We start from the raw sequence: 131,319 nt of genomic DNA on the forward strand, positions 1-131,319 counted from the left end.
ATATGCAGCATTGATGGGCACTGATAGGTGGCAATGATGGGCACTGACAAATGGCACTGACTTGTGGCACTTATGGACACTGATGGGTGGCACTGCTGGGCACATTTGGGGCTGCACTGATTATTAGTGCCATGATTATCAGTGCAGATGTCCTCTGTGACACCAGTTATGACAGTGTGCCGGCTGTGACAGTGTGAGGAAAGTGCTGCCGATAACCCGCAACTGTATTTACTTATCAGCTATGTCATTGGATACAGCTTGTCACGTGGTAAAAGGCTGCTGTGATTGACCTTTTACCTGGTCATGTGATCAGCTGTGTGTAGGACACAGCAATCACAGACAGCGCCTTGTGCGCCAGCTTAAAGGGACAGCATGTTATATTGCGTGCCAATGTAAGGGCCCCAACTGAGCCGGCAGAAGAACCAATTTTCAGACTCCCTCGTTCTCAGGGTTTATCCTATTAGCAATACTGGTTTGTAGGTGTCTAACAGATTCTCCGGCTTAAACCTCGACTCTCCTGAGAGCCTACAAGTGGGCTAGCCGGATCGTTTCCTTGTTTATTCATACACATCCCACTTGGGGAGCGATCTCCCAATCAGAGGGATGTTGTCTATGCCCGTAGCCCTGCAGGACATAAGAGCCATACAAGTGTATTGTACGTACTGTGTCTAGCGGATAACCTCTAAACTGTTGCCTTGCTTTACCATTTCATTACTACCAATACAACTTGGTCATTGGTTCTATCACAGTTGGTGTGCATCATTCTTGTGTAACTGAAAGGCTATTGGAAGTTGTAGTTCCCCATTCACAGAATACAGTGAATGAGTGACATGGCTGGGTGGGGGGTGGAGCCCCACATGGGTTTGTCTTTTTTTGAATTGTGGCAGCAGACATGGGTAGAAGATCCCCAGTCATCTGTCACAGCGGGAATCAGGCGGAGAAGCAGCTGCAGCACTAACATGTTACATGTTATACTCTGAACACGGGTGTAACACAGAACATGTTAGAAAAGGTGAACTTATTCTTATGTAGATCAGTCATTGTTTCCCCCAGACCCGGAGCTCATCGAAGAGAGAGTACTAATGACTTTGCATCCAGCAAACCAAGCCATCCTTGTGAGATGTGAACACGCGTCTGTCGTTCCTTGTCAGACCCCCCGAGCCAAGTGTCAACCCCTTTGGATACCACCAAGGTGAGTCGTTAGACAGACGGGAACTAGTACCGTTCTAGAAGTTACTAACATCACCTGCCAGGGCGGTGTGCTTCATATCCCGCTTCTCACTGCTTCCATGAAGCCATTATTCTTCAGCATATGAGGTCCCCAGACAGAACATACTCTAGGACACCCATTGTATGTTCATGTAGGAAACTGCAGTCGAAATGCTGCAAAAATTCAAAGGTGATAGTGCCTGGAACAATACTGTCACCTACTGGATGAGGAGAGAAACTGCAGATAGATAGATAGATAGATAGATAGATAGATAGATAGATAGATAGATAGATAGATAGATAGATAGATAGATGGATAGATGGATGGATGGATGAGAGATAGATAGGAGATAGATAGATAGATGGATGGATGGATGGATGGATGGATGGATGAGAGATAGATAGGAGATAGATAGATAGATAGGAGATAGATAGATAGATAGATAGATAGATAGATAGATAGATAGATAGATAGGAGATAGATAGATAAATAGATAGATAATGGACAGACAGACATATTTACCACAAGGCATTTGCCTAGGGCAGCATTTTTCAGGGGGGCAACGCCGCCCCCCCAAAAGAAGGAATGGAAGAAGAGACACACGCAGCATAGGGACCAGGTGGGATCTGAGAGAGGTTGCTTGATGGTGTATGTAGAGCCTGACTCTTGTTCCCAGGGATGTCCAGAGCTGTGAAGGTGAGTGTCTCTCTCTCCGGGGTGTTGGGGAGGTTGCCAGTGTATGGGGGTCGGTGGTAGTAGAAGGCTCTATCGCGTAGGGGTGGGGAGGCTGGGGTGTTGTTGGTCAATGACAGGCCCTCTTCGTGGGGGAGGGGGATGTTGGTCGGTGTCAGGGTCTCTCTGTTGGAGGGGAGCCAATTTTTGCATTGCCTAGGGCAGCATGAAACCTAAATACACCACTGGACAGATAGATAGACTAAGTCTTCAGTCACACTGAATCCAACTTTGGAATCGTGAGACTTCAGTTGAAGTCGCAAGATTTCACAGTCGGATGTCAGTGCAACTTGTACTGACAGATGTCTATTTATTTATTTATTTCAGGTACTTGTATAGCGCCATCAATATATGCAGTGCTCTACATATATATTGTGCATTCACATCAGTCCCTTGATTTGAATTGTACATTCAAATTGTACATTCACAAAGTGTCAAAGGTCCCTAACTCACATTCATACATACACATACTAGGGACAATTACCCTACCAGCATGTCTTTGGAGTGTGGGAGGAAACTGGAATACTTGGAGGAAACCCACACAGGCATAGGGAGAACATGCAAACTCCAGGCAGGTGGTGCCGTGGCTGGAATTCGAACCAACGACCCCAGTACTGCCAGGTGGAAGTCCTAACCAAATAGCCACTGTGCTGCCCATGTCTATGCAAGTCACTCCTAAACTTGCAAAAAGTAGCGCACACACTATTTTCAATATCGGTGTAACTCTGACGGACTCAGAGTCGAATCAATTTGACTGCTTCCATTGCAGACAATAGGGTGCGACTTGCCATGTGATTTGAAATTATCAAATTGCATGATAAGTCACACTGGTGTGACCAGGGACCAATGGAGAGATGAAGTGCAGAGACTCTGTTTGCCCCAAGTTCTCTTCCCAAGCAGTCACTAGCAGACTGCTTCTACAAACATTGGTGAAAGAATGGGTCGCTCTCAGGAGCTCAGTGACTCCAAGCGTGGTCCCGTGATAGGTTGCCACCTGTGCAATAAGTCCATCCGTGACATTTCCTGGCTACTAAATATTCCACGCTCAACTGTTAGTGGGATTATAACAAAGTGGAAGCAACTGGGAACAACAGCCACTCAGCCACCAAGTGGTAGGCCACGTCACATGACAGAGCAGGGTCAGTGCATGCTGAAGCACACAGTGCGCAGAAGAACGGTACTTCCCTGACTGCATTGTGCCAAGTGTAAAGTTTGGTGGAGGGGGGATTATTGTGTGGGGTTGTTTTTCAGGGGTTGGGCTTGGCCCCCTAGTTCCAGTGAAGGGAACACTTAAGGTGTCAGCATACCAAGACATTTTGGACAATTTGATGCTCCCAACTTTGTGGGAAGAGTTTGGGGATGGCCCCTTCCTGTTCCAACATGACTGCACACCAGTGCGCAAAGCAAGGACCATAAAGACATGGATGAGCCAGTTTGGGGTGGAGGAACTTGACTGGCCTGCACAGAGTCCTGACCTCAACCCCATAGAACACCTTTGGGATGAATTAGAGTGGAGACTGCAAGTCAGGCCTCCTCCCCCGACATCAGTGCCTGACCTCACAAATGTGCTTCTGGAAGAATGATCAAACCTTCCCATAGACACCCTCCTAAACCTTGTGGACGGCCTTCCCAGAAGAGTTGAAGCTGTTATAGCTGCAAAGGGCGGGGCCAACTCAAAATTGAACCCTACGGACTAAGACTGGGGGGCCATTAAAGGCCATGTGCGGGGAAAGGCAGGACAACCAATACTCTTAGCAATATAGTGTAGATAGATAAATAAAAAGATTTTTTTTAATCTATCTACAGTATATATACACATATATACACACACATTTTTTGATTAATAAGAAATTCATATTAATTAAAACAAAAATTAGTTAAAATAAAATTCTTAAAATAAATGTAAAAATTTATAAAATAATTACCATTTAGTAATTTATTATTTCAATAATAATAATAATAAATTAATAAAATCATAAATTAAAATTAAGTGTCTGAATTTTAGAATTATTAAGAAATTAATATTTAAATAAAATTCTTGAAATAAATGTAACAATTAATAAAAAGAATAATGTAATAATTTATTATTTCAATAATAACAATAATAATAAATAAAATTAGGTAAAATAAAATGTAAAATCATTTTTAAAAATCTGTATATAATAATTATAATGTAACATTATTATTATAATTATTGTTACTATTATTATTATTGTTACTAATAATATTAACAATAATAAGAATGTTAAATTATCTGTAAAAATGATTAATTAAAGTGTCACTAAACCCAGGACCCTGTGTTCACTATATCTGGTCTCCCCAAACCCTGCATTCACTATATCCGGTCTCCCAGGATCCTGCATTCACTATATCCGGTATACCACGGACCCTGCATTCACTATATGCGGTCTCCCCGGACCCTGCATTCACTATATCCGGTCTCCCAGGACCCTGTATTCACTATATCTGGTCTCCCCGGACCCTGCATTCACTATATCCGGTCTCCCAGGACCCTGTATTCACTATATCTGGTCTCCCCGGACCCTGCATTCACTATATCCGGTCTCCCAGGACCCTGCATTCACTATATCTGGTCTCCCAGGATCCTGCATTCACTATATCCGGTATACCACGGACCCTGCATTCACTATATTCGGTCTCCCCGGACCCTGCATTCACTATATCCGGTCTCCCCAGACCCTGCATTCACTATATCCGGTCTCCCCGGACCCTGCATTCACTATATCTGGTCTCCCCGGACCCTGCATTCACTATATCCGGTATACCACAGACCCTGCATTCACTATATCCGGTCTCCCCGAACCCTGCATTCACTATATCTGGTCTCCCCGGACCCTGCATTCACTATATTTGGTCTCCCACGGACCCTGCATTCACTATAGGGTCTCCCCGGACCCTGCATTCACTATATCTGGTCTCCCCGGACCCTGCATTCACTATATCTGGTCTCCCCGGACCCTGCATTCACTGTATCTGGTCTCCCCGGACCCTGCATTCACTATATCTGCTCTCCCCGGACCCTGCATTCACTATATCTGCTCTCCCCGGACCCTGCATTCACTATAGGGTCTCCCCAGACCCTGCATTCACTATATCCGGTCTCCCCGGACCCTGCATTCATTATATTCGGTCTCCCCGGACCCTGCATTCACTATATCTGGTCTCCCAGGATCCTGCATTCACTACATCCGGTATACCACGGACCCTGCATTCACTATATCCGGTCTCCCAGGACCCTGCATTCACTATATCCGGTCTCCCAGGATCCTGCATTCACTATATCCGGTATACCACGGACCCTGCATTCACTATATGCGGTCTCCCAGGATCCTGCATTCACTATATCCGGTATACCACGGACCCTGCATTCACTATATCCGGTCTCCCAGGATCCTGCATTCACTATATCCGGTATACCACAGACCCTGCATTCACTATATCTGGTCTCCCCGGACCCTGCATTCACTATATCCGGTCTCCCCGGACCCTGCATTCACTATATCCGGTCTCCCAGGACCCTGTATTCACTATATCCGGTCTCCCCGGACCCTGCATTCACTATATCTGGTCTCCCAGGATCCTGCATTCACTATATCCGGTATACCACAGACCCTGCATTCACTATATCCGGTCTCCCCGGACCCTGCATTCACTATATCCGGTCTCCCAGGACCCTGTATTCACTATATCCGGTCTCCCCGGACCCTGCATTCACTATATCTGGTCTCCCCGGACCCTGCATTCACTATATTTGGTCTCCCACGGACCCTGCATTCACTATAGGGTCTCCCCGGACCCTGCATTCACTATATCTGGTCTCCCCGGACCCTGCATTCACTATATCTGGTCTCCCCGGACCCTGCATTCACTATATTTGGTCTCCCACGGACCCTGCATTCACTGTATCTGGTCTCCCCGGACCCTGCATTCACTATATCTGCTCTCCCCGGACCCTGCATTCACTATATCTGCTCTCCCCGGACCCTGCATTCACTATAGGGTCTCCCCAGACCCTGCATTCACTATATCCGGTCTCCCCGGACCCTGCATTCATTATATTCGGTCTCCCCGGACCCTGCATTCACTATATCTGGTCTCCCAGGATCCTGCATTCACTACATCCGGTATACCACGGACCCTGCATTCACTATATCTGGTCTCCCCGGACCCGGCATTCACTATATCCGGTCTCCCCGGACCCTGCATTCACTATATCCGGTCTCCCCGGACCCTGCATTCACTATATCCGGTCTCCCCGGACCCTGCATTCACTATATCCGGTCTCCCCGGACCCTGCATTCACTATATCCGGTCTCCCCAGACCCTGCATTCACTATATCCGGTCTCCCCGGACCCTGCATTCACTATATCTGGTCTCCCACAGTACACAGAACATGGAAATGCAATTATTTTAGTAAATATAAACTGCTAAACACCTTTTCTCATCAGCAGTTAAAGCAGTCCTGTGACTGCTATTGGTTTTCAGCAAAGCACTGGTTAAAGCTTGTGGGAGGAGTTTTTATTCCTCCCTGATTGTCCTATGAGGTTGCAGGACCCCTGACCCTCTGTCTGACAGCACTGATTGGCCCTGTGCTGATCACATGCACCCTCACAAAAAAAAGACCTCACTAGCAATACACACCAAACTGAGCATGTGCTGCTTGCCCCCAAGGCTCTGTTCTATCAGGGGATGGACTGGGGACAGAAGAAGAAGGGGAGGATCAGAGAAGACAGGATCAAACTTCCTTTTGACACAATGTGGAGGATCTCCCAAGATTTAAAAAAAAACTCTCTAGTAACACGCACCAACTGAGCATGTTCAGCTTGCCCCCAAGGCTCTGTTCCATCAGGGGATGGACTGGGGACAGAAGAAGAAGGGGAGGATCAGAGAAGAAAGGATCAAACTTCCTTTTGACACAATGCAGAGGATTAACCCCTTAGGTTCCACAGTGAGTATAACAAGCATGCTTTACTACATATACAGACTGATTGTACTGTTGGGGGTTTAGTAACACTTTAACCAAAGAAACTGTGAAAAGGCATGCAGTGGCCAGTCACATGATCAGGGCGAGGGGTGTTCTTTCTATGCTTCAATTAAAGAAAAAATTAATTGAGTTGAAAGGAAATTGAAATGGTAAAAATAATTCTCTCTGCATTTTCATCCTTGGGAATTCCTCAGTTCCTTAATGATTTTGTCGGCCAGTTTCTGCTCATTGCCCGGCTCGGCCCCTTATTACCTCCGGGGTACCAATACTTTATCTCCAGATCAGAGCTTTAGGATACGACCATTTGCAGGAGCCTCCAGCTTTCTTCTTGTCTGGTGTGATAATCACATTGCGGGGAAATGGCAATTCATCAAAATCTCTGCAGTTCACCGACACACTGCCGCACCGGCACCACCACCCCAGCTGAATGTTCCCATTAAAGCCGGTGGGATTTTGCTGCGACTGTGCAGGCGGGAGAAGGCTCTGCACTTCCCGGAATAAATGGTAAACGGGGAAGTATTGACTTCTATCATGATAAATCATTTATGTTTCAGCAGCGCAAACAGCAAAGAACCAAAAAAAAAAAAAGTTTAAAAAGTTATTAGTCCAATTTGTTTCCTCTCCGGCTGCATTCAAAAAATTCTCCAGCAAACTTCCAGGCACTTCTGCTGTAGACAATCAAAGCCTATCCCTCGGCAAACATTTCAGCGTGTGTTGGTAATATATTACCTTTCTTTCCCCTCCAGTCCTCAGATGAAGTATTTTATTCTTTTTTGGTTTGATATCTTCTGCTAAAGTAAACTTTAGAGGCTTTGATTGCAGCATTTCCTGTACAGGGGACCAGACACCTATGACTGCTGCAGGGACAGAGGGTATTAACCAGTTCTGCACCGCCCTATAGAAGAAATGCTGCTACCATATACAGTTGTGTTCAAAATAATAGCAGTGTGTTGAAAAAAGTGAAAAAAGCTCAAAATCCTTCTAATAGCTTTTATTTCCATCCACACAAATGCATTGGGAACACTACACATTCTATTCCAAATCAAAACATGAAGAAAAATAGATCAAATTTGTGTTTTTCCTCTAAAAAAAATTGAAGAAAAGTGAATATTAGACAGTTCAAAAAAATAGCAGTGTTTGTATTCTTCTTTACAAACTCAAACATTCACTATATAAACTGAAAAATGTTTGAAGATTTTGTTTTCCTTTGAATCACTTAATGAATATTTGGTTGTAGTCGCACTGTTTCTGCTGTACATCTGTGTTGCATGGAGTCACCCAACTTCTGGCCCCTGTGATCAGGTATTCCAGCCCAGGATGATTGGACGACATTCCACAGTTCTTCTCTATTTCTTGGTTTTGCCTCAGAAACTGCATTTTTGATGTCACCCCACAAGTTTTCTATTGGATTAAGATCCGGGGATTGGGCTGGCCACTCCATAACGTCAATCTTGTTGGTCTGGAACCAAGATGTTGTACGTTTACTGGTGTGTTTGGGGTCGTTGTCTTGTTGGAACACCCATTTCAAGGGCATTTCCTCTTCAGCATAAGGCAGCATGACCTCTTCAAGTATTCTGATGTATTCAAACTGATCCATGATCCCTGGTATGCGATAAATAGGCCCAACACCGTAGTATGAGAAACATCCCCATATCATGATGCTTGCACCACCATGCTTCACGGTCTTCACAGTGTACTGTGGCTTGAATTCAGTGTTTGGGGGTCGTCTGACAAACTGTCTCCGGCCACTAGACCCAAAAAGAACAATCTTACTTTCATCAGTCCACAGAATGTTGCGCCATTTCTCTTTAGGCCAGTCAATGTGCTCTTTGGCAGATTGTAACCTCTTCAGCACGTCTTTTTTCCAACAGTGGGACTTTGCGGGGACTTCTTGCAGATAGCTTGGCTTCACATAGGCGTCTTCTAATTGTAACAGTCCTCACAGGGAACGTCACACCTTCTTTCATCTTCCTGGAGCTGATTGTTGGCTGAGTCCGCGCCATTTTGGCTATTCTTCTAGCCATTCGAATGGTAGTTTTTCGCTTTCTTCCACGTCTTTCAGGTTTTGGTTGCCATTTTAAAGCATTTGCGATCATTTTAGCTGAGCAGCCAATCATTTTCTGCACTTCTTTATATGTTTTCCCCTCTCCAATCAACTTTTTAATCAAGGTACGCTGTTCTTCTGAACAATGTCTGGAATGACCCATTTTCCTCAGAATTTCAGAGAGAAATGCACTGTAACCAGCATGTACAACATTTGCTGCCTTCCTTCCTTAAATAAGGGCAATAATTGCCACCTGTTGTTCAAGGAAGGAATGACCTCACTAATAGAACTCCACACTGCTATTATTATGAACATGCCCCTTTCAATTAGTGATTCAATGACACAGAATCAGCAGCATGCATGTCATGACTGTTGGGTCTGTTGGATTTCTATTACTCTACTACACCTGCTAGTAAATTATTTGCCATGTAGAAATATCATTTCTACCAAAAACAGTGATTGATCCGGTTAGTGATGTCTGACTGCTATTATTTTGAACACAACTGTATATATATATATATACATGGTTTTGCAGTTCTGGGTGGGGGGCATGCAGGTTTGGTAGCAGTTTAAGTTAATTAAAATAATTACTAATAAATATCTGATCAATAATTACTTTCTTTGTCCCACTGAGGTGGCCTGCCTGGATCTGTCATATCAGGCCATTGCTAAGTCACATTGTTAGGCCCCATGTACACAGGACACTTCTGAATGATGGAAACTGACTGCTGGAAAACGTAGGTTAAAAAACGTCTGTTTAGCCGCGTTTGCATACCACATTTATGAGCGTTTGCGTTTAGAAGTGTTTTTTAAAGATAACCTCAGGAGACCTTCCAATATGCCCAGAATGCATTGAAAAAAAAGTAAAAAATTAACTATTTCAGACATTTTGAGAGAAATAGAGAGAGCAGTATGTGTTGAGATTAGCTCTGGGGTTTTTTTTTGTGGTGTTTGGATGTGTTCCAGCTCATTTCTGTGCAGAAATTATTGCAGGAGTGTCTAACATATTTTCTTTTATACAAAACCTCAAAGTATGGTGTACCGGGTCCATTTAAGTACCGGGAAATGCTTTGCATGCATTTTTTATGCTGAAAAAAGGCGCTGGACAGCATCTGGAAATGGAAGAGTTAAAAAACGTGGTTTGCCGCGATTTGCTGCGTTTAGCTGTGTTTACAAGTGTTTGGCGTTTGAAACGCTGATAAAATCTACTCCTGAACGCAAGTTTTCTGCGTTCAAAAAAAACGACTGTAAACTCAACTGGCTGTAAACGATGATGTGTACATGGACACATAGGAGAACATTAAGGTGAGTTCAGGGGCTGCTGAACAAAATGCAGAAAAGCTCCTAAACGTGTTTATCAGCTGCAGTGTACATGGAGCCCTTAGTAGACTGGAGGAGCGGATTCCTGATAGACAGTTCAATCTGTAAATGTGTGTTCAGCCTTGGCGGTGGGTCTGGATTTGGTGAAGTGCCTTTCTAATGGGCTAATCAGGACGTTGTGTTCTGCTTATTGGGTTACATTGTTTCCTCCACCAGATTCCATCCTCAGCCTAACTACTGGTGTCAGGCCGACTTGCACAGCGTGACAGGTGGTCGCCTATCTGACATGCCGCAAAGCACGCAATGTTGTCACAACACAGTAATGGCTCCATAATAATACCAGGCCTGTGCCAGAAGCAGGGGCTGACTGACAACTCATGGGGCCCCCGGGCAATAGGGGATCATGGGGCCCCTGTGTCCTTGCCCAAACTCAAAAAAGCCTATGAAAAAGGTACCAGGGGCATCTCATGGGGCCCCCTACTGACCCCGGGCCCTCGGGCAGTGCCCGAGTTTCCAAATGGTCAGTCCGCCCCTGGCCAGAAGGAATGAGGTCCGCTGCCCATTTAATCCGGCGCTGATTGATGCCATGCCGCTGCCAATCTACATAACAGAGCTAACAGCGCCGCGGCGTAAGAATGAGCAAAAGAAAAGTTCCGATTGATTCTAAACAAAGCTTGGGGAGGCGCTAAATAAAACAATTGGATTCCAGCAAATTCTGTCCACCGTTTGCACAATGGCTCCGTCTCTCATCCGACCCCGGCGGGAGTATTGGCAGCGCCATTCAAGGCGCTCACAATGGCGGTATTGTAGACGTGGCTTTGTTGGCCATTCTTCAACACAATGTGAATAGGCTTTCTGCCAAGAGCAGACACATCACCTGCTCCAGAAACGTAACTACAGAACATGGGGGCCCATAGCAAACGTTTGATGGGCCCCCCCCAACTTTCATTGATCTTAACATATAGGTTGTCTATATCAAGGACAAGTGGTGACGGCGTAATCAGTACAATACTAGGGACCGGTGTGCCTGAGGGGCCACAACCCAAGGAATAACTTTTTACATTAATTTTCCAGCTAATTATTCTGCCCTCTTTAACTCACCTGTCTTTTCAGCCTTTTGGATCTCAGCGTGCTGATTGGAGGAGAAATCTGAGTGACGAGCACATCTTAGGATGGGGGGGGGGGGGCAGGTCCAGTGCAACCTGGGCTCAGAGGAAGAGGGACAAAATGATTCTGGTCTCAGTAAGAGGACATCTATTGATGGTAATAAGTAGTGCAGGTGAGCTATTTGGATTGAAGATGAATATTGCAGCAACAGTTGTTTTATTTCACCTTTTCATTTCATTTGTATCTTAATATTCTTGGCTGGAGTTCAACCTTTTTTTTTTTATATAGTGGGGAAAAACTGAAATTTATATGACAATTTTAATTTCTGTCTGTGATTTCATTAGTGAATTTTCCCTTCACTTTCTGCCCCTGTGACATTTTATTTTTATTACAGTTACTTATATAGCGCCATCAGTTTACGCAGCACTTTACATATACAGGTGAAACTCGAAAATTAGAATATCGTGCAAAAATTCATTTATTTCAGTAATTCAACTTAAAAGGTGAAACTAATATATGAGATAGACTCATTACATGCAAAGCAAGATAGTTCAAGCCGTGATTTGTCATCATTGTGATGATTATGGCTTACAGCTCATGAAAATACCAAATCCACAATCTCAGAAAATGAGAATATTGTGAAAAGGTGGAATATTCTCGGCTCAAAGTGTCCCACTCTAATCAGCTAATTAAGCCATAACACCTGCAAAGGGTTCCTGAGCCTTTAAATGGTCTCTCAGTCTGGTTCAGTAGGAATCACAATCATGGGAAAGACTGCTGACCTGACAGTTGTGCAGAAAACCATCATTGACACCCTCCATAAGGAGGGAAAGCCTCAAAAGGTAATTGCAAAAGAAGTTGGATGTTCCCAAAGTGCTGTATCAAAGCTCATTAATAGAAAGTTATGTGGAAGGGAAAAGTGTGGAAGAAAAAGGTGCACAAGCAGCAGGGATGACCGCAGCCTGGAGAGGATTGTCAGGAAAAGGCCATTCAAAAGTGTTGGGGACTTTCACAAGGAGTGGACTGAGGCTGGAGTCAGTGCATCAAGAGTCACCACACACAGATGGATCCTGGACATGGGCTTCAAATGTCATATTCCTCTTGTCAAGCCACTCCTGAACAACAAACAACGTCAGAAGCGTCTTACCTGGACTAATGAAAAACAGACCTGGTCTGTTGCTCAGTGGTCCAAAGTCCTCTTTTCTGATAAGGCAAATTTTGCATCTCATTTGGAAACCAAGGACCCAGAGTATGGAGGAAGAATGGAGAGGCCCAAGGACCCCGAGTATAGAGGAAGAATGGAGAGGCCCAAGGACCCCGAGTATGGAGGAAGAATGGAGAGGCACAAGGACCCCGAGTATGGAGGAAGAATGGAGAGGCACACTCTGCAAGATGCTTGAAGTCCAGTGTGAAGTTTCCACAGTCTGTGTTGATTTGGGGAGCCATGTCATCTGCTGGTGTTGGTCCACTGTGCTTCATTAAGTCCAGGGTCAACGCAGCCGTCTACCAGGAGATTTTGGAGCACTTCATGCTTCCTTCCGCAGACGAGCTTTATGGGGATGCTGACTTCATTTTCTAGCAGGACTTGGCACCTGCCCACACTGCCAAAAGCACCAAAACCTGGTTCAATGACCGTGGGATTATTGTGCTTGATTGGCCAGCAAACTCGCCTGACCTGAACCCCATAAAGAATCTATGGGGCATTGCCAAGAGAAAGATGAGAGACATGGGACCGAACAATGCAGGAGAGCTGAAGGCCGCTATTGAAGCATCCTGGTCTTCCATAACACCTCAGCAGTGCCACAGGCTGATAGCTTCCATGCCACGCCGCATTGAGGCAGTAATTGCTGCAAAAGGGGCCCAAACCAAGTACTGAGTACATATGCATGCTTATACTTTTCAGAGGTCCGATATTGTTCTATGTACAATCCTTGTTTTATTGATTGCATGGAATATTCTCATTTTCTGAGATTGTGGATTTGGGGTTTTCATGAGCTGTAAGCCATAATCATCACAATGATGACAAATCACGGCTTGAACTATCTTGCTTTGCATGTAATGAGTCTATCTCATATATTAGTTTCACCTTTTAAGTTGCATTACTGAAATAAATGAACTTTTGCACAATATTCAAATTTTTCGAGTTTCACCTGTATATTGTACATTCACATCAGTCCCTAACCCTCAAGGGGTGTACAATCTAAGGTCCCTAACTCACATTCATACATACACATACTAGGGCCAATTTAGACAGGATCCAATTCACCTACCAGCCTGTCTTTAGAGTGTGGGAGAAAACTGGAGTACCCGGAGGAAACCCACACAGGCACAGGGAGAACATGCAAACTCCAGACAGGTGGTGCCGTGGTTGGGATTCGAACCAATGACCCTAGTACTGCCAGGCGGAAGTGCTAACCATTTATGCCTAAAAAAAATAGGTACAGTGGTTGCCAAGGCTGTTGTTAGAAATCATAGGGCCCAAAACAGACTACATGACAGTGTCCCCCTAGAAAATATTGTTTATTTGTGATAAAAATACATTAAAATCCTTATAAGCGGACACAAACATTATATAACATACACAGTTCCTGCTAAATCTAAAAGAGAAAACTATGCTAAGTTAATAAATTTGTTTAAATGAGACTATGGTGCTCATTCACATGGGCGCTGTTGCCTGTACAATGTGAATCAGTGGGGTTTTTATGTGGCTGGAGCCACCTGGAGCGGTCCTAATTTGACAGGCCTGTGAGTGCAGGTGTACAGCCCCAAACATAGACAGTGTGCATTTGGGGACACTTACCCCACATCTGCACATCTGTCTATCACCCCCCTCCCCCGCTCACCATCTTGAAATGATCCCCCATATGCCCCGCAGCAGCTGACAACTGGCAGGAGGGAGAAGAGGAGAATCCGGAAGTGCTGTACAGGGAGAAGGGGGATGAGCGCACATAGGGACCAGAGCTGTGGGAAGAGGGAGGAGTTGGACTGTGGATGGGGGAGTGCTTGGTGGAGTGGGTGGGTGCAATTACTGGAACTGATCCCCCTGTGGCTGCCCCCTGCAGGAGCTAAAAGTCAGCAGGAGGAGAAGCTGGCTTTTAACTGCTTCAGGGGGAGCCACAGGGGGATCAATAACAGAAATTGACCTCCCTCTCCCCTTCCCACCACTCTGAACACCCTCCCTGTCCACAATCCCCTTCTACCTACTTGTCAGCTGTCTGGGTCCCCCTGTTGAACTTCTACAGGGGGAGACACAGGGGGATTGGTTCCAGTAATTGACCTCCCTCCCCCTTCCCACCACTCTGAACACCCTCCCTGTCCACAATCCCCTTCCACCTACTTGTCAGCTGCCTGGGCCCCCCTGTTGAACTGCTGCAGGGGGAGCCAAAGGGGGATTGGTTCCAGTAATTGACCTCCCTCTCCCCCTTTCCAACCACTCTGAACACCCTCTCTGTCCATGCTGCCCTTTCATCTACTTGTCAGCTGCCTGGGCCCCCCTGTTGAACTTCTACAGGGGGAGACACAGGGGGATTTGTTCCAGTAATTGACCTCCCTCCCCCTTCCCACCACTCTGAACACCCTCTCTGTCCGTGATCCCCTTTCATCTACTTGTCAGCTGCCTGAACCCCCCTGTTGAACTAATGTATTAAATAAGTGTGTTAAATAAACGTGTATGTGATATTAATCAACACCTATTAAATTTTGCTTAGTGCATCAAATATAGTCAACAAATATATATATTAATCGAAAAACTGCTGCCACTTTAAACAAACCGTAATAAATGAGTGAATTAAACAACACATAAAGTGTTATATGGCACTAAATTAATAGTGATGGGGTGATATAGTGAGTACCGCACAATAAAATGTGAATAAATCAATGAAATTATATCAGTGAATTACTGTGAATACAAAACTTATATATAATAATCCAAAGTCCACAGAAATTGTTCCTCCTTCTTTGGAATCCACCACATGCTGTTCAATAATAGACAGGTGCCTCAAAGTGTCCCCCACACGGGTGTGCACTCACCAATAGTTGTTGCCTCCCACTTTCGTGGTTGGCAGAACAGGCTTCAAAGAATAATTCTCCAAATATAAGCGGATTATAACCAATGGTGTTCAACCGTCACGGAGGTATAATGGTTCAAACTATTAAGGATTCCATACATTCCAATGCTTATGTATCATACAAGCATGATATTCCTCTTTCCCATGATCACCATGTAAAACAAAAAGTAGAGAGGCGCTCCAATGGTGTAGTATTAAAACCAAGATCCTTTATTAATCCAAATGGACGTTACTCACAAGCAAACAGTAGTAAAAAGCCCAGTATCATATTACTGAATAAGCCTGGAGTGACAGAAGACAGTGGGTGCTCTCACCACCTCTGGATTACTGTTCACTGACGCCGTCGTGTCACTTCCGGTTCTAGTCAATGTCACTTCCGGTCACTGCATGGTCTCACCCTGACGTGTTTCGTCACTTCTGACTTACTCATAGGGGTCCCTATTGAACTGCCCCTGTTGGACTGCTGCAGGGGGAGCCACAGGGTGATTGGTTCCAGTAATTGACCTTCCACCCTCCTTCCCACCACTCTGAACACCATCCCTGTCCACGATCCCCTTCCCCATACTTGTCAACTGCCTGGGCCCCCCTGTTGAACTGCTGCATGGGGAGCCAAAGGGGGATTGGTTCCAGTAATTGACCTCCCTCCCCCTTCCCACTACTCTCAACACCCTCCCTGTCCACAATCCCCTTCCACCTACTTGTCAGCTGCCTGGGCCCCCCTGTTGAACCGCTGCAGGGGGAGCCACAGGGTGATTGGTTGCAGTAATTAACCTCCCTCCCTCCTTCCCACCACTCTGAACACCCTCCCTGTCCACGATCCCCTTCCAAATACTTGTCAGCTGCCTGGGTCCCCCTGTTGAACTGATGAGGCCCAGACCCCATACAGGAAGCCAGTGCTACCCTCTTATCGACGGCCCTGGCAGTTGAGGACAAAAAGGCAATAAAAGCATTATCAGAAGTTCTAACCCTTCTAAGCTTTCTAGAAATAAGTTTTTGCCTATACCCCAGGTGGAGAGATTTCCCATCAACAACTTTCATATCTTGTCCAAATGGGGCAATAAAAGAAAATCAGAGGATTTAACTAACCCTAACCAAAATGAAGTAAACAGTCTTGGCTGGATTTTGGTTCGAGAATTTTTTCAAAGGATGCTTGTAATTTAAAGTGTTACTAAACCCCAGGACCCTGCATTCACTATATCTGGTCTCCCCGGACCCTGCATTCACTATATCTGGTCTCCCTGGACCCTGCATTCACTATATCTGGTCTCCCCGGACTCTGCATTCACTATATCCGGTCTCCCCGGACCCTGCATTCACTATATCTGGTCTCCCCAGACTCTGCATTCACTATATCTGGTCTCCCCGGACCCTGCATTCACAATATCTGGTCTCCCCGGACCTGCATTCACTATATCTGGTCTCCCCGGACCCTGCATTCACTATATGTGGTCTCCCAGGACCCTGCATTCACTATATCTGGTCTCCCCGGACCCCACATTCACTATATCCGCTCTCCCCGGACCCTGCATTCACTATATCCGGTCTCCCTGGACCCCTCATTCACTATATCCGGTCTCCCCGGACCCTGCTTTCACTATATCCGGTCTCCCTGGACCCTGCATTCACTATATCCGGTCTCCCCGGACCCTGCATTCACTATATCTGGTCTCCCTGGACCCCTCATTCACTATATCTGGTCTCCCCAGACCCTGCATTCACTATATCTGGTCTCCCCGGACCCTGCATTCACTATATCTGGTCTCCCAGGTCCCTGCATTCACTATATCCGGTCTCCCCGGACCCCTCATTCACTATATCTGGTCTCCCCAGACCCTGCATTCACTATATCTGGTCTCCCAGGACCCTGCATTCACTATATCTGGTCTCTCAGGACCCTGCATTCACTATATCTGGGCTCCCACAGTACACAGAACACAGAAATGTAATTATTTTAGTAAATATAAACTGCTAAATACCTTTTCTCATCAGCAGTTAGAGCAATCTTGTGACTTCTATCAGTGTCCAGAAGAGCACTGGTTAAAGCTTGTAGGAGGAGTTTTTATTCTGCTCTAGGAGGCTGCAGAACCCCTGACCTCTGTCTGGACAGTGCTGATTGGCCCTGTGCTGATCACAAGCACCCTCCCAAGAAAAAAAAAAAACACTAAACTGAGCATGTGCAGAGTGACTCCACATGATAGGTCTTATCAGGAGATAAGAGGGGGGCACTGGAAGAAGCGAGAGGATCAAAAAAGGCAGGATCAAATGGCGTTTTTACACAATGCGGATGATTAACCCCTTAGGTTCCACAGTGAGTATAACAAGCATGCTTTACTGCATCTACAGACTGATTGTACTGTTGTGGGTTTAGTAACACTTTAAAGCTTTTGTTTTTTTTAATAACAAACATGTTATAGGTACCTGCTCTGTGTAACGGGTTTGCACAGAGCAGCCCCGATCCTCCTCTTCTCATTCTCCCCCCCTCCCCCTTCACCACTGGTGCATGCTCGCTCCTGACTGATTGTACTGTTGTGGGTTTAGTAACACTTTAACCAAAGACACTGTGAAAAGCCATGCAGTGGCCAGTCACATGATCAGGGCGAGGGGTGTTCTTTCTATGCTTCAATTAAAGAAAAAATTAAATGAGTTGAAAGGAAATTGAAATGGTAAAAATAATTCTCTCTGCATTTTCATCCTTGGGAAATCCTCAGTTCCTTAATGATTTTGTCGGCCAGTTTCTGCTCATTGCCCGGCTCGGCCCCTTATTACCTCCGGGGTACCAATACTTTATCTCCAGATCAGAGCTTTAGGATACGACCATTTGCAGGAGCCTCCAGCTTTCTTCTTGTCTGGTGTGATAATCACATTGCGGGGAAATAGCAATTCATCAAAATCTCTGCAGTTCACCGACACACTGCCGCACCGGCACCACCACCCCAGCTGAATGTTCCCATTAAAGCCGGTGGGATTTTGCTGCGACTGTGCAGGCGGGAGAAGGCTCTGCACTTCCCGGAATAAATGGCAAACGGGGAAGTATTGACTTCTATCATGATAAATCATTTATGTTTCAGCAGCGCAAACAGCAAAGAACCAAAAAAAAAAAGTTTAAAAAGTTATTAGTCCAATTTTTTTTCCTCTTCTGCTGCATTCAAAAAATTCTCCAGCAAACTTCCAGGCACTTCTGCTGTAGACAATCAAAGCCTATCCCTCGGCAAACATTTCAGCGTGTGTTGGTAATATATTACCTTTCTTTCCCCTCCAGTCCTCAGATGAAGTATTTTATTCTTTTTGGGTTTGATATCTTCTGCTAAAGTAAACTTTAGAGCAGTGGTTCTCAACCTTTCTAATGCCGCGACCCCTTAATACAGTTCCTCATGTTGTGGTGACCCCCAACCATAAAATTATTTTCGTTGCTACTTCATAACTGTAATTTTGCAGTGGGAGGACTAGCGCCCCATCACTGATGTCAGTGGGATGAATAGTGTCCCATCGTTGGTATCAGTGGGAGGAATAGTGCCCCATCATTGGTGTCAGTGGGAGGAATAGTGCCCCATCATTGGTGTCAGTGGGAGGAATAGTGCCCCATCATTGGTGTCAGTGGGAGGAATAGTGCCCAATCATTGGCGTCAGTGGGAGGAATAGTGCCTCATCATTGGCGTCAGTGGGAGGAATAGTGCCCCATCATTGGCGTCAGTGGGAGGAATAGTGTCCCATCATTGGTGTCAGTGGGAGGAATAGTGCCCCATCATTGGCGTCAGTGGGAGGAATAGTGTCCCATCATTGGCGTCAGTGGGAGGAATAGTGTCCCATCATTGGCGTCAGTGGGAGGAATAGTGTCCCATCATTGGCGTCAGTGGGAGGAATAGTGTCCCATCATTGGTATCAGTGGGAGGAATAGTGCCCCATCATTGGCGTCAGTGGGAGGAATAGTGTCCCATCATTGGCGTCAGTGGGAGGAATAGTGTCCCATCATTGGTGTCAGTGGGAGGAATAGTGTCCCATCATTGGTGTCAGTGGGGGGAATAGTGCCCCATCATTGGTGTCAGTGGGAGGAATAGTGCCCCATCATTGGTGTCAGTGAGAGGAATAGTGCCCCATCATTGGTGTCAGTGGAAGGAATAGTGCCCCATCATTGGTATGAGTGGGAGGAATAGTGCCCCATCATTGGTATGAGTGGGAGGAATAGTGCCCCATCATTAGTATCAGTGGGAGGAATAGTGCCCCATCATTGGTGTCAGTGGAAGGAATAGTGCCCCATCATTGGTATGAGTGGGAGGAATAGTGCCCCATCATTGGTATCAGTGGGAGGAATAGTGCCCCATCATTGGTATGAGTGGGAGGAATAGTGCCCCATCATTGGTGTCAGTGGGAGGAATAGTGCCCCATCATTGGTGTCAGTGGGAGGAATAGTGCCCCATCATTGGCGTTGGGGGGAGGAATAGTGCCCCATCGTTGGTGTCAGTGGGGGGAGGAATAGTGCCCCATCGTTGGTGTCAGTGGGGGGAGGAATAGTGCCCCATCGTTGGTGTCAGTGGGGGGAGGAATAGTGCCCCATCATTGGTGTCAGTGGGGGGAGGAATAGTGCCCCATCGTTGGTGTCAGTGGGGGGAGGAATAGTGCCCCATCGTTGGTGTCAGTGAGGGGAGGAATACTGTCTCATCGTTGGTGTCAGTGGGGGAGGAATAGTGCCCCATCGTTGGTGTCAGTGAGGGGAGGAATAGTGCCCCATCGTTGGTGTCAGTGAGGGGAGGAATAGTGCCCCATCGTTGGTGTGAGTGGGGGGAGGAATAGTGCCCCATCGTTGGTGTCAGTGGGGGGAGGAATAGTGTCTCATCGTTGGTGTCAGTGGGGGGAGGAATAGTGCCCCATCGTTGGTGTCAGTGGAAGGAATAGTGCCCCATCATTGGTATGAGTGGGAGGAATAGTGCCCCATCATTGGTATGAGTGGGAGGAATAGTGCCCCATCATTAGTATCAGTGGGAGGAATAGTGCCCCATCATTGGTGTCAGTGGGAGGAATAGTGCCCCATCATTGGTATCAGTGGGAGGAATAGTGCCCCATCATTGGTATGAGTGGGAGGAATAGTGCCCCATCATTGGTGTCAGTGGGAGGAATAGTGCCCCATCATTGGTGTCAGTGGGAGGAATAGTGCCCCATCATTGGTGTCAGTGGGAGGAATAGTGCCCCATCATTGGCGTTGGGGGGAGGAATAGTGCCCCATCGTTGGTGTCAGTGGGGGGAGGAATAGTGCCCCATCGTTGGTGTCAGTGGGGGGAGGAATAGTGCCCCATCGTTGGTGTCAGTGGGGGGAGGAATAGTGCCCCATCATTGGTGTCAGTGGGGGGAGGAATAGTGCCCCATCGTTGGTGTCAGTGGGGGGAGGAATAGTGCCCCATCGTTGGTGTCAGTGAGGGGAGGAATACTGTCTCATCGTTGGTGTCAGTGGGGGAGGAATAGTGCCCCATCGTTGGTGTCAGTGAGGGGAGGAATAGTGCCCCATCGTTGGTGTCAGTGAGGGGAGGAATAGTGCCCCATCGTTGGTGTGAGTGGGGGGAGGAATAGTGCCCCATCGTTGGTGTCAGTGGGGGGAGGAATAGTGTCTCATCGTTGGTGTCAGTGGGGGGAGGAATAGTGCCCCATCGTTGGTGTCAGTGAGGGGAGGAATAGTGCCCCATCGTTGATGTCAGTGAGGGGAGGAATAGTGCCCCATCGTTGGTATTAGTGACACCAATGATGGGGCACTATCCCTTCCACTGACACCAATGATACTTACCTTGCTGACTCCTGCTCCAGCCTGGGCTCGCTCTCTCCCTCTCCCATCTACAGGCAGCATACCTGGCTGCAGCAGCAAAATTTGCACTTACCTGTCAGCTGTCTTCCTTCTCTGGCCTCTCTCTTCACTCGTTCCTGCAGCTCCCTCGATCTTCTTCGATCTCCGCGCGCTGCCACCTTCTCGCCGGTGATTGGCTGCCTGTGTGCCTCTCCTGAGCTACAGTTCCGGTGGCCAATCAGCGGCGAGGAGGCGGTGACAGGGGCAGCATATCATCCCGCTCACACATCGCCGGAGACAGCAGCGGTGTCTCGGTTCCTAAGACCATCGGAAATATGTGTTTTCCGATGGTCTTAGGCGACCCCTGGGAAATGGTCGTTCGACCCCCAGGTTGAGAACCGCTGCTTTAGAGGCTTTGATTGCAGCATTTCCTGTACAGGGGACCAGACACCTATGACTGCTGCAGGGACAGAGGGTATTAACCAGTTCTGCACCGCCCTATAGAAGAAATGCTGCTACCGGGCGGCACGGGTGCGCAAAATTACATTTTATATATATATATATATATATATATATATATATATATATATATATATATATATATACATACATACACACATACACACAGTATATATATATATATATATATATATATATACACACAGTAAAGGAAATAAGTATTTGATCCCCTGCTGATTTTGAACGTTTGCCCACTCACAAAGAAATGATCAGTCTAAAAATCGAATGTTCGGTGTATTGTAACACAGAGACAGAATAGCAACAAAGAATTCAAGCGAAATGCATGTCTAACAAATGATGACTGATTTGCATGTTCATGAGGGAAATAAGTATTTGATCCCTTCACAAAATGCGACTTAGTACTTGGTGGTAAATCCCTTGTTGGCAATCTCAGAGGTCAGATGTTTCCTGTAGTTGGCCACCAGGTTTGCACACATCTCGGGAGGGATTTTGGCCCACTCCTCTTGGCAGATCCTCTCCAAGTCATTAAGGTTTGGTGGCTGACGTTTGGCAACTCAAACTTTCAGCTCCCTCCACAGATTTTTAGTCGGATGAAGGTCTGCAGACAGGCTAGGCCACTCCAGGACCTTAATGTGCTTCTTCTTGAGCCACTCCTTTGTTGCCTTGGTCGTGTGTTTTGGGTCATTGTCATGCCGGAACACTCATCCACGACCCATTTTCAATGCCCTGGCTGATGGAAGGAGGTTCTCACCCAAGATTTGATGGTACATTGCCCCGTCCATCCTCCCTTTGATGCGGTGCAGTTGTCCTGTCCCCTTAGCATAAAAACACCCCCAAAGCAGAATGTTTCCACCATGTTTGACAGTTGGGATGGTGTTCTTGGAGTCATAGGCAGCATTCCTCCTCCTCCAAACACGGTGAGTTGAGTTGATGCCACAGAGCTCGATTTTGGTCTCATCTGACCACAACACTTTCAACCAGTCCTCCTATGCATCATTCAGATGTTCAGTGGCAGACTTCAGATGGGCCTGGACATGTGCTTTCTTGAGCAGAGGGACCTTGCAGGCACTGCAGGATTTCAGTCCTTGTCGGCGTAGTGTGTTACCAATTGTTTTCTTGGTGACTGTGGTCCCAGCTGCCTGGAGATCATTGACAAGATCCTCACGTGTAGTTCTGGGATGATTCCTCAATGTTCTCATGATCATTGACACTCCACAAGGTGAGATCTTGCATGGTGCACCAGACCTAGGGAGACTGACAGTTGTTTTGTGTTTCTTCCATTTGCGAATGATTGCACCAAATGTTGTCACCTTCTCACCAAGCTGCTTGGCAATAGTTTGGTAGCCCAGTCCAGCCTTGTGTAGGTCTACAATCTTGTCCCTGACATCCTTGGACAGCTCTTTGGTCTTTGCCATGGTGGAGAGTTTGGAATCTGATTGTTTGATTGCTCCTGTGGACAGGTGTCTTTTATACAGGTAACAAAATGAGATTAGTAGCACTCCCTTTAGGAGACTGCTTCTGATCTCAGCTAGTTACCTGTATGAAAGACACCTGGGAGCCAGAAATCCTGCTGAATGATAGGGGATCAAATACTTATTTCCCTCATGAACTCGCAAATCAGTGACTGAGCATTTCTTTGTGAGTGGGCAAACATTCACAATCAGCAGGGGATCAAATACTCATCTTCTTTACTATATGTATATATATATATATATATATATATATATATATATATATATATATATATATATATATATACACACACACATACATATATATACACACACACACACAGTATATATATATATTATATATATACATGTGATTTTGCAGTTCCAGGTAGGGGGCGCGCGCCCTACCCACTCCTCCATTCGTAGCCTCGGCTGTCAATCACCGGGTCCCGGCCAGTGATCGCTGAGTATCTCCAATGAGGTAGAAAGCTGTATGTAAACAATACAGATCTCTCCCGCCAGCTCTTGCACACTGCTTTGTGTGGCTCTCCATAGCAAAGCCATACAAAGCAGTGTGCTTACAGTGAAACAGCACACAGTTAACCCTTTGATCGCCCCAGATGTAAACCCCTTCCTGCCTGGTGCCATTACAGTGTCAGTGCTTTTTATTAGCATTGATCACTGTATTGGTGTCACTGGGGATGTCAGTGACACCAAGTCAGTTCCCCCCCAGTATCATAATGCCACAGTCCTGCTATAAGTTGCTGTTCGCCGCCATTACTAGTAAAAAAAAAATTAAAATCCAGTTTAAGAACGCCTCGGTTAATGAAAGTTTCAGTTTACAAATGAAAATCCATTTAAAATAATGGTTTTCAATGCATTTACAATTTTTTTTTAATGATGTCCCTGTACAGTACTATGCCTTTAAAGTGCACTTTATAAAGAGTTTTGAACAGATAAGATTTTTTTGACTTTTTTCTGACCTCCGGAATGGATTAATTGGTTTTCAATGCAATCCTGTGGGAAACCACGTTTCGGTTTACAAAAAGTCCCGTAGAAAGCATTAAAATTAAAATTTGTAAACCCAGGTACACCTGTATATATACCGTCATTTGTAAACGCTATAACTTTCACGTAAACCAATTCATTTACACATAATGGGATTTTTTTTTTTAGCAGACATGGAGCAGAATACATTCCGGCCTGAATTTATGACGAAATTTAATTTTTTTATATTTTTTTTCGGAAATGTTTAATAGTAAAAAGTAAAAAAATACTTTTTTCTCAAAATTGTCGGCCTTTTTTTATTGATAGCGCAAAAAATAAAATTGCAGAGGCAATCAAATACCACCAAAAGAAAGCTATATTTGTGGGGAAAAAAGGATGTAAATTTTATTTGGGTGCAGCGTTGCATGACCGCACAATTGTTAGTTAAAGTAATGCAGTGCCGCAGCACAAAAAATAGCCTGGTCACGAAGGGGGGGGGGGGGGGAAATCCTCTGGTGGGCAAGTGGTTAAAGAGGAACTGTTCTGTTTCAAATGCCAGTGAATGCCTTGAAATCCCTCATTAGACCCAGGCTGTCCAGACACTTGTAAGTCTTATATGTTTTTTTCAACTCAGTATAGATCTATTCCTGGTTTGGGATGCTGATATGGCTCAGTCTGACCACTCATCCATGGACCTCTGGCTGCTATACAAAAAAAAAAAAAAAAAGGTGGTATGGTATTGTGGCTCTCTCTTTTTTTTCCTTTCTAGTGATATCTTTTATAATGTAATATATTTGATAAAGTAAGGTTCTGCACTTGGGGGCTAAGAATATGCATGCATCATACATACTAGGGGGGTACAACTGGGGGAACCAATGGTGGAGAAGGATCTGGGGGTTCTGGTAGATCACAAGCTTAATAATGGCATGCAATGCCAAGCTGCAGTTTCTAAAGCGAGCAAAATCCTCTCTTGTATTAAAAGAGGTATAGACTCCAGAGAGAGATATCATTTCCCCCGATACAAATCATTAGTAATACCTCATCTGGAATATGCAGTTCAGTTTTGGGAACCAATTCACAAAAAGAACATTGGGGAACTGGAGAAAGTACAGAGAAGGGCAACTAAACTGATAGGAGGCATGGAGGAGCTCAGCTATGAGGAAAGATTAGAGGAACTGAATTTATTCTCTCCTGAGAAGAGGAGATTAAGGGGGGATATGATCTCCATGTATAATACATAAGGGGGGATATGATCTCCATGTATAATACATAAGGGGGGATATGATCACCATGTATAATACATAAGGGGGATATGATCTCCATGTATAATACATAAGGTGGGATATGATCTCCATGTATAATACATAAGGGGGGATATGATCTCCATGTATAATACATAAGGGGGGATATGATCACCATGTATAATATATAAGGGGGGATATGATCACCATGTATAATACATAAGGGGGGGATATGATCTCCATGTATAATACATAAGGGGGGATATGATCTCCATGTATAATACATAAGGGGGATATGATCTCCATGTATAATACATAAGGGGGGGATATGATCTCCATGTATAATACATAAGGGGGGATATGATCTTCATGTATAATACATAAGGGGGGATATGATCACCATGTATAATACATAAGGGGGGATATGATCACCATGTATAATACATAAGGGGGGATATGATCACCATGTATAATACATAAGGGGGGATATGATCTCCATGTATAATACATAAGGGGGGATTTGATCTCCATGTATAATACATAAGGGGGCGTATGATCTCCATGTATAATACATAAGGGGGGATATGATCTCCATGTATAATACATAAGGGGGATTTGATCACCATGTATAATACATAAGGGGGGATATGATCTCCATGTATAATACATAAGGGGGGATATGATCACCATGTATAATACATAAGGGGGGATATGATCACCATGTATAATACATAAGGGGGGATATGATCTCCATGTATAATACATAAGGGGGGATATGATCTCCATGTATAATACATAAGGGGGATATGATCTCCATGTATAATACATAAGGGGGGATATGATCTCCATGATCTCCATGTATAATATATAAGGGGGGATATGATCTCCATGTATAATACATAAGGATGGATATGATCTCCATGTATAATACACAAGGGGGATATGATCTCCATGTATAATACATAATGGGGGATATGATCACCATGTATAATACATAAGGGGGGATATGATCTCCATGTATAATATATAAGGGGGGATATGATCACCATGTATAATACATAAGGGGGGATATGATCTCCATGTATAATACATAAGGGGGGATATGATCTCCATGTATAATACATAAGGGGGGATATGATCTCCATGTATAATACCTAAAGGGGGATATGATCTCCATGTATAATACATAAGGGGGGATATGATCTCCATGTATAATACATAAGGGGGGATATGATCTCCATGTATAATACATAAGGGGGGATATGATCTCCATGTATAATACATAAGGGGGGATATGATCTCCATGTATAATATATAAGGGGGATATGATCTCCATGTATAATACATAAGGGGGATATGATCTCCATGTATAAAACATAAAGGGGATATGATCTCCATGTATAATACATAAGGGGGGATATAATCTCCATGTATAATACATAAGGGGGGATATGATCACCATGTATAATACATAAGGGGGGATATGATCACCATGTATAATACATAAGGGGGGATATGATCTCCATGTATAATATATAAGGGGGATATGATCTCCATGTATAATACATAAGGGGGGATATGATCACCATGTATAATACATAAGGGGGGATATGATCTCCATGTATAATACATAAGGGGGATATGATCTCCATGTATAATACATAAGGGGGATATGATCTCCATGTATAATACATAAGGGGGGATATGATCACCGTGTATAATACATAAGGGGGATATGATTACCATGTATAATAAATAAGGGGGATATGATCTCTATGTATAATACATAAGGGGGATATGATCTCCATGTATAATACATAAGGGGGGATATGATCTCCATGTATAAATACATAAGGGGGGATATGATCACCATGTATAATAAATAAGGGGGGATATGATCTCCATGTATAATACATAAGGGGGGATATGATCTCCATGTATAATACATAAGGGGGAATATGATCTCCATGTATAATACATAAGGGGGGGATACGATCTCCATGTATAATACATCAGTGGTTCATATAGTGAACTCAGTGTAGAGCTATTCACCCTGAGGTCATCACAGAGGACAAGGGGCGCTCTTTACATCTGGAAGAAATTAAATGTAATCTCCAAACATGGAAAGGTTTCTTCACAGTAAGAGCTGTGAAAATGTGGAATAGACTCCCTCAAGAGTTGGTTCTGGCCAGCTCAGTGGATTGCTTTAAAAAAGTCTTGGATTCTTTCTTGGATACACAGAATATAACTGGATATAACATTTATAGGTAAAGTTGATCCAGGGAATATCCGATTGCCTCTCCGGGGATCAGGAAGGAATTTTTTCCCTGCAGGAGCAAATTGGATCATGCTTTGCTGGGATTTTTTTGCCTTCCTCTGGATCAACTGTGGGTATAGGATTATAACTTTTTTTTTTTTTTTTTAATGGTTGAACTGGATGGACGTTTGTCTTTTTTCAGCTAGACTAACTATGTAACTTAGTATTGACTAAAGCTTGCATGTGGATCCTATACACACTATGGTAGACTTTGATTCCATCCCCCATTATCCCAGGTTCACACCTAAGCATTTTCTGCAGTGTTTTGCAGAAACGCAGTGTAGTTCATTTAACATGATTTCCTATGGGACAGGTTCACATCTGTGCATTTTTACCCGCTGCGTTTATTGGTAAGGGTCAGGGACTTTTTCGAACGCAAAAAGTTGCATTTTTGGTTCTATAGACTTCAATGGAAAAGCTGCAGAAAAGCATGTAGTGCGTCTTTGCTGTATTTTTGATGCGTTTTAAATCTGCCTAGCAACAAGAAAAGTTAAAAAAAAAAGAAGAAAAAAAAAGCATAAAAGCCACAGGTGCAAACACACAAACCACAATGTGGAAACAAATCAAACGCAACCTGCATAGGTGTGAACCTAGCCTTGACTGTACCCGCCTACTGTCAAGTGGGAGGTGCCTATATATACTAACTGATGAGACAACTATGGTATATAATGGGTGACTACACAGCAATGCAAATTGGCTCTGAGAAAGAGGGGATCTCCCCTTGAATCATGTCAGCCATTTTTGGAGTGTCTTCCTGGTTATTGGGACTCGTTTAGCATTCCAGTCCACCTGGTCCAGTGTTAGAGATGATCTGTTTGTGAATTTTGGCGTTTGTGAGTTTACATCTGTTACGTTGTTCATAAAATATGATCGCTAAGGTAATGGGCAAGGCTTGTGCGCCCCTTTCTTTTTCTTATTTTGTATGGTCTCCTGCTGACTAGGCATCATCCACAGGCAGCTTAAAGTGTTACTAAGCCCACAACAGTAAAATCAGTCCGTATATTGCAGTAAAGCATGCTTGTGGGACCTAAGGGGTTAATCCTCTGCATTGCGTAAAAAGGATGTTTGATCCTATCTTCTCTGATCCTCCCCTTTTTCCACATTCCCCATTTCATCTCCTGATAGAACACAGCCTCGGGGACACTCTGCACATGCTCAGTTTGATGTGTATTGCTATAGAGTTTTTTTTTTTTCTTGGGAAAGTGTATGCGACCAGCACAGGGCCAATCAGCACTGTCCAGACAGAGGGTCAGGGGTTATGCAATCTCATAGGACAGTGAGAGGAGAATGAAAACTCCTCCTACAAACTTTACCCAGTGCTCTGCTGGAAACTGATAGAAGTCACAAGACTGCTATATACTGCTGATGAGAAAAGTTAGCAAAGTTTATATTTACTAAAATAATTGCATTTCCACGTTGTGTGTATTGTGGGGGACCAGATATAGTGAATGCAGGGTCCGGGGAGACCAGATATAGTGAATGCAGGGTCCGGGGAGACCAGATATAGTGAATGCAGGGTCCGGGGAGACCGCATATAGTGAATGCAGGGTCCGGGGAGACCAGATATAGTGAATGCAGGGTCCGGGGAGACCAGATATAGTGAATGCAGGGTCCGGGGAGAGCGGATATAGGGAATGCAGGGTCCGGGAAGAACAGATATGGTGAATGCAGGGTCCGGGGAGAGCAGATATAGTGAATGCAGGGTCCGGGGAGAGCAGATATAGTGAATGCAAGGTCCGGGGAGACCGGATATAGTGAATGCGGGGTCGGGGAGACCGGATATAGTGAATGCGGGGTCCTGGGAGACCGGATATAGTGAATGCAGGGTCCGGGGAGAGCGGATATGGTGAATGCAGGGTCCGGGGAGACCGGATATGGTGATTGCAGGGTCCGGGGAGACCGGATATGGTGAATGCAGGGTCCGGGGAGACCGGATATGGTGAATGCAGGGTCCGGGGAGAGCGGATATGGTGAATGCAGGGTCCGGGGAGAGCAGATATAGTGAATGCAGGGTCCCGGGAGAGCAGATATAGTGAATGCAGGGTCCCGGGAGAGCAGATATAGTGAATGCAGGGTCCGGGGAGAGCAGATATAGTGAATGCAAGGTCCGGGAAGACGGATATAGTGAATGCAAGGTCCGGGGAGACCGGATATAGTGAATGCGGGGTCCGGGGAGACCGGATATAGTGAATGCGGGGTCCGGGGAGACCGGATATAGTGAATGCGGGGTCCGGGGAGACCGGATATAGTGAATGCGGGGTCCGGGGAGACCGGATATAGTGAATGCGGGGTCCGGGGAGACCGGATATAGTGAATGCGGGGTCCTGGGTTTAGGAACACTAACTCAATAAGACAAAGAAGTTGAAACCAACACCATTTTACTTCAGATAACTGCAGCACAGAATATGTTTTTCCATTCTTTTGACAATGACTTTCCCAAGCCCTGTATCTGTACTGACTGAGGAAACATGAAAAGAGACAGGGAGGGTTTGTCTAGGACTGAACTAACAAGTATTAAAAAGGAGGGGAGGACAGGGGGTGAAACCAAATCACATAAGTAAACAAGTTGTAGCGGCTCCAAATTGCCACTAGATGTCAGCACACTATAGATTAATAATAACCTGATGCAGTTTAATACCATCCAGAAAAATGCATACAAGTGGGACACAGCAAGCCACTTCTGTATTTTTTTTTTTTTTGTTCCTCGTCTTCCTCTTCTCTTCTCCTGGCTGCCTGGTTATCTACGGAACGCTGCGTGTCACCATCTTCTTTGTTTTCATCATCAGGAGCTGGCTGTCTCTTCCAGCTTCTTGCAGCCGGCCCCTGATGGCACATGTGCAGTGTGTTCTACATTGCCCCTGAAGCTCAGGCAGGAGGTAGGTGTAGCTCCCACCCATCAAAGATCTGCAAACCACCAACCTTATATGACTTATTGCACATCAGGAGGAGACAGAGAAGCAAGAAAATCCTTTTTCCCTCCTCTCTGGGATCAGCCCTGCCCTTTGCGCTGCTGCCCATCCCTGTCCACCATCAACTTTATGTGACTCACTGCACAGTGGGCGGCGACAGAAAAGCAAGAAAAATCCCTGCGCTTCTATGAAGCCCTGCCCCTTTTATTGCTACCCAGCTCCGCCCACCATGATATATGATATTCCCTCCTCTGACTCATTGCGCAGTGACAGAGAAGCAGGGAAATCCCTGTACCACCCCTAACTAGGACTACATTCCCTATGTGCGAAAGTGACAAAGGATCCCCAGAGCACTATGGGATATCCAAAGAGATGGTATTGGTGTCCGGTGCATAAGCAGACTCACCGGAACCCCAGACAGAGCCGTCTGATACAGGATGGAGCCACCGCCACCAGTCCAGAAGTTCTTTTTTTATACATTTGTGTTGATCTTCGTCACGGTCACAGCTCTGCGATTTAAAATCGTGCGATTGATGTGCAATTTTCAGGTGCGATTTCTGAGGACTTTATTGCTACTTGTGAAGATTTTCAAGGATTTCTTGCAATTTGCAGTGTGATTTCCATTGTATTCTATGTATGTGAAATCGCAACAAAACTGCAGAAAAAGGCATGCAAGAAGTACTTTAAAAATCACGCTGCAGCAAACCGCAAATGTTAAGACACTGACATTCACATTCATTAGATGCGATTTCAATTCCCAAATCAAACCTGAAATCGTACCGGCGTGACAGGGCTCTAAATGTAGTAAAGTGAAAAAAAGAAACAGTTTAACCCCCCCAGTCACCTCAAACCCGACTTTGAAATCGTGAGACTTACAGTGAAGTCGCACAATTTCAAAGTCGGGTGAGATGCCGATTTCAGGTACGATGTGCAAGACATCTGATACAGATGTCTATGCAAATTGCACCAAAAGTAGTGCATGTACTACTTTAGAAATCGGTGCGGCTCCAACCAAGTCAGAACCGCGCCCGTATGACCGCTGTAATTGCGGACAATAGGGTGCGACTTACCATGCGATTTGCAAGTCGTATGGCATGCCAAGTCGCACCCAGGGTGACCGGGGACTAAGGGGTGTATTTATTTTAAAAAAAATTTAAAAAAATGTGAAACTACATATACATTTGCTCTGTGCGAATGCCAGCAAAATCGAAGATTACAAGCAGGGGCGGACTGACAACTCATGGGGCCCCCGGGCAATAGGAGATCATGGGGCCCCTGTGTCCTTGCCCAAACTCAAAAAAGCCTATGAAAAAGGTACCAGGGGCATCTCATGGGGCCCCCTACTGACCCCGGGCCCTCGGGCAGTGCCTGAGTTTCCAAATGGTCAGTCCGCCCCTGGTTACAAGTTTCGGTGAAACTGCATTTACAATCAATCTATGCGAATGACCGCTAAATCGAATATTACGAGGTCAGTTCCTCTCCAGATCGAATGTTCTTCATCCATGAGAATAACGTGAATCAGGAGAAATGACATTATGGCTAGATGGAGCTGATGATCAATAAATACCCATCTACTCTGATTGTCAGCTCCATCCAGTGGCCATAATGCGGTATTTTCCTGATTCATCTTATAAATGAAGAATATCCAGCCTGGATGTAACAGCTGATCTTTGATTTAAACATACATTTTAAAACAGAAATGAAAGGCAAAACATCTGTGTATAGATATAAATGCATTACAAATACCTTCTTTTTTTCTTTTTTTTTTATAAGTGATCACATACCCTCTGTGCTGCATGAGGAGCTCAGAAATCCAGGGGAGGAGAAAAAGCAGCTCACTGGCCTTCCCAGTGAATTGCAGTGGAGGAGAGCAGGCAGAGATTCCAGCACAGCCAGAAAACTGACCACGCTGTGCTCTCCTGCTTAGTGTGGTCAGTTTTTAATAGGAAAGCAGAGGGACTGGCAGGAACACCAAGGATTTCACACAAAGGAAGCAATACAAAGAACAGAATAGTTTTGCACACAAATACAGGGTACAGCAGGCACAGATCAGGAATAGGAAATGTTGGGTTTACATGTTCTTTACCGATCACAGATTGGTGTTAAATTGGATCTTTTCTGTCTGTCCGGAGTTCAGCTTTAATAGAAATAAAGGGATAAAAGGAAAGAAAAAAAAAAAAAAGTGACACGGAACTTTAAAACAAAGCCGCTGCCATAGAGACCGTATTTGACCAGATCGGGTCACGTGACTTGGCTGCGGACAGTTTTAAATGGAGAGAGTCCCCAGTATGGATGCAAACAGCTCGGACGGGCTGCATGTGGTCGCTGGTAATCGCACAGACGGAGGAGACCCGGAGACGCACAGCGAGACGCCCGGTAAGGGGGGAAAAAAAATTGAGAAAAAAAAAAGACGGGAAAAAAAAACTTTGCTTTAAAACTTTTGCCAAGTTGCAGACAAAAGCGGATCCTCAGTGTTGTGTATTTGATTCAACGCCTCTGATTAATTATGCAGCTATTCCCGCGAGCAGCGCCGCCGCCAACACAGCAGCCTGGGGACAGCACAGGGGGGGCTTCAGCACACGCAGGGTGTAAAGGGGCCCATCCGGAGAGACGTACAAAACCAAAACAATGATTGGGAATTCTTTCTTTCTGCATACTCGTTCCAGATCACTGACCGTCTACCAGCACAGAGAGCCAGGCGGGCAGCATTTTCAGAAGGAATGGCATTTTCGGCAATGACAGCCCCTTTTAGAATGAAGCTCAGCTGGCGTCCGTTTAGCATCACATCACAGGGGCGGTGCTGACCAATCAGAGGCTGGCATGACTGCCACAATGTTGTCAAAAATTGAAAAGGGAGTTTGAGAAAATTTGGGGAAATTAAAAAAAAAAACAGACGCTATTTAAAGTGTATGTGCGGTCAAAATGTATTTTTTCATTTGTTTAGTTTTGGGTAGAGAAGGGAAAGGGTTAAAACCTGTCATGTTTATTCTGTGCTGTCTGTGTCCCAATGTGGAAATTTTCCTTCACTTTCTGTACTGGAGATGCAACAGGAAGAGAGAGGAAAGTCAAGATAATTCCCCTATTAGGCAGTTGTGTCTCCATTGGAAGATTTCTGCTCCATTCCTGTTCTGGTGACAACTTTCAAATTTAGAATTTTTAATTACTTTTTGTATCAGTGGTAATGGAAAACAGGACAAATAGGGGGACGCAGACAGCAGCAATGAAACCCTTTCCTACACGTTAAAGCGTTACTGAACCCAGGACCCCGCATTCACTATATCCGCTCTCCCCGGACCCCGCATTCACTATATCCGCTCTCCCCGGACCCCGGACTCACTATATCCGCTCTCCCCGGACCCCGGACTCACTATATCCGCTCTCCCCGGTCCCCGCACTCACTATATCCGCTCTCCCCGGACCCCGCACTCACTATATCCGCTCTCCCCGGACCCCGCACTCACTATATCCGCTCTCCCCGGACCCCGCACTCACTATATCCGGTCTCCCCGGACCCCGCACTCACTATAGGGTCTCCCCGGACCCTGCACTCACTATATCCGGTCTCCCCGGACCCCGCACTCACTATATCCGGTCTCCCCGGACCCCGCACTCACTATATCCGGTCTCCCCGGACCCCGCACTCACTATATCCGGTCTCCCCGGACCCTGCATTCACTATATCTGGTCTCCCACAGTACACAGAACATGGAAATACAATTATTTAAGTAAATATAAACTGCTAAATGCCTTTTCTCATCAGCAGTATATAGCAGTCTTGTGACTTCTATCAGTGTCCAGCAGAGCACTGGTTAAAGCTTGTATGAGGAGTTTTCATTCTCCCCTGAATGTCCTATGAGATTGCATAACCCCTGACCCTCTGTCCGGATGGTGCTGATTGGCCCTGTGCTGATCACACTCTCCCAAGAGGAAAAAAAAAAAAAAACACTCTAGCAATACACACCAAACTGAGCATGTGCAGAGTGTCCCCTGAGGATCTGTTCTATCAGGAGATTAAATGGGGAACATGGAAGAAGGGGAGGATCAGAGAAGTCAGGATCAAACATCCTTTTTACACAATGCGGAGGATTAACCCCTTAGGTTCCATGTTGAGTATAACAAGCGTGCTTTACTGCATCTACAGACTGATTGTACTGTTGGGGGTTTAGTAACACTTTAAATTACATTAAATGTAAATCTTGCCTTTGCTTTAAAAGACTAGTTTAGCCGGTCCTATCCTCTGAGCCTTCCTATTGGCCCTTCATTGGGACAAACAGCTTCATGGATCAATGGGGAAGCACAGAGATGCCGGAGAGGCGGAGTCATCCTCGGCCATTATAACTGCCTATAGCTCAGGATCTACTGCTGGGGCTGATGGGAGTGATGGTGTCAGTACAGCTCACCTCCAGTTATGGCATTTACCTTTGTTTGTTGTAATTCCATCCTTGTTATTATCGGGTCCCCAGCCGCTCACCTAACCATCTCCCATAGGATTCTACTGCATGGAACGTATTGTGTGCAGAGGACTTACCCAACAGAGTTCATCCCCCCGTGTACACATCCAGAGGCTGCTGCTGGGTGACACCCTCTACAATGTGGTGTCAGCAGACGCAGAGCTCAGGGGACTCTATAGCGGGAGTCCCCAAACATGTCAGCATGAGGGGTGCCTTGGGAATGCTACAAGGGTACATGGGCCGAAAAAAAATCAGTTTCAAAAAGAATCCCCTCCTTACATCCAGGAGTGCCCATCAGAGCCCCCCCCCCTCCCCCCTTACATCCAGGAGTGCCCATCAGAGCCCCCCCCCTCCCCCCTTGCATCCAGGAGTGCCCATCAGAGCCCCCCCTTACATCCAAGAGTGCCCATCAGAGCCCCCCCTCCCCCCTTACATCCAGGAGTGCCCATCAGAGCCCCTCCTTACATCCAGGAGTGCCCATCAGAGCCCCCCCCCTCCCCCCTTACATCCAGGAGTGCCCATCAGAGCCCCTCCTTACATCCAGGAGTGCCCATCAGAGCCCCCCCCCCCCCCCCCCCCCTTGCATCCAGGAGTGCCCATCAAAGCCCGCCCCCCCCCCCTTACCTCCAGGAGTGCCCATCAGAGCCCCCCCTTACATCCAGGAGTGCCCCTCAAAGCCCCCCCTTACCTCCAGGAGTGCCCATCAGAGCCCCACCCCCTTACATCAAGAAGTGCCCATCAGAGCCCCCCTTACATCCAGGAGTACCTATCAAAGCCCCCCCCCCTTACATCCAAGAGTGCCTATCATAGCCCTCCTTATACCCAAAAATATCTTTCAGAGTCCACCCCACTTACATTCAGAAAGGCATATCAGAGCACCCCCCTTACATCCATCCAGGAGTGCCTATCAGAGTCCATCCTTACATCCAGGATTGCCTATCAGAGTCCCCCTCCCTTATGTTCAGGGTGCCTATCAGAGTCCATCCTTACATCCAAGACTGCCTATCAAAGCCCCCCCCCCCCCCCCTACATCCAGGAGTGCTTATCAGAGCCCTCCTTATATCCAGAAATGCCTTTCATTCAGGAAGGCATGTCAGCGCTCCCCTTACATCCAGGAGTGCCCATCAGAGTCCCCTCTCCATACATGAAGGAGTGCCTATCAGAGCCCCCCCCCCCCCCCCTTGGTGCCTATCAGAGTCCATCCTTACATTCAGGACTGCCTATCAAAGCCCCCCCCCCCCTTACGTCCAGGACTGCCTATCAGAGCCTTACTTATATCCGGAAATGCCTTTCAGAGTCCACCCCTCTTACATTCAGGATGGCATATCAGTGCTCCCCCCCCCCCCCCACCTTATATCCAAGAGTGCCTATCCGCACCCCCCCTTAAAAAGAGAAGGCACCATTGGGAGCACCGAGGGAGGGTCATGGCTGGCAGTGGATGTGCCAATCTCAATTGTACAAGCCGGCCAGGAGGGGGCCAGATGTGGCCCATGGGCCATAGTTTGGAGACCCCTGCTTTATAGCCTCCCCCTTCACTCTGCCCCTGGTTACTACATAAAAGGTTATGCAAGGAAGGGAAGGGAGGAGCTGGGGCAGCACAGACAGCAATTAGGGTTTTGACACAGAGCGGAGGAAGGGCGCTATGCTGGAACTCCCCCTGGAGTGGTCACACTTCCACCAATACTGAAGCCACATAATAATCATCATTTATGGGCAGGAAATGCTGCCGGTGGTGCTTTACATGCAACCTATGGAGGGGGTGAGTGGGTCTCCTCCACAAGGTAGTCCCAGGAAGAGTTACCCTTTAGGTGTGTTGTTTGTCTGTTCCCTGGTCCCCCCCAATGTAGCATGCATGGACCAGGACTACAAGGCAGTGCAGGGTCCATGCTGTACTCCATACTGCCCCCCGCAGGTCCCCCCTGGCAATGACTGTACTGGGTTGACCAATCCTTTCCTCCATTGCAGTGCTGAGAGTGATTACCATGACAGTGATGTCCCTGGCCGCCGGCATCCTCATCCTCACTGCCGTCCTCTGCGCCAGAGCCTGGCACAAGCACAGCAGGTACGTCAGACCAATTCATCCTCAACAATCCCCACCTTTCCTGTATCACATCTGATCAGCTGCATTCAGAGCGGTGTGGCCATAGGACTCTCCCTGTATCATACATCCTATTTCCTGGGTGGAGGACATCCAGCATCATCTAGCTCTTTGCTCCCCAGTCCACTCCTTTTATTCATTGGATTTCAGTTGCTGCAAGCTCAGCAGCACATGTGGGTGATTGGCCTGCAGCCTGTGTGGGATCGCCCACTTCTCCAGACCAACATCCGCCCAATAGGGCATTTTGATATTTGCATGAGTACTCCCACTGCTTGCCTCAGGGTTGAGGGCTCTTGAGAGGAGGACTGAGGCAGGGTGCTGTGATGTTTTAAGGAAGCTATGTACAACACCCTGCCAGCCCCTCCCACCAGCCACGATCTACCTGCATTGCATAGAGAAGCACGGAGACCCAGTAATGACATCACTGAGTCTAAAATAAAGAATGTTCAGAAAACAAAAGTTTGTTTAAAAATTATATTAGCATGTTGATTGTGGGAGAGAGGAGGAACCAGGGAAGGCAAACAGTCAGACTAGACTGCAGGTTTAAAAAGGAATGTCTTGAGATACTTTACCTGTCACCATTCCCACATGTATACTCACTGCCTCTGTGCTGCTCTGCTGGGAGTGAGGAGAAACATCTAATACTTCCAGGAATGGGGAAGGGGGGAGCATGCACTTACTCTCCCTATTCCCCCTTGGGACAGCACTAGTTCTTGGTGATCAGCTCAGCACCAGCCATAATCTGCCTGCATTCCATAGAGAAGAGGAGAGAGGTGGTGATTATGTCACTGGGTATAAAAAAAGATCTGTAATGAATAATTATTTACAAATGCTGTTACTACAGTGATGAGGAGGGGTTAGTGATTGGGTTTCATCTATTGGTGTTACTAAACTGGGACCCTGCATTCACTATATCCGTTCTCCCCGGACCCCGCATTCACTATATCCGTTCTCCCCGGACCCCGCATTCACTATATCCGGTCTCCACGGACCCCGCATTCACTAGATCCGCTCTCCCCGGACCCCGCATCCACTATATCCGCTCTCCCCGGACCCCGCATCCACTATATCCGCTCTCCCCGGACCCCGCATCCACTATATCCGCTCTCCCCGGACCCCGCATTCACTATATCCGATCTCCCAGGATCCCGCATTCACTATATCCGGTGTCCCAGGATCCCGCATTCACTATATCCGGTCTCCCCGGACCCCGCATTCACTATATCCGGTCTCCCCGGACCCCGCATTCACTATATCCGTTCTCCCCGGACCCCGCATTCACTATATCCGGTCTCCACGGACCCCGCATTCACTAGATCCGCTCTCCCCGGACCCCGCATTCACTAGATCCGCTCTCCCCGGACCCCGCATCCACTATATCCGCTCTCCCCGGACCCCGCATTCACTATATCCGCTCTCCCAGGATCCCGCATTCACTATATCCGGTGTCCCAGGATCCCGCATTCACTATATCCGGTCTCCCCGGACCCCGCATTAACTATATCCGGTCTCCCCGGACCCCGCATTCACTATATCCGGTCTCCCCGGACCCCGCATTCACTATATCCGATCTCACAGGATCCCGCATTCACTATATCCGGTGTCCCCGGACCCCGCATTCACTATATCCGGTGTTCCCGGACCCCGCATTCACTATATCCGGTCTCCCCAGACCCCGCATTCACTATATCCGCTCTCCCCGGACCCCGCATTCACTATATCCGCTCTCCCCGGACCCCGCATTCACTATATCCGCTCTCCCCGGACCCCGCATTCACTATATCCGCTCTCCCAGGTCCCCGCATTCCCTATATCCGGTCTCCCCGGACCCCGCATTCACTATATCCGGTCTCCCCGGACCCCGCATTCACTATATCCGCTCTCCCCGGACCCCTCATTCACTATATCCGCTCTCCCCGGACCCCTCATTCACTATATCCAGTCTCCCCGGACCCCGCATTCACTATATCCGGTCTCCCCGGACCCCGCATTCACTATATCGGGTCTCCCAGGACCCCGCATTCACTATATCGGGTCTCCCAGGACCCCGCATTCACTATATCGGGTCTCCCAGGACCCCGCATTCACTATATCGGGTCTCCCAGGACCCCGCATACACTATATCCACTCTCCCCAGACCCTGCATTCACTATATCCGGTCTCCCAGGACCCTGCATTCACTATATCCGGTCTCCCCGGACCCTGCATTCACTATATCCGGTCTCCCCGGACCCTGCATTCACTATATCCAGTCTCCCACAGTACAGAGAACATGGAAATTCAATTATTTTAGTAAATATAAACTGCTAAATACCTTTTCTCATCAGCAGTATATAGCAGTCTTGTGGCTTCTATCAGTGTCCGGCAGAGCACTGGTTAAAGCTTGTAGGAGGAGTTTTCCTTCTGCTCTAGGAGAATGCAGAACCCCTGACCTCTATCTGGACAGTGCTGATTGGCCCTGTGCTGATCACATGCACTCTACCAAGGAAAAAAAAAAAGACTATCTAGTAATACACACCAAACTGAGCATGTGCAGAGTGACTCCACCTGATAGGTCTTATCAGGAGATAAGAGGGGAACACTGGAAGAATGGGAGGATCAGAGAAGTCAGGATCAAACAGCATATTTACACAATGCAGAGGATTAACCCCTTACGTTCTTCAGGGAGTATATCAAGTATGCTTTACTGCATCTTATTATTATAGTTCGCTCAGCGCTGTACATTACAAAGGGGGCCAGAACATGTGACAGAACAATACCAATACAATGCAAAACATGGGGGGATCGAGGGCCCTGCTCTTTGGAGCTTACAATCTAGGAGGGAGGGGATTGTGTTACAGGAGGAGATAGCTGTGGGGGATGGGGTGGTAGGAAGAGTGGAGGTCGGCAAGTTAGCAGGGGGTGGGGTAGGCTTCCCTGAAGAGGTGGGTTTTCAGGGTGCACCTAAAGGAGAGGAGAGTGATAGTCTGATGGGTTGGGGTAGGGAGTTCCAGAGGATGAGTGACACCCTGGAGAAGTCCTGGAGGCGGGCATGGAAGGAGACCAGGGAACTAGAGAGAAGGAGGTCTTGTGAGGAGCGGAGTGTGCGTGTTGGGTGGTACTTGGATATTAGGTCAGTGATGTAGTTCGGGGCAGTATGGTGGACAGCTTTGTACGTCAGTGTTAGGATTTTGAATTTGATCCGTTGCGCAATCGTAAGCCAGTGGAGGGATTGGCAGAGGGGGGTGGCGGAGATGGAGCGGTTGGAAAAGTGAATGAGTCTGGCAGCCGTATTCAGGATGGACTGAAGCGGGGATAGCCAGCGGTGAGGCAGGCCAGTGAGGAGGGAGTTGCAGTAGTCGAGTCGTGATATGATGAGGGAATGGATGAGCTGTTTAGTGGTTTCTGGGGTTAGGAACGTGCGGATTTTGGCGATGTTGTGGAGGTGGAGTCTGCATGTTGCGGAGGAGTCGTCTGCATGTTGCGGAGGTGGAGTCTGCATGTTGCGGAAGAGTCGTCTGCATGTTGCGGAGGTGGAGTCTGCATGTTGCGGAGGTGGAGTCTGCATGTTGCGGAGGTGGAGTCTGCATGTTGCGGAGGTGGAGTCTGCATGTTGCGGAGGTGGAGTCTGCATGTTGCGGAGGTGGAGTCTGCATGTTGCGGAGGTGGAGTCTGCATGTTGCGGAGGTGGAGTCTGCATGTTGCGGAGGTGGAGTCTGCATGTTGCGGAGGTGGAGTCTGCATGTTGCGGAGGTGGAGTCTGCACGAGTTTGTTAAAGATTGGACTTGGGGCTGGAAGGATAGGTTGGAGTCCAGAATGACACCAAGTACTCTGGCCTGCGGGGCGGGCTTGATGGTGGCGTTGTTGGATGTGATGGAGAAGTCAATGGGGGGTGGGGTCCGGGCTGGGGGGGGGGGGGGGGGGGGAGACAAGAAACTCGATTTTGGAGAGGTTCAGTTTAAGGAAGTGGAGCGACATCCAGTCTGATATGTCGCTCAGTAGGTGTGTGATTCGGGCAGAGACTGAGGGGGTGAGGTGGGGGGTTGAGAGATAGATTTGTGTGTCGTCGGCATATAGGTGGTAGTTGAAGCCGTGAGAGTGTATGAGTTGGCCAAGGGAGGAGGTGTAGATGGAGAAGAGAAGGGGCCCGAGGACGGAGCCTTGAGGGACCCCAACAGAGAGGGGGAGTGAGGGGGAGGTGGTAGCATTATAGGTAATGCTGAAGGAGCGTTGTGACAGGTAGCAGGAGAGCCAGGAGAGAGCAGAATCTCTGAGGCCGAGGGAGTGAAGTTTTTTGAGGAGGAGGGGGTGGTCGACTGTCGAAGGCAGCGGAGAGGTCAAGGAGTAGGAGCATATACAGACTGATTGTACTGTTGAGGGTTCAGTAACGGGTCATGTGTCCCTCTTTGCTCTGTGCAGGCAGTACAGACGAGCCCGGGACTATGAGGCCAGCGTAAAAACCAGCTCCAGCAGCCTCCCCACCACCATGTCCGGCATGAGGCGGATCATCAACATCCACAAATCCATCATTCTAATGAGGAAGCAAGAGAAGCCCAGCCCACAGGTCTACTTCATCTACAGCAACTTGGCCATGGCCGATGAGGACCAGGAGAAACCTCCGGAAGACACAGCGCCCCCTATCATCCCCGGAGACGTCAAGTCCAGCGGAGTCATCCTGAACCCTCGCGTGTTCTACGTCTGACAGGTGCAGTTGCACGGTACAACGTGTGTACGGAACGCTGCAATCCAGTGCTTCTCACCAAATGGGGGCAGGTCTGACAGTTTCCAGGGGTAGTCCTACTTGGCCCCCATCTGCCTACTAATTACTAAATCGCATACACAACGAGCCGGGCTGATCACTCTGAAGAGGCCCTGTCACCAGACTGTTCATTTCCACGACAATTTGAAATTGTACAATCAAATTTATGGGATGAAAAAAAATGGGTGCACTGCCATTCTTCATCCTGTAAACCATTAATTCTGACAACTGTCATTTTTTTGACTCCTCCTAACTTTATACATTATTTGAACCCCAATGAAGGGGGGAGATCTTAAAAGTGGTTTTAAACCCAAAAATGTAATATACTGCAGATTACCAATCAGATGTGGTGGCTGCATTAGTTTTCTTTTTTTAGGCTTTTCCCCCTCAGTGGCTGGATCACCAGCTGAAAACAAAGGGTTCGTTCACACTAGTGTCTGAAGAGAGATCTGCATTCAGATAGCTTTTCAGAGAGCATTTGTCAGGCAGTGAGAAGGTATTGTATCCACTCCTCACCACCTGCTTTAACCCCTTGAACGAGGCACTAGTGTGCCGCAACGACGTGCATTGCACATGGCTGAGAGACGCTGGCAGAGCGCCCCCTTTCTGTTGAATGGGTCACGTTCAGCAAGCCCCATCTGATTTTCTGCAGCTTCCAATGCACACTGTCAGAAGCTCACAGTGTGCAGAGAAATCAGAGTAAGCCATTTCAGTGGAGTGGGGTAGGCAACCTTAGCACACCAGCTGTGCTGAAAGTACAAAGCCCATCATGCCTCTAAGTGTCATGGCGGTCAGAGTCTTGCAATAATTCATGGGTCCAAAAATGTTGGAGTGCCTAAGATGCCACGCCCTTTCCTTCCCAGCCTGAATGTCCCTGACCCGCCCCTTTCATTCAGTGGATTTCAGAACTTTCAGTCATGGAAGCTCAGCTCATATGAACAATCTGCATGAATATACAGTCTGCCTAGAAACACCCATTCCTCCAGACTGAAGTACGCCCATCAAGGCATTTTTATATTTGCATAACTCCTCCCATTGCTTGCCTCAGGGCTGAGGGCTCTTGAGAGGAGCACTGAGGCAGGGTGCTGTGATGTTTTCAGGAAGCTATGTACAGCACCCTGGCCAGCCCCTCCCACCAGCCACGATATACCTACATTGCATAGAGAAGCACAGAGACCCAGTGATGACATCTAAAATAGTCTAAAATAAAGTGTGTTAGGAAAACAAAAGGTTTTGTTTAAAAATTATATTGGCATGTTGATTGTGGGAGAAAGGAGGAACCAAAGGCGGCAAATATAGTCAGATTTTAAAAAACAAATAGCTTGAGATACTTATTTTAATTGTCACCATTCCCACATGTACTCACTGCCTCTGTGCTGCTCTGCTGGGAGTGAGGAGAAACATCTAATACTTCCAGGAATGGGGGGGTCATGTGACTTACTCTCCCTCTTCCCTCTTGGGACAGCACTAGTTCTTGGTGATTGGCTCACCGCTGTCACATGGGTGCAGATAGATCTCTCAGCCTTGTGTAAGCTCTAAGGCAGGCCATAGACGACGGCCGATAAACGAAAAATCGGTCGGCGACGTTGCTGCCACCATCGTCCACGAAAAACAGCCGTTTTTCGTGGATTCTCCAGCACGACCGATAAAAGTCAACGAGACGATCCACGAAAAACGGCCCCACTAATGGCGTGAATATTGGCCAGTTTTTCGTGCGGATGAAAATCGGCCAATAAACGACCCATCTATGGCCTGCATTAGTTGTGTGTATTGTCATAGGAGTGATTTCTGCCTTCTGACACCCCAGTACACAGGATTTCCAATGAGCGGCAGCACACCGGATTTCTGCCTTCTGACACCCCAGTACACGGGATTTCCCATGAGCGGCAGCACACCGGATTTCTGCCTTCTGACACCCCAGTACACGGGATTTCCCATGAGCGGCAGCACACGGGATTTCTGCCTTCTGACACCCCAGCACATGGGATTTCCGCTGAGCGGCAGCACACGGGATTTCCGATGAGCGGCAGCACACGGGATTTCCGATGAGCGGCAGCACACGGGATTTCCGATGAGCGGCAGCACACGGGATTTCCGATGAGCGGCAGCACACGGGATTTCCGATGAGCGGCAGCACACGGGATTTCCGATGAGCGGCAGCACACGGGATTTCCGATGAGCGGCAGCACACGGGATTTCCCCTGAGCACACAGTAGTGGGTAGGCTGATGCTCATTACCTTCTATTGTATTCAGTTCCTCCCAAAAATAATCAATAAAAGAGAACACAGAAATGATTTGCTTTCATTTAATTGTCTGCACTGCGATTCTTGTGTATAAATTCCAGATCATTACGTCATTCCGGGTTCAATTGTCATCTGCCCTTCCGCTCAGCACGCTCCTAAAACACGCCATTAAATGTGCCACATAAAAGACCCGGCTGTAGGGCTTGGACTCCACGCCTTGGCACAGGCAACGGAAGTGCCAGGGTGTGCTGCACAAAAATGACACCGCCGAAGTAAAAAAAGAAATACTTTAGAAAAGGGTTAATGGGATTTGCAGACGGGCTGCGTTTCCTTGATCAGCCATTGGAGGGCCTCGTGGCGTCCTTGCATCTCCAGCTCGGCGCCGACTACGTCCCGGCACTTCTTATGGTAACCATTCAACCACTCCACCTGAAAAGCAACAAAGGACGACTGAGGTGTTAAAAGGAGCGTAGATGGTCTTCCTGCATGTGCTTAATATGTTCAGGGTTAACAACTGAAATGCATTAAATACATATATTTTAATATGAAGTCAATATGAAATGCTTTATACATTTTGTATTTACCGTTTGCAACCAGCAGATAGCGCTCTAAGATCATTTTCACATATTTACCAGGCTAAGCATAACTGTGTTGCTGACCAAAAAAAAAAAGTCTGCTTACAGAGTTCAATAGCTGAAGCTCAGGTTACACGTAGAGCTGAAAAATCAAAAAAGTGATGTACTCCCTGATGTACAGAGAGCAGTAGCTTTCATTTTTCATTTGACTTTCTAATTGAAACTGTATAGGGAGAGATCCCTATACAGTTTCAATTAGAAAGTCAAATGAAAAATGAATGCTACTGCTCTCTGTATAGAAAACTCATAATGCAACATTTCTTTATACGGATGACACCTTGTATGAAATTAGTAAAATTAAGTTTTTGTAAACAAGAAAAAACTATTTAAACTCTGGAAATTAAAAAAATACTCTGCATTGTCCCTTCCCTCCAATCAGCATTTAGAGCTCTTCTCACTGATTGTAACTTCAGCTCCCCGCCCCCTGCTATTCAGAGCAGAGAGATCCAGAGTAAATTCAGCACTTTGAACCAATGTAGAGAAGTGAAGACGGCAGATAAACAGGTACAACTTATGTAAGAGGATTGATTTCATCTCTGTGTATCACATGAGGCCAGTCACTGCACTGGGTATATGCAAGAGTCTACAACCACATTAAAATAGTTGAATAAATATCTGAATTTAAATAAAACAAAACCTTTAAAGAAACTCCACAATTCATTTTTCTATCCTTCCATCTCCCTCCATCCTGATGTCTATCAGTCTGTCTGTCTGTCTATCCATCTCTCTGCATCAGTTTATCTGTCCTTCTAGCACCCCTTTGTCAATCAATTTGTCCTTTCTGAAAGCAAAAGAAGCTGCAACACTCTGTCCTCTGTTTTGTCACAATTTATTTTGCCATAGAGAGCTGCACAATACAAGAAATCTCATCCACCACACCCCGTTCCTCCTCCTCCAATGCGTTTCACCCCGGAGGGGGCCTAACCCCTTACTACTGTGTCCCTGCAACTTCTCACATCCATTTGTCTAGGAGTCTTGTATTCAATAAACCAGGGGAGAGCAATTCATTTTCCCAAGGGGCCACATGAGGAACTGGGACTGTTGTGGAGGACTGAACTTAATTCTGCTCAGTATTAATTCTGGACCTGGAAAGATCTAGAAGTATGTAAACATATAAAACGAACACCTAGTACAAAGAATAATAATCGGTAACTGCTCGTGAACTAAGGTCTCTTCCAAACAGGTGGTTGGGGGTGGTAAAAACAGCTGGCTGATTTTACTGCCCCTTAGACACCCATCCAGACTGTAAACTAACATCTGGATGGGGCTGGTCACATGCCGCGGCATTTTTAACTCGGTGTTCAATTGGACCGCTTCGTAACCACATACAATGCATGGGAGTGAAGAATCGTAGTGCGGCATTATGGAGTTAAATCGGGTGATGAAAAGGCAACATGACACCTTCTCCTCAGTGAGGAAGCGGACAGGCCCAGAGAGACATGCTGACGGTGAAGGCATCGAGGGCCAGATGTGGTCCTGGGGCAGCACATTGCTCAGGACTGCATTACACCTCATGTCTGTCTGTTAGTGTATCCATCTCCCTGCGTCCATCTCCCTGCGTCCATCTCCCTGCGTCCATCTCCCTCCGTACATAGGTTGGTCTAACCATCTATCAGCCTATTAGTTTATCTGTCCAACAGTCTCTGTCTATCAGTCCATTCATCCATCTGTCCACCCATCAGTCTTATCAGTCCATTCATCCATCTATCTATCCATCTGCCCATCAGTCCATCCATCCATCCGCCCATCCGTCCATCCGCCCATCCGTCCATCCGCCCATCCGTCCATCCGCCCATCAGTCCATCCGCCCATCAGTCCATCCATCCATCTGCCCATCAGTCCATCCATCCATCTGCCCATCAGTCCATCCATCCATCTGCCCATCAGTCCATCCATCCATCTGCCCATCAGTCCATCCATCCATCTGCCCATCAGTCCATCCATCCATCTGCCCATCAGTCCATCCATCCATCTGCCCATCAGTCCATCCATCCATCTGCCCATCTATCCATCTACCCATCAGTCCATCTATTTTTATTTCAGGTACTTATATAGCGCCGTCAATTTACGCAGCACTTTACATATATATTGTACATTCACATCAGTCCCTAACCCTCAAGGGGCGTACAATCTAAAGTCCCTAACTTACATTCATACATACACATATTAGGGTCAATTTTTTAGACAGGAGCCAATTCACCTACCAGCATGTCTTTGGAGGTGGGAGGAAACCATAGTACCCGGAGAAAACCCACACAGGCACAGGGAGAACATGCAAACTCTAGGCAGGTGGTGCCGTGGCTGGGATTCGAACCAACGACCCTAGTACTGCCAGGTGGAAGTGCTAACCATTTAGCCACTGTGCTGCCCTACCCATCAGTCCATCTACCCGCCCATCCATCTATCTACCCATCTGCCCCGCAGTCCATCCATCTACCCATCTATCTGCCCATCAGTCCATCCATCTACCCATCTATCTGCCCATCAGTCCATCCATCTACCCATCAGTCCATCCATCCATCCATCTACCCATCCATCTGCCCATCAGTCCATCCAGGGACGGACTGACCATTTGGAAACTCGGGCACTGCCCGAGGGCCCAGGGTCAGTAGGGGGCCCCATGAGATGCCCCTGGTACCTTTTTTATAGTTTGGGCAAGGACACAGGGGCCCCATGATCCCCTATTGCCCCGGGGGGCCCCATGAGTTGTCAGTCCGCCCCTGCATCCATCTATCTACCATCAGTCCGTATCAGTCTATTTATCTATCCCTCCATCTATCTGCCCATCAGCCCATCCATATATCTGCCCATCAGTCCATATCAGTCTATTTGTCTATCCCTCCATCTATCTGCCCATCAGTCGATTTGTCTATTCCTCCATCTATATACCCATCAGTCCATATCAGTCTATCCCTCCATCTGTCTGTATTTCTATCCATCCATTTATCAGTACATCACTCTATTCATCTACCTGTCCCCATCTGTCTGTACATCACTCTATTTGTCTGTCTTCCTACCTGCAGCTGCTATGTGTAGAAATAAACAGAGGTCTGTTACCCTTTACACAGCGTCCTATGACATCGGCCACTTACCTCTTTCTGTGTCAGTAGGTCGACGTTGATCATTTTGCTCTGTATAGGAACCAGCGTAATAGGTTCGAAGGTCAGACTTCCCCGATCTCGGAAATTGTACTAAAAACAAGAGATCACAAAAGGGCTGTTTAACATTTTTCCTGGCAAATTTCAGTTTCTCTCCAATACATAAAAAAAACAAGAATAGAGAAGCAGCTGCAAAAACAGACAACTACCTGGGGAAGACCGCTTAACGCTACATTAAAAAAGTGGAAAGTAAATTGTTTTAAGAGTCTTCCACCCCGAGGAGCCACATAATAATCCTTAAACAGTCAATTCCAGCAGTCCCGGCGTACTCCGGAAAGTTAGAAACTCATTAGTATTTATTTAAGGCTGCAGATTCGATCTCATTTTTGGGTAATATATATATATATATATATTAATAGGCCTCTCCTGAGACCTGGTGAACGGTAATGATACGGACTAAACCGCCATGGTCTATAAACCTTCAAGAGTCTGTTTGGGAAAGATTGTGCTTCAGTAGGCCGTACTGACAAGCAGGAGGATACTGGAAGATAACAATGCATCAATGTGGGAATACTTTTCTAGGTAATGCTTGGCTTAGTCTCTCCTAGACGTAAAGCTGGTTACGTATACTGCAATCTAATTGCCGCATCCACGGACAACAAGTCAATGTATTTAAAGCTGAACTCTAGGATTAAATTAAAAAAAAAAAAAAAAAATGAATAGGTCTCCCAGATCTCAACTACTACTACTGGGTGTTCCACCCATGCAGAACTGGGGACTGACCACTGTGATCCTTCCTTCCCTTGAGAAAAAGTCGGAAGTGACGAAACGCGTAGGGTCGTGACGTCAGACGCAAAACCGGAAGGAGCAGCGCAGCCATCTTGGATATGGTTTTCAGCATAGGATGGACGGTTTTTCATTAAATGTAAGCGGATAATAAATTTGTGATTTTCATATATATACTCCACTGAGTTTTCTCTTCTCTGCCCTGTGAAGAACAGGGGATCCCACTGCATACTCCCATAAGAGGAAAGCCATCTGGCATATGGGGATTTGTGAAACGCCTGTGCAAGCTAAAAGAGGGTAATAGCATGTTATCCTATTGCAGAGTGGTGGCACTTATCTGGTCCTGTACACTTTTTCACTGGCTACATACTTTGGATTGGTGTATTTCACTTATTGAAGTGATTATTTCACAATATCACTAGTGGAGCTGTGTGGATTTTATTTCACGTGTTGATTTATAATATTGCTTATATTATGTTTTACATCACTAGTGTTTTTGCATGATTTCACATAATATGATATTTTGAAAGATAATGCACTATATTTAGTTTATTTTTTTGAGGTATCTTGGATTGGAGCGACGAATCGGATATTTATCACAGCTGGAAGATTGGATAGTGTGGACAATTTTGGATTTTGTATTGTGGACATTTTTGATATATTGGGAAGGAGGGGTAGGATTTGAGTTTTTGGGGAAGGTTTATAGAAAAGGTTTATGATATTTGTACTTTCAAGGGTGAAAGATTTACTTTTCTTTGGGGATTCACAGAGATTCTGATTTGATTGTCAGAACTGGGGACTGTTGGACGCACATACTGCGGGGTAAAAGACTGGGTACACCTAGATGCATCTTTCTCGACTACACCACTGAAAGCCCTTCCATGGCTCACAAGAAAACATCTCCCCACTGAACTACAGAACCATCCGCTTATAGGACCAACCATACTCTGTTTTCATCAGGCCTGTAAAAAAAAAAACTGGGATCTCCTCATTCCTGGGTTCCATGGCACTTGTCTGGATGAACCCTGAGTTCATAACAGGGATGTCCCCTCTCTATCAGGGGCAGAATCAAATGAAGTCCTGCGGGTACACTAATTCTTTGACACAGGAGTTCTACTGGGACAGGACCAAGTGGCTTCACGTCAGCCTGAAGCATGTTGTAGACCCTGGACATATCTCCAGCTTCCTCACTTTCTTACAACTTCACACCCTACAGCAACGCTGTCTAGGCCACTCGCAGCATTTGAAAACATCTCCTCGAAGGCAAACCCACAGCAACAGGTCATATCATTAACCACTTCCATTCCGGACACTTTTACCCCCTTCCTGACCAGGGCAATTTTCAGCTTTCAGCGCTATCACACTTTGAATGACAATTGCGCGGTCATGCAACACTGTACCCAAATGAATTTTTTACCATTTTTTTGAGACAGATAAAGCTTTATTTTGGTGGTATTTATTCACCGCTGGGATATTTATTTTTTTTGCTACGTAAATGAAAACGTCCAAAAATTTTGAAAAAAAAGTGTTTTTTTATAAAAGTTTGCAAATAAATAATATTTCATCATAAATCTTTGCCAAAATTTATTCCGTTATCTTTTTAGTAAAAAAAAAAAATCCAAATTAGTTTAGAACCAAAAATTATAATTTTTAAACATTTTTTTTACATTTTTATCTTATTTTTTTATATTATTTTTTATTTTATTTTTTTTATTTTTTTTTTTACATACTGTCACCCTAGCAGTACAGTGTCACCATGGTGACACTGTACTACTTGTGGGGGGTGATGAAGATTTTTTATTTTTTTTTTACACCGATTGCTTTTACACCCATATAGGATGTAAAAGCAATCATTTCTCTTTCTCTCTGTCTGCATTCTTGCACTCATTGAGAAGTACTGAGTGAGCTGTGATTGGTCACAGCTTGTCACATGGTACAAGGCTGTTGTGAATAGGCTTGTACCATGTGACCTCTGTGATCATTCACAGATTTCACACGTAGTAAGCAATGATGTCACAAGTGACATCTTGCTTACTACTTTGCATGTGATCACTGATTGGCCAATCAGAGATCACATGATCGGGACCTCGTACATAGGTCCCGTCCGACGATCAGTGTTTCACTGTGTCCGGAGGACACAGCAGGCACCGGATCGCGGTGCTGCGCGCTCCCACGGCACCCGACCCTGCACCCGACCCTGCACTGCCACCGTCCGGCCGTTTATATGCAACGGCCGGTCGGGAAGTGGATAATCCACAATCTCCTGAGAGCGCATATACCAACAGATACGGGGAATGCTTGTGCTGCCTGGTCCAGAGATCTTCAAATGGATGTAACCCTCGAAGCATGGGAGCAAATTTTCCATATTGCTCATAATGGTTCGATCAGTGTCTCAATCCAGGAGACGAATTATAAACTCTTGTCCAGGTGGTACAGGACTCTGGCTTTGCTACACAAAATTGATCCTTCCTTCCCTCCCCAACCACTGTTGGAGATGCTACCAAGTGGCTGGTACACTCCTACATGTGTGGTGGGATTGTCCACTGATCCAACCTTTCTGGTCCGATGTCCATTCCATTATTCTCCAAGTAACAACCGAAGCCCTAGCCTACTCTCCAGCACAGTACTTACTACACCACACAGTACTTCCCCCTGAAGGTCTACCACAAGTTGTGATGCACTTGATCAATGCGGCCAAGGCATGAATACGGTTACACTAGGGTTCCTCCAAAGTCCCATCTCTTGTAGAATGGGTTACAAGAATTTCCAGGGTCGCCAAAATGGAGGGATTAATACATATTGCCAAAGATTCCCCTTCCAAATTCACAAAAACGTGGGCCTGCTGGCTCCATTTTCAAACAACTGACACTTTCCGCCAAATACAGACAGCTACTCCTGACCCCAGCAGTCACGATAACCCTGACTGACCTACCCTCTGAGAATGCTTAATAGACTAATCTCCAAACAGAAATGACAAATTTCTCACTCTTTCAGTCCCATACTTGTATGGTAGACTATTACAAACCACATACAGGAATGTAAGAGATGGGCCGCCCCCCTTACTCCACATAGGTGACCACCCTCAGCTTCTACACATCTCCCTGGTACAGCACCCTCCTCTTCCGTAAGACTTTAGTCCCAGCCGGAGCTTATGTGTACATGTCTGGAACTACAGTATACAGTATATACTTTTGACAAAACTTTTGATGTCATCGTTGTGTGGCCAGTTCTGGGACTATTGCCCTCAGCTTCTGTGGATGTCAGTCTGTTGAGGATTGAGTTGCTTAAAATCTACAATTTTTCTTAGAAAACTACAAAATTGCATGTTTCTTCAAATCACCATCATCCTAAAGAGGACCTGAGCTCAAACAGTGAGGATACGCAGTCTTAAAAAAAACATCTAGAAATGTTATTGTGTCTAAGCAATACACTTAGAAAGCTTTTGTCTTAAATCCTTCTAAAAAAAATAGTTGTGCCTAGACACTTCTATTCTGCGGCCTCCTGACTGGATATCTACAACATGAGACCATCTGCCATCTCTGACTGCTAGTCTCACTAGATTCGGAGTGAGGTTTGGTGATGTCACTACTGTGCTGTCCACTGATCTCCTTGCTGGAGAGGGAGCAGTGCCTGAAAACCTGCATTGCAAGGATCTACCTGCTTCATTCATTCAGGGGATCTATGAAGGCTCCACCTTCGCAACATCGCCAGGATACGCTCCTTCCTTACCCCAGACACCACTAAACTACTAGTACACTCCCTGATTATCTCACGCCTCGCCTACTGCAACTCCCTCCTCACCGGCCTACCCCAGTGCAGGCTCTCCCCGCTTCAGACCATCCTGAACTCAGCGGCTAGACTCATCCACCTCACCAACCGCTCCACCTCTGCCACCCCCCTCTGCCTATCCCTCCACTGGCTCCCTATTGCCCAATGCATCAAATTCAAACTACTCACTCTGACCTACAAAGCCATTCACAACACTGCCCCTAACTACCTCACCAACCTGATTCCCAAGTACCACCCTACCCTTCGCTCTTCACAGGACCTCCTTCTATCCTGCTCCCTGGTCTCCTCCTCCCACGCACGACTGCAAGACTTCTCCAGGTCCTCCCCCATCCTCTGGAACTCACTACCCCAATCCATCAGACTGTCACCTTCCCTCCTCACCTTCAGGCGCTCTCTGAAAACCCACCTCTTCAGGGAAGCCTACCCCACCCTCACCTAACTGCCGCTCTCTTTCATTCCTCCTACCACTCCATCCCCCACAGCCACTTCCTCCTGTACCACTACCCCCTCCCTTCTAGATTGTAAGCTCGAAAGAGTAGGGCCCTCTAACCCCTCGTGTGCTGTTTGTAGTTGCTGTACTGTTTCATGTATTGTCCCCCCCCCTATTGTACAGCGCTGAGCAAATCCTTTGGCGCTATATAAACGCAATGTAGTAATAATAATAATAATAATAATTACTCAACCAGTCATGAAAAACGGTGCATAAAAAAGACATGGTAAGTCAATAATTGGGGGGGGGGGGGGCCATACTGGTGTTGTCCTCTTTGTCCTTTTTTTTTTTTTTTTTTTTAAATATCTTCCACATTACAGGTTCTCTTTATTGGTGCAATAGTGAATACAAAGCTGCACTGATTTGTGTCTTTTATATCTGTTGAGTTCAGCTCACCTTGGTTTTAACTGGGATCACCAGGACTACATTCTCAAGTCTGATCCCAAATGATCCATCTTCATAATAACCCGGCTCTAAAAATGACAAAATACCATGTTAGCGTCTCTGAAATATTGGTACAGTCCTATGTATAAACAGCATGTTTTAAATGTGGGCATAGGCCATGGGTGTACAGTGTTTGTTCACCTTATCAATAAAAATGAAAAGGTGAACTAACATTTTAAATAAAAACATAATTTAAACTTTTTTATCCTTTGTTACATCTCAGCGCTACTGATCTCTCGCATGCACGTCCAATCTACATGCACTTTACCAATGGCAGAGTGACATTTCTCAGGGCAGTGTTCCTGCTGGTGACAACAGTGGACCAGGCCACATGTAGTCTTCAGCAGACACCCATGTGACAGGGTGACAACACAGGAGAACAACTGGGAGACAGGGACTGAGGGTTGTCACCCCCATAACAGGAAGTGCCTAAACAAAAGACCTTCTCATGAAAGGATTACCAGGGATTATTTTAATTAAGGCTGCAGATTTTAAAATACTGACACCATTTTGAAATGACATTAACATTAGGGATGCACCGAAATTTCAGCGGCTGAAATGTTTTGGCCGAAAAAAACCCTATCGGCCTTTGGCCAATATAAAAATAAGCACCAACACAGGTGCAGAAAATAACCCCGCCCCTTGTCACCCGCCCGCTGCTCGGTGGCTCTAAGCCGTACCTGAGAAACCACTGAAAAATCTCGGTGCTGAACATAGAGATAAGTGAAGGAAAGATGGCCTCCACTCATCTCTATATCCTTGGAGGACGTCACTTCCAGTTCCGGCGCCTTGTAAACAAGGCCATTTATATATATATATATATATATATATATATATATATATATATATATACATACACACACACACACACACACACACACACACATATATATATATATCTATATATCTATCAATATATATATCACACACATATATACACACAAAAAAAAGTTTAAAGTGCCCCCATGACCCCGCGTAGTGGTGAATGCATATGCAGGCCACGCCCACATATGTAAACGATGTTCACACAATACATGTGAGGTATCATTACGAATGTCAGAGCAAGAACAATAATTTTAGCACTTGAGCTCCTCTATAACTTTACACTGGTAAGCTATAGAAATGTTTAAAGTGTCACCCATGGAGATTTTTAAGTACCGTAGTTTGACGCCAATCTATTAGCGTGTGCAATTTTAAAGCATGACATGTTGGGTATTTATTTACTCGGCGTAACATAAGCTTTCATATTTTATAAAAAAATGGGGTATAAATTGTGAGGTTTTTTTAATCATTTAGGTGTATTTTTTTTTTTTTTAAATTGCATTTGAAAAATATATTCATTTTTAAAAACTGTCTATTTTGGTTTTCGGCCAAGTACATCCTGAATTTTCGGTTTTGGCACCAGAATATTAATTTTGGTGCACCACTAATTTACATGTAAGTGCTTTTTTGAGATATTATCGAACGTGTATACATCTTCTTTAGGTTCTGTCTTTGTCATGATGTCCTGATGGTCTCTGGGCACCCTAAGGGGTATAATAATTGTTATCCCCCCAGTCTTGCTTGTAAATGCAATACATCAGTGATGTGTTGTGGGGGGATGCCCAGTTAGATGAAGAACCAACACTTTGTGGAAGGGTCCAGAATCATGGGGAAAGGTTTGCCACATTACAAAACGCAATTTAGATTTAGACGGGGTACAATACCATCAGAGAGAATCATTCCGGCTTCCAGGGGTTCGTCTGCAAATGTTTTGTAGCTGATCCCGCAAGGACCTTCATGGACGTTAAGAAAGGATCCCACACCATGACCCGTCCCGTGTAGATAATCCAGTCCAGACTCCCATAATGCTGAGCGAGCGAAGGAGTCCAAAAGATGTCCTGAAAGATGACAGATAAAAAGGACGTCACACATTTCCCAAGTGACAGTTGCACCCTTGTAGTCTGATCTGCTGCCATGGCCCTTCTGACAAATTTGAACATTACCAATGTTTGTTTAACCCCTTCACGCCTAAGGGTAAAACAAATCTTAAAGCCCAAGTAAAATTTTACAACTTTGACATGTGTCAGTAAAACTGTACATATCACCACAACTACTTTGTACATCCAGGTGAATTATACCTTGTTTTTTTTTTTCTCTGAATGGAGGAGAGAGATATATGGTCCTGAAAAAAACAAGGCGGGCAGGCTTTACAGTGACTGATCACTCTGATAGCCAATCAGAGCCTATCACAGTGATCATGCGACTAGGATTCAAGACTCCCAGTTCCCGATCATTAGAACGGGACTCGGGGCTTTCAGTGACACCATGGTCTTTGTGCTGGGAGCGCGCTGCGCGGCATATTCCCAGCACAAAGACAGGTACACAAATATGTGGCCCCACGGAAAACAGCCCAGCTCTGTGAAGCCACATACTTGCGTGACATCAGTGTCAAGGAGTTAAAGTTGAATTCCAGGTATGGAAATTTTTACAAAAAAGGTACAGTGGGGCAAAAAAGTATTTAGTCAGCCACCAATTGTACAAGTTCTCCCACTTAAAAAGATGAGAGAGGCCTGTAATTGGCATCATAGGTAGACCTCAACTATGAGAGACAAAATGAGAAAACAAATCCAGACAATCACATTGGCTGATTTGGAAAGAATTTATTTGCAAATTATGGTGGAAAATAAGTATTTGGTGAATATCAAAAGTTCATCTCAATACTTTGTTATATATCCTTTGTTGGCAATGACAGAGGTCAGACGTTTCCTGTAAGTCTTCACAAGGTTGGCACACATTGTTGCTGGTATGTTGGCCCATCCTCCATGCAGATGTCCTCTAGAGCAGTGATGTTTTGGGGCTGTCGCTGGGCAACACGGACTTTCAACTCCCTCCAAAGGTTTTCTATGGGGTTGAGATCTGGAGACTGGCTAGGCCACTCCAGGACCTTGAAATGCTTCTTACGAAGCCACTCCTTCGTTGCCCGGGCGGTATGTTTGGGATCATTGTCATGTTGGAAGACCCAGCCACGTTTCATCTTCAATGCCCTTGCTGATGGATGGAGGTTTGCAATCAAAATCTCACGATACATGGCCCCATTCATTCTGTCCTGTACATGGATCAGTCGTCCTGGTCCCTTTGTAGAGAAACAGCCCCAAAGCATGATGTTGCCACCCCCATGCTTCACAGTAGGTATGGTGTTCTTTGGATGCAACTCAGCATTCTCTCTCCTCCAAACACGACGAGTTGTGTTTCTACCAAACAGTTCTATTTTGGTTTCATCTGACCATATGACATTCTCCCAATCCTCTTCTGGATCATCCAAATGCTCTCTAGCAAACTTCAGACGGGCCCGGACATGTACTGGCTTAAGCAGGGGGACACGTCTGGCACTGCAGGATCTGAGTCCCTGGCGGCGTAGTGTGTTACTGATGGTAGCCTTTGTTACGTTGGTCCCAGCTCTCTGCAGGTCATTCACCAGGTCCCCCCGTGTGGTCCTGGGATTTTTGCTCACCGTTCTTGTGATCATTTTGACCCCACGAGCTGAGATCTTGCGTGGAGCCCCAGATCGAGGGAGATTATCAGTGGTCTTGTATGTCTTCCATTTTCTAATTATTGCTCCCACAGTTGATTTGTTCACACCAAGCTGCTTGCCTATTGCAGATTCAGTCTTCCCAGCCTGGTGCAGGTCTACAATTTTGTTTCTGGTGTCCTTCGACAGCTCTTTGGTCTTCACCATAGTGGAGTTTGGAGTGTGACTGTTTGAGGTTGTGGACAGGTGTCTTTTATACTGATAACAAGTTCAAACAGGTGCCATTGATACAGGTAATGAGTGCAGGACGGAGGAGCCTCTTAAAGAAGAATGTACAGGTCTGTGAGAGCCAGAAATCATCTTGTTTGTAGGTGACCAAATACTTATTTTCCACCATAATTTGCAAATAAATACTTTTTGCCCCACTGTATATTGGCCCAACTTGGCAAACACCATATAACTATGTATACACCATACCTGTGGGATCCCTCTGGAAGCTGAAAATCACTGTAGCAGGCACCAATACTAGAGTGATCTCCACTAGCTTCTGGGTCCTGAACCAATCGGCTGCCCAGCTGCATTGTTAACACAGGAAGTTGCTCGCTCTGCATGGGGCATTTCAGAGAACATTTTGCATTTTCTCAATGAACGCAAAGGGTTCTCTGATTCGATGAGGTTGAGAGTGTGTCCTCCCCCTCCTCTCCACCTCATTCAATCAGAGAATGCTTTGCATTTGTGCAGAGTGGGCAACCTCCTGCGTTCAACAGTGCAGCAGGAAAGCCACTTGGCACAGGAAAGTAGTGGAGATCACTGTAGCAGCGCCACCTGCTACTATACCTTGGAAGATCCATAGAACACCATCACCAATGCAACTGTCACTTATTTATGGCCTCATGCACAATGGGCATAAAAAATGCTGCTTATATAGGGGTTTGTTCTTTCAGCCTGTAGAAGCAATTCTATGTTAGCACATGTGTCCATGCACATTTGGGCGTTTACAGGCATATCTGAAGAGGAGCGTTTACAGGATAAAATTAAAAAAAAAAAAAAAAAAAAAAAAAACACATCACAGTCACGTTTTTGAGAGGAGCTTTTGGGCAGAAAACACACTTGATGCCGTGTTTAGGCGCGTTCAGCGTTTTCAAGTGTAGATTGAATATAGCGAAAAATGAGCAGAGGGGAATGTTTTGGAATAAAAAATGCTTATAAAAACACAACCGTGCATGTGCAATATGAGCCATTATGAGCATTTTTTTGTGCCACTTTTTCTGTTTTTTCTTTTTTCAGGCACCTAGTGTGCATGAACCAATGGACTCCAGGTATGGAAATTTTTACATACAGTAGGTAAAATAAGTATCTCCATTTACTAGGTTAATATATTTCTAAAGGTGCTATTGACATGAAATTTTCACCATATGACGGTAGCTAGCAACCCATGCCATCCATACATACAAAGAAACCAAAACAAATAAGTTCAGAAATTAGGTAATGTGTAATAAAATGGAATGACATGGGAAAAAAGTAATGAACACATGAAGAAAGTGAGGTGCAAAAAGGCATGGAAAGCCAAGACACCAGCATATCTCTCAGTAATTAGAAATCAATCCTTCCCCTTGTCAGTGCAAATTAATATCAGTTGGTTCAGTCTCAACTGATGGCCTATAAGAAGGTGTTTCATTTGCAAGGTGTCACACAAGAAACATCTCATGATTTGTAAAAAGCAAAGAGCTCTCTCAAGACCTTCACAACCTTATTGTTGCGAAACATACTGATGGCATTGGTTACAGAAGGATTTCTAAACTTCGGAATGTGAATGTTCCAGTGAGAATTGTTGGGGACATAATCAGGAAGTAGAAAGAACATCTTTCACTAATAATCTGGCCACACCCAGGTGCTCCTAGCAAGATTTCTGACAGAGGGGTGAAAAGAATTATCAGAAGAGTTGTCCAAGAGCAAAGGACCACTTGTGGGGAGCTTCAGAAAGACCTGGAATTAGCAGGTACAATTTTTTCACAGAAAACCAGAAGTAATGCACTCAGCCACCATGGCCTGTATGCACGCTCACCACGCAAGACTGCATTGCTGAAGAAAAAGCATGGTGAAGCTCATTTAAAGTTTGCTGCACAACATTTAGATAAGCCTGAGAAATATTGGGAGAATATAGTCTGGTCAGATGAGGCCAAAATTGTACTCTTTGGATGACATAATACTCACCATGTTTGGAGGTCAAATGGCAGAGCACATCACCCCAAAAAACACCATACCAACAGTGAAGCATGGAGGTGGGAACACAATGGTGTGGGGCTGCTTTTCAGCATACAGTACTGGCAAACGTCATGTCATTGGAAGAAGGGTGAATGGAAAAATGTACCAAGACATTCTTGCTGCCATCTACCAGGATGATGAAGATGAAATGAAGGTGGACATTTCAGCAAGACAAATCATCCCAAACACAAAGCCAAGGACACTCTCAACATCCCATGAAGAAATCAAGTGTTTTTGGCATAGGCAGTTTAAGGGGCGGTGGCAAGATGTCCACCATAACGCAAGAAGTGGGCAGCCAAAAAATGCAAAGGATGGATGCAAATACAGAAAATGAAAAGGTTATGGGAATCTGTTCGGAGGAAAAGACCAAAACTCTGGCCTGATAAGTGGATTCTCCACCATGACAATGCTCCTGCACATGATGCGTTAAGTGTTCTAAATGTTCTCTAACAAACCTCTGAGGGCTTCACAGAACAGCTGTATTTATACGAAGATTAAATTACACACAGATGGACTCTATTTACTAATTAGGCAACTTCTGAAGGCAATTGATTCCACTGGATTTTAGTTAGGGGTATCAGAGTACAGGGAGCGGAATACAAATGCATGGCACACTTTTCAGATTTGTAAAAAAAATCTTGAAAACCAATTATAACTTTCCTTCCACTTCACAATTATGTGCCACTTTGTGTTGGTCTATCACCTAAAATACCAATAAAATACAATTACGTTTTTGGTTAGTAATCAGCTTTTTATTGTCAAAACTTAATTGAACAAGCTGAAGTTAGAAGCTGATTGGGTAATACGCACAGCTGCATCAGATTTAGTTTTAGTAAATATCCCCCACAGATGCACACTCCAGACACTCCAATGGCCTCCATACAGAAGGCTGCAATGGCGGATGATTGCATTGCTATGCAAACTGATGATCCATTGTCTCCACCAATCAGTGCATACAGTGGGCTAGGCTGCACTGAAATCTCCTTCTATAGATATACCATGATAAGAAGACCTTCACAGACATACATCTTGACTTCAACATGTGGGTGGCACCCTTCCTGATCTAGAAAAGAGCAATAAAGACCTAGTGGAGGCTCTGCCACTTCCTTGCTCTATCCACAGCAAATAAACGTTTGGGTTGGAGTTGGGCTATATGATGTTAAATATACACTGCTCAAAAAAATTAAAGGAACACTTTTTAATCAGAGTATAGCATTGAGTCAGTTAAACTCCTGGGATATTGATCTGGTCAGGTAAGTATCAGAGGGGGTTGTTAATCAGTTTCAGCTGCTTTGGCGTTAATGAAATTAACAAGAACACTAGATGGGCAGCAATGAGATGACCCCCAAAACAGGAAAGGTTTTACAGGTGGAGGCCACTGACATTTTTTTCCCTACTCATCTTTTCTGACTGTTTGACCCTAGCCAAATGCAAAACTAGTGAAAGTGTCACTACAAATAGCATGAGGCCATACCTGGACCCTACAAAGGTTGCACAGGCAGTCCAACTCCCCATCAATATGTGCCATTGCCCGAAGGTTTGCTGTGTTTCCCAGCACAGTCTCAAGAGCATGGAGGAGATTCCAGGAGACAGGCATTTACTCTAGGAGAGCTTGACAGGCCTTAGAAGGTCCTTAACCCATCAGCAGGACCGGTATCTGCTCCTTTGTGCAAGGAAGAACAGGATGAGCACTGCCAGAGCCTTACAAAATGACCTCCAGCAGGGCACTGGTGTGAATGTCTCTGACCAAACAATCAGAAACAGACTTCATGAGGGTGGCCTGAGGGCCCGACGTCCTCTAGTGGGCCCTGTGCTCACTGCCCGGCACCATAGAGCTGGATTGGCATTTGCCATTGAACACCAGAATTGGCAGGTCCACCAGTGGCTCCCTGTGCTTTTCCCAGATGAGAGCAGGTTCACCCTGAGCACATGTGACAGACGTGAAAGGGTCTGGAGAAGCCGTGGAGAACATTAATGTTGCCTGTAACATCGTTCAGCATGACCAATTTGGTGGTGGGTCAGTGATGGTCTGGGGAGGCATATCCATGGAGGGACACACAGACCTCTACAGGCTAGACAATCGCACCCCGACTGCCATTAGGTATCGGGATGAAATCCTTGGACCCATTGTCAGACCCTACACTGGTGCAGTGGGTCCTGGGTTCCTCCTGGTGCACAGCAATGCCCGGCCTCATGTGGTGAGACTATGCAGGCAGCTCCTGGAGGATGAAGGAATTGATACCATTAAATGGCCCCCACGCTCCCCTGACCTAAATCCAATAGAACACCTCTGGAATATCATGTTTAGGTCCATCCGACGCCACCAGGTTGCACCTCAGACTGCCCAGGAGCTCAATGATGCCCTGGTCCAGATCTGGGAGGAAATCCCCCAGGACACCATCTGTCATATCATTGGGAGCCTCCCCCGATGTTGTCAGCCATACATACAAGCACGTGGGGGCCATACAAACTACTGAGGACCATTTTGAGTTGCTGCAATGAAATTTCAGCAAAATGGACTCGCCTGCTGCATCATTTTTTCACTTTGATTTTCGGGGTGTCTTTGAATTCAGTCCTCTGTAGGTTGATAATTTTCATTTCCATCAAACGATGGGGCATCCTTACGGTCCTAACACATCACCCCGTCCATATCAGTATAGAGATCCAGCAGGAGATTTCCCCCCCATTGAGATCTGATGTGTTATCAAAGTGTTCCTATAATCTTTTTGAGCCGTGTATAAATCTAGCAAGGAAAGTAGAACCCTGACATAGAATCGGTTTTCCCCACTCCCACGATAATGTGTTATGATAGAGATATGTGTAGGAGAAAATGTTGCACAGGACTAATTAGACTCATTGCATTCCCAACAATACGCTACAGATCACCAAGTGCAACAATTCTAGTGAAATAAATCAGCCTTATAATAATTGCCAATAAAGCCGCCGTTCTGTAGAATGAATCTTCCGCCTACACTTTAAATTAGCTCCTCTAGAAAGACGACTTCTGAAAATGAATGAATGAACCTTCTCAGTCACCGATTTTTCACCTGAAGGCAAAATCTGGGTAAGAAACATTACTAACACAATTTAATGTGTATTTTCTTCCACTGAGTGTCTTAACCCCTCGCCTACAGGGCACTTATACCCCCTTCCTGCCCAGGCCAATTCCCAGCTTTCAGCGCTGTTGCACTTTGAATGACAATTGTGCGGTCATGCAACACTGTACCCATATGAAATTTTTTGCATTTTTTTGTGACAGATAGAGCTTTATTTTGGTGGTATTTAAATCACCTCGGGGTTTTTTATTTTCTCTTAAACCAAAAACTACTGAAAATTTTGAAAAAAAAAACACTTTTTTTCTTAGTTTTTGTTATAAAATTTTGTAAATAAGTAATTTTTCTCCTTCACTGATGTGCGCTAATGAGGCTGCAGTGATGGGCACTGATGAGGAGGCACTGGTAGGTGGCACTGATGGGCATTGACAGGCATCACTGACGGGCACCGATAGGCGGCACTGATATATAGCACTGATAGGTGGCACTGACGCGCACTGATTGGCAGCACTGACGCGCACTGATGGGTGGCACTGATGTGGCACTGATGGGCACTGGCACGTGGCACTGCTGGGGCTACACTGATCATCAGGGCAAACTGATCAGTGTAGCCCCAGCAGCTCGAGAGGAGAGAAATGCCGATAACCGGCATTTCCCTGTTTACATGTGATCAGCTGTGATTGGACACAGCTGATCACATGACCGAGCCGACACCTTCGGCTCTTTTCGTGGATCGGTGATCTGCTGTGTCCGAGGGACACAGCGCACCGCCGATCACCGCGCTGCACGCTCCGGGAGCCACGCATTTGCAGTTAGAATGGGAGGACATCATATGACGTCCTCGCAGAACGAGAGAACCGCCTTGCGTCCGTCATATTACTATATGGCGGGCGGGAGATGGTTAAAGTCCACCTTTCAGAAAAAAAAAATAATTCAAAATGTGTTTGCAGGAATAAAAAATGTGCATTTATTGTTTGTTTTTTTTGCATAGGAGCCTGCAATGCATTACACACTGATCAGTGGATGGTGGACACAATGCCGGGCTCCTACAGACTCTTCCTCCAGCTCCCTGTCTGTACCAAGCACTGGCTTTAAGTTGGAGATCTGGAGGAAGTGTCACTGGGCTCTGAGTGCAGGGATTACCACACATGTTCCATTGAGAACTACAAATCTGTCTGCCACTGTGGCGGGACTTGTAGTTCATTCATTCTCTCTCTTTGAATGAATGACATGGATTTATGGGCAGAGCTGCACCAACTTCAAAAGTGACAGCTGTTGTGCGGGAGGAGAACCCCCGAAAGCGGTTACAGGCGTCCAATTTGCACCAAAATATGGGTGTAACGTAACATTGTGCAAAAGGTGTTAAGCTGGTTATACGTGGTTCACAATTCGTCCGGTTCAGCGGGGACTGGCTGAATTTCACTCCATGTATGGGCAAGGTGGTTGTACAGAGGTCAATCGACCGACTTTTGTACAAACACCCTTTAGAATTTTTGCCACTTAATAGGCACTGCTGGTCAGTGTATTCTGACAGTGAGGAAGTCTCCACGCTCTGACAAAACAAAGGCTCAGAGAAGAGGATTTCCTCATCCACATCGAGTCTATGAGTAAGGGAATGGAGTCAGCTTTTTTCATTCAACTTGCTGGTTGAATGAAAAAAGAAAAAAAAAAAACCTGACTCATGTATGGGCTGCCTTAGTCTTTAAAGTGCTACTAAACCCACAACAGTACAATCAGTCTGTATATGCAGTAAAGCCGGCTTGTTATACTCAATGTGGAACCTAAGGGGTTAATCCTCTGCATTGTGTAAAAAGGCTTTTTGATCTACATTGGTGCTCATCAGTGATCCCGCAGTCCATTCAGAACTACAAGCTGTCAGACGGAGCCCCACATTGGTGCGTTATTTTCAAATAGTGACAGTGGGAGGGAGAAGAGCCCCACTCGCTGTCCCTGGGGGTGGGGGCTTCAGCTGCTGGAAAATGTCACGTTATACCCTAAATACAGGTAAAATGTTGCCAAAGGTGAACTTGTCCTTTTAAAAAAAAAAAAAAAAGGAGCGGCAAAAGCTGTAGGAGCTTCAACGGACCTGGAATTTATTTAGCTGCTTTAAACTGAAAGTTTAGTTAGGCTTTACAGTGACACCTATTTGTCCTGCCACCTGAACCTCGAAACTTCCTTCTCTTGAATAAAGAATCTCCAGCATCCACCACTTCTGCATGCATCAGATGCCTGATTCCACACTGCATGAACCAATGGGGTCATGTGACCAAAAAATAACTAATACTGTAATCCTGAATATAGAAACCCCATGTGACACCTTCCCCCCGCCAATCCCTTTACCCGTTAATCCGGTCTGCACAACACCAGCATGATTTCCCTACAGAGAAATACAGTAAATGTTCTCTTTAAGAGAGCTAATAAAGTACTTACCTTTTGTACCGTTGGGGAAAACGGCAGAGCTGACAGCTATGTGGCCTTTCAGAACATATGTGAAACATTCCTATAGACATGGAGAACAATACAATCAGTGGAAGCACAGAGGGAAGGGAGATCTACCATAAACTTGGGCAAAAATTAAAAATCTGTGTTCCCAATAGCAGCCAAGGAGCCCACAGACATCAAACTCATTTCACTGGCTGCAACAAACTCTTCCACCATCATTGTGAAAGGATGACATCCCTTACCTTCTCATATTCTGATGGAGTTCCGAAATGCATCGTTCTGGTCACATCTGTTGTACCGTCCCTAATAACCAACAAAGAAAGACAATCAGATTCTCTTTCAAACACACTCCAAACAAAATATGCACACAAACACATATATATAAAAAAAATATATATATATATATATATATATATATATATATATATATATATATATATATATATATATATATATATATATATATATAAAAACAGTGAGCGCTGGTCCTACACAGCAGCTGAGCACTCTAAGCAACCGATAAGTACTTATACAGAATAACATAAAAAACAGTGCAGCGCTGAAGATAATAAAAAAAATTTGAAATAAGTCCACTGCAAGTCCAGTTCATAGAAACACTATATATAGTGTCTGAGAGGACCGAGCCGCGTCTGGGAGTGCCGACAGTGGGGATCGGAGCTTAGTTGGTGGCGGTGAAGAGGAGAGGGGGAGCTTTTGCGGACCGGCCTGCCCGTCGCCTTGAATAATCCTGACTTTGGAATCCAAATACCCAACTGGGAGGAGGAAGACCTTTTGCTGCATCCTTAAAATAGGGACCCACCTACTGTGACCAGACCAGCTTTGTTCCTTCTGGATTGAGGATCCATGGGCTTTTGATATATACTGCTTATATATATCCTCTTTCTGGTGAGTGCGTATTTCTGCTACTTCCTCACGGATCACCAACATTGAATTTCCACTTGTCACCTGACATGTTTCTATGAACTGGACTTGCAGTGGACTTATTTCAAATTTTTTTTATTAATATCTTCAGCGCTGTACTGTTTTTTATGTTATTCTGTATAAGTACTTATCGGTTGCTTAGAGTGCTCAGCTGCTGTTTAGGACCAGCGCTCACTGTTTTTTTCCATATATATACAGTCATGGCCGAAATTGTTGGCACCCTTGATATTTTTCCTGAAAATCAAGTATTTCACACAAAAAAGGTATTGCATTAACACATGTTTTGCTATACACATGTTTATTCCCTTTGTATGTATTGGAACAAATATAAAACAGAGGCAGAAAAGCAAATATGACATAATGTCACACAAAACCCCAAAAATGGGCTGGACAAAAGTATTGGCACCCTTAACTTAATATTTGGTTGCACACCCTTTGGAAAACATAACTGAAATCAGTCGCTTCCTATAACCATCAATAAGCTTCTGACACCTCTCACCCGGAATTTTGGACCACTCTTCCTTTGCAAACAGCTCCAGGTCTCTCTTATTGGAAGGACACCTTTTCCCAACAGCAATTTTAAGATCTCTCCACAGGTGTTCAATGGGATTTAGATCTGGGCTCATTGCTGGCCACTTCAGAACTCTCCAGCGCTTCTTTGCCATCCATTTCTGAGTGCTTTTTGACGTATGTTTGGGGTCATTGTCCTGCTGGAAGACCCAGGATCTTGGACGCAAACCCAGCTTTCTGACACTGGGCCCTACAGTGCGACCCAAAATCCTTTGGTAATCCTCAGATTTCATGATGCCTTGCACACAGTCAAGGCACCCAGTGCCAGAGGCAGCAAAACAACCCCAAAACATCATTGAACCTCCACCATATTTTACCGTAGGTACTGTGTTTTGTTCTTTGTAGGCCTCATTCCGTTTTCGGTAAACAGTAGAATGATGTGCTTTACCGAAAAGCTCTATCTTGGTCTCATCTGTCCACAAGACGTTTTCCCAGAAGGCTTTTGGCTTACTCAAGTACATTTTGGCAAACTGTAGTCTTGCTTTTTTATGTCTCTGTGTCAGCAGTGGGGTCCTCCTGGGTCTCCTGCCATAGCGTTTCATTTCATTTAAATGTCGACGGATAGTTCGCGCTGACACTGATGCTCCCTGAGCCTGCAGGACAGCTTGAATGTCTTTGGAACATGTTTGGGGCTGCTTATCCACCATCCGGACTATTCTGCGTTGCAATCTTTCATCAATTTTCCTCATCCGTCCACGACCAGGGAGATTAGCTACAGTGCCATGGGTTGCAAACTTCTTGATAATGTTGCGCACTGTGGACAAAGGCAAATCTAGTTCTCTGGAGATGGACTTGTAACCTTGAGATTGTTGATATTTTGCCACAATTTTGGTTCTCAGGTCCTCAGACAGTTCTCGTCTCCTCTTTCTGTTGTCCATGCTTAGTGTGGCACAGACAGACACACAATGCAAAGGTTAAGTGAACGTCTCTCCTTTTTATCTGCTTTCAGGTGTGATTTCTATATTGCCCACACCTGTTACTTGCCCCAGGTGAGTTTACAGGAGCATCACATGCTTGTAACATTCTTATTTATCCGCAGTTGTGAAAGGGTGCCAATACTTTTGTCCAGCCCATTTTTGGAGGTTTGTGTGACATTATGTCGAATTTGCTTTCTTTCCTCCCTTTTTTTGTTTTGTCCCAATACACACAAAGGGAATAAACATGTGTATAGCAAAACATGTGTTAATGCAATACGTTTCGTGAGAAATACATGATTTCCTGGAGAAATATCAAGGGTGCCAACAATTTCGGCCATGACTGTATCTGCACATGAACTTTATTGGTATCCCAGTCTAAGTCTGTAGAGTTCAAAACTGAGTTGACCCGCCCTTAGCAGCTATCACAGAGAGAAGTCTCCCCGTACTGTCATATTTGAAAACAGCATAGCCGTGCGGGGCTCCGCCCACATGGCCATGTCACTCATTCAGAGTTCTATGAATAGGTGCCTACAAGCCCGGCAGCCTTAGCGGCTGTGGGCTTGTAGTTTTCAAGGAACTACCACAGTGCTGTGAAGCGTTGTGGTAGTTCAAGCTTCCTGTCAGAATATCTGCTTGCTCGTACATCCCATACGGCTAGCAGATAATATGACAGGTCTGCAAGAGACCTGCATGGTATCAGCGATCTACTGATCACTGGTGCGATGCTTTCCAGGATCCTTTGGACAAAAATAATTTTTAAAAGACGCACATTTTTTTAACCTGCAAAAAAATGTGCATTTATTATTTTTGTCCAAAAGATGAACTTATCCTTTAAGTTCTTTCACACCAAGCTGGTCAAAACGTGTTTATAAGAAGCTGGCTTTGTACACAGAGACACAGTCATGCTGGAATGGAAAAGTGTTACCACACTTAGCTCAATTGTGTAAAATGTTTTTGTATGCTGTAGCATTAACAATGCCCTTCACTGGAAACACCTGAAACATTTGGAGATGGGTCCCCATACTTTCGCCCATATGGGTAGACGTGGTGGTCAGGTGTCAACAAATGTTTGGCCATACACTGTATTTCTTTGGGATACTAACCCCATCAAAGCTTTCTATAAAACCCGGTAGAAACAAAAAAAAGTAATCTTACTTATACTGGGCACCAGAATCCAAGAGGAAAACTTCATTCACACACAATTTTCTGTTTGTCTCAGTAACCGGTCTAAAAGAAAAAAAAAAAATAGAAATTAGTTGTATATTATTAATATAATACAGGATTTACATAGCGCCAACAGTTTGCAATACAGTTAAAATACAATGCAAACCAACATTACAAGTTACTCATTAGAAATGCTGCTGATAAACACGCTCAGTGAATGACACGCTAGCAGCCTACCTGTCCCATTCAGATCATCTTTTACACGCTGCAGTCACTTTTCCTGACAGTAATGCTGCAACTCAAACTTGGGATGAAAATGTACAAATCTGATCAAACAGGGCGAGCAGAAGCCCTCTGCTTGGACTGCAGCAGGACCAAAAGCCTACATAGGACAACACCCTCTTTTTATGTTCTGGGGACACAAACGAGCCATTGCATGCACTGTAGTTCTAGTCCCCATTTAAAAAGGTCTTTTTTCTTGAGAAGAAAATTCTAAATTTCAGGACAAGAGACTATAATAGCTAGTTAATAGGAGTACAGCAGAAGTTACAGCACAGTGGCTAAATGGTTAGCACCCCCCCCCCCCCCCGGCAGTGCTAGGATTGTTGGTTTGAATCCCAGCCAAGGCACCACTTGCCTGGAGTTTGCATGTTCTCTCTGTGCCTGCATGGCTGTTCTCAAGGTACTCCAGTTTCCTCCCACACTCCAAAGACATGCTGGTAGTTTATTTGGCTCCTGTCTAAATTGGCCCTAGTATGTGTATGTATGAATGTGAGTTAGGGACCTTAGATTGTACACCCCTTGAGGGTTAGGAACTGATGTGAATGTACAATATATATGTGTAAAGTGCTGTGTAAATTGACAGCGCTATATAAGTACCTGAAATAAATAAAATAAATAATAACTCCACCCTATGCTATATTACATAGGTATGTTTGGTGTCTGATTGTTATTTTCCACGTTATGACTGTAACTCCAACATAGCAGGAATTCTAGATTAAGTATAGAGTCTGATTCTGGGAGTTTGATCCCAAAGTCAAAATCCAGACTCAGATGTGTGTTTCTTTACTACACAGGTTTTACATCATGTTATTTACAACAGGGTTGCATTAAGAGGCTTTCCACACCCTGCTAAGTACTGTTATTTAATGATATTTCAGGAGGTTTTGTGACCCAATGCCAGACATCTTAGTTTCTCTGCTTTCTGTTATTGTAACTAAAGCAGAGCTGTATTCTAGTGGGGGATTATATGAAATGTGTTTCCTCTCCATCATAGGCATAAGAATTAAATCTGACTGATCGGTTCCCGACTTGAACATTATGGAGATGATGACGGTGGCACGGTGTTCAATATGACTTCCCCCATTCTCCCCATGAAGTGGGGTTCATCAGACCTCATTGTTGTCACATCCTATACATCAAATGTCACAGCCAGAGGAAAGTACTGCTGAGAACCGGCAATTGTCAGTGAAGGGATTGGCACTGATCATCAGGGCACTGATGATCAGTGCCCAGCAGTGCTGCCCACCTGTGCCCATCAGTGCCACCCACCTGTGCCACCCACTTGTGTCCTGCAGTGCCACCCACCTGTGCCCTGCAGTGCCACCCCAATGCTGCCCATCGGTGCCCATCGTGCCACCTCATCAGTGCAGTCTCATCAACGCACATCAGTGATGGAGAAAAAAAATTACCTGTTTGCAAAATTTTATAGTAGAAACAAAGAAAAACTTTTTTTTTTTTACAAATTTTCTGCTTTTTTTGTCTATAGCGCAAAAAATAAAACCCCCAGCGGCGATTAAATACCAACAAAGGAAAGCTCTATTTGAGTGAAAAAACTGATAAAAATTTCATATGGGTACAGTGTTCCATGAGCGCGCAATTGTCAAAGCGCGACAGCGCTGAAAGCTGAAAATTGGCCTGAGCAGGAAGGGGGTAGAAGTGCCTGGGAGGCAAGTGGTTAAAACAGGTACTGCAGGGGGAAACCTTCAAATTAAAAGGTAAGCACCATAGACATCATTGTTTTTTCTTTAAAACTTCCAGGGGGACATTAAACCAAAAAAAAAAAAAAAAATAGCACACAGTTGAGCTTTTAATAATTCTTTTCAGAGCTTACATTTTTTTTTAAGTCATATAAAAATTAGACAGATTGGTGTTCTTACAACAAATGGTATCTACAGCTAAAGGTACCAAAAGATAAAAAGGAGAACGTTTTGATCTAAGGCTTTAATCTCATTGCCTTTTTGTTGTATGAAAAAAAAATGTATTCCTCCCTGAGAAGAGGCACAATTAATCCCAGTAGAACAAGGGGGTTTTGTTCTGCTTTCTGATCTACCAAAAAGCTGCTACCATTTATCTTTTACCCTTTGCCTTTTATTAACCCCGTCATGATGAAGGTAAAGCAAATCTTAATGTCTGCACTACAATATGTTTCTGTGAGATGAAATGTTCTCTTTATGTTTGTAATTGTGATTCCTGAACTAACTTCAACAGAAACTTATTGAAACTAAAACTGAAACCTGTCTAGAACTTTTGAATTTGGCACACATTGGGGTAGATTTACCAAAAACAAATAGACTGTGCACTTTGCAAGTGCAGTTGCTTCAGAGCTTAGTAAATGAGATGAAGCTTCACTTTGCAAAGAATACCCAATCACATACAAGGAAAATAAAAAAAGCATTTGTGCTTGCACATGATTGGATGATGGAAGTCAGCAGAGCTTCTACTCATTCACTAAGCCAGGGGTAGGTAACCTGCGGATCTCTAGCTGTTGTGGATCTACATTTCCCATGAGGCATTGCAACATTACAAAACTGACAGTTACAGCTATGACTTGCAGAGGCATGATGGAACTTTTAGTCCTGCAACAGCTGGAGAGCCGCAGGTTGCCTACCCCTGCACTAAGCTCAGGAGCAACTGCACTTGCAAAGTGCACAGTCTATTTCCCTTTAGTAAATCATCTGCGTGTCACTTTTAGAACATAAGACACTTTTGCAAAATCTTTCTGCGCCACAGTCTCTCTCTGTACGCCAAAGACAGTTGGCTCCACTTTCACAAAATACAAACTGTTGGTATATGTTGAATTTGGCACAGGCACTGCACCGCAATGTAGATGTTACACATTTTAGAACTACCTGAATTTGACACACGAGTTGCTGTCAGAACCAGAAGTGTCGTAGATGCTTCATGAAGTTGGCGCAGTACATTAAAGCGGATCTAGAATGCATCAGAGCACCACAAACCAAAACCACTACATTCCTTTTTTAATATTCAAAGCAAACTCTTCCGTCCATCCATGTCTCCATGCTTTATTTTGCTGGGAAATAACTTTGAAAAACACCCCCTAGCATTTCTGGCTGTGGCCATCTTGTGTAAGGGCAGATGATTCATGTGGCCTCATCAGTGCAGTCTCATCAACGCACATCAGTGATGGAGAAAACAATTACCTGTTTGCAAAATTTTATAATAGAAACAAAAGAAAAACTTTTTTTCCCAAATCTTTTGCTTTTTTTTTTGTTTATAGCGCAAAAAATAAAACCCCCAGCAGCGATTAAATACCAACAAAGGAAAGCTCTATTTGAGTGAAAAAACTGATAAAAATTTCATATGGGTACAGTGTTCCATGAGCGCGCAATTGTCAAAGCGCGGCAGCGCTGAAAGCTGAAAATTGGCCTGAGCAGGAAGGGGGTAGAAGTGCCTGGGAGGCAAGTGGTTAAAACAGGTACTGCAGGGGGAAACCTTCAAATTAAAGGTAAGCACCATAGACATCATTGTTTTTTCTTTAAAACTTCCAAAAAAACTTCCAATTAAACCAAAAAAAAAAATCTTTCTGCGCCACGGTCTCTCTCTGTACGCCAAAGACAGTTGGCTCCACTTTCACAAAATACAAACTGTTGGTATGATATGTTGAATTTGGCACAGGCACTGCACCGCAATGTAGATGTTACACATTTTAGAACTACCTGAATTTGACACACGAGTTGCTGTCAGAACCAGTAGTGTCATAGATGCTTCATGAAGTTGGCGCAGTACATTAAAGTGGATCTAGAATGCATCAGAGCACCACAAACACCCCCTAGCATTTCTGGCTGTGGCCATCTTGTGTAAGGGCAGATGATTCATGTGGCATTTACTTCCTGGCATCCCTCTGCCCTTGGTTCAGCCATGCAGGCAGGTGGGTGTGCTTAGCTGAGAAAACCCCTCCTCCCTTCCAAAAGGGTGTGCTTAGCTGAGAAAACCCCTCCTCCCTTCCAAAAGACTCATGTATGACATCATTTGCCTACGTGTGGACACCAAGAGGTAACTGAAGAACTTTTTTTTGAAAAAAAAAAAAAAAAAAGGTTAAAAATAAGTGAATATAATATACTTTCCTATCTATTTACAAAAGGTAACAGATTAACAGCTTCCCGTCCACCCTGTAGCAGAAGTACTGCTACAGGGCGGCACAGGTGTGCAAAATCACACACACATACATATATATATCTATATCTATCTATCATACAAATCGTGATTTTACATTCGTGGCCTCGGCTGTCAATCACTGCGTCCCGGCCGGTGATTACTTGCCGGCGCCTGGTGATTGCTGAGCATCTCTGACAGAGGGAGAACTGTTTGTAAGCAATACAGTTCTCTCTCCTGTCAGCTCCTGCACACTTCTTTGCGTGGCTGTGCATAGCACAGCCACGCAAAGCAGTGTGCTTACAGTGAAGCACACACGCAGCACATAATGTAAAACAGCACAGTTTTAACCCTTTGATCGCCCCACGTTAACCCCTTCCTCCCCAGTGCCATTAGTACAGTGTCAGTGCTTTTTATTAGCACTGATCACTATATTGGTGTCACTGGGGAGGTCGGTGACACCAAGTCAGTTCCCCTCAGTGTCAGAAAGCCTGCCGCAGTCCCGCTATAAGTCGCTGATCGCTGCCACTACTAGTAATAAGAAACGAAAAAAAAATCCCAGTATATATACCACCATTTGTAAACGCTATATCGTTCACGTAAACCAATTAATTTACACGTATTGGGATTTTTTTCTAGCAAAGACGTGGAGCAGAAAACAATTTGGACTAAATTTATGAAGAAATTTGTTTAAATTTTTTTTACTGAACATGTTTAATAGCAAAAAGTCAAAAATATTGTTTTTTTCCTCAAAATTGGCGGTCTTTTTTATAAAGCGCAAAAAAAAAATAAAAAAAATAAAAAAAAAAAAACGCACAGGCTATCAAATACCACCAAAAGAAAGCTCTATTTGTGGGGAAAAAAGGACGTAAATTGAATTTGGGTGCAGCATCGCATGACTGCGCAATTGTCAGTTAAAGTAACGCGGTGCCCGTAATGCAAAAAATGGCCTGGTCAGGAAGGGGGGGTAAATCCTCTGGAGGGCAAGGGGTTAAAGAAGAATTCTGGACAAAAATGTTATTGTCCCATTCAGTGGGGCTGTGCCCGCACTGCATGGGTTAGATGCCCATTTTTGTCTAGCGGTTTGGTAAGCCGGGATATACTTACCTAATCTGACGAACCTCCAGCTGCAAGACTGGTCCCTGCCGCTCCAGCTGCCACCCCCCCTCCCCTCCCTGCACTCTAGTGATCTTATGAATCTGCTGTTCCTGATGTCATCACACCCAGAGACCAGCACTGGATGTGAGGATGGCAGGCACAGTCCACCGCTGGACATGGGGGAGCGCAGTTTTCCGGAGGATGGGGTAAGTATTGCTTTTCCCTGAGTCCCTAGACAAAACAAACAGGTAACCCATGTACTGCGCACAACCTCACTGCAACGGAAAAATAAAAACTTTGGAGTTCTGCTTTAAGGATTTAAAATAGTCAATGTTGACTGAGAATGAAGTTCCACTTGAAGCCCTGGTTCACATCAATGTGGTTTTATTGCAGCCACTTTTGCTCAAGCACAGCAGCCCATTCATTTGCACAGGCTGCTGTACCCACTGAAAATGCAGGGAAATGGTCCCTGCACCTTTTCAGAAAACACGGCCATAGTGAAACCGCATAGTGTACTGCAGTTCCCAGTGCAGGAAGCCACGCTGTGGTTTCCAGTGCCATTAGTTCTACTGGCTCTGGATCAGTAATGCAAGACCTGGATCTGTCAGTGACAGCTCGATCACTGTGCTGGAAGTGAACTGTGCAGCGCTCTCCTGGCACAAACACAGAGATATGCACCCCACAGAAAACAACCCACTTCAGTGAGGCCGCATGCATGCATATGCTTGGCAGGAAGGGGTTAACCTAGGCAACCCTTAAAATATAAAAGAAAAATCCACTAAGTGTACAAAACATGATAATATACAAAGGATATTTATAGTTGCAAAGGCTCCACCTTCGCAACATCGCCAAAATACGCACCTTCCTTACCCCAGACACCACTAAAATACTCGTGCACTCCATGATTGTCTCACGCCTTGACTACTGCAACTCCCTCCTCACCGGCCTACCCCAGTGCAGGCTCTCCCCGCTTCAGACCATCCTGAACTCAGCGGCTAGACTCATCCACCTCACCAACCGCTCCATCTCTGCCACCCCCCTCTGCCTCTCCCTCCACTGGCTCCCTATTGCCCAACGCATCAAATTCAAACTACTCACTCTGACCTACAAAGCCATTCACAACACTGCCCCTAACTACCTCACCAACCTGATTCCCAAGTACCACCCCACCCGTACCCTTCGCTCCTCACAGGACCTCCTATCTTGCCCCCTGGTCTCCTCCTCCCACGCATGTCTGCAAGACTTCTCCGGGTCCTCCCCCATCCTCTGGAACGCACTACCCCAATCCATCAGACTGTCACCTTCCCTCCTCACCTTCAGGCGCTCCCTGAAAACCCACCTCTTCAGGGAAGCCTACCCCACCCTCACCTAACTGCCGTTCTCCTTCATTCCTCCTACCACTCCATCCCCCACAGCCACTTCTTCCTGTACCACTACCCCCTCCCTCCTAGACTGTAAGCTCGAAAGAGTAGGGCCCTCTAACCCCTCGTGTGCTGTTTGTAGTTGTAGTACTGTTTCATGTATTGTCCCCCCCCCCTCTATTTTACAGCGCTGAGCAAACCCTTTGGCGCTATATAAACTCAATGTAATGTAATAATGTAATGTTTCCTTCGGGCTGCAGGAGTGATGTATGGGGTGTTGAGCTACACTGGCTGCCCATTTCAAAAAGGCTGCCTTAAACAAAGCATACCTCAATGCAATGTACAAACAAGAGTGAAGGGGGCCTTTGATGTAGCCTCTAAATACAGGGGCTGCCATCGCTGACCTTCCTATGAAAATGCCAGTTGCCTGGCCCAAACGCCTTCGAAGCAGAGCAAGCACGCAGCCAATGAAGTTGAAATTATTAGCACATATACTTGTTCTAGGTCGGCGATTCAGAAAGTGTTGAAGCAGCTCAGCATAATAGCCAGGCAGCTAGCATTTTTCTAAAGGAGAGGAATGGCAGCTTGTATATTTCCAGTGTAGAATTCCCCTAACCCTCAAGAAATGGAAATACAGCACACAACAGATCTTACTTGTAATGAATGATTGCCCCATTCGGTCCGGTACTGGAGATGGTGGGAAAGCTGAGCTCTACAAAGTCGTGTTGTTGGCTAATACACAAAAATAAATAAATAAATAAAAAAAAGCAGCGTCAGCGTCTTATCTCTGCTGTGAAATATATACATACAAAAAATAAAGTAGAAAATTAGCCATATAAAATAACATTTTACATCCAAGATTTTTATTTCCACAGAATTTACCAAAATGTGTAATAGGTGAGCGAATACTAAACAACATAGTCAATGCACGACTCCATTCTTATTAAGAGAAATAAAAAATCCTCTCCAGTCCAATCAGATACACTGGAAGGAGTTTAGTAAACTTTGTGACAAATTCGTACCTGCTTCTATTCTGCAGATATAAAGACATGCCAAACTACTAACTTCCTTAAGGAGTCTAAAAGCCCTAAAAATTAACTTCTATTTGCTGCCTCAGGTTCGTTTCACCTTTTGAAAGCTGGCTATACACTAAAATTTAGAGTCCAGACCTACTAGCCGGTCACAAAAAAACTTACTCTCCACCAGTTGCTCCACCCAACTTTGCCCAGGTCCGCCCCCAACCACACCCCTGGCCCGCCCCAAACCCCACCCCCTTAAAGTAAATGAAATTACATTTTTCTTTAGAAGAGTCCAAAATATAAAACTGTACACAGTAATGTATATCCCCCTCCCCTGTACTCCATTATAGTGATATGACATGTATACAGTAATGTATATCTCAGCTCCCCTGTACTCCATTATAGTGATATGACATGTATACAGTAATGTATATCTCAGCTCCCCTGTACTCCATTATAGTGATATGACGTGTACACAGTAATGTATATCCCCCTCCCCTGTACTCCATTATAGTGATATGACGTGTATACAGTAATGTATATCTCAGCTCCCCTGTACTCCATTATAGTGATATGACATGTATACAGTAATCATTACTGTATACATGTCATATCACTATAATGAAGTACAGGGGAGCTGAGATATACATTACTGTATACACGTCATATCACTATAATGGAGTACAGGGGAGCTGAGATATACATTACTGTATACACGTCATATCACTATAATGGAGTACAGGGGAGCTGAGATATACATTACTGTATACATGTCATATCACTATAATGGAGTACAGGGGAGGGGAGATATACATTACTGTATATATGTCATATCACTATAATGGAGTACAGGGGAGGGGAGATATACATTACTGTATACATGTCATAGCACTATAATGGAATACATACAGGGGAGGGGGGGATATACATTACTGTATACACGTCATATCACTGTAATGGAGTACAGGGGAGGGGGGACATACATTACTGTATACATGTCATATCACTATAATGGAATACATACAGGGGAGGGGGGGATATACATTACTGTATACACGTCATATCACTATAATGGAATACATACAGGGGAGGGGGGGATATACATTACTGTATACACGTCATATCACTATAATGGAGTACAGGGGAGGGGGGATATACATTACTGTATACACGTCATATCACTATAATGGAGTACAGGGGAGGAAGGACATACATTACTGTATACATGTCCTATCTCTATAATGGAGTACAGGGGAGCTGGGATATACATTACTGTATACATGTCCTATCTCTATAATGGAGTACAGGGGAGGGGGATATACATTACTGTATACATGTCCTATCTCTATAATGGAGTACAGGGGAGGGGGATATACATTACTGTATACACGTCATATCACTATAATGGAGTACAGGGGAGGGGGATATACATTACTGTATACACGTCATATCACTATAATGGAGTACAGGGGAGCTGGGATATACATTACTGTATACACGTCATATCACTATAATGGAGTACAGGGGAGGGGGGACATACATTACTGTATACATGTCCTATCTCTATAATGGAGTACAGGGGAGGGGGATATACATTACTGTATACATGTCATATCACTATAATGGAGTACAGGGGAGGGGGGATATACATTACTGTATACATGTCCTATCACTATAATGGAGTACAGGGGAGGGGGGATATACATTACTGTATACATGTCATATCACTATAATGGAGTACAGGGGAGGGGGATATACATATCCTATCACTATAATAGAGTACAGGGGAGGGGGATATACATACTGTATACATGTCCTATCACTATAATGGAGTACAGGGGAGGGGGATATACATACTGTGTACATGTCATATCACTATAATGGAGTACAGGGGAGGGGGATATACATTACTGTATACATGTCATATCACTATAATGGAGTACAGGGGAGGGGGGATATACATTACTGTATACATGTCCTATCACTATAATGGAGTACAGGGGAGGGGGGATATACATTACTGTATACATGTCCTATCGCTATAATGGAGTACAGGGGAGGGGGATATACATTACTGTATACATGTCATATCACTATAATGGAGTACAGGGGAGCTGGGATATACATTACTGTAAACATGTCATATCACTATAATGGAGTACAGGGGAGGGGGGATATACATTACTGTATACATGTCATATCACTATAATGGTGTACAGGGGAGGGGGATATACATTACTTTATACATGTCATATCACTATAATGGAGTACAGGGGAGCTGGGATATACATTACTGTATACATGTCATATCACTATAATGGAGTACAGGGGAGCTGGGATATACATTACTGTATACATGTCATATCACTATAATGGAGTACAGGGGAGGGGGGATATACATTACTGTATACACGTCATATCACTATAATGGAGTACAGGGGAGGGGGGATATACATTACTGTATACACGTCATATCACTATAATGGAGTACAGGGGAGCTGGGATATACATTACTGTATACATGTCATATCACTATAATGGAGTACAGGGGAGGGGGGATATACATTACTGTATACATGTCATATCACTATAATGGAGTACAGGGGAGGGGGGATATACATTACTGTATACATGTCATATCACTATAATGGAGTACAGGGGAGGGGGGATATACATTACTGTATACATGTCATATCACTATAATGGAGTACAGGGGAGGGGGATATACATTACTGTATACATGTCATATCACTATAATGGAGTACAGGGGAGGGGGGATATACATTACTGTATACATGTCATATCACTATAATGGAGTACAGGGGAGGGGGGATATACATTACTGTATACATGTCATATCACTATAATGGTGTACAGGGGAGGGGGATATACATTACTTTATACATGTCATATCACTATAATGGAGTACAGGGGAGCTGGATATACATTACTGTATACATGTCATATCACTATAATGGTGTACAGGGGAGCTGGATATACATTACTGTATACATGTCATATCACTATAATGGAGTACAGGGGAGCTGGGATATACATTACTGTATACATGTCATATCACTATAATGGAGTACAGGGGAGGGGGGATATACATTACTGTATACACGTCATATCACTATAATGGAGTACAGGGGAGGGGGGATATACATTACTGTATACATGTCATATCACTATAATGGAGTACAGGGGAGCTGGGATATACATTACTGTATACACGTCATATCACTATAATGGAGTACAGGGGAGGGGGATATACATTACTGTATACATGTCATATCACTATAATGGAGTACAGGGGAGGGGGGATATACATTACTGTATACATGTCCTATCACTATAATGGAGTACAGGGGAGGGGGATATACATACTGTATACATGTCCTATCACTATAATGGAGTACAGGGGAGGGGGATATACATACTGTATACATGTCCTATCACTATAATGGAGTACAGGGGAGGGGGATATACATACTGTGTACATGTCATATCACTATAATGGAGTACAGGGGAGGGGGGATATACATTACTGTATACATGTCCTATCACTATAATGGAGTACAGGGGAGGGGGGGATATACATTACTGTATACATGTCCTATCACTATAATGGAGTACAGGGGAGGGGGATATACATTACTGTATACATGTCCTATCACTATAATGGAGTACAGGGGAGGGGGATATACATTACTGTATACATGTCCTATCACTATAATGGAGTACAGGGGAGGGGGGATATACATTACTGTATACATGTCATATCACTATAATGGAGTACAGGGGAGGGGGATATACATTACTGTATACATGTCATATCACTATAATGGGGTACAGGGGAGGGGGATATACATTACTGGTGACTGGTTCTCTTTAAAGCGGACCTCAACTCTTCCTCCTCCTACGATTTAAATTTTTTTTTTTTCCCCCTGATACTTCCTTTTTTCCTTGCCTAGGTGAGAATGATGTAGCACTCTGGATTCTGCTGTTGCACAGATGCATTTCAGGGCTTTGGGTCCCGCCAGAGAGCTGCAGCACATCTGCTCAAGTGCAAGGAGGTGAGGGGGAGGGGGGTTCCCATGCATGTGCGAAGATGACTCGGGTAGGAAATCCAGGATCTCTGGGTGTCTGAACATGTCCAGGGAACAAGGAGCCCACTGTGCATGCACAGAGGTCTAGGAAGACAACAGCAGCACATCCGAACACATGCCAGATTTTTAGAAACGTAGCGGCAAGAAGGGGGGGAGGTGGGGGGGGGGGGTTTGAAGTCGGATGAAATTATTGGGTACTGAAGTTCCCCTTTAATAATAAATGTGGTTTCATTCTGATTGCTGAACATTGGATGGCCTGTAAAGTGGGGTGTATGATTATGGTGACAACTTTACCTTCGGAATTCTTCTGCTTTGTCCGCAGCACCTATCTCTGTAATACTGTCATTGTGGATCTGTAACAGAAAACATAAATATTGCTGGAAAGAGTTCTACAACACGAGATGGTGACCTCTAATAGAGGAGGGCGGATGATCACATCACCAGTATTAGTAGCCTTACCTCTCTCTCCATCCAGCTAAACAGTTCGCAGAGGGCCACGGCATCCTTAATCTAAACACAGATGATAGGTTAAAGTCTAATGATACGAAGTATGTTACAATATCAAAGTTATATGTAAAAGGAGAATTATTCCCCCCTGCCCGTGCCCCCTCCCCTGACTTCTCCATCACGATCAATAACACAATCATCAGTCCCTCCCCTCATGCCAGGGTACTAGGTGTAACCCTGGACACCCATCTGTCCTTTCACCCCCAAATCCAATCACTGTCCAAATCTTGTAGACTTCATCTTCGTAACATCTCCGAGATACAACCGTTCCTAACCTCGGAAACCACTAAGCAACGTATTCACTCCCTTGTTATATCTCACCTTGACTATTGTAACTCTCTCCTCATTGACCTACCTCATCGCAGGCTATCCCCTCTTCAGTCTATCATGAATGCTGCTGCCATCGACCTTACTAACCGTTCCGTATCTGCCACCCCTCTCTGCCAATCCCTCCACTGGCTTCCCATTGTCCAACGGATAAAATTCAAAAACATTAACAATAACATATAAAGCCATTTATAACTCTGCCCCAAATTACATCACTGGTCTTGTCTCCAAATATCACCCAAACTGTACTCTCCGCTCCTCGCAAGACCTCCTGCTCTCTAGATCCCTTGTCTCCTCCTCCCATGCTTGTCTCCAGGACTTCTCCAGAGCTTCCCCCATCCTCTGGAACTCTCTACCCCAATTTATCAGACTATCGCCTGCTCTGCTCACTTTTAGGAGATCTCTGAAAACCTATCTCTTCAGGGAAGCCTATCCTGCCCTCGGCTAATAATGGAATCTTCTGCTCCTCCTACCAGTCCATCCCCCACAGTTATTACCTTTTGTACCACTAGCCCCTCCCTCTTAGATTGTAAGCTCCAAGGAGCAGGGCCCTCCTAACCCTCTTGTATTGAACTGTATTGTTGCTGTATTGTCTCCCATTATATTGTAAAGCGCTCAGCAAACTGGAGAGAAGAAGAGAGGAGAGGAAGAGAGGAAGGGAAGAGGAAGAGAGGAAGGGAAGAGGAAGAGAGGAAGGGAAGAGGAAGAGAGGAAGGGAAGAGGAAGAGAGGAAGGGAAGAGGAAGAGAGGAAGGGAAGAGGAAGAGAGGAAGGGAAGAGGAAGAGAGGAAGGGAAGAGGAAGGAGGGAGGGAAGAGGAAGGAGGGAGGGAAGAGGAAGAAGGAGAAGGAAGAGGGAGGGAAGAGGAAGGAGAAGGAAGAAGGAGAAGGAAGAAGAAGGAGAAGCAAGAAAGAGAAGCAAGAAGGAGAAGGAAGAAGAAGGAGAAGCAAGAAGGAGAAGGAAGAAGAAGGAGAAGCAAGAAGGAGAAGGAAGAAGAAGGAGAAGCAAGAAGGAGAAGCAAGAAGGAGAAGGAAGAAGGAAGAGGGAGAAAGAAGGAGATCTTTACAGAGACAGACACACATTATTTTGCTCTCTCTGACCTTAGGCCTAGTTTACATCTATTCAAAATGTGGCATTTTGCTGCATACTTTATATCGGAGGTCTCCAACCTTTCCAGTACGAGCGCCAATTTGTTTATTTTAAAAAAATGTTAACGACAAAAAAATTAGTTTTTATAAAAGAATAAATAAAAATGTAAATGGATTAATATGTTTTGCTTGGAGCTTTTTTGGATTCCGTATGAAATGATACAGGAAAAACCTCAAGAAAAAGCAAAAAAATTCCAAATAGACTTGATCCATTGCAGGTTGAACAGAAATACATCATCTGCACCTTTCCCATCAGGGTCCCCATCAGAGCAGAGATTGTGCACATCAGGTGCGTCCTGGATAGAATGTTGTAGTGGACCGCAGTTTGGAAACTCCTGACCAGATGTCATTTTAATTTCCCTTTAAAGGCTTATTTACACTTGCTTTGATTTTAACACACATTAAAGCGCTTACCACTTCAACGTGCATTTTTGATGTTTTTTGATGCTTTATAAAGCTTGGCAAATGCCCAGTGCATGCTGTTTTAATGGGGCACCTGAAAGCCAATCAAAGCAACTCTCACTAAAAAAAAAAAAAAAAAAAAAAATAGTAAGCTTATAGTAGCAGAAGGTAATAGGGGAACGAAGAGAAAACTGAAGGGCAGAGGATCTGCAGGACTGGGGGACCAAAGCAGGAGAAACTAGCAAAATTACACGTGGTGCGCAGCATTGAAGCAACACAGCAGGAGGTGAGTGAGTAACAGACAGAGAGGAGGAGCAGCGGAGCTGGAGTTTGCTACTGAGTGGGGGATCAGCAGAGCTGGGGGTACAACTTACAACTGAGCAGGGGACCTGCGAAGCGGGGGTATTATAGAGCTGGGGATACTACTGAGCCCTTTTATAAAGCTTATCAAATGCCCTGTGCATGTTGTTTTAAAAGGGCTCAGTAGTATCCCCAGCTCTATAATACCCCCGCTTCACAGATCCCCTGCTCAGTTGTAAGTTGTACCCCCAGCTCTACTGATCCCCCACTCAGTAGCAAACTCCAGCTCTGCTGCTCCTCCTCTCTGTTACCCACTTACCTCCTGCTGTGTTGCTTCAATACTGCGCACCACCTGTGATATTGCTAGTTTCTCCTGCTTTGGTCCCCCAGCCCTGCTGATCCTCTGCCCTTCAATTCTTTCTCTTCGATCCCCTCTTACTACAAGGTAAGGCTCGATGGATCGCTGCAGTATTCCCAAGTGTTGCTCGTGGTTACCACTTTTGGTACTGAAATTAACCTTGAGCCACACTTGGGATTACCGCTAGGAAGATGAATAAAACCCTACAGTGTTTTTTTTCCTTTGCTCAGTCTGCCATATGCAATCCTTGCCATTCCAGCTTTCAGGAATAGAGACCGGTGATCCGCTGCTGCAATTTGTACCCACGCTGGCAGTCCCCATTTTAGTGACACCACCCCATGCAGTCTTCTGGAGCCTGAGACATCACTTTAGCTGACAGACAATAGGACATAGACATGTCAACCAGACAGAGACAGAACAATGGAAGATGGACCCCCTCCTCTGCAGTGAAGAAGACGGAAGACTCCTCCACTAGTAAGGTTTCCCTACCCTTCCTGTCATGGTGACTCCCTGTGTGTCAAGGTACAAGATCGCGACTTTACCAGTTCCTGGTACTTGTTCCCAACATCCCTCAACACTTGTTCCCAACATCCCTCAACACTTGTTCCCAACATCCCTCAACACTTGTTCCCAACATCCCTCAACACTTGTTCCCAACATCCCTCAACACTTGTTCCCAACATCCCTCAACACTTGTTCCCAACATCCCTCAACACTTGATCCCAACATCCCTCAACACTTGATCCCAACATCCCTCAACACTTGATCCCAACATCCCTCAACACTTGATCCCAACATCCCTCAACACTTGATCCCAACATCCCTCAACACTTGATCCCAACATCCCTCAACACTTGATCCCAACATCCCTCAACACTTGAACCTAACATCCCTCAACACTTGATCCTAACATCCCTCAACACTTGATCCTAACATCCCTCAACACTTGATCCTAACATCCCTCAACACTTGATCCTAACATCCCTCAACACTTGATCCTAACATCCCTCAACACTTGATCCTAACATCCCTCAACACTTGATCCTAACATTCCTCAACACTTGATCCTAACATTCCTCAACACTTGTTCCTAACATCCCTCAACACTTGTTCCTAACATCCCTCAACACTTGTTCCTAACATCCCTCAACACTTGTTCCTAACATCCCTCAACACTTGATCCTAACATCCCTCAACACTTGATCCTAACATCCCTCAACACTTGTTCCTAACATCCCTCAACACTTGTTCCTAACATTCCTCAACACTTGTTCCTAACATCCCTCAACACTTGATCCTAACATCCCTCAACACTTGATCCTAACATCCCTCAACACTTGATCCTAACATCCCTCAAAACTTGTTCCTAACATCCCTCAACACTTGTTCCTAACATTCCTCAACACTTGTTCCTAACACAACACTTGTTCCTAACATTCCTCAACACTTGATCCTAACATTCCTCAACACTTGATCCTAACATCCCTCAACACTTGATCCTAACATTCATCAACACTTGATCCTAACATTCCTCAACACTTGTTCCTAACATTCCTCAACACTTGTTCCTAACATTCCTCAACACTTGTTCCTAACATCCCTCAACACTTGTTCCTAACATCCCTCAACACTTGTTCCTAACATCCCTCAACACTTGTTCCTAACATCCCTCAACACTTGATCCTAACATTCCTCAACACTTGTTCCTAACATCCCTCAACACTTGTTCCTAACATTCCTCAACACTTGTTCCTAACATTCCTCAACACTTGATCCTAACATTCCTCAACACTTGTTCCTAACAGTACATTTAATAACAGAAAGACTGAAGAAAGACTTACATGGGCTCTCCGCATTCCTTCAATCTCCGCAGAGTTCTTCACAGCCTTAGCCAGACATATCGGCGTGTACTGAGACAAGTACCTTTGAGTCTATCAAACACATTAAACAAATACACAATTATTATTAAGCAGGGAGGTTATAGATAAGGGACAGTCGCCCATTCATATGACCTTGTTGAATATAGGGGGTACCTTGGGAATAGCTTCGGATAATGCATAGCTGGCCTTGTCACTAATCCACACCTTCTCCTTGGGGGAGAGCCCAGCGCAAACACCCTGCAGAGCGCTCAGTATGGACCCGTATGGCTCCAGCTGGATCCTGAACTCAGTGGCTGGAGAGCAGTCCAGCAGTAAGTGCGCCCTGACCGCTGGGTCAGCCAGGCGCTCACCATCAATGAAAAGCCTGTAAAAAACAAAAAGAGGGTTCAACATGGAACATGATTAAAAGAAGTACAGGCAAAGCTCTTCTGGCTGCACTTCTCCTGTAGATCAGAGGAGTGCAGGGTGTTCTGTACTCCTGTGACTCATTGTCGGCTGAAGCCCGCTGTCGGCTAACGTCACTCAGCCGGTCCCGGCTGGGGAAAGATCCCAACTTTAAAGTCGGGATCCACCTCAGAGCCTGGAGTGCAGCTGGCTCAGCCTCTCAGTGAGCCGCTCAGAGCCTGAGCCAGCAGGGCAGTGCAGACAGTAGGGACTAACAGTCCCGCTCTCTTCTCAGAGCGGCTATAAGAGCTCAGCAATCAGCAGGTCATGTGATTGCCGAGTTTTCACACTTCGAGCCGGCTGGAAGATTGGTCAAAGACACTATCCTGGTGTTAGGCTCCGTTCACACTAGCTTTGTCAGCAGGCGTCAGACAGGCGTTTGGGAAGCATGTTTAACACTTCTCAAACGCCTATGAAAATTCTGCACATGGCAGCACACAGTGCTGTTCACACTGAAGCATTAGTGTCGCGTCAAAACTGACACCTCATGTGGAGTTAGGAGGAGTTGACGCCTCCCATTCAAGTCTATGGGAATTTGATGGGGAATCTGATGCAAGGAGGAATTTGATGGGGAACCTGATGCAAGGCGGGGGAATTTGATGGGGAACCTGATGCAAGGCGGGGGAATTTGATGGGGAACCTGATGCAAGGCGGGGGAATTTGATGGGGAACCTGATGCAAGGCGGGGGAATTTGATGGGGAACCTGATGCAAGGCGGGGGAATTTGATGGGGAACCTGATGCAAGGCGGGGGAATTTGATGGGGAACCTGATGCAAGGCGGGGGAATTTGATGGGGAACCTGATGCAAGGCGGGGGAATTTGATGGGGAACCTGATGCAAGGCGGGGATATTTGATGGGGAACCTGATGCAAGGCGGGGATATTTGATGGGGAACCTGATGCAAGGCGGGGATATTTGATGGGGAACCTGATGCAAGGCGGGGATATTTGATGGGGAACCTGATGCAAGGCGGGGATATTTGATGGGGAACCTGATGCAAGGCGGGGGAATTTGATGGGGAACCTGATGCAAGGCGGGGGAATTTGATGGGGAACCTGATGCAAGGCGGGGGAATTTGATGGGGAACCTGATGCAAGGCGGGGGAATTTGATGGGGAATCTGATGCAAGGCGGAGGAATTTGATGGGGAACCTGATGCAAGGGGGGAATTTGATGGGGAACCTGATGCAAGGGGGGAATTTGATGGGGAACCTGATGCAAGGGGGGAATTTGATGGGGAACCTGATGTAAGGAGTAGATTCTGATGCAAAACTTTTGGTTTTGCAGCCCTTGCTGCAGTCGCTCACCTGATTGACTACAAAGTGACAATGCTGCAGTCTGATCACTGGAACACGGAAGACTGAAGAAATGCTTCCTGCTCCCTGCAGCAGACTGATGACATTATTTCAGCCTAGGCACTGGATGGGAACTCAAAGATCAGCTGTAAGAAGTAAAGCTGTCCATCTACTATTAGATTTCCTTCCTTCAGCCCGAGAGCTGAATAATTGAAGTTTACCAGATCCCTCCAACCACACTAAACAGCATAGATCGACAAATTGTATTCTGACAGTTTCTGGTGGCTCTAAGAATACCCAACCAGTGGCTGCATCTGATTGGATACCAGCAGGCTCAAGTCAATCAAATGATATGGCTTTTGTTGAATGAAGTAGGGCCTCCCGCTGAGCAAATTTTGAATGGTTCGTGATGAACTGCCTGCAATTCGCTTAGTGTATGACCTGCCTAAAACTTGTCTCCAAGTATAAAAAAAAAAAAAAAACGTAAAAACAAATAAAAAAAATCAAAGCTCAGTCTCACCTGATTGTCTCTGTTCCCACAATGGCATAAGCGAAGAATACCGGGTTATACTCCACATCAGAGCCTCTGAGATTAAACAGCCCTAATCAGAGAGAAGTGAACAAATGTTACAAATATCGATCAGGAGAGGCACACGAAATATACTAGTTTACGTCTATCAGGGTGCTTCTGTGCTGATCCGAGTCAAATTTCGGTTACTAGAACAGCAGCCTATTTACCAGCATCAATGCTTACTGGTTGGATATCCCTGGTCAACTCTACAACAGCAAAGGGTGCCAGACTCCAATCGCCTCTATGGCAGGGGTCCCCAAACTACGAACCAAGGGAGACATCCTGCCTGCAGCTAGAGACAGTGGCGTATCCTCACAGTGCATTGATTATTAAAGCAGAGCTCCACCCAAAAGGGGAAGTTCCGCTTTAAGGACTGCTCCCCCGCTCCCCATTAGGATTGGCACCTTTGGGGAGCGGGTACCTAAATTTGACAGATACCCGCTCCCACTTCAGATCCGATCGCCTAGGCCAGGGCTAGGCAACCTGTGGCTCTCTAGCTGTTGTGAACGACATTTCCCATGAGGCATTGCAAAGATTACAAAACTGACAGTTACAGCTATGACTTGCAGAGGCATGATGGGACTTTTAGTCCTGCGGCTCTCAGGTTGCCTACCCCTGGCCTAGGCGATCGGAAGCAGAAGGGGTCCTCCCTCCCTCCTTCCCTGTAGTCTTGTGGGACACATGACAGGTCCCAGAAGACTACAGGACCATTCACAAAGCGCAGCGCTTCTTGCGCATGCGCAGTGGGTACCCGGCTGTGAAGCCGCAAGCTATCACAGCTGGGTGCCCACACTGAAGATGCCGGCCTCCTGGAATACAGGACGGCCGGTGAAACGGGCTGCGGGGGACACACCGCGGGACCGAGGGACAGGTGAGTGGCTGTTTTATAAAAGTCAGCAGCTACAGTTTTTGTAGCTGCTGACTTATTTTTTGATAGGTTGAGTGGAACTCCGCTTTAAAGTGGTAGTAAATATCGCCTGGTGCATGTTCTCCCTGTGCCTGCGTGGGTTTCCTCCGGGTGCTCTGGTTTCCTCCCACATTCCAAAGACATGCTGGTAGGTTAATTGGCTCCTGTCTAAATTGTCCTAGTTTCATCCCTGGCCATGCGGGATCTCCAGCATGGTGGGGGTTGGGGAAAGACCTGGCAACCTACCCTGTAAAATAATTGCTAAGAGAATTCATAGAAAAATTCGCTTACGAGTGACAGTCCATGCAATCGCCAAGGGTTGGATACGACTGAATGCATAGATAGAAATATCGCCTGGACACTTTCTGCAGCCAGTGAAGTCCCTTGAGAGCTCTGTGCTACGACCGCGACCCCTGCGCTCATGTGCACTAGAGACGTGTTTGCGGCTCAACCATTCAAACGGACAGAGTCCATGAACCTGGAAGGAAGAGCGGGTGAAGATGGAAGCCCCAGCTGAGGTGACAGCACGCCAATGGAGGGCTTTGTATTAAGGCAAGTCTCATTATATGCGAGGCATACTAGCATATTATGATATTAACTTGCAGGGAGAAGGTTTTTTCTTTTCTTTTTTTATGCAATACTTTACGATCGATTTAAAGTGTTACTAAACCTACAACAGTAAAATCAGTCTGTATATGCAGTAAAGCTTGCTTGATATACTCACTGGGGAACCCAAGGCGCTCATCCTCCACATTTTGTAAAAAGGATGTTTGATCCTGTCTTCTCCAATCCTCCCCTTCTTCCACAGTTCCCAATCCATCAGCTGATAGTACAGAGCTCTAGGAGTCCCTGTGCACGTGCTCAGTTTGGTGTGTATTGCTAGAACTTTTTTTTTTTTCTTTGGGAGAGTGCATGTGATTGGCACATGGCCAATCAGCACAGTCTAGACCAGTGGTCAGCAAGCCGCGGCTCGCGAGCCACATGCGGCTCTTTACACATTTTAATGCGGCTCTTCTATGTGCCGGGCGCCCGCTCCCCTCCCTCCTCTCGGGCGGCCGCCCCAAAAGTCAGGACTCTGCAGCTAGCCCAGCAATGGGCAAACTACGGCCCGGCGGACCTTTTAATCCCGCGGAGCGTGGCAAACATTGGCTGTCAGGATGTAGGCGGGGCAGCGTGACGAACTCCTCTCCTCTCACAGTCCGCCCTGAATACCGGAACGCTGCGGGAACACGGCGAGAGGAACGCGCGGAGCAAAGGTAAGTGAATTGACACAATATGGGGAATGAATTACTATATGGGGGATGAATTACTATATGGGGGATGAATTTTCAATTTTAAAAATGTGGCTCTCAAAATAAATTTCAATCGTGGTTTTGGCGAGATTTGCCTCAGTTGAAAAAAAAAGGTTGCCCACCACTGGTCTAGACAGAGTGTCAGGGGTTATGCAGCCTCATAGGACAGCCAGAGGAAAATGAAAACTCCTCATACAAGTTTTAACCAGTGCTCGGCCGGACACTGATAGAAGTCACAACACTGCTATATACTGCTGATGAGAAAAGGTATTTAGCAGTTTATATTTATGAAAAGAATTGCAATTCCATGTTGTGTGTACTGTGGGAGAGCAGATATAGTGAATGCAGGGTCATGGGTTTAGTCCCTTATGGTGTCTACTTCTGATGCAAGAGGGGACTCTAATGCAGAACCTGATTTAAGGGGGGGGAAATCTGATGGGGAACCTGATGTAAGGGGGAGGAATTTGATGGGGAACCTGACACAAGGGGGGGAATTTGATGGGGAACCTGACACAAGGGGGGGAATTTGATGGGGAACCTGACGCAAGGGGGTGGAATTTGATGGGGAACCTGACGCAAGGGGGAGGAATTTGATGGGGAACCTGATGCAAGGGGGAGGAATTTGATGGGGAACCTGACGCAAGGGGGAGGAATTTGATGTGGAACCTGACGCAAGGGGGAGGAATTTGATGGGGAACCTGACGCAAGGGGGAGGAATTTGATGGGGAACCTGATGCAAGGGGGAGGAATTTGATGGGGAACCTGATGCAAGGGGGAGGAATTTGATGGGGAACCTGATGCAAGGGGGAGGAATTTGATGGGGAACCTGATGCAAGGGGGAGGAATTTGATGGGGAACCTGATGCAAGGGGGAGGAATTTGATGGGGAACCTGATGCAAGGGGGAGGAATTTGATGGGGAACCTGATGCAAGGGGGAGGAATTTGATGGGGAACCTGATGCAAGGGGGAGGAATTTGATGGGGAACCTGATGTAAGGGGGTGGAATTTGATGGGGAACCTGATGCAAGGGGGGAATTTGATGGAGAACCTGATGTAAGGGGGTGGAATTTGATGGGGAACCTGATGTAAGGGGGGGAATTTGATGGAGAACCTGATGCAAGGGGGTGGAATTTGATGGAGAACCTGATGCAAGGGGGTGGAATTTGATGGAGAACCTGATGTAAGGGGGTGGAATTTGATGGAGAACCTGATGTAAGGGGGTGGAATTTGATGGAGAACCTGATGTAAGGGGGTGGAATTTGATGGGGAACCTAAAGTAAGGGGGGGAGGGAGAATTTGATGGGGAACCTGATGCAAGGTGGGAGGGAGAATTTGATGGGGAACCTGATGCAAGGTGGGAGGGAGAATTTGATGGGGAACCTGATGTAAGGGGGTGGAATTTGATGGGGAACCTGATGCAAGGGGGGGGGGGGGGATTTGATGGGGAACCTGATGTAAGGAGTAGACTCTGATGCAAAAAACTTGATGTAAGGAGGGACTCTGATTGGGAACCTTAAGGGGGGGACTTTTTTAGTAAAATATATGTGACCTTCGTAAAGTTTGGAGACCCCTGCTCTAAGGTCTCCCTCCATGTGAATGTACAGCGAATGCTGATTATTAACTGTACACTCAACCTTACAATATCATAAAACATTTAATAAAAGAGAATTTATACAAAAAAGGAAGGGGGGGGAGGGGATTTTGAACTGTAGACTCTACTCACTAAATAGGTATTTTTTTTATGAGATTTGATTTGTATTTAATACTGCCTGCACTGATATTAGGCATCAGCCTCTGACAGCAGCGACAGTACTGCTCGGAGATCCTGTGTGTATTCCTAGTAAGATCCACCATATGACAATGGGACAAACGTCTCTTACATGCAACCTCATCCAGTGCAGTCAGGACAATCCATGAAGCTTTTCTCTCCGCCATCTTGGCCCGAAGTGCCGCGATTTTATCCTGCCACGACACACCTGTAATAACAGCGTAACATTTCTTAGTATAAGATTGTTTTGTCCTGTGTGAGAGACATCAAGGAGGGTGTTCCATCATCGCCAGCAGACGTGTTCCAGAATCATCAGATCACAGGCAAAACAGAATCAGGTCTAAAACTAGCCATAAATGTATCAAAATTCAGCTGGTTCAACAGGGACCGGTCAAATTTTGATCCATGTATTGGCACCCTGCTTGTACAGAAGTCGATCTACTGATCGACTTCTGTACAATCAGCCTGTCTTGCTTTTCTCGATCGATCAGTGCTATAGCTAGGGGAACTGATCATTGTATTGTGATGGTGGGGAAAGCTCCCCTCCATCAGAACACAATAGCACAGTGGAAGGATTCCCCCAACCATATAGAATGTCTGGATGGGGAATCGGATCATTTTTTTCATTCAAGCCTCTGAGCTGCTTTAGAGTAGGTACCGCAATGTACCTGCCATTTCATTTATTACCCAGAGAGCTCTTTGAGCCCTGATGAAACTGGATTTCACGGTGTTGCTAAAGGCTTGAATTCCCTTACTTCATGGCCAGGCGTCATCCCCTGTCCAATAGCAGCATCCTTATTGGCCACTGGAGCCCTCCCATTGGACAGAGGAATGTCAGGCAGGCAGGGCATAGCCCTAATTAGATTGCACAGTTATTAGACATGATTTACAGTTTATCTAAACCCAAGAACAAACACTGAATACATTGCTGCTTACCAGTCCTTAGGACGTACTTTTGATTTTCTGATGGTGAGGATATTGTTTTGCAAGTACGGGAAAAAAAAAATGTTTATCCTGCTAGAAATCCATTGTCATTGTAACTTCCCATGAACCGAGCAATTATTTCAGAAAAAAAAAAAATGTGTTGACTATTTTCTGGTAAACTACAAAGCAAAGCTCTCTGAGAAGAGGTGTTTGCAGTCAAGATCAGGATGGCAAAGCTGCTCCTCCATAGATCCAGTACAGTGAGCGTTGTCACCTCAGTACAGGAAGTGTGTTACTGTCAGGATCACCAGGTGAAAGCAGCCACCACATCTCTCTCCTCGTCTCCTTTCCCTTCCGTTCTTACCCACCTCTCCTCCTTTCTCTATTCAAACCGCTTGCCATTGTGAGCATTATAATAAATACTCCCTCCGGGGCTGTGTATTCCAGTGTACGCTCTACAGACCACCATACCCCGGGGCATCATAGCCGCGACGTGCAGAGAGGTCTGGAGGAGTGGTCAGGATATTCATGAATATTTCAAGGATATTTCATTCCTGAAAAGGTGAACTTAATCTTTAACCCCTTGACGCCGACGTCACACAAATATGCGGCCTCATGGAACTGGGCTTTTTTCCGTGAGGCCGCATATTTGGTACCTGTCTTTGTGCTGGGAGTGCGCCGCACTGCGCTCTCCCAGCACAAAGACCGCGGTGTCACCGAGAGCCCCGGGTCCCATTCTAACAATCCGGGACGCCCTATTCTGGGTCACATGATCGCTGTGATAGCCTCTGATTGGCTATCACAGTGATCAGTCGCTGTGCAGCCCGGCCCCCTTGTTTTTTTCTCTCTCTGTGAATGGAGGAGAGATACATTGTATCTAAGTCCTGGTGTAGAGAGAAATTTTTTTTTAAAAAAAGTAAAAAAAAAAGAGAAATTTTAACTACTTCCTGTCCAGCCGTTGTATATAAACGGACGTACAGTGGCAGTGAAGGGTCGGGTGGCTTTCCGGGCACCCTGCTTGTGCGCGCTCCCGGATCCAGTGCCCGCTGTGTCCTGCGGACACAGTGAAACACCGATCGTCGGATGGGACCTCTGTGAGAGGTCCCGATCATGTGATCATCGATTGGCCAATCAGTGATCACATGCAGAATGGTAAGCAAGATATCACTTGTGACATCATTGCTTACTATGTGTGAAATCTGTGAATGATCACAGAGGTCACATGGTACAAGGCTATTCACAACAGACTTGTACCATCTGACAAGCTGTGACCAATCACAGCTCACTCAGTAGTTCTCAATGGCTGCAAGAATGCAGCCAGAGAGAAGGAGAAATGATTGCATTTACAGCCTTTATGGGTGTAAAAAAAAAGAAAAAAAAAAATCTTCATCACCCTCCACAAGTAGTACAGTGTCACCATGGCGACACTGTACTGCTAGGGTGACAGTATGTTAAAAAATATATATATAAAAAATATAAAAAATAAAAATGTAAAAAAAAAAAGTTTAAAAATTAGAATTTTCGGTTATAAACTAATTTGGGTTATTTGTTTTTTTACTAAAAAGATAACGGAATAAATTTTGGCCAAGATTTATGATGAAATACTATTTATTTGCAAAATTATTTAAGAAAAAACACTTTTTTTCAAAATTTGTGGACTTTTTCATTTATATAGCAAAAAAATAAAAATCCCAGTGGTGAATAAATACCACCAAAATAAAGGTTTATCTGTCTCAAAAAAATTCATACGGGTACAGTGTTGCATGACCGCGCAATTGTCGTTCAAAGTGTGATAGCACTGAAAGCTGAAAATTGGCCTGGACAGGAAGGGGGTAAAAGTGTCCGAACTGGAAGTGGTTAATAAAGAAAAGAAAAAAAATAAAGAAAAAATACCTAGATCAAGAATTGATCTAGTTCAGTGCCAGGGTTATTGTTTGGGTCAAATCTCAGGATTTAAAAAAAAATTGTTATCAGTGTCAGTTAGTGTTAACGTCAGTGTGTTTTAGGTAAAAAAAAAAAAAAAGCCAAAAACAAAATGCGCACTATTGTTTTTGGGCTGTACTACGGGTGCAAACAACAAACATACACATATATGGTGTCACTGTGATCGTCAAGAGCTGGAAAATTTATTTTGGGTTGTTCTTTGGTGGTAGGTTATGGTAGTAACAAGAAACACACAGCTAAATTAAAAAAAAAAAAAAAAAAAGATTTTTTTTTTTTTTTTTACTATTTTGGGCCAGTTTTCCTTTCGTAATAAAAAAAACAAAACAAAAACAAAACATCAGGAGATATCCAATACCATTTACCACCAAATGAAAGCCCAATCTGTCCTGAAAAAAACGCGGTATAATTCACCGGGATGTACAAAGTAGTTGTGATGATAGGTACGGTTTTACTAACACGAGCCAACGTTGCAAAATTGTGCTTAGGCATTTAGATTTGTTTTCCCTTAGGCGTGAAGGTGTTAAGCTCAGTGGCCTGGCATTGGAATAGTGAAGTTGGCAGCACGAACCTGTGTAGTTCAGACCCAGTGTGATCAGTGGCTGGCACGGCCTTGCCGGGCGGTCCGTCCAGATGGCGTCTATGAGATTTTCCTGCACAGGCATGAGGAGGTGCCCAGCGTTCTTCAATGCTATGGACATACTCTTCCACTGGTCTAAAAAAGAAAAAAGTCAAAAAAACAATATGCCTGCAATGTTCCTTTGAAGCTCCTCCCACATCCATGTTAAAAGGACACTCCACTATGGATATAAACTGGAGGAAATGTTTTGCTTCCTGAAGCTTCAATCTTATTCATAAGCTTTTATTTTACATACTGTGAAGTTAAATAGTAATCTCTCCAACAGTGACATTCTAGTGTCTGATGAAAAGATAAAAACACATAAACCTATTATATCAGTCACCGACTGTATGTGTGAGATCCTTGCACTGAGTTCCCAGGTCTGTACACCTGCTGTGCCCATTGTGGGGTTCCCACCACTCCTGTACAGAGTTCCTGGCTCCAGACAGCTTATGTGCCCATTATGAGGGGTTCCCACCATGCCTGCACGGAGTTCCCAGATCTGCACAACTGCTGTGCCCATTATTAGGAGTTTCAACCACACTTAATTTCCGGGTCTGTACACCTGCTGAGCCCATTAGACAGGGCTCCCACCATCTATGTGCCGAGTTCCCGGGTCTGTACACCTGCTGCTTCCATAATGAGGGGTTTCTGCTATTCCTGCACCGAGTTCCCAGGTCTGTACACTTGCTGCATCCCATATAAGGGGTATCCACCATCCCTGTGCTGAGTTCCCGGGTCTGTACACCTGCTGTACCCATTATGAGGGGTTCCCACTATTCCTGTGCTGAGTTCCCAAGTTTGTACACCCGCTGTACCCATTATGAGGGGTTCCCACTATTCCTGTGCCGAGTTCCCAAGTCTGTACACCTGCTGTGCCCATTATGAGGGGTTCCCGCAATTCCTGCGCCAAGTTCCCAGGTCTGTACACCCGCTGTGCCCATTATGAGGGGTTCCCGCAATTCCTGCGCCAAGTTCCCAGGTCTGTACACCTGCTACGTGCATTATGAGGGGTTCCCGCTATTCCAACACAGAGTTCCCAGGTATGTACACCTGCTAAGTCCATTATGAGGGGTTCCCACCATCCCTGTGCCGAGTTCCCGGGTTTGTACCCCGCTGTGCCCATTATGAGGGGTTCCCACCATTTATGTGCGGAGTTCCCGGGTCTGTACACCTGCTGTGTCCATTATGAGGGGTTCCCGCTATTCCTGCACGGAGTTCCCAGGTCTGTACAACTGCTGCACCCATTATGAGGGGTTCCCACCATCCCTTTTCTGTGTTCCTGAATCTGCACACCTACTGCACACATTACTGGGGGTTCCCATCATCCCTGTGTGGAGTTACTGAATCTGCAGATTATTATGGGTTCCCACCATCCCTGTTCTGTGCTCCTGAATCTGCACACCAGCTTCACACATTATTGGGGATTCCACCATCCCTGTGGGGAGTTATCAGGTAAAAAAACACAACTTTTATTTCAGTCACCTGCCAGCAAGTCATTGGATGCCAAAGGGCAAAACAAAAATCCCCAGTCTAGAAGAGTGCCAAGCCTGCTACTGGTAGGAGGAGGGTCTGCACTAACCTGTGACATTCGGTTGCAATAGCAAAACATGTTACCTGTCTGAATAATAAAGGGATCCACGCCGACCCGTGAGCCTTCAGGAAGCACACTGATTAGCCAGTCCTCCTGTGTGGGGGTGTCCTTTAAACCTGTCACAAGAAAGAAAATGTGTATGTCTAGCCAAAATTTTGTGGGTCTTTTTTTTTGGGGGGGGGGGGTTCGGTATAGTTTAAAAGGATTAGAACACCAGCATTTCCTGCTCTTCAGGGGGCTTTGTGGGCACTTGTTTTGTGGCCCTCTGACAGTAACCACATGTTAACACACAGAAAAAAAAAAAAAAAACCACAAACACAACAAACCAACAAAAAAAGAACAACAAACCAACAAAACAAAAAAAAACCAAAAAAAGAAAAAAACACAAAACAAAACAACAAAACAAAAAACAACAAACCAACAAAACAAATACAACAACAAACCAACAAAACAAAAACAACAAGCCAACAAAACAAAAACAACAAACCAACAAAACACAAAAAAAAAAAAAAAAAAAAACACACAAAAAAAAAAAAAAAAAACACAGGCTGGTCGTCCCCGAATCAACTGATGGATCCACTTGAGTACAATCAGCCTGTCCATACATGGATCGAAATTCAGCCGATCCCATATGACCAGCTTAAACCTCAGGACTAGACAAATCCTTTGGCAGGTATAACAGCTCCTGTATACGTTGATCTGTGTATTTAGTGGTTTTCCTGGAGTACAACTTTAGTCTGAGATGTAGTGTGCGGGGATCCACCTCACCCATCTTCATTAGCGTCCAGTTGCTGTCCATCTGCTGAGCAGCCTGCAAGAAGTAACGTCCGTCCGTCCACATAGCCGCGCTCTGCTCGGTCACTATTGCTGTCCCTGCAAACAGAAGAAAAAAAACAAACAAAAAAAAAAAAAGAATTTAGTTAAAAGAGCCACCCATAATGAAGGAAATGACATCAGCCGAGGACAGTTTTTGCAACTTTAGCAATCATTCTCAGGACACGGATTAGACCTACTGGGGGTCACATAGTTAGTCTGGCTGAAAAAAGACAAAAGTCCATCCAGTTCAACCAAAAAAAAAACAAATTATAATCCTACACCCACAGTTGATCCAGAGGAAGGAAAAAAAAAACCCAGCAAAGCATGATCCAATTTGCTCCTGCTGGGAAAAAAATTCCATCCTGATCCCCCGAGAGACAATCGGATATTCCCTGGATCAACTTTACCTATAAATGTTATATCCAGTTATATTCTGTGTATCCAAGAAAGAAGCCAGGACTTTCCTACAGCAATCCACTGAGCTGGCCAGAACCAACTCTGGAGGGAGTCTATTCCACTCACAGCACTAGACGTACAGAAGATCCATAGAGCACCATTGCAACTGTCACTTATTTAAAGATGAATTCCAGGTATGGCAATTTTTACACAGCTATGGACTAATGTACGTACACTGACCGGCCAGTGTATTAGGTACACCTTGCTGGGGATGGGAGAGAGGGACTCCAACCCTAGTGACGCCACTGGATACACAGCATAAACTTTTTTTTTCTTTTCTTTAAACTTGTTTGTTAAAACCTTCTCTAAATATGGTTTCTGTACACACACATATATATATATATATATATATATATATATATATATATACATACACATACATACATACATATACATATATATATATATATATATATATATATATATATATATATATATACATATAATGCTACCACCTCCCCCTCTGTTGGGGTCCCTCAAGGCTCCATCCTCGGGCCCCTTCTCTTCTCCATCTACACCTCCTCCCTTGGCCAACTCATACTCTCTCACGGCTTCAACTACCACCTCTATGCCGATGACACACAAATCTATCTCTCAACCCCCCACCTCACCCCCTCGGTCTCCGCCCGAATCACACACCTACTGAGCGACATATCAGACTGGATGTCGCTCCACTTCCCTAAACTGAACCTCTCCAAAACCGAGCTCCTTGTCTTCCCCCCAGCCCGGACACCACCCCCCATTGACTTCTCCGTCACATCCAACAACGCCACCATCAAACCCGCCCCGCAGGCCAGAGTACTTGGTGTCATTCTGGACTCCAACCTATCCTTCCAGCCCCAAGTCCAATCACTAACAAACTCGTGCAGACTCCACCTCCACAACATTGCCAAAATCCGCACGTTCCTAACCCCAGAAACCACTAAACAGCTCATCCACTCCCTCATCATATCACGACTCGACTACTGCAACTCCCTCCTCACTGGCCTGCCTCGCCACTGGGTATCCCCGCTTCAGTCCATCCTAAATACGGCTGCCAGACTCATTCACTTTTCCAACCGCTCCATCTCCGCCACCCCCCTCTGCCAATCCCTCCACTGGCTTCCGATTGTGCAACGGATCAAATTCAAAATCCTAACACTGACGTACAAAGCCGTCCACCATACTGCCCCGAACTACATCACTGACCTAATATCCAAGTACCGCCCAGCACGCACACTCCGCTCCTCACAAGACCTCCTTCTCTCTAGTTCCCTGGTCTCCTCCTCCCATGCCCGCCTCCAGGACTTCTCCAGGGTGTCACCCATCCTCTGGAACTCCCTGCCCCAACCCATCAGATTATCACCTACTCTCCTCTCCTTTAGGCGCACCCTGAAAACCCACCTCTTCAGGGAAGCCTACCCCACCCCCTGCTAACTTGCCGACCTCCTCCACTCTTCCTACCACCCCATCCCCCACAGCTATCTCCTCCTGTGCCACCATCCCCTCCCTCCTAGATTGTAAGCTCGAAAGAGCAGGGCCCTCGATCCCCTCATGTTTTGCATTGTATTGGTATTGTTCTGTCACATGTTCTGTCCCCCTTTGTAATGTACAGCGCTGAGCGAACTATCGGCGCTTTATAAATACTGTATAATAATAATAACACTGTTCAACAGGTAAAAAGTTTTGGGCATAAAATTAGCTAATCTTACATAATTTTGGGGTGCTGAAAATGAAAATGACCCTAAAAAATGTTGATTGGCTCTAGTTTCCATGATATATTCACCCATCTAATGACGTAAGCCATTCAAAATTATGATGCAACTTCAGCTGCATATTGCGCAATTGATACTGGTGACCAATAGAAAATTGCATGTATACTGAGATGATGCAATATTAGCCTTTAATTGCATCACTTCACTGCATAAAAGCTGCAGTATCTGTAACTGATTGTAGTTGGACAGCGTCTTTACATTTCGTTTTATGCTTATATAGGCTACTCAGTAATGCCTCGAACTTGTGTGAATAAAGCAGATAATTTCTGCTATATCTGCGGTGAAATAACTTTTATCTCACAAAAAAGGAGGATAACAGGAATGATTAAGAAAGCCTACAACTTGTATTTTGGCTGCAAGATAGGAGACCAGGACAAGAGCTGGGCACCACATATATGCTGCAATTCTTGTGGGACGGCACTGGAGCAATGGTTGAATGGAAAAAAAGCATCTATGCCTTTCGCTGTGCCAATGATTTGGAGAGAGCCAACAGATCATGTTAGTAATTGTTACTTTTGTATGGTGCCTCCAATTGTAAAAGGGCTAAATAAGAAGAAAAAGTTATCTGTGCACTATCCAAATATTCCATCGGCAATACGTCCAGTTCCTCATGGAGAGGGGCTACCAATTCCTAAAGCACCAGAATCCTTCGTGGTTGAGTCAAGTGAGGAAGAACCTGAAGCGTGTAGTCACGTGCAGTTGTAAGAGATAGCCCTTTCCTCGAATACAAGAGAAAAGCCAAGAGAAGCAAAACCGACACAAACTGAAGACAAAACTAGTGAGAATCCTAAGTATTAAAATGATTCAACTTGGCTTATGGCTATAATTTTTCTTGGTAATCCTATGCAATATATTATGCCATTTAGGCTTTGTTATGTAGTCAATATCACTTGCTTTATATTTGTGGAAAGACATCTATCTATATAATTATTGTGCATTATGTAGTCATTACGCCTATAGTAGAAAACTTTCCATTTACAGAAAAACTAGAGCCAATTGACAAATTTCATTGTTATATTTGAACTCAGAATGTGAAATTCATTAAGAAATGGATCCTTTTGTTTCCAAAACTGGCAAAAAATAAAAATTTGTTGAACAGTGTAATATATATACATATTTTTTTTTTTCAAACTTGTTTGTTAAAACCTTATCTAAATACGGTTTTGGTATTTTTTTTTTTTATCATCAGGACAAGTAGGTTAGGATGGCGATTTCCTCCCTTGGACAAGTAGTCTTTTAAAAAATCTCCACACCCGTGACAGATGATTGATAGGTAACCCACAGCCTTTTATATAGCAGGCCATGGTTGAACTCCTCCAACTTTTATCTAAAGTGTATGGCATGAACCAGACAAGGCACATTCCCCTCCATCAGTGTACCACAAGGAATGGCGTACGAAGATGGGTCTATGTTATCAAAGACATTTCAATTCTAAAACTTTACGGCATGTGACAAAAGTTTACTAAAAAAAAAAAAAAGTTGACTTCCAAGAGTCAGCATTGTTCTGCTGCCAAAGTGGAAGCCTGAACAGGGTTCTAATCACCTTACACAATATTAACATTCGTCTGTCAGCACCTAGGAGACCGGGCCAGACGCCAACTTGATTTATAATTAGAACAAAAAATTTAATTAGTGGAAACAAATGCCAAAGCCATTTATTGTTCCGGAGGTCACCAATACAGAATTTCATACACTGGTCAGAAAGCCGGGGGCCAGACAAATGTATGTTCAGCCATCACGTAAAGGAACGTTAAAACCCCAGTCAGTTCTTTTGCCCTTCACTTCCTTTCTTGGAGACCCAACAGGAAGTGTGAGAACGTTTCGGGAAAGTGCTGCAAACACGAATCGCACTTGTGGTGCCATAAATTGTTAAGGGCACCCCAAACACAGCAGACGCCCAAAAAGGTTCTGGAGCTTCTTTGGCACACCCAAGTGCCTGTAATAATAGGACTAGCATCTGTCTTTGTGCAGCTGGGCATCCTAACAAAGTTCAATGGACGCATGCAGCAAAATTAAAGAAATGGAAATTAAAGAATCATTCCCCCTGAAGAAGCCATGTGACCGGTGGCGTAACGCGTAGGGGAGGGGCTTTGACGTCACAACGCTCGATGGTTCCACACTGACACCAGCTGGCAATATTAGGATTTCACCACTGAAAAAAATCTGGAGGACACATTTTGTGAACAAAGCGGTTTATATACAGAGTATATATGAGTGCAATATTTATTTTAGGTACTTATATAGGGTCATCAATTTACGCAGCGCTCTACATATATATTGTACATACACATCAGTCCCTAACCCTCAAGGGGCGTACAATCTAAGGTCCCTAACTTACATTCATACATACACATACTAGGGCCAATTTAGACAGGAGCTAATTCACCTACCAGCATGCCTTTGGAGTATGGGAGAAAACTGGAGTACCCGGAAGAAACCCATGCAGGCACAGGGAGAACATGCAAACTCCAGGCAGGAGGTGCCGTGGTTGGGATTCAAACCAACGACCCTAGTACTGCCAACACCAACCTCTTCTCGGCCTTTTGGCTAAGATCAAGTGTAGTATCTGTTCTTATCAGTGTCTAGTAGGGGTGCTCCACGGTCATTCTAGCTTTGCGGGGATGACTGTTTGTATAGCACCCCTGCTGGTATGATGGGGGTCTGGATGGCTATTACGGGGGGAACAGAACCCGGGATGCCCACACGTAGCTGGGGCCTGGTAGTAATTCCCCTTTGGAACGTCAGAAGGACCCAGTACCTCCTGATTTGGATGGATCTACCTTGTCTGGCCAGGGGTCGGGAAGGCAGAGAGTCCGCAAACCAGTGCCCCCTGAGTAGCCGCCTCAGGGGTGCCACTAGTAGCACCTGGGTGCGGGACCCCGCTGTGTGAAAATGGCACAAGGTCACTTGTTTTCAAACTTTTTCTGCACAGCGCCCTTAGGACCAGGCCTTTTGGCTAGGACCAGGGCAATTTTTGCTACAGGCCTCAGGCCTGGTCTGTGCACAATTTGGCACAACCACTTTTTTATTTTGTATTTATTTAATTTAACACCTCCCACGTTTTGTCACTTTTTCTTTACTTATGTGTGTGTTTCCTCACAGGATGGAGGGTGTGGGTCCTCGGGCCTGCCCTGAAGTCTAGGGGGAGGATGTGTGGCCTTTTGGTTCCTTCCTCCCCTGTCCCTAGGGGGTTTTCTCTTTGGGAGAGCCCCCTGACCAAGTACTGGGTGTCTGGCTTCGGCTGGACACAAGGAACGGTGGTCCACCAGGCCTTTTGGCCAAGAGGACCAAATGGGAACCTTGTCCCTGTCAGAAGCTTTGTGCCCGGGGGATCAGCGTAGTGGTCAATCCCCTTCAGGGGAAGAACAAAGCACACCCCTAAGTGCACTTTTTCGTGTGGTGTTTTGCACTTGCACTTTTTTTGTGAACACTTACAGGTTTTTTCGTTATAGTTGCACATTTGCAGACTTTAAAAAGAACCAACACCAATGATGGGGCACTATTCCCCCCACTGACACCAATGATGGGGCACTATTCCCCCCACTGACACCAATGATGGGGCACTATTCCCCCCACTGACACCAATGATGGGGCACTATTCCCCCCACTGACACCAATGATGGGGCACTATTCCCCCCACTGACACCAATGATGGGGCACTATTCCTCCCACTGACACCAATGATGGGGCACTATTCCTCCCACTGACACCAATGATGGGGCACTATTCCTCCCACTGACACCAATGATGGGGCACTATTCCTCCCACTGACACCAATGATGGGGCACTATTCCTCCCACTGACACCAACGATGGGGCACTATTCCTCCCACTGACACCAACGATGGGGCACTATTCCTCCCACTGACACCAACGATGGGGCAAAATTCTTTCCAACACTGATAAAGGGGCATTATTTCCCCCACCAATGCCAATGACGGGGCACTATTCCTCCTCCTAATGACCACAGGTGCTATATAATGTTTTCCCTCCACTGACAACTAAGCCTGGAGGCACAGTTTACTCCCACGCACGGACACTGGGCCATTTTCTACTCCCACAGGACACAGTCCAGCCCTCCTAAAGCCTGAAGTACAGTACACTGGCCCTTTGTTAAGAAAGTTTGGCCCCCCCCCCCCCCCCGCCTTCAGAGATCTCAGCTGGTCTAATAAAATACAAGTTTAATATAAAGTGCAAGGAACACCCTAGTCCTTGTATGACTCTGCAAGCTAATTAAGGTGTCAGCGGTCCGCCGCACACAGACGCCGAGGTTTTGCAATGTGGCGCCACATTTTGCTGCTAGTACTAAAACTCAGACAAGCATGGAAAGCAGAATCCGCGAGTAGATTTATCATAGCGTGGGATAATGAGGCCCACGCCGTAAATTCTAAAGACTAATAATAGCCAGCTACAACCGTGAAAGCAGACCTAAAACGTCCACAAAGAGCTGTTTACTAGACCCCCAGAGTGATGTGTTCCTGTCCGCCCCCCCCACCGACGGGGGTTCCCACTATGAATTTCTAAGTATATATTCCTAATTAAGGCATAACCAGACAATGAAACGCCTAAAGTTCTAAGCTCCATTTTTAAAGGGTCAGTCCATCCAAGACGGTTAATGAGGAATCTGCCAAGTATGGTTTACTTCTAAACAGACCGCATAACACCAATGTCATTTCAGTGCAGGTAAACCTATCAGGGTCAAGTTCTGGTCGGCCTTAACCCCTTGCCCTCCAGAGGATTTACCCCCCTTCCTGACCAGGTCATTTTTTGCGATACAGCGCTGCGTTACTTTAACTGACAATTGTGCGGTCATGCAACGCTGCACCAAAATGAAATTTACGTCTTTTTCCCCCCACAAACGGAGCTTTCTTTCGGTGGTATTTGATTGCCTGTGCAGTTTTTATTTTTTGAGCTATAAGCAAAAAAAAAAGACTGACAATTTTGAGAAAAAAAACAATATTTTTGACTTTTTGCTATTAAACATGTCCAGTAAAAAAATTAAAAAAATCTAATTTAGTCACAAATTTAGGCCAAAATGTATTCTGCGACATGTCTTTGCTAAAAAAAATTCCAATACGTGTACATTAATTGTTTCACGTGAAAGTTATAGCGTTTACAAATGGCGGTATAGATACTGGAATTTATTTTTTTTACTAGTAATAGCGACTTATAGTGGGTCTGCGGGGGGCATTTTGACACTGAGGGGAACTGACTTGGTGTCACCGACATCCCCAGTGACACAAATACAGTGATCAGTGCTAATAAAAAGCGCTGACACTGTATTAATGGGACTGGGCAGGGAGGAGTTCACATGATCGACCAGATCAAAGGCTTAACTGTGTGCTGTGTGTGCGCTTTCCTCTGTAAGTACACTGCTTTGTATGGCTCTGCTATGCAGAGCCATACAAAGCAGTGTGCAGGAGCTAACAGGGGACAGATCTGTGTTGTTTATATACAGGTCTCTCCCCCAGAGATACTCAGTGTGCCGGCGGGCCGCCCGTGCCGCCCTGTCGTAGTTTCTGCTATAGGGCGTCAGGGAAGCAGTTAAAGTGATTAAAAAAAAATAGGAAGAGGTGAACTGACAGTGTACACCTACCCACCTCCCCAGTCCCTAGTATACTTACCTCTGTGGATGATTACCTTTCACTGCCCAAGCAGCCGATGCAGGGGACTGGGGATTTGAAAGCCGTCTCTATGCCGTCTGGGCCATTCCAATTCAGTGCACACTGAGAGGCCTCCTTCCTTAGCCGAGGTCAGCTAGAGAAGGAGACAACACACGAGCGCATTTTGAACAGCCCAGATGGCCGAACGGCAGGGGATGAGCTCAGCTAAAGGAGCAAGAGCGCAGTTTGAGAGCCCCAAAGCAGCAGCTACTGAGCTCAGCTGGAACAGGGAGATGCACTTCACCGAACGGGCGCATTATTGTGATGTTCAACCAAGTGCTGTCAATAGCAGGACAGAGGGGGATGAGGGGCCAGCAGTTTCTCTGGAGAGGACCCCCAACAGCTGCACCTGTAATGGGAGGACTTTCACCATTTACAACAAGAGGAGCTCTGATATGTACTATTCTTTGGATACAGAGGTGCATAGAGGGGTTTATGGAACAACTTGGGAAATTACACTTTAACCACTTAAAGTGTTTGTAAAGACTCAAAGTTTATTACCTTCATGCACTCTATGAATGAAGGTAAAAAACCTTCTCTGTGCGCATCCCCCCCAGCCCCCCAAATACTCACCAAAGCCCCCTCTCAGCCAAGACTCCAGTGCCCTTCGCTGTATTATCTCGGGACTCCCCCTCCTCAGTGGCTGAGACAGAAGTGCGAGCCCTCCCACTGCTGTCAATCACAGCCAGTGAGCCAATGAAAAGAGAGGAGGTGGCTCTGTGTGAGTGTGAGTGGGCACATGGAGCAGCGGATGCCCCCAAAGCAAGCTGCTTGCTGTGGGGGCAACTGACAGGAGGGAGCGCCTGCAGGGGTCCCACGGTTTTATAACCGTTTTACAAACGTTAAGAACCACACCACAAACGCCTGTGCATTTTTGGTGCAGTTTTCAATGTTTTTAAACCACGAAAAGGGAGTTTTGGGAGTATTTTTAACACTTGTAAAATGCCCATACTGAAGCTCATTAATGCCTGTCTAATGCCCATACTAATGCTATAGGAGCGTTTTTGAAGAGTTAGAAATTTAGTCAAGTGTGAACAAGCCCTAAGAGTTCCCTACACTGGAACTAGGGGCCAAGCCGAACCTCTGAAAAACATCCCCACACCATAATCCCCCCTCCACCAAAAACTTTACACTTGGCCCAATGCAGTCAGGCAAGTACCATTCTCCTGGCAACCACCAAACCCAGACACGTCCATTGGATTGCCGGAGAAGTGTGATTGGTCACTCCAGAGAACACGTCTCCACTGCTCTAAAGTCCAGTGGCGTCGTGCTTTACACCACTGCATCCGACGCTTTGCATTGCACTTAGTGATGTAAGGCTTGGATGCAGCTGCTCGGCCATGGAAACCCATTCTTGTTGTGCTAATCTGAAGTCCATATGAAGTTTGGAGGTCTTTAGCTATTGACTCTGCAGACAGTTGGCGACTTCTGCGCACTTCAGCATGCGCTGACCCTGCTCTGTCATGTGACGTGGCCTACCACTTGGTGGCTGAGTTGCTGTTGTTCCCAGTTGCTTCCACTTTGTTATAATCCCACTAATATTTAGTAGCCAGGAAATGTCACGGATGGACTTATTGCACAGGTGACAACCTATCACGGGACCACGCTTGGAGTCACTGAGCTCCTGGGAGCCACCCATTCTTTCACAAATGTTTGTAGAAGCAGTCTGCATGCCTAGGGGCTTGATTGTATACACCTGTGGCCATGGAGGGGATTTGGAGGGGTGTCCCAACACTTTTGGCAATATCAATATTTGTAATATATATATATATATATATATATATATATATATATACACACACACACACACACACACAAAGACAAGAGAACATACAAACTTTATGCACCCAGAGACTTGGTGGGAACTGAAGCCAGGACCATGAAGATACCAGAGTGTAGCGCTGATGATGACGACATTCACATCCATGCAGACATGGAGAGCTTTCATCCCAAATCATCAATAAATAATGCAGTACCTGGTTAGACCTGACATAAGGATAAACCGAAATATAGTCACATTTTGGGACAAACATCCATCACCGCACTCACCTGCGGAGCCGTTGAATCCGGATATAAATTCCCGTCTGCAGTCACATGGGGCGATGTACTCGCTCTGTAAATCAATGGCAACGCACACAATTAAATGAAGACACACACTGCATTGTACAGAGCAGGGCTTAAAATTTCCAGTCCTGAGCTACTAGCCAGGCCTTAAGAGTTACTCGCCACCAACAAACACACACAAACAGAGACACCTGTACACAGACATGTACACACACACACACAGAGACATGTACACACACACACAGAAATATGTACACACACACACAGAGACATGTATATATACACACAGACAGACACATGTATACACACACAGGCACGTAGACACGCATACACACAGATACATGTACATACACAGAAATACACACGCACAAACACATGTACGTACAAACACACACACATACATGTACATACACGCAGACACATGTACAGAAACACATGTACATACATAGACACACATGCGCACGCTGTTAAGTGCTCTCTTCTCTCCCCTGAAGCCACCACTGGCTGACAGAGGATCATGTGACCAGAGTGAGCTGAAATTAGGTAGGGGCGCACACACACACTATAAAAAGTTGCAGTACTTCGTTGTTCACTCACAGATCCGGGTACTGCACTCTAGGGGGAGGCAGAGAGCACAGCACACACTCCTTGCTTTGCTTTCACTGCGCTCAGCTATTGAGCAGTCTGACGGCTCCCAGTGCCAATGACAGATCCGGCCTGAGCTCCGAGCCTGCTCAGCAAGATGGCCCTGGGGGGGACACTCGTCCCCACCATAATTTCCACTCGCCATTGGCAAGCAGGCGAGTGGAAATTTCAAGGCCTGGTATAGAGTGCACACATGAAGGACATGTCCACAGCCACAATTAGGATATTCATGAAACATGGAGTACAAAAACATGGAGTACAGGTTCACTTTAAAGAGACCCTGTCACCTTACCCCTTTGGAGTCTCTTTAAGGCCTACCACCATCCACCTTATATTCACCTTCACAGCGCACCCCCATCGCTTCTGCAGCAGCGGCAGAATACCTGGTGACATCACACCTCCACTTATGTGACTGTGTTTGGATCTAACAACTGACCACCAGGCCTTAGCACCGCATCACGGGAGAGAAATCGCATGCCCCCCTGCAGCCAGAATCACTGGGGAGTTAGCAGTGACAGCCATGTAGGGAGGGGTGGTGGAAATGTGAAGGTGAGTACAGGCAGGTCAATGTTGCGGCTTTAAACAAGTCTTGTCCCCAGTCCTGAAATGGACAAGGTGAGAGGGTCTCTTTAAGACAAGGGGACTGGGAAGCCTATCATCATTTCTGAGTAAGATCTGACTTGAATAAACTTGGAGCTTACACAGGCTTCCTCTCCTCACTCCCGATGGCAAACAAAGCAGCAGGGGAAAGTAGGCAAGGCGATTATGTGCAGCTGTTGAGGCTGCCATTAAAGTTTACCTTTATTTTTGCCCTACCCAAGTAAAACGCAGCTTCACATTAAATGGGAATGAAATCTGGTGTTGTACATATTGTATTTTATTGTTTTAAACAGTTAAAAAGAAAATATGTAAAATTGTATGCAGTCCCCTGCCCAGCCAGCTAGTGGCACTGCATTCTCTTTTTCACATGGTATGCATTGTAACCTTTTCAGCTTTGCTGATAGAAGCCCACTGTTAACAGAAATCAGCAAGTTCAAGCTTAGTTGAAGAAGCACAAAGAAACGTAAAACATTGAGGACCATAGATGAAGTGGAAGGCCAAGGAAACTTGCAGCAGATGAAAGACACATCATGCTCCCTTCCCTTTTAGCAGTGCCATCAGCACAGACCTGGTGGAAGCCAGTGGGACCCAGGTACACCCATCTAATGTCTGAAGAAGTCTTGCCAGAAGTGGTCTTTGAGGAAGAACTGCGGCCAAAAAGCCATCCCTCCAACATGGAAACAAGGCGAAGTGACTCAACTATGCATGAAAACATAGGAACTGGGGTGCAGAAAATGGCAGCAGGTGCTCCGGACTGATGAATTATTGGTGAAAGCCTTGAGAGCGGTACAATAATGAGGGTCTGCAGGCAACTGTGAAGCATGGTGGAGGCTCTTTGCATGGTCGGGGCTGCATTTCTGCAAATGGGGTTGGATATATGGTCAGCATCAATGGTGTCCTCAATGATGAGACATACAGGCAGATACTTATCCATCATGTCATACCATGAGAAAGGCCTGCGATTGACCCCAAATTTATTCTGCAGCAGGACAACAACCCCAAACATACGCCAATGTCATTAAGAACTATCCTCAGTGTAAAAAAAGAACAAGGAGTCTGGAAGTGATGGTTTGGCCCCCACAGAGCCCTGATCTCAACATCATGGAGTCTGTCTGGGATTACATGAAGAGACAAGAGACTCTGAGGCAGTCCACATCCACAGAAGGTCTGCGGTTAGTTCTGGCTAGTTAGGAACAACCTACCTGCCGAGTGCCTTCAAAACTATATGCAGCTAGAAAATAGAATGTGGTTTTGAAGGCAAAGGGTGGTCACACCAAATATTGATTTGAATTTCTCTTCATTCGCTTTCCATTTTGTTACTTGATGCAGTATTTTTTTCACACCTGCCTAAAACTTTTGCACAGTACTGTGTGTGTGTATGTATGTATATATATATATATATATATATATATATATATATATATATATATATATATATATATATATATATATATATTATTTTTATTTTTTTCTATTTTTTATTTTTTTTTAATTATTTATTTTATTTTTTTTAATTTTTATTTCTATCAACTGTCTAAAACTTTTGCACAGTACTGTGTGTGTGTATGTATATATATATATATATATATATATATATATATATATATATATTATTTTTATTTTTTTTCTATTTTTTATTTTTTTTTAATTATTTATTTTATTTTTTTTAATTTTTATTTCTATCAACTATGGCGTCACAATCATTACATGTTCTCATTCACGTGAATGCACTATAAAAAATTAGCACTTTTCTGAACCCCGGTGTGACAGGTATTTATGTACAGCTACCTGTACCAATCAATGACAGGCTGCACCTACAAGCTGGTAGCTGCACATCCAAGCATTTATTTGCTTACATGAATGGATATGCTCCCCTGTATTGAAGGATGTACGGTGACCAGCATACCACCACAGCCTGTCATTGATTTATACATAAACACTAACACCTGTCACTCCGGGGTGCAGAGAGACGCTCACTTTCCTGTGAATGAGCCCCAATAAACGGATCTCTAGATTGTCAAGCCTGACTTGAGGATGTGACATTGACTTCACAATACCTGGTGTGCGTCTCCAGAGGGAACAATGTACGCCTGGATGGGTTCCGCCACGCTGCGGGAGGACCGCATGGTCTGCCTCAGTTGCCGCAGCAGCTCTGTGGTTATCTTTGGTGCCATTCTTGATGCCTAAAAAAAATAAATAAATAAATGTGATTTATATAGAACATTCTATGAACATCTCAAACAGACAGATTACCATTTTTCAGGAGGAACATTTGTAGACATCTGCAATCCAGCCAATCATAGCCAGGACGGGGGGGGGGGGAAGGGAGGGAAAGATCTCAAGCCTGTTTTTACATTTCATGATAAATTATATTTATCACCTCCCACTGAGAGTGATGTGTACTGGTAATACAACATACAATGACACTGCAGACAACTGTCCTCCTCTGACCTTGCAGTGACAGTTTGGGGAAGGCCACTTCCTGTTGCCAGCACCCCCACAGAAGGTGATCAATGTCCTCTGAGCCGTATAATGTAGGTGATGCAAGCAGCTGGAAGGTGTGTGCGGAGTTTACATCACATATGGGCACGGGCGGACTGACAACTCATGGGGCCCCCGGGCAATAAGGGATCATGGGGCCCCTGTGTCCTTGCCCAAACTCAAAAAAGTCTATGAAAAAGGTACCAGGGGCATCTCATGGGGCCCCCTACTGACCCCAGGCCCTCGGGCAGTGCCCGAGTTTCCAAATGGTCAGTCCGTCCCCTGCATATGGGTTCTCTCCTTACACAAGGTTTGTCCGGCCTGAGGGTACAAGGAGGACATTGTGCATTATACAAGCTAAGGCAATGCTGGGGTATGTAGTTCTGCTGTAGCAGTGGAGGTAATGCTTCTCTGAGCACTGAGTATGTCATCTACATATACTATATTGCCAAAAGTATTGGTCGGCCGGCCTTTACACGCACATGACCTTTAATGGCCCCCCAGTCTTAGTTCGTAGGGTTCAATTTTGAGTTGGCCCCGCCCTTTGCAGCTATAACAGCTTCAACTCTTCTGGGAAGGCCGTCCACAAGGTTTAGGAGGGTGTCTATGGGAAGGTTGGACCATTCTTCCAGAAGCACATTTGTCAGGTCAGGCACTGATGTCGGGGGTGGAGGCCTGGCTCATAGTCTCTGCTCTAATTCATCCCAAAGGTGTTCTATGGGGTTGAGGTCAGGACTCTGTGCAGCCAGTCAAGTTCCTCCACCCCAAACTGGCTCCTCCATGTCTTTATGGACCTTGCTTTGTGCACTGGTGTGCAGTCATGTTGGGACAGGAAGGGGCCATCCCCAAACTCTTCCCACAAAGTTGGGAGCATGAAATTGTCCAAAATGTTGCCTTAAGAGTTCCCTTCACTGGAACTAGGGGGCCAAGCCTAACCCCTGAAAACCAACCCCACACCATAATCCCCCTTCCACCAAATTTTACACTTGGCACAATGCAGTCAGGAAAGTACCGTTCTCCTGGCAACTGCCAAACCCAGACACGTCCATCAGATTACCAGACAGAGAAGTGTGATCGGTCACTCCAGAGAACGCATCTCCACTGCTCTAGAGTCCAGTGGCAGCGTGCTTTACACCACGGCATCCGACGCTTTGCATTGCACTTGGGGATGTAAGGCTTGGATGCAGCTGCTCGGCCATGGAAAAACATTCCATGAAGCTCTCTACGCACTGTTGTTGGGCTCATCTGAAGGCCACATGAAGTTTGGAGGTCTTTAGCTATTAACTCTGCAGACGGTTGGCGACTTCTGTGCGCTTCAGCATACGCTGACCCCGCTCTGTCATGTGACGTGGCCTACCACTTGGTGGCTGAGTTGCTGTTGTTCCCAGTTGCTTCCACTTTGTTATAATACCCCTAACAGTTGAGAGTGGAATATTTAGCAGCCAGAAAATGTCACGGATGGACTTATTGCACAGGTGGCAACCTATCCACTCCACTACGTACCCTGTGCTGTATGTTCCATACTCCCGACCACTCCACTATTTAGCCTGTGTTAGATACTATAGACTATCCGACCCGGTTACATAGTACATACTTCTGACCACCGAACTATGTACCCTGTGCTGTACAATCCATACTCCTGACTGCTCCACTGTGTAACCAGTGCTGTATGATACATACTTCAGACTACCTGACCCTGCATACTTCTGTCCAGCCAACTCTGAATGCTGTGCTGTATGTTCCATACTCCTAACTGCCCTGCTTTGTATACTATGCTGCAGATGACATACTCCTGACCACTGCACTGTGTACATTGTGCTATACCCTACATACTCCTGACCACTGAATTGTGTACATTGCGCTGTACCCTACATACTCCTGACCACTGCTCTATGTACATTGTGCTGTACGCTGCATACTCCTGACCACTGCACTGTGTACATTGTGCCGTACCCTACATACTCCTGACCACTGCCTGTGTACATTGTGCCGTACCCTACATACTCCTGACCACTGCACTGTGTACATTGTGCCGTACCCTACATACTCCTGACCACTGCCTGTGTACATTGTGCCGTACCCTACATACTCCTGACCACCCCTCACTGTACACTGTCCTAAACCAGCCCTGAACACCCCCCTCCCATGTGGTGCAGTTATCTCCTAGGTTACCATATAACCCCCCCTTGCAGTGAAGTGGTTCCCCCTCCTCCACCCCCATGGAGCACTGTGCTGTGTCCAAGTTATCATATAACACAGATCTCCCTATTGGAGTTCAGTGGTCTTCCCCAGTTATCACCCCCCAATGGCGTACAGTGGTGTGTCCGGGTCGGTACCATACAGAGCAGTCCGTGTCCCGGGTCTTCGCGTGCTGTGCTCCGCTCTCTGTACAGCGCTCTGTGCCGGGGCCGCGGAGGATGCTGGGAAATATAGTCCACTCCCCCCACTCCCTACCCTGTAGGAGATGAGCAGAGCGAGCCCGGGGAACTACAATCCCGGCATCCTCCGCGCCCGGCCCGGACTGTCAGCACCCTGTCATGTGACAGAGGGAAGGTCAGCTGTCTTCCCAGTCATAGACCAGAGACTCGTGTGCGACCTACCGACCTGTACTGTGTACACCTACCTCTGTAATCAGACCAAGTACCTACCTCTATGGGAATGCCGTGTACTTACCTCTATGGAAAGCCGTGTACTTACCTCTGTAATCAGACCAGTACCTACCTCTATGGAAATGCAGTGTACTTACCTATGTAATCAGACCAGTACATACCTCTATGGAAATGCAGTGTACCTACCTCTGTAATCAGACCAGTACATACCTCTATGGGAATGCAGTGTACTTACCTCTGTAATCAGACCAGTACCTACCTCTATGGAAATGCCGTGTACTTACCTCTGTAATCAGACCAAGTACCTACCTCTATGGAAATGTCGTGTACTTACCTCTGTAATCAGACCAAGTACCTACCTCTATGGAAATGTCGTGTACTTACCTCTGTAATCAGACCAAGTACCTTCCTCTATGGAAATGCTGTGTACTTACCTCTGTAATCAGACCAGTGCCTACCTCTATGGGAATGTTGTGTACTTACCTCTGTAATCAGACCAAGTACCTACCTCTATGGGAATGATGTGTACTTACCTCTGTAATCGTACAAAGTACCTACCTCCCATATCATACCATCTATCTACCGCTACTATAATATTGTTTACCTACCTGTATGACAAGATCAGCTACCTACCTCTACTATAATAAAGTGTACCTACCAGTATAACAAGATCAGCTACCTACCTCTACTTTAATAAAGTGTATCTATCTCTACTATAATAAAGTGTACCTACTTCTAGTATAATAAAGTGTACCTACCTCTACTATAATAAAGTGTACCTACCTGTATAACAAGATCAGCTACCTACCTCTATTATAATATGTACCAACTCTATAATAATCCCATGCACCTACCTCTATGATAATGATATGTATCCGGGGATTTCTTTCTCAGGGAATGGGTGCAGGAACTCTGCTTTTCTGAGTCCCTCTTGTCTCCGCCTCCCTTACCCTCGCCTGAACACCATCCCTTGGTTCCGCCCCTGCCCACCTCCCTGCCCCGCCCATTTTAGAGAAAACAGAGCCAAGTATCATTTTGTGGTGCTAAATAATTAGTATGGAATGATCACATTCATTGGAATGTAATGCGCACCTTTCCTGGCCAAAAAGAGGCTCTAAACTTGGTGTGCGCATTACATTCGAGGGTACCTTACATTCAGAGGCAAACACTGCTAAGCCCCTGATCAGGGGCGGACTGACCATTTGGGAACTCGAGGGCCCAGGGTCAGTAGGGGGCCCCATGAGATGCCCCTGGTACCTTTTTCATAGGCTTTTTTGAGTTTGGGCAAGGACACAGGGGCCCCATGATCCCCTATTGCTCGGGGGCCCCATGAGTTGTCAGTCCACCCCTGCCTCCGACACACCTGGCAGTGTCACCACCACGTCCGGCGATCCTGTACTGGCTACAGGTGGTGCCTGTGACGATAGCGGCGTCAGACCCCAGCCCTTCTCACCAAATTTGTGACCGAAGGACTAGCCAATCTAAAACTGCGCTGTCACGTGTGTAACAATGCCACACCCAGCCCCAGCTGCACCCTGCACAACGATTTTCCAGCTAATGGACCACAATCGATGTACCGGCAGCCTGAGAGCGAATGTTACTGGGCGCAATTAACGCTTCACACTGCCACCACCTCCTTTTTCTACAGAGAAAGAGGAAACTCGGCAATATCAGCAATAACACTATAATGTTTGAATAATCGTTTGGATACACAATGTCACTGCAGACAGATGTATGCAGATGTTTAAAAAACACACACAGTAGCACTCTTCAGAGGCAGGGATTCTTAGTTTGCATTAAAGAGCTTTAGAAAGAGTTCAACACTTTCAGAAAGTAAGATTTATTACTAAAAGGTCAAAAGGATGCAATAAAAATATTTACACAAAAAGATGTAGCCAATATATACAGTATATATATAAATATACAAAGAGCAATAACAAAGCAAAGAGAAAACAGAAAGAAATTTAGAGAGGTGAAGTACTTGCTAAAAGTCCTGGGTTAGCAGATCAAGTTTCCTGAGCAAAAGGGCCTTTTCTCCCAAAGTTAGTTCCGATGTTAAAAGGGAGAATCTTCAACTCAGCTCAGCTTAGCTTAACTTTCTGCTCCAAGCATAACAGCGTTTCTAGGAACTCAGCAGGGTGTCTCCTTGAAGCAGAGAACCAATCGCCTCATTTGGGGAGGGTGTTGGAGGCGGAGACCCAAGCTAGAACCAAAATCCCTCGCAGTTTATATCATGATCCATAACTTACCCTCGGTGCATGTAGCAGCCTAGCCACTAGTAGATTAATATGCAGAAGCATCTGCTGAACGACTAAATATGAAATATGACATACCTGCTGGGATGGTTAAGGAGATATTATTTTCTGCTCTCCTGTAGATTTCAGGTAGGGGGTGTAATATATCAGGCGACTTGTATTAAAGTGACCGATCTGAATATATGCCTGGTCTCCTTGTAAGTCTTCCATATCTCCAGATATAAAATTATAGGGGAAAGTGGATTGTGAATGTGATGTCTGTTTTACAGCTTATCTGGAATGTCTTTGAAGCTCAGTGAAGGACTTGGTTTATGGCTTTACGATATCTCAGATTAAGAAGCTAACAGACACCCGGGCACCATCTAATCTGGGACCTATAACCATTAAACTCTCCCGCTGAGCCCGATTGCCTGTGATCTCTGGTATCATACAGACCACATTCCTGAGGGAGGGGGAAATTGGAGGGAAGCTGATTTGGGAGTACAAATGATACAAGATGGAGGATCCTTAGCAAGATGGATGACTGCGTCCATCTCTGTATGCACAATTGCTAGAGTGCCTCCCACACACCCGGCGGTAAGGCTCCTCCAGCGGCCCCCTCCTCCCTCATCTCCTCCAGCACCCCCTCCCTCATCTCCTCCATCGGCCCCCTCCCTCATCTCCTCCAGCGGCCCCCTCCCTCATCTCCTCTAGCGGCCCCCTCCCTCATCTCCTAAAGCACCCCCCCCAGTCATCTCCTCAAGCGCTCCCCCCCTGTCATCTCCTCCAACGGTCCCCTCCTTCATCTCCTCCAGCGCCCCCCCGTCATCTCCTCCAATGGCCCCCTCTCTCATCTCCTCCAGCGACCAACTCCCTCATCTCCTCAAGCGCCCCCCCATCATCTCCTCAAGTGCCCCCTCAACATTTTCTCCAACGGCCCCCTCCCTCATCTCCAGCGCCCCCCCCTCATCTCCTCCAGTGACCCCCTCCCTCATCTCCTCCAGCGCCCCCCTCATCTCCTCCAGAGGCCCCCTCCCTCATCTCCTCCAGCGCCCCCCCTCAGCTTCTTTAGCGGCCTCCTCCCTCATCTCCTCCAGCACCCCCTCCCTCTCCTCCTCCAGCAGCCCCCTCCCTCATCTCCTCCAGTGCCCCCTCTCATCTCCTCCAGTGGCCCCCTCCCTCATCTCCTCCAGCGCCCCCCTTCATCTCCTCCAGCAGCCCCCTCCCTCAACTCCACCAGCAACCCCCTCCCTCATCTCCTCCAGCGCCCCTACCCTCATCTCCAGCGGCCCCCTCCCTCATCTCCTCCAGTGCCCCCCCCCCCATCTCCTCCAGTGGCCCTCTTCCTCATCTCCTCCAGTGGCCCCCTCCCTCATTTCCTCCAGCAGTCCCCCCCCTCATCTCCAGTGACCTCCCCTCCCTCATCTCCTCCAGCAATCCCCCCCCCCTCATCTTCATCTCCGTACTGTAATTCTAAGCTGTCATTCCGTGCTATACTTACAGTGGGGATCGAAAGTTTGGGCACCCTAGCTAAAAACTTGTAATAATGTGCATAAAGAAGCCAAGGAAAGATGGAAAAATCTCCAAAAGGCATCAAATTACAGATTAGACATTCTTATAATATGTCAACAAAAGTTAGATTTTATTTCCATCATTTACACTTTCAACATAACAGAAAACAAAAAAATGGCGTCTGCAAAAGTTTGGGCACCCTGCAGAATTTATAGCATGCACTGCCCCCTTTGCCAAGCTGAGACCTGCCAGTGTCATGGATTGTTCTCAATCATCATCTGGGAAGACCAGGTGATGTCAATCTCAAAGGTTTTAAATGCCCAGACTCATCTGACCTTGCCCCAACAATCAGCACCATGGGTTCTTCTAAGCAGTTGTCTAGAAAACTGAAACTGAAAATAGTTGACGCTCACAAAGCTGGAGAAGGCTAAAAGAAGATAGCAAAGTGTTTTCAGATGTCAATATCCTCTGTTCGGAATGTAATTAAGAAATGGCAGTCATCAGGAACAGTGGAAGTTAAAGCAAGATCTGGAAGACCAAGAAAAATATCAGACAGAACAGCTTGCAGGATTGTGAGAAAAACAATTCAAAACCCACGTTTGACTGCACGATCCCTCCAGAAAGATCTGGCAGACACTGGAGTTGTGGTACACTATTCCACTATAAAGAGATACTTGTACAAATATGGTCTTCATGGAAGAGTCATCAGAAGAAAACCTCTTCTACGTCCTCACCACAAAAATCATCGTTTGAACTTTGCAAATGAACATATAGACAAGCCTGATGAATTTTGGAAACAAGCTCTGTGGACCGATGAGGTTAAAATTGAACTTTTTGGCCGGAATGAGCAAAGGTACGTTTGGAGAAGAAGGGGCACAGAATTTAATGAAAAGAACCTCTGTCCAACTGTTAAGCATGGGGTTGGATCAATCATGCATTGGGGTTGTGTTGCAGCCAGTGGCACAGGGAACATCTCACGAGTAGAAGGAAAAATGGATTCAATAAAATGTCAGCAAGTTTTGGATGGTAACTTGATGCCATCTGTGAAAAAGCTGAAGTTAAAGAGAGGATGGCTTCTACAAATGGATAATGATCCTAAACACACCTCGAAATCCACAGGGGATTACATCAAGAGGCGTAAACTGAAGGTTTTGCCATGGCCTTCACAATCTCCTAACCTCAACATAATTGAAAATCTATGGATAGACCTTAAAAGAGCAGAGCGTGACAGACAGCCCAGAAATCTCCAAGAACTGGAAGACTTTTGTAAGGAAGAATGGGCAAAGATACCTCAAACAAGAATTGAAAGACTCTTGGCTGGCTACAAAAAGCGTTTACAAGCTGTGATACTTGCCAAAGGCGGCAGTACAAGATACTAACTCTGCAGGGTGCCCAAACTTTTGCAGACGCCATTTTTTTGTTTTCTGTTATTTTGAAAGTGTAAATGATGGAAATAAAATCTAACTTTTGTTGACATATTATAAGAATGTCTAATCTGTAATTTGATGCCTTTTGGAGATTTTTCCATCTTTCCTTGGCTTCTTTATGCACATTATTACAAATTTTTAGCTGGGGGCCCAAACTTTCGATCCCCACTGTAAACTTACCATTTATTAAAGTTTTCTATATAAATCCTTGTGTTAGGTCGGTATTCAGTGTAATAGTTCACCATGTTGTAATGAAATCTGTCCCACAACATCCGGGAATGTATTGCTGCTGGCTGATGTACTGGAATCACCAAAAGTCAGAAGTCTTAACATACGCCCATTGTCACATTTTATTATCGTACATTCACTAATTACCAGCAATAAAATGGAAGTCCGTAACGTGACCCCATTGTGGCATGCAGGTGCGCACTACAATCGCCATCAAACGTTTTTTTTTTCATTTCAAGCCTTTCTAAATAGAGGTGCGCATTAGACTCGTGTAAGTACGGCAATAACAAGAAGTAAGTCTGGGTTCACAACTATGAGTTTTCCGCTGCGTTTTGCAGAAACACACAGCAGTCTATTTACCATGATTTCCTATGGGACACGTTCACATCTCTACGTTTTCACCCGGTGCATCTTTTGGAAAGGGTCAGGGACTTTTTTAGCCTGGGTTCACACTGATGTGGTGCGGCACATCGCATGTGATTCCTTAACCCAAAATACACACCTGCAGTGGTTGGCATGATTAGTGTTGGGGGTACAGGGAGGGTTATGCAGGCCATAGATGAGTCAAAAACTGGCCGTTTGTTTATAAAAAAAAAAAAAAATCAGTCATTCAATCGGCCGAAGTTACCACCAACGGTAAAAAAATCGGCCGATTTTCGTCCCGTCTATGACCTGCATTTTTACTTCTGTCCCTTGCAGAGAGCTGCGCTATTATATTTTACATGAAAAAGTATTGCGGTTGCAACAATGTATCTATTTGTATCCATTTCAGATACAGATGTTTTTATTCGGATACAAATAGATACATTGCTGCAACCGCAATACTTTTTCATGTAAAATATAATAGCCGACTGGAATTTTTCTTCTTCTTTTACTTCTTTTTTCTTCTTCTTGTTCTTTTTCCTCTTCTTTTCTTCTTCTTTTCTCCTTCTTCTTTTCTTCCTCTTCTTCTTTTTCTTCTTCTTCTTCTTTCTCTTCTTCTTCTTGTTCTTTTTCTTCTTCTTTTTCTTCATCTTCTTCTTTTTCTTCATCTTCTTCTTTTTCTTCTTCTTTTCTTCTTTTCTTCTTCTTTTTTCTTCTTCTTTTTCTTCATCTTCTTTTTCTTCTTCTTCTTTTTCGTTTTCTTTTTTGTCTTCTTTTTCTTCTTCTTCTTTTTCTTTTTCTTCTTCTTGCAGGTCATGGCTCATGCGCAGATTTTTTTATCGGTAAAACAACTGGCCAATTTGCCCATCATTGCCGGGAAAATCTGGCAATCGTCAAAATCGGCCCCGAATTTTCCAACTTGACCGATTAAAAAAATGTGCCAAAACCCTGAAAAACAGCCGACCAATTAACCCACTAATGCTGCGAAAATCGGCCGATTTTTTTTTTTTCGGCTGAAAAATTGTCAGATGTTCGACCCGTCTATGGCCTGCATTAGTGCTAGAAGTACAGGGAGGGTTAGTGTTGGGGGTACAGGGAGGGTTAGTGTTGGGGGTACAGGGAGGGTTAGTGTTAGAGTTACAGGGAGGGTTAGTGTTGGGGGTACAGGAAGGGTTAATGTTGGGGGTACAGGAAGGGTTAATGTTGGGGGTACAGGGAGGGTTAGTGTTGGGGGTACAGGGAGGGTTAGTGTTGGGGGTACAGAAAGCATTAATGTTGGGGGTACAGGGTGGGTTAGTGTTGGGGGTACAGGGAGGGTTAGTGTTGGGGTACAGTCAGGGTTAGTGTTGGGGTACAGGCAGGGTTAATGTTGGGGGTACAGGGAGGGTTAGTGTTAGAGTTACAAGGAGGGTTAGTGTTGGGGTACAGGGAGGGTTAGTGTTGGGGGTACAGGAAGGGTTAATGTTGAGGGTACAGGGAGGGTTAGTGTTGGGGGTACAGGGAGGGTTAGTGTTACAGGGAGGGTTAGTGTTGGGAGTACAGGGGGGGTTAGTGTTAGAGGTACAGGGAGGATTAGTGTTGGGGTACAGGGAGGGTTAATGTTGGGGGTACAGGGAGGGTTAGTGTTGGGGTACAGGCAGGGTTAATGTTGGGGGTACAGGGAGGGTTAGTGTTGGGGTACAGGCAGGGTTAATGTTGGGGGTACAGGCAGGGCTAGTGTTGGGGTACAGGCAGGGTTAATGTTGGGGGTACAGGGAGGGTTAGTGTTGGGGTACAGGCAGGGTTAATGTTGGGGGTACAGGGAGGGTTAGTGTTGGGGTACAGGCAGGGTTAGTGTTGGGGTACAGGCAAGGTTAATGTTGGGGGTGCAGGGAGGGTTAATGTTGGGGGTGCAGGGAGGGTTAATGTTGGGGGTACAGGGAGGGTTAGTGTTGGGATACGGGGAGGGATAGTTTTAGGATACCAAGGGATTAGTGCTAGGGTTTGGCCAGGTCACACAAAATCTATCCTTCTTACCTGACGGAGGAGTCTGGCAGCTCTGCTATTTCAGTGTTCAGCTGCTTGGAGAGAAGGGAGTTGCACTTTGATCCTTTGTTGCAGAAATATCTGTTGTCTGAGAGTTGTCGGTGAACCTTGATCCCGAGCCTCAGTACTGTCCTGTGTATTACAGTCTCATCACGGCTCTGAATCTGTCTGCCTTGTGCAACACCAACACACACAATACAATGACAGGAAAGTATAGTGAAAGGTCAATGACTGATCACTGTTGTCATTATTATAACATTTGACTTTCAGGGCCGTTCACACCGTGTCATTGTTGGAATGCCCGTGTCGGGAAAGACGTGTTGGGGTGCCATTCAGGATGCATTGCCCCAATGTTTCATAATGTGTGTTGGCACGTGTTGTGGTAGAGCACCCAGTAACGCCTCATGTGAACAGGACCTGGGACTTATTATTTCCTCGCTATCTCGATACATGTGCTTCATATATAGACATCAGGATTCTTCCTTCTCTGGATACTTCTATGGGAGAGCCCAATTCTGGGCATTAGATGGACCCTAAAGGAGATCCCCACTTTGGGCAATTTTTCCAGGCCCCCCAGGGTCTTTAAGAGAAGAAGGTGCATGGAATTTGGACGGTGAGGTTGCAGTAGCTCCAGATCTGCATTCCTGAGCAGTTTGCCTATGATTTTTTTTTTTTGCATTTGCACAACTTTTGCCCAAGATTTGCCTTTTTTTGGTCAAATTCATTCCATTTATCGCAACAGTTTTTGGCAATTTCATATGACATTTGCCCATCAAAAATTGCATCAAGCAAGAATCACCCAACATCTGTTCTTTACGGCCAGTTCACACTACATGCATGTCAGTAGCTTTTTCTTTGCATCCAAAACGCACAAAAAGTCGGTTATATGGTTGTCAATGTCATAGTTCACATCAGTGCTCGCAGTTCCATTGCGTTCCGGTTGCAGAAAAAAAAGTAGAACAGGCTGCATTTTTCTTGCACTCTATGAGAGAGTTTACCCCAGAGCTTACTAAGGCTAGGTTCACACCTGGGCAGTTTGCGTTTGATCCGTTTCAGCATTGCGTTTACGGTGCGTTTTAGCACATGCATTTTTTATGCTATTTTACGTGAGGGGGGGGGTTTCTTGTTGCTAGGCAGATCAAGAATTCAGCAAAAACGCACTACATGATTTTCTGCAGCATTTCCATTTAAGTCTATAGAACCGAAAAGGCAACCTTTTGTGTTAAAAAAAAATCCATGACCCTTTCCAAAACACACACCGGGTGAAAACGCAGAGATGTGAACATGTCCCATAGGAAATCATGTTAAAAGGACTGTAGTGCGTTTCTGCAAAACACAAAACGCTGCAGAAAATGCTTAGGTGTGAATCTGGGGTAAATGAAGTCCAATTTGCAAAAAATTCTCAAGGTAGTTATCAAATTTAGTCACTAGAGGGCATCACTTAGTAATAAATGGTGGAGTTGTCACATGGCTGTATTCTGTAAAAACTCGCAATGAAGTTACACAAAAAAGCTGAATCATTTGTATTGAATATTCACTCAATTGTACTTTCTAAGCATAATAGGAAGGGGTCTCTAAACTTTCTAAACAAAGGGTCAGTTTATTGTCCTTCAGACTTTAAGGGGGGCTGGATTGTGACCAGCGGGAGTGGAAATGTTTCTGGCATCAGTAGGAGTAAACATCACAGCATTTGGTATCAGTGGGAGGAATAGTGTCCCATCATTGGGAGGAATAGTGTCCCATCATTGGTGTCAGTGGGAGGAATAGTGCCCTGTTGTTGGTGTCAATGGAAGGAATAGTGCCCCATCATTGGTGTCAGTGGGAGGAATAGTGCCCTGTTGTTGGTGTCAGTGGGAGGAATAGTGCCCTGTTGTTGGTGTCAGTGGGAGGAATAGTGCCCTGTTGTTGGTGTCAGTGGGAGAGATGGTGTCTCATTGTTGGTATCAGTTGGCAGAATAGTGTATAGTATCAATGGGAGGCTCCAAGGGCCAGATAAAGACAAGCAAAGGGCCACATTTGGCCCCAGGGCCGCAGTTTGGAGACCACTGGTATATGGCAGTGTATGGGGTTATCCTATGGATAGACCAATGTCTTATTGACATTTTCTCCCCCCCCTTCCTCTCCAGGCCATTTTTCAGGTTTCAGCGCTCACACTTTCAATGACAATTACTCAGTCATGCAACACTGTACCCAAATCACATTTTTATTATTTTTGTTTCACACAGATAGAGCTTTCTTTTGGTGGTATTTAATGTTTACTCTTTTTTTTATTATTTTTAGCTATATAAAGGAAAAAATACCTAAAAAAAAAAAAAACAGTTATCGAAAAGTCATTTAAATGATTTGCCACCTACAAGATCTGCTTCTCAATAGCAGCCACACATGATCCAATCTTTCCTTTCAATGCGATATCTCCGCTATGAAATATTTGCATTGTCTCCACATTTCAGAGTTCCTCCGCCGTTCGCTCAGTTTGGTGCTCGTTCCGGATGGCTGCACAGATGTTCTTCCACCTCTATCACAGGGGGTCACGGTTTTCCATCCAGAAGCCGCGTTTCCATCCCGTCGCCGTGCGCTGTGAGTGATCGCTAGCCTTCCGTCCAAACCAAACACTGAAGATATCATAGATTTTTTTCCGATTTATTTTGGAAGAGGCAGATGTAGCCGAACACACAGATCCATCTCCATCCAAACAGGAAGAGAGCCGACCACTTTTCACTTTCCACTGGGAGACCAGAGCTCTGGGTTCCCACGGGCCCCAAGCGGACAATGAGGGGGGGGCCACACGTCAGGATAATCCCACTTCAAGGCTTCCTTGTGGGTTATGAACTCGGAGCTGTATACAGTAGAGAGCATTAATGGAACGTCCAGAAAATGACGGTTTTCATCTGTCCTTCCAATAGGAAGTCAATGTTTTTGTAGCATACTCTTATTATATGGTTTGTTTGTTTTTTATAAAAACAGAATATAAAAGAAAAGAATACAAAAAATAGAATATAATAGAGTAGAACAGAATAAATATAGCTGTCTTTCAAAATTCAAATTTCTTAAAGAATAGAATAAAACAGAATAAAATAAAATAGAGTAAATCAGAACAGAATAGAAAATAAAAGAATCAAATAAAATACAATAGAAAATAAAGGAATAGAATAGAAAACAATAGAATAGAAAATAATACAATAGAAAAGAATATAGTAGAATATAACAGAACAGAATAGACTAGAAAAAAAATAGAATAGATTAGAATAGAAAAGAATAGATAATAAAAGAAAAGAATAGAATAGAACAGAAAGAATATAACAGTCTTCTGAAATTCGTATTTCGAATAGAATAGAACCAGCTATTCTTCACAATGAATTTGCGCGTTTTTCTGTTCAAATAAAAAAATGATATTAATAATAAATGAATAAATAAATGTTAGTAAATAAAATAAATACACAAATAAATAAAAATTATAAATAAATAATATGCAATCATAATCATAAATAAATACTTAATCCCTAACCTTAACCCCCTAACCCCCAAAAATACTTATTATTCGTAATATTATTAATAATAATACATAAATTAACAACCTGACAAAAAGCAAATATATACATTATTATTAGTAGTAGTAGTAATAGTAATAAATTAATACACTAACAATAAATAAATAAGAAGATGAAAATAAATAAAATATTATCCTAACAAACAACATAATAATAAATGAATAATATTTTTAAAAATAAAAAAGCTGAAAAAAAAAGGATAAAAAAGATGATATTTTTCTCTATTGGCTTACTAAAAAAATCATAGCTCAAAAACGCATTAAAAACTAAATACCCGTAAAAAAAGCTGACAACTGCGACACTCAGGTGTGAATGCAGCCTTAGGTACACTGCAGCACTGAACTGACACATTTGCAACTTATACACTGCTGATGACAACCAAGGACGTAACATATACGGGGGGGGTGGGGGTAAGAACTGGACGTTTTTTTCGCGTTTTTGTGAGTTTTGGACAGAGTGGAGAAGGACCAACATTTTCTGCCAGGTTTTTATTGCTGCTCAGCCTTCTCTGGACCATCCAATTTTTTTTCAGGCAGGATAAGCTTCTTAATGCCGAAAACCTTTGTAAGACCTAAGCGGACAATCAAAGCCAATTTGCAGAACGTAAAAGAATGAACATACCATTCACCGAATGTGTGCCCGTGTGTTTGTGGACATCTGGTGACCCCAATGGACACCGGGACCCCTCTTCTCCTGGATGCTCTCCCCCCCCCCCCCCATGCAGGCTTACTTGAACCCGATTATCAGCTCCTGCATTGAATCCATCAGCGTTGGGCCACCAGAAGCCACAACAAAGCCGGGCAAGTAGATTTTTGTTTTAAAAGAAGCCCCTCGGGGGGATTAATACAAGCTTTATTCATTCCCTTCGGTGACCTGGATTTACCGATCTCCCAGATACTCCTCCCGTTATTTACCATTGACGCCACGCGGTATGAAAGACAGATGAGATATTAAGGGATTAGCGGGAGATCCAGCGCCAGACTGTGTCCTCAGACCAGGTTTCTCCTCTAAATTTAGGCCGGTGGAAGATGTTAAAAATAAAATCGTAGTACTACGTGACGGGTGACCCAAATGACACGGCGCCTGCCCCCTCTCCTGCTGGGTGACTGCCAATACTTAAAGGCAACCCGTCATCGGCGAAAAAAAAAATTGCAGGTAGAAGCACGGAAAATTCAAATACATAGTCCAGGAAGAGTCAATTCCCTAGCACACCCCTTCCCTATTTGCACCTCAGCAATTTCATCTTCTTGGAGTGTCTAATTGTTGTCTGTGCTGGCCCAGCTCCTCCGCCTCTCCCCTCATCACCCTATATAACATTTTATGTGGCTGTCGGGGGAGGATTGAAGAGGAATACTATAGAGTAGTGGTTCGCAACCACCTGGCTGTGGCACATTGCCAGGCTGCGGTCTCTCTTCTCCTTGGCCTTCAGCCACCTGCAGATCCCCTAAACTTCCACAGTGCCTCGCAGCTTCCTCAACGCCACCCAACCTCCCATAGTGGGCCCCTTAACTTACCAAAGTGCCCCCAGGTACCCTGAGAGCCCTCAGTCTTCACAATACCTCCCACAGTGGCACCAGACCCCTGCAGTGCCCCTGTAGCTTTCAGCAGAGCCTCCAGCCCCTCATAGTGTCTCCAACCCCCAAAAGTGTCCCACAGTCCCTGCAGTGCACCTCAGTAAACCACTGTGCCCCTGGAAAGAGACCAACACCCACTTCTACATCTCCTCACAGTTCCCCGAGCTCCTACCAGAATCCCCTACAAAGGGGAGTCCCCAAATCCCCTTCAGAACCCCCATCCCCGGACAGTGACACCAAACCACATCCAGAACCTTCTAGCATTTAAATACAGTAAAATGCCACCCAACCTCTGATAGTGGTCCACTGTGCCCCTGGAAAGAGACCAACACCCACTTTTACATCCCCTCACAGTTGACCCCAGATCCCACCAGAATCCCCTTCACAGCCAGCAAGTCTGCTGTAGAGCCCCAAATCCCCTTCAGAACCCCCATCCCCGAACAGTCCCCCATCCCCAAACCAAACCACACCCAGAATCTTCTAGCTGTTCAATACATTTTTCGTATTCCCATTCTTATGTTGTAAACTTTTTTTTATTGTTGGGTCATGGAAGGTTTTGGAAGAACCTTCCAGGCCGTGGTCTCAATAAAGTAGAAAACCAATTCAATAGAGTGGCTGCTGACATTACGTCCAAGATGGCGGCACCCTGCAGCAGTTTCATGGATTTTGGGTATCTACCAGGGGCGGACTGACCATTTGGAAACTCGGGCACTGCCCGAGGGCCCGGAGTCAGTAGGGGCCCCATGAGATGCCCCTGGTACCTTTTTTATAGGCTTTTTTGAGTTTGGGCAAGGACACAGGGGCCCCATGATCCCCTATTGCCCGGGGGCCCCATGAGTTGTCAGTCCGCCCCTGGTATCTACACAAGAGAGGCTTTCAGGGGACCCAATCTTTGCATTTAATGTATTTTTGCATTGCAGCACATGTAAGGTTCATGCTGTGATTCTGGGACCTGGTCTCCGGGAACACCAGAGGAGCGACCTGCCTGCTGCCTCTCCTCATTCACTATATTAGCATCAGCCTCCCCCTCCACCCCCCCCCCCCCCCCCACACTCCCACTGACACGTTTTTCCACATTTTGGCATTTTTTTCTGCAGATTCTCCTCTCCCAAGCGGCTGTGACTCTTTCTTTCCACTGACAGACAAAAAGTCTTGGCGTACCCAAATTGTCATTTTATCCCGGAAAGGAGATCAGCGCTTTTCCCCCAATTGAACCGCAGGAGGCCGCAGGATTGGTACAACCACCGAGAAAGATGGCGCGGAAGAACGAACAAATAAAGAACTGGATAGCTTTAATATATCAGAGAACTTTTTCTATCTGTCAAAACATTTGCAGTTCTGCATGCCTTGCGATTTACACACATTTGCTGCACTGCGCGGCCAGTAGGTGACACCAATCACTGTTGCATCTTCCTGTCTGCTCATTGGACAATGAAAGAGCAGCAAGTCTGCTTGTCTTAAACCCTAAAAACCTGCACCACCTTGGTGCAACTGTGTGCATTGCGGGGCAATAGCAGTGCAGCCCCGTTCAAGTGAACGGGTTGCATTCACTGAACGTTACTGCCCACTGAGCATGACAGCGGGTGCAATTTGTGCCATACCACCCCTGTCCAGGGGCGGACTGACCGTTTGGAAACTCGGGCACTGCCCATGGGCCCGGGGTCAGTAGGTGGCCCAATGAGATGCCCCTGGTACCTTTTTCATAGGCTTTTTTGAGTTTGGGCAAGGACACAGGGGCCCCATGATCCCCTATTGCCTGGAGGCCCCATGAGTTGTCAGTCCGCCCCTGCCCCTGTCTGCTACCTTTGCAGTTTAAGCAGGAGCGGTTGGGGGGTGGCTGCATTAGTTTTCTTTTTTTTTCCCGAGAATGTTATATGTTATGAGAATGTTTGTATGTTAGTGCAAATAAAAAAAAGTATCACGGACAGTACTCAATTGTTTCTTTTTTTTCCTGGCTTTTTTCCTTCATTTTTTTGCCTGGTGATCCTGCCAGTAACACACTTCCTGTCCTAGGGTGACAACACTCACTCTACTGCATCTATGAAGGAGCAGCGTTGTCACTAGGACAGGACAATAAAACACCTCCCCTTCTCCTCCTTTCTATAACATAGGGGGTGTTTTATAGTCCACAAAAAAAAGCTGGAAACAATGTAACAGATAAGTCACCACATGCAGAGAGCACGGGAAGTTACCAGCTCACAAGATTTCTGGCAGGATCAAGTTTTTTCTTAGGCATGTATCCAGGGGCGGGCTGACAACTCATAGGGCCCCCGGGCAATAGGGGATCATGGGGCCCCTGTGTCCTTGCCCAAACTCAAAAAAACCTATGAAAAAGGTACCAGGGGCATCTCATGGGGCCCCCTACTGACCCCGGGCCCTCGGGCAGTGCCCGAGTTTCCAAATGGTCAGTTCGCCCCTGCATGTATCTCACAGGTATAAAAAAAATGATTCCAATGGTACATTCAAGGCTGGGTTCACACCTGAGAGTAGCCAGAACTCGCATTCCCATTCTGGCTTTTTTGCATGACGTGGAGTGTTTCTACTCATCACACATAGGACAGCCCATTCACCTGAATGAGTCGCCTTACGTGCGACAAATGCCGCAGAGGAGCTCCAAAACCTTTTTTGGCGCCTTTTTTCACAGTGCATTTTGGCGCGCTTGTAGTGTTTTCTCCATGCGGCAAACATGTGCCCGCTACCTGCGCCTGGGGTACCATTAACAATTAATGGCACTGAAAGCGCAAAGCACACTTGCCGCATGTTTCCGAAATGCCCCTCAAAACGTGCTTTTCTGTGCGGCTTATCACGCGTTTCAGTAATGCCAGATGTGAATGGAGCCTAAGAGACCAAAAGGTAACAAATAAGAGAAGGTTTAACCACTTGCCTACCGGCCACTTTTACCCCCTTCCTGTCCAGGAGAATTTTCAGCTCTCAGTGCTGTTGCGCTCTGAATGACAATTGCGCGGTCATGCAACACTGTACCCATATGACATTTCTATTATTGTTAAGTAGAGCTTTTTTTTGATGGAATTTAATCATCACTGTTTTTTTTTTATTCTTTGATAAACAAACAGAAAAAAAAATGTTTTTCAGTTTCTGTTATAAAATGTTGCAAACAGGTCTTTTTTCTCCTTCACTGACATGCGCTGATGAGGCTGCACTGATGGGCACTGATAGGCTGTGCTGATAAGGCTGCATTGATAGGCAGCACTGATAAGGAGGCACTGATGAGGCAGCACTGATGGCCACTGATGAGGAGGCGCTGATGAGGCTGCACTGATATGCAACACTGATGGGCACTGAGGAGGCTGCACTGATATGCGGCACTGAAGGGCATTGATAAGGAGGCACTGATGAGGCTGCACTGATATGCAGCACTGATGGCCACTGATGAGGCTGCAATGGTATGTAGCACTGATGGCCACTGATGAGGAGGCACTGATGAGGCTGCACTGTTATGAGGCACTGATGGCCACTGATGAGGCTGCACTGATATGTGGCACTGATAGGCGACACTGATGGGCACTAATAGGTGACACTGACTGGCAGCACTGATGGAAACTGTTGGCGCTGCACTGATAATCAGGACACTGATTTTTAGTGTAGATGTCCCCTTTCACACGTTACTGGCTCCCCTCCCCTCATGGTGTGACAGTGTGAGGAAAGTACTGCCGATAACCGGCAACTGTGTTTACATCGTTATCAGCTGTGTCATTGGACACAGCTGATCACATGGTAAAGGGCTGCTGTGATTGGCCCATGACCGTGATCAACCAAAAGACACCACAATCACAGAGAGCGCCAGGTGCGCACCACAATGGGGTCCTAGGAAGGCCTCATAAGACGTCCTCCCAGAACTGGACAACCACACTGTAACCATCATTCAGCTATAGTGCAGTCAGCAAGTGGTGGAATACACCAGAGCCGGGACAAGGGGTGGGCAGGAGGGGCGGCTGCCCCGGGCGCAATGGTTTACTGTAGGGATAGGGGGCGCCTTCCTTTTGTTACAAGGCTGACAGGAGTAGTGACAGTGATTTTGACAAGCGAATGACTGCTGGGTGGGGGTGCAGTTTAGCATATTTGCCCTTGGCGTTGGATGACCTGGAATACACTATGGGATATATTTGTAAAGCAGTGAATTAGATATTCACCATGCGTTCACTGCAAGTGAATCTTTTTGATGCATTTTTTTTTTTTTAAGTGACGGTAATTGATTGACTAGCAGTGACTGTTTGATGAAAGTAAAATGCCCCTTGAAGTGCTCACAGTGTAATGACTGTAAATCAGTATTTTTAGATAAAGGCTCTGTCATTTTTTAAAGACAGGTCCTCTTTAATGAAACCTTTTCCTAGCCAGGCGGAGAAGCGTGCGGTGGAAGCCAATTGTCTGCTGAGTTCAGGGACGGGCTTCAGTTCCGATCGGTTGCCACAGTGACGAGGGACCCAGATGAGGGATGCGGAATAAAAAAAAGAAAAGCTGAGTTTCGCTCGCACTGCCCGCCGTGACTCAGATCAGCCACATCCGATGGCGTGTCCTACATTCTTCATTTCGAGAGGGTTTTCTGCCAGGGCCATCTTAATAGCATCATGGGCCCCTGGGTAAAGTAACGCACTGGGGCCCTTCCCAGCCTGCCCCACTTTACACATCTACTCCCAAGAATGAAAGTATAAATAGTTGATAGAATTAAATATATATTTATGTAATAAATTGTAATAAAATCATTTTTAATCAATAAGAAAATGTGCCGCAATTCAAAGTCTGATAGCAGCCATTCTGGAAAAACTTAGT

General features: G+C 45.4%; 2 protein-coding genes and 1 pseudogene across 4 annotated transcripts; 2 read left to right on the forward strand and 1 right to left on the reverse strand.

The window, feature by feature from the left end:
- The first annotated feature begins 32,883 nt into the window (after nt 1-32,883).
- On the forward strand, nt 32,884-44,719 carry LOC149437726 (uncharacterized). Its single transcript, XM_089660697.1, has 3 exons — nt 32,884-33,014; nt 37,055-37,151; nt 41,587-44,719. The coding sequence occupies exons 1-3, from the start codon at nt 32,909-32,911 to the stop codon at nt 41,867-41,869; spliced, it is 486 nt and encodes a 161-aa protein (XP_089516823.1). The 5' UTR covers nt 32,884-32,908; the 3' UTR covers nt 41,870-44,719.
- Nucleotides 44,219-121,512, reverse strand: XPNPEP1 (X-prolyl aminopeptidase 1). 3 transcript variants are annotated; one of them, XM_089660696.1, is made up of 20 exons: nt 121,401-121,512; nt 110,588-110,713; nt 107,271-107,334; nt 97,302-97,406; nt 96,557-96,649; nt 94,892-95,035; nt 91,568-91,663; nt 87,438-87,519; nt 85,332-85,542; nt 85,140-85,229; nt 80,718-80,768; nt 80,553-80,611; nt 75,785-75,862; nt 68,268-68,339; nt 64,926-64,986; nt 64,672-64,741; nt 55,119-55,292; nt 53,365-53,441; nt 47,898-47,996; nt 44,219-44,599 (listed from the first exon to the last, which is right to left on the reverse strand). In XM_089660696.1, the coding sequence occupies exons 2-20, from the start codon at nt 110,702-110,704 to the stop codon at nt 44,471-44,473; spliced, it is 1,872 nt and encodes a 623-aa protein (XP_089516822.1). In that variant the 5' UTR covers nt 110,705-110,713; nt 121,401-121,512; the 3' UTR covers nt 44,219-44,470. The 3 variants fall into 3 exon arrangements, with proteins under 3 accessions (XP_089516822.1, XP_089516821.1, XP_089516820.1); XM_089660695.1 differs by lacking the exon at nt 121,401-121,512 and adding an exon at nt 113,326-113,456; XM_089660694.1 differs by lacking the exon at nt 121,401-121,512 and adding an exon at nt 113,348-113,449.
- LOC149437728 (U2 spliceosomal RNA) lies at nt 102,087-102,190 on the forward strand (annotated as a pseudogene).
- Nucleotides 121,513-131,319: the final 9,807 nt, after the last annotated feature.

The sequence above is a fragment of the Staurois parvus genome, unplaced genomic scaffold, assembly GCF_062004578.1.
Source record: "Staurois parvus isolate SC_StPar_1 unplaced genomic scaffold, SC_StPar_1.0 ptg001263l, whole genome shotgun sequence".
NCBI lineage: Eukaryota > Metazoa > Chordata > Amphibia > Anura > Ranidae > Staurois > Staurois parvus.

What these genes read in the sequence shown, in the direction of transcription:
- LOC149437726 (XM_089660697.1), top strand. Translation starts at nt 32,909, where the DNA reads ATGGAGAGAGTCCCCAGTATGGATGCAAACAGCTCGGACGGGCTGCAT. An exon ending in GACGCACAGCGAGACGCCCG is followed by an intron (nt 33,015 to 37,054) that starts GTAAGGGGGGAA and finishes CCTCCATTGCAG; the next exon opens with TGCTGAGAGTGATTACCATG. An exon ending in GCCTGGCACAAGCACAGCAG is followed by an intron (nt 37,152 to 41,586) that starts GTACGTCAGACC and finishes TGCTCTGTGCAG; the next exon opens with GCAGTACAGACGAGCCCGGG.
- XPNPEP1 (XM_089660694.1), bottom strand. An exon ending in CGGATTCAACGGCTCCGCAG is followed by an intron (nt 97,407 to 107,270) that starts GTGAGTGCGGTG and finishes TTCTGTTTGCAG; the next exon opens with GGACAGCAATAGTGACCGAG. An exon ending in ACTGGGTCTGAACTACACAG is followed by an intron (nt 91,664 to 94,891) that starts GTTCGTGCTGCC and finishes CTGTTATTACAG; the next exon opens with GTGTGTCGTGGCAGGATAAA.